Here is a 128,469-nt window from a genome sequence, read left to right as displayed (position 1 = left end):
ATGCTCACCCGTTCATCTTTCAACACTCACTCCAAGCATGACAGGATGAAATAAAACAAAATTTACTGGTAGCAAACTTACTTGCATATTGAAGACTTATATTTTAATAACTTCATTATACACACACATATGCATATTTCAATAATAGTGTTAAATATTTTGTGCTCTAAGTAGGTTGGACACTTAGGTTAAATTGAAAAGAAAAGGGAAACGGAAGGGGAAGGGGAAGGGGAAACGGAAGGGGAAGGGAAACGGGAAGTTGTTATAAGATAAAGAAAAGTGGTATTATATAAAATAATTCAGATTAGTGTAAAGGCAGAAGCTATGTGTTGCCACAAATTAGAACTTGGTGGGAACTACAAATTACTGTCATATGATGTAAAGCTAGTCAATTGTCACCAAGACCCACTTAACTATTTTACCAAGGTCTGCTGCGGAGGCACAACACAATAACTGAAGCTGTGCTCAGTGCCTCAAAATGTGGATTATCTCTCCCCAAAACCACAAAAACAGTGAAAAAAAATGCATTCCTGGAAGCAGTCGTGCATGTAGGATCACCTCTTCCAACCCGAGACAAGCAGGTTTTACATACACAAAGCCAGTTTGTAACCAGTAGAAAGAGTAAGACACTTCCCATGATTGATTAAACCTAGCCTAGCGTAAAATCTATACTACATTTTGTAATAGGTAAAAAAATAAAAAAAATAAAATAAAAAAAAAAGAACTCCAAATTAAAATGATACACACACTTTTCACACTTGAAATGTTATCATTTTGTCAATCTTAATATATTTAAACAAACCAAACAAAAATAAAATAAAATCCAGAAACATGCCAGGAAGGATAACAATATTTTTCTTCTCTTAGGTCTATGCAAACACATTTTCAGCATTGAAACTGGAAAAATCACAAATTTACATAGTGCTTAATTCATTCACTTTCTGGAGACTGAAATTTTCTGTAGGAAGTACCTGATGCCAAGTATCTTCAAAAATAGCTAAAATTTTCAAAATATTTCACTGGCCTCAATTCTCCAAATATGCTAACCAACCAGCTGTTAAAAAAATCAGCTCTCATTAAAAGTTTCTTAAGTTAGTCAAAAAACTACAGTCTCAATCTTACACAAAAACAAAACTACATTCCTCTATATATGAAAAAAAAACCAACATCACTGCCCCTCTGCTTCTAACTATGGCATGCCTTACTTCAGAACCCCTGCCCTCCAGCTCTGTTACATTTTTGGTTTTCATGGGAGACCCTCATATAAGCAAAACAACATGGTTAAACAAGGGTAAATTAATAAATAAATAAATTTGCAATGATGTCATGGGAAGCAAGTGAATTTCAAAATTAATTTTAGTCCTCAAGTCAACTGAAATAACTGATAGACAGGCCTCTCAGTTGATTGTTTGTTTTATCTAAATTTCACCCAGCTAAATGGACACAGACAAATTTGAGAATAAACTACAACATGAATTAAGGCTATCTCTACCATGGACTCTATAATAAAGCTGGTCATACACACACCTACAAGTGAAAGATTTAATTATAAACACATGCCTAACTTAATATAGCTCATTATTCTGTAAATCAAATACATATTTATTATGCATTCAGACTACTTCAAAACATAATAGAACATCATATAATTGCCTCTCAAGCATACCGTATTAATAGGAAAATACGCATTCTATGATCAGAGCAAACATCATCAGAGAAAGGATATTTTTCTATTCTGTATGAAACTTAAGATTAAATTTCTCCATTAAGTGCTGAATACACATCATTGTTGGGTTACAAAATTTCAAATAATGGTTTCTGTTTCATAAAGGAAATCTTCTGCAGCAAGATCTTAAACTTTAACATAAAAGGATTTTCTTTCCTGTGACTACTGTACTTATTAAAGGTTGATGCTTTGATACAGAACATTAGAAAACATGTTACAGACCAAAAGAAAAAAAAATAAAAGTTAACGTCATACAAAATTAAGTTTCAAAACCCTCTCAATCATGCAGTGCATCTTTAGAGAAAGAGTAATACAAACAGCAATTTGTCCAATGTCCAATTAATGCTTGCAAGAAACAGATATATGTAACCTATTCATAAGCAGAGCTGCAAATATGAATTCATGTGACTCCACCTAAAGAAGAGGCTGATTAGGCTAATTATGATACAGTAGCCACTGCAATATTTTTTGCACGTAAAATTAGACTTCAAATCATGTTTAAATGTTTAACTTGCATGTTAGCTTTGATGAAAACATTTTTTTTTTCCCCTGGATGAACATTAATAAGCAAAAAAAAAAAAGATGGATAAGCAAAAGAAACATATAAGTAAAGTACATTTATAAACTCATGCATAACCCACATCTGTTACTCTTTCACTGTTTCATCAAAAATCAGCTAGATTAAGCTATATTATCCTCACCAAAATTTGAGCAGATTGAGGGAGTGGTTTTCTATTAAAAGTCCTTGCAATGTGGCTGCTCAGCCATGTGGAGCCCTAGGAATGTTCAAGAAAGATTCTTTTATTGAGAAGTTTGTTAACAGAAGCATATCTCAAAAGGGACTACATAGTGCATAAAATATCCTTATTATATAGATCAATCAAACAGCTTTTGCCTTGCTGGCAGCATTTACATTTTGTTCTCCAATACTTTCTCAAAAAAAAAAAAAAAAGAAAGAAAAAAAAAGTTTTACCTGTAACTTTTTTTCAGAATGGCAATGATTTTCAATCCATTTCACAGTTGGATTCACTCAAAAGAAAAGGAACACAATTTTACATAGAATTAATCAGCTATCAAATGCATGAAAAGCACAAACACACATTCATTGGTCAAACGTAACAGCTGATTTCTTCTGCTCCAGCCTGGCATAAACTAGGCTGCATGAGCAGAGCCATAAATGTTCCTTTTAACATTGTTTTAAAGCTAACTTTACAATGTAAAATTAGAGATATTAGATAATATGATATTAGATCATATCTAATTGTTATTTTAACATTAATCTATTACTTTTAACAAAGATAGAAAAACACATTTTAATTTTTATAATAATAATAATAAGGAAATTCAAGGACACATCTCACGTTAAGATAGAACTGGGAATGAATGAAGACAGACACACAGCCTCATCTGATCATTCACTAACTGTGTTACCAGATAGAACCAAGGCATACCAAGGCATACAAAGTCCAGGGAGCAACTGCAATCCCTGCACAACTGGGGACAGATGCTTTCCTGAGATGCACTTACCTCTGCACACACGATCAGGGAAGTGTAGGTTCCCTCAACCACGGAGTCACATTGCATGGACAGAAACTACAGAGCAGGGACTGTCTAGCTAATGAAGTTTTGGTCTTTTTTTTTTTTTTTTTTAAACCAAAACCTCAGTGACGGTCTGTAATCACTGCTTATGAAAGTGTTGATTGATGAAAGGAGATTTTTAAGATGGAATGAATAGGTGGCCTAAAAACATGGCAAATGACCTGGCTCTTTGTGAAGACCAAAGAGACTCTCAATAGAGGTATTCAAGAGAATGACAGCAGGGTGAGTACTGAGCAAGGCTGCCCAGCTTCTTTTTTCTCACAGCAACATGTATAAAAATGATCTGACTCATTTTACATTAAACTTATGTAAAATTATCAGGGGAATTGAGACCCTGAATATACTACATTCCTACAATTTAAAACAAAACAAAATGCATGTCCAGGTAGAGGGATGCTTTGCACATCCCTAAGAAAATATGAAACAATCTCAGTTCTTATCTGACATGAGAGCTAACATGAATGCTCCAAACAACAGGAAAAGCTTCAGTCAAGCCTTGGACCTCCTCAGGCACCCAGAAAATCTGTAGGACACAATGTTGTAGGACTCAAAAGCTTTGGGTGCTGCTGCTAATTATTCAAAGCACAGAACAGACCATGGGGGACTTCAACAACTGAGGACTCACTGGAAAGGTGCTGCAGCAAAACTGCAGTAAAACATTTGGGGAAAAGCTTTTTTACCCACCAGATGAATGAGTGCATTAAATCTGGCATCTCTCTTTCTTTTAACCCTTGGGGTAAACCAACTGAGAAGGCAGCACTAGCAGGCAAATTGGGTGAACAATCAGAACAAATATTTGTAATTCCTAGGAAAAAGAGAATAGAATTAAAAACAAGAGGTAATCCGTAAAACTGCTAGCTCTTCTGTATGCTTTCAATTACATTAGGGCAACTGTTTGTATAGATGCTCTGCAAACAGTATAATAAAACGATTCAGCTTTAAGAACAAAATAAAAATAAATCTTTTTGCTGGATTATTTTTAAGCTGGATTGGTTCCCTGATCCACATCACAGCTCACTGAAGAAACAGTTGTGCTGGCATACACAAGCTGGAGGGCTCGGGGGCATGAAAATATATCAAGCCAGTGTCAGCCAAGACTGTCGCATTAAAACCACAAACTTATATTTGCTCTGTTCTGGATTTTATTTTTATTATGAACTCCAAAAAAGGCAATCTGTTTTCATAAAGAAATGATATGAAGGGCATAAACACACAGTTTATCACAATGTAAAGGGAAAATAAGACGAGTATCATGAGACAAACTTGACTAAGTCAAGAGCTCTTCAATGATCCTGAAACACTAGAAGGAAGTATACGCAAGTAGAAACTAGGTCAAATTACTAAAGGAAGAATATTAGAGAATAGGGCAAGTATGTAGAGACAAAATCAGAAAGGCCAACTTGCGGAACGAGGTATAGCAAGTAAGGGAGAGTCTAGGAGGAAGAGGAGGCTGACGGACAGAGCTGTTCCACTGATCTGCAGGACTGAAAGCTTTCAGATGCAACACTGAGATAAACCAAAACCTTACATGTGTTTTTGTCTCAGCCTTCACTAAAAGCATTATGTGTTGTGCATTAACTTCAGCAATGCTCCTGATGATCGTTCAAGGCGATTGGGGTACAACTGTGGCAGGAGAGTATCAGTTGTTTGCAGTCACTAAGTAGCAGTTACTAATTATTGAGTCCTAGGCCTATGGGATGTATCAAATGCTAAATCTGTACCAAATCCTTTAACATTCAGTACTTTGATCTTGGAAGAGCTCACTTACTGCATGTGCAAACATGCCAACTGCTAGAAACCAGGGAAGGACTGCAATATAGGATCAGCATTCAAAATGAACTTAACCTGGAGAAGTAATCCAAAGGAAAAAAAGTGTGCATGCAAGTGAATATGTATTGAGTGAAACAACTTCACTAATACAAAATGGGAAGCAACAGATTAAACGATATTCTGTGGAAAGGATTAGGACAACAGAAAATCACAAACTGAAAACAAGTCTGCACACCACCATCTCCTGGGGGAGGAAAGAATCGCTACACTAATTATTAATCCTAGCATCAGTGTAAAGGAAGAGGGTCATTTGAGAGTCACACAGAATTATGCTACTATCAGAGTTTAAAAATACATGCTATAATTGGAGAAAGTCCAAAGAAAAGCAACAATGACAGTCGGAGGTCTATGAGGAAAAAACAAACAAACAAACAACAACAAAAAACAATATAGACTGCCTAGTCTAAAGAAAATGGCAAAAGCAAGACATGATGAGCAGTCTTCAAACACTCATGCATTTACCACAAAGAGCAAAGCAATAAACTGTTTCTATCTTCCCCGAGGAAGCAATAGACTTGAACTGCAGCAGTTGCAGGATTCAGATTACCATTTAGAAAAAACCTGGCTAGTGACAAAACTGATTTTGCAGATCTTTTCCACCTACTTCATTTTCAGGGTGGTAATTTAGGGTAATCATTATGATGTTACACTTTTTATCAAATCAAGGATATACACACACATATATATGAAGGTTTGTGCAGGTTTTCTTAAAGTCTGGATAAAGACACAACAATGTACTCTTATTTTTATTCTGTAGACATAAAAAAAAAAAAAGAAAAAAAAAGACACAATGTCAACAAGACACAGAAGCGATATTTCACAATTTTTCCATACATTCCTAAGTACTGATAATCGTAACACATGCATACCACATTTATAAGACAACCTAATATCTTCATACATTTAAAAAATCCTTACAATACACTGTTGTTTTTTTTTTGTGTATAGAGTTCTATCCCTGTTAAAGTCACTTCAGAAACAAAGACGAACAACATAAATGTTGCATTTCTTTTTTTTTTCTTTTTTTTTTTAATATAAAACAACTCATTTTTATTTCAAATCTACTTCAGTTGTTTAGAACAATGCTGAAAATAGAAGTCTGAGTACAGAACATACTCATCTTGTTTTCAAGTTAGAAAAGGAACGGTATTTTTGTTTTTAGAAGCTTTATCAGCACTTTTGCATATAAAATAATAACTTTGTATTCACTGAGTAAGTGCAGTATCTAAGGAATTAAATATACTATCTTACTGGCTAGCTCCCACCTCACAAGGTGGAACTGACAGTGATGCAGCTAGGAGAGTGGTTTTGTAACGCACTCTTTCTCAAACAGTACAGTAATTTCTCACTTTTTTTTTTTGGGGGGGGGGGGGGGGGGGGGGAAGGAAACACTACTGTAGAATTACCATGGCAGTATTCACAGTAACTTATTTGAATTTACAGTTCAGTAAGAAAAAGTGGTATGTTCCAGTCCTACAAGTAAAACAACATAATCTCTGTTAAAGTCATACAGAACTATATTTATAAATGTTAATTTCAACTCCAGACATTTTTAAAAAAATAGACATAAATGTTGTGGCTGTTCATATGGAACCAGGAAAGACCTACTTGCCTTTGAAATTGCAACATTGGTACTTATTCCTGCCTCCCACATGACGGTCCTGTGTGAACACACCCAGTGCAATGTGTGTAGCTCATGCAGCTCATCAGTTAAGCATCCTGCCTCTCTTCTGCAAAGCACTTTATAACATTCTTCAGAGCTTTGCTTTATTTGAGCGCAGATATCTTACAGATGTTTAATTTAAAGCTCATGTGCAGCCCCACTGAAGTAAATGGGATTACTGAAGTACTTAAAGTAATTCCCTGCTGAATCAGGCTTTTAAGGGTAAGAATAAATATGCCTAATTTTTATTCGTGCATCAGACTAATAGTTTATTAGATCGTGCTATCAGACTAATAGTTTAAACTCTGCAGTTTTGTATCTAGTTAATATTAAATCACTAGAGTTTAATATCTTCACCTGTTGCATCTACTATTCCTGCATCAAGGACAATTTTAAATACAGCCCTGAAGCAGTTTTTGCACACACGCAGTGTCATCAAGCATCGATGTTGTTTTGCATACATACATGTCAACAGAGTTGATGCTGTGAGGGCTTAGACAGCAACAGAACTACACAAAGTAAACTTTTTCTGTTTGGCCAATACACTACAAAAATCTTCATAAAAGACAAATAAATGGCAATTAAACTGTACCTTGACCTTGTATTTTCTGAACATTACTTACCTCAAAGACTTCAGAAAAGAACTCTTGCAAGGCAGGCAAAAAATAGTAGAAGTATATGTTTTTTATTTTTTTATTTTTTTGGACACAAGAAGTAAACTCATTAAGCTACCTAAAGCTGCTTACTTCTTGTAGACTACGGAGTTTAAGAACTGTTTTCAACTTGATACTGGGTGGAAGCATCTGAGGAAACAAAAGAGGTGGATCTAAGGTACTTCATACATACATGCTATACATTACATAGTATCATTACCTACACCCTGGCCAGAAGCAAACAAAAAATGACACGAACTGAAGTTGATGAAAAGTTGATGGTGAAAAACAAGCAAATAAACAAACAAACTAGTTGATGTAAAATCCATCAGAAAATAAACCAACAAATCTTACAATGTTACGAACAATGAGACATTCATGACTTCTAATGACTTCATGATGCTAAAAGTTCCATGCAAAGCAATTTTGCCCTCAAAAAAAAATATCAAAATGTATTCCCTGTTGAAAATATAATAAGTGAAGGCTGGCAGTAACAAATGCATCTTGTCATCGAACATCAACTCCAAGATGATTTCATTTAAATGAAAACACCTGGAAACATAAACCAAGAGCAAAATTACCATTCATTTTAACATCACTTGCAGATCACTTAGAGACCCACTGATGCATTTGTGATAACAGAAAAACATATCATTCCTCTCTAAAATGTCATTGGTTACCGCTGCCCATGCAATCTTGATGGTTCCTATGATCTGATCCTAAACCTATATAATTTAAATCAAGAAAGGAAACCAAAGCACTAATGGACTCATTTCATTACTGCAATTGTCCAGCAACTTCTCAGTATGTGGATGTAAAAAGGTGTCCCCAAGGAATGACAGGCATGGGATAAAGTAGCAGACAACAAACCAACAACTTTAGGGATAAACAATTTATCTCTAAGTAGTAGTACAGTAACAAATGTGGATTAGCAGTGCAACTATCCAGCTCATTGCAACAACAAATCCAGTTATTCAGTAGTACAATTATTCAGGTTGAAATTACAGAAATCCAGTAATTCACCAGTTCTGAGCTAAACGTTAATACCCAAAGCCTTGCACAAGCATGTTATCAGCCAGGCCAGCGGGAAGCAGGGCGCAACTTCTTCTGCAGGGGAACAGCTCAGACCTGCTGATGGTTGGGAGAATGTCATGTTCCCTTCTCAGTCCATCCTCTTTTATTGCTTAATTGGGGAAACACTACCTGGGCTTGTGAACAAGTCATCACATCCCTCTCTGTGCCAGTTCTGTCTTTGGCATGCACAGGGCCCAGGAATATACTAAAAGGCAAATATAAACCATTTGGGGTTTCTGAGGTTCTATACTAACACAACAGGGCTTAATCTTGTGCCAGAGGAAAAAAAATAGGAAAGAGATTGATACAGGCAGAAAGTAGTAAAGTCCTTGGAGCATAGATGCCATGACCACAGTTGTTTCCTTTTTTTTTTTTTTTTTTCCTCACTAAGAAATGCATGATAGAGCATAGAACCTGGAGCTCAACAGATAGGAGACACTGCATTGCATCTTGTTTAGCAATACCACCTCCTGTAACCTTCCTGGACTTTTCCTCCAGCTTCAGTAACAGCTTTCTACCTTGCAGTAACTCTCTTTGCAGTAAAGGTCTCAGCCCTCAATGCTGGCTAGCTACATAGCCTTGTCCATTTCCACAGAAAAGACTGCCCAATGTCTGTGCTACAGGTATGATGGTCTTGCCTGATTTTCCACACCCTGAAACTAAGGAACAAAAAACCCAATGCATTTGTGAGAGGAACAAGAAATCCCAGAGCCCCCTTTTGGAGCAGAAACAAGACTTTATAGCACACACTTCCTCTGATGAGAGAGGAGACAGCATGGGACATAGATTGGTTGTAGCGCTCTGCTCACTTCTGGGAAGAGCAGATACTTCAACACGACTGCATGAGCACGGCATAAAAACTTGCACAGAACAGCGTGGTGTGGAGCACAAAGCTTGAAAATGTACTCAGGTTAAACAGTATGTTTTAAAAGTGCGATATTTTCATTTCATTTATGTTTAAGACAAAACCACTTATTATCAAGGATTAATTTCTGAAGTTTTACTTCCAGCTCGCGATGGCTCACGTTCAAATCTTTCATTTGCAGTTCAGTTTCAGCTCTCACCAGTAGCTCCTGTCAACTGCTACTAACAGCTGTTTTTTTCCCCACGTTTCTAAATCATCTGTGTCCAGGTAACACCACTCCCTGTGATCTGTAAGTATGATTCATGCTTTCCACAAAATCCCCACCGAAGAGGAACATTTGCTTTCAGAGTTTCTCCCAGTCCTGCTGCAAACAAACAAAGCTGAGACCTCAGAAGCGATGCCCTGGGACAACGCCTTTCGATTCCTTGCCCCCTACTTCCTCTGCTAGCTCCGTGCTTCCTTGTTTCTCCTGTTGCTTGCCCTCATGTGTTTTGTTTTTTTTTTTGTTTGTTTGTTTTTTGTTGTTTGTTTGTTTGTTTGTTTTTTCTGGTTAACAAACACCTGGCAAAGGAGATCTCGGCGGTGTTTAAAGCCACGGAGCGGGAGGCATAAGGTGAGGCTCCTCGCTGAGTTCCCAGCAGCGCCGTTCTTGAAAAGCCTCGATGAAAGCCGCGGTCCCCGTGTCTCGCACCCCAGATTTCCACGACTTGTCCCCCCCCCCCCCCCTTAGGGCAGGTGGGCTTTGCACGGGGGCACAGCACAGCGGCCGTCCTCTCGGCCCCCACCTCCAGCCCCACGCTACCCTCCCAGCTCCCAGCCCGACAGAGCCCAAGCCTCGGGCGCCACCTGTAAGCCACCTGCGGCGGGGGGGACACCCGGAGGATGTCCGGAGGGGGGGGACACCGGGGGCGGGGAGGGGCGGTCGGGCAGGGAGGAGCGGGGGGCGGGCGCCGCTCGCCGCCGCCGCGGGGCTGCGGCGGGGCTGGGCCGGGCCGGGCCGGGCTGGGCGGCGGAGCGCCGGCAGTCGCGGGGAGCGGGCGGGCAGGGAAGGGCCAGGGCCGGGGCTAGGGCCAGAGATAGGGACAGGGACAGGCGGAGGGGAGGCGGCGGCGCCGCGCTCGCCCCGCTGCCCTGGATGACGGGCGGCCGGTTCGACTTCGACGATGGCGGCACCTACTGCGGCGGCTGGGAGGACGGCAAAGCCCACGGGCACGGCATCTGCACCGGGCCCAAGGGGCAGGGCGAGTACGCCGGCTCCTGGTCGCACGGCTTCGAGGTGGCGGGCGGCTACACCTGGCCCAGCGGCAACACCTACCTGGGCTACTGGGCGCAGGGCAAGCGGCACGGGCTGGGCGTGGAGACCAAGGGCAGGTGGATGTACCGCGGAGAGTGGTCGCACGGCTTCAAGGGGCGCTACGGCGTGCGGCAGAGCCTCAGCACGCCGGCCCGCTACGAGGGCACCTGGAGCAACGGGCTGCAGGACGGCTACGGCGTCGAGACCTACGGGGACGGAGGTGGGCGCCGGCGGGGGGCGCCCGGGGAGCGGCGGGGGGCGAGGCGGGGGCGCGCTCACGGCCCTTCCCTTCCCTTCCCTTCCCTTCCCTTCCCTTCCCTTCCCTTCCCTTCCCTTCCCTTCTCCTGTCCCCACTTAGCGGCCGGGGGGCGCTACAGGTGCCCGCTGCCCCCCCCGCGGGCGGCCCCGGCTTATCGCCGTCTCCCAGCCAGCCGGCGGCAGCGCCCGCGGCGGGGCTCGGAGGGAAGTCGCCCGCAGGCACCTCGCCTCCGGGCCCCGGGAGCGATAACCGGGCTCCTGCCCCGCCGGGAGGTTGGTGGGAGAGCCCTCGGGCCGCCTCGCGTGGTGCCCCAAACGGGGAGCTGAAGTAGCGCTGTGGATGCTCAACTTGCATAATATCACCGAAAGTCAGCCCCACCTCCATGTAATAACGCTCATTTTAATAAAATGCAATACAGTTCAAAACGCATAGGGTCAGGCAGTACCGTGAGATTCAGCAGGCCTGTTCGTCATGCCCCTCACCTCTGGCAAATAGGTCGTGGGATCATAGGTTAAGGTTGGAAAAGCCCTCCAAGCTCATCTGGCCCAACTGTTCCCTCCCACCAACATCACCCCCACAGGTGCACACCTGCAGAGCTGAGCTCCCTGCAGGTGCATGTCATATGGGGGTGCTGTGAAGCCCCAGCTCATTAGGGTCACTTGGCACTCCAGCTCACCTGAGTGGTTAGGTCCGGTTAATCTCACCCTACCTGTGTCATTTCACGTGCTGTGTGAAATGTAAGCCCAGTATTTCTAAACTTGCCTTCTGCTGTAATGTTCCTGGCATCAGTGGAAGCACGTGGAGTTGCTCTTCAACTGGATTTGTTCCATTGTAACAGGAAGAGCTGGGATCAGGTTTAGGTTTAGAGGGTTGGGCTAGGTCTTGTTTTGTTTTGTTTTTACAGGAAAGCTACTTGCTTCAGTGTTGAGCAAACCACGTAGGTAACATGCAAATAGAGCTTACCAAAACTGGGGGTAACTTGTAATTCCCGTGCAATGGGATAAGAGGACCAACCCGTGTATCAGATCTCATGCGTGATGCTGTTGCTGGTTTATTCGAGGAATTTTGATAAGAGATTTGTGGCAAACTTTTACGAATAGTGTCAGATAGTTTTCTAATAAGCAGAGGAAGACACAATTACATACGGATTCTTCTGTCTCCTCACCTTTTCTGAAATACAAAATGTAGCTAATTGGGTAAGATTCCTTTCCTTGATAAAATGAAATATGCTGTGTGTTTCATACCCGGAACTCTTCCAATTCCCTTGCTTGTATATAACTATCTGAAAATTGTTTTCTGGTGTGGAAAGTTCTGATGCTCACACTCAGTTTAGATATAGTTTGGGGGGTTTAAAAAGCAAAACAAAACCCACATGGATCAGAATTTTAGTTTCACTTTCAATATACAATATGCTTTTAGATTGTTAAACTTATTTTGTCTTGTAAATTAGAAGCTCAAGGATAGCTCAACTTGTAGTGGCAATTTTTTTTTTAATTATTATTTTATTATTTCTAGAAAAGTAAACTGCCATTCCAGTAAATTTTATAGGAGTAAGTTTCTTAAACTAAAAGTTTCTTGTATCCTTCTCTTTAGGCTTCTTGTGTTTTGTTTTGTTTTTTAATCTCAGCACAGTACTGATAATTCTGTGGTAAATTTTGTAAACTTTTAGACTTAAACCCAAGAGGAAATGCTTTGTCTGAAACAGTATATGTGGTGTGCAGTTTACACTGTAACATTTATATTAACTGAAATCTATTAGCAAGCTCCCAGTCTTTGAGATATTTCAGTTCACATTAACAGAAGATGTGTAATCCTATTGATTTTAATTAAAGTATTCATGAATGAAATTAGGTGATATGTCAGAGATGTTTGTAGAAATGTTTTTGTTTTCATGCTCTGGATACAATAGCTATATTTGCACACCAGAACAATGTCTGAACTACTTTTACAAGGAAAACAGATTTACGTATATGTCTTTAATGTAGTGTGAGCTATTTACGGGAGAAATCCTTTACGATGACCTGAGAATGCGAGCACTGCAAAATAACAGTGTTTAGACTTTGCAAATTGTCACTTTGCTTTCAAACTCACTAAAATACAGACCTTTTTGCTGGTGTCTTTTTTTTTTTTTTTTTTTTGTTATTTAATAATATGATGTTTTTAAATGCACTGGTGCTATTAGATTTAGTTGAGGGAGAAAGGATCATAAGCATTGATGGCAATCCTCAGGTTTTATTGTAGCTGTGTGAAGCAACAGGTATACCTGAGAGTTGTTTACAGAGGGATTACAACCTAATTTGCAGCTTCAGTATGTGTAAATTAGCTAGCAGTTTATGATCCTGCCAACAGTAGTGGTAACAGGAGTCTTGCGATACAACGTGCATCGTCATTCTGTAGAGATCAGTGACAAACACATCTGAAGAAAAGTAGTGCCTATGTTCATTGATTTTTAAGCAGTTGTCTTCCTAGATGCTTACTTATCTAACATTGGAGTCTGTAGAGCAAGCGAAAACCTTGGTGTGACACTTCAATCGTTAAGCCACTGAAGATGAAAGTAAAGGGTAAGAGTAGGTCAAGTCATTCCTGTTCCTTGGCCTTCCAACTTTTTCATGCAGCGTAGTTTCAGATTTTATCCACAAGTAGGCAATGACATTTACAGCTGTAAGATACAGCTGGGGCATTGGGGAAGGATGGTACAATGTAACTCTGAGGAGACAGGTTATGAAATTCTACCTTACAGCAATTTGCCAACAATACTAAAAAATACACTTGCAGTTAGTTCTCTGGCTCAAAATACTAACGCATTTTCAGGGACACCATGGTCAGTAGAAGCTGTGGCTGAGTGCTTTTTTTTTGTTTGTTTGTTTTGTGTTTTTTTTCCAAGCCTATTTTTTTAGAAAATAAGGCTGAACAATATTATTGTTTTATGGTCAAATACAGTTTAAAATTAGCATGGTAGTTACATCAATAATTGAAATTTTAAAAGTTGACCCTCTATGGAACTGCTCAAGACAGTGAATTATAGTATTAGATGAAACAAGAACAGACGTGTTTGTTGATATCATTCATATCTATGTCTGTATAGAGAGATCACGTTTGTATCTTCATATATGGAAAGAGGTGTTTTTATTGTCTTATGACAATGCTGTAGCATTTCATTATATGAGAGTATTAATAAACCTTATCTCAATCATTTCAAGCTTTCTAAAATTTCTGCTGTTGATGGAGATGATGCAGCTACTGTCTGATATAGTAAATCAAATTACTGAAGTCAGCACTGTACAAGTCTGTTGCATCTGCCTTCTGTAAACTGCCCTCCATATCCCATTAAAATATCTTTCCCTTGACATTTACCCTGATTTTTTAACTTAAATGTTAGCTTTCTAGCACTAGTACCAGAAGCTTTTCCCTTAATGGATTTGTAATGATAAAGAAATCATTGTTACCTGCAAGACTGTACAAAATTCCAACTAAATATCTTGATAATTTCTCAGGACCAATCCAGTATGAATCTTTGTTTTCTCATTAGCTGCTTTCTCTCTAGAAGAAACTGGCATTGATTTTATTGCCCTAGTAGAAAGAAAAATCTGACAAGTAAACAGCAGCATGTCAATTGTCCTCATTTTAATGCCTTCTGGGCAACAGTAATCACTTCCACTTCTGTCTACAGAGTAGTGAAAAACCTAAGTCATAAATTAATTAAATATTTTTGAGCTTTCCATATTTATTAAGACAAAATATTAGTAAGAAAAAAATGCAGCATAGGCAGCCCATTTGTACTTTTATAAAATTCTGTACAAAAAGAGGTTGATTCTACTTCTAAGTCTAACACTCAAATAGCAATGTGGAGAGCCACAATTATGTTGCTGAAATGTAATCCTGGGGTATAATCAAAATTAGAATTAGATTTATTATTTTTAAATGAAATTAAAAAAAAAAAAAAAAAAGATGCAGAACATGAGCCAGATTGTTACAAGTAGCAGTGAAGTGTACTTTGCCAGCTTCCAAGCTCCAGCGTGTCATTACAACACCAGGGCTACCCCAGATATAATTAAGGAGAAAATGTAGTCATTTATGCTCATAAAATATTAATATATATCTGTGCAATGTCTGTTTAATAAAGAAAAAAATTACAATATGGCCGTATTTTTGCAGTATTTACAGAATATGTCATATCAGAGTTTTTGTGCTCATGTTTCTATTTGTTCTTCTCCATATGCTGAATTTTTTAAAATAATCATGTTTCTAGATTCAGCACCCTTACAAGCAGCGCAGCAGTAGGTATCCAGGATACAGAGAATGAGAAAGAAACTAAGAAAGTTGTTGGTTTGTGTCAGCAGCCATCTGTTAAAACAAAAACCTTCCACTTGGTAGAATTTTCTACCAACACAAAATAGTGATGTTGTCGAACCTATTTAGTATTATATAATAAAGAAATCACACTTGGCAAATGCAATTGCATGTTTACATTGAAATACAACTCAGCTGAAGAGGTAATACAGTAAAACAGTAATCGATAGATAACTGACATAAACATAACCAAAATACTATGCATACACAAAGGAGATTGAACTACCTCTAAAACTTTAGGTATTTCACAAATATATTCTCAAAAATTCATCATGGAACTTGACACTTGATATTTAGTTCCCTGGAGAATCTCTGAAGAATTTAATCCATGCTCCAGTTAAAGCAGAGTAAAATCAAAGATATTTTACATGCAGCTTATTCATACTTCTGTACAAATATTCAGAGTCAAAATAGCTTTAAACAAAAAAAAAAAAAAAAAAAAAAAGCAAGTACTGGGTGGGTGAGAGATCTAATTTTTCTTCTCTTTTAAAGAAATTTAATAGGGATTAGAATGAAATGATCTTAGAAAGCCAGCTGTCTTGTATTTGCTAGGCGTGGGGTACCACACACCTTTCTTTACTTTTCAGATATCTGGCACTGGAGTACATATCTTGTCAAAATGAAAATGCCTTTTGAGAATATAAGAAAAAAAATTGTCTGCAATAGTAATTTGATTATGCTGTTCCTTGGCTCAGATAAAGCTGTACGTGTACAGGAATATACATGACTTCTCATATCAAATACTATGTTGCTGCTCTTTATAGATATATTTTTTTAAAAATACAAAAGTAATTATGATTGCTATAAGAATGTAGTTGGATAAGGTGGTGTGTAATGTTCTGTTTATTACTACCTCATCTTGCTTACGTACTGCAGCACAAATTAAAGGAAAAGAAAAAAGTGGAAAAGGCTTCACATTTCTGATTTGTGTCATAATACTGCAGAATGTAAATAGAAAAATAGTGTTACTGTATTTTGCTATGCCACATCATCCTTCCAAATTTTGATGACTGTCAAATAGCTTGAATATTGTATTCTTTTTCTTTAAAACTGTGTTCAGCTGTTTCTCAAGCGAAGGACCTACTCCCCTGGGAGCTTTCCAATGGATAAGGTGGCAGTGAAGATAGTGTTCTATTTTCCTGTGACTCTTCAGAAATCATAGCTAGAATAAAATGTAGCTGGTTTTGTACTGCCAATATTTTAGGTAGCCATTGTAATATGTTTATGATACTGGGTATACCAAAAAGAGTTCATAAAAAGTGTTATATACCAGGGTTTTGTTGTTAGTATTTCATAATTTTCCTCCATTCAAATGCATTGAGAAACTTTATACACAACATTCATTTGTACATCAGGGCTTTGTAATGGTGATCTTCAGGTGGGCCTTTAGATCAGGACAATTTAGTAGATTGTCAAGTATGTCCTGACAAGGGGAGCTCTGCATTTGAGTGAAGTGCAGAGTAACAGGACATTTACCAGTCCTGCTTGCTCCTGTAAGCAGCTGAAGGCAAGAGCTGTGGGCATCCTGCTCCCTCCTTGCCACCACCCTTCTTTCCCCACCTTGTCAACATAAAAAAATGTTGAGGGAGTCCTGCTTCTGAGATTCTTCTGACGTTTCTTCCATGGACAGAACCATTTGAAAAAAGCTTATGATGATAAGTGCTGTGTTTTAGCTGTCAAAATAAACTACTGCAGCTTGGAAAGTGAAAGCTTTGGTAAGGGGAAAAATGATTTATAAGAAAAACAAGTAACAAAAAGTATTTTTTTATATACTGTGTCATGTGCTGTCATATTTCTTTTTCCTTCCATTCCAAGTTTCCAAGAGCAGAATTGACAATGTATTGTTGCCAGTAACATATTGAATGTAGAGTGGTAGGTCTTCTACAACTTCCTAAATTTAATTTCTGCTTCTTACTTTAAAAGGTACATACCAGGGACAATGGACAGGAGGGATGCGACATGGGTATGGTGTACGTCAGAGCGTACCCTATGGCATGGCAACTGTGATCCGTTCACCCCTTCGAACATCTCTAGCTTCACTTCGAAGCGAGCAGAGCAATGGTACCGTTCTGCATGACATCACTGCAGACAGCCCAGCTGGAACAAGAGGCGGTTTTGTGCTCAATTTTCACAGCGATGTTGAAGCCATGGGCATTAAGAAAAAAGGAGGCTTATTCAGAAGAGGATCCCTTCTTGGTAGTATAAAACTTAGAAAATCTGAATCTAGATCATCAATATCTAGCAAACGGAGCTCCGTCAGGAGCGATGCTGCTATGAGCAGAATTAGTTCTAGTGATGCCAACTCTACGATTAGTTTTGGAGACGGTGACTGTGATTATTGCCCTATGGAAGACCATGTTGATGCCACCACGACAGAAACGTATATGGGTGAATGGAAGAATGACAAGCGCAGTGGTTTTGGTGTTAGCGAGCGTTCAAATGGTATGAAATATGAAGGAGAATGGCTAAATAACAGGAGGCACGGATATGGATGTACCATGTTTCCAGATGGCACCAAAGAAGAGGGAAAATACAAAAATAATGTTTTGGTTCGTGGAATAAGAAAGCAACTTATACCAATACGAAACACAAAAACTAGAGAAAAGGTGGATAGAGCAATAGAGGGTGCACAGCGAGCAGCTGCCATGGCAAGAACAAAAGTGGAAATTGCAACTTCAAGGTATGTTATTACAAAATATATTTGCTCATCACTGAATTTTCAGGGAAAAAAATGTTATAATATGCAAGCTCTTACTGTTAACAAAATGCTCAAAAGTGCAAAGTATTTAAATGTTGCATTTCAGTTTCATATGGGTAACTATTGACTTCAGTTAAACTATACATATAAAACTCAGAACTTCAACTCATTTGAGTAAAGATTTTCATGTAAGTTCCATAATATACCATGAAAGTAAATTTCCACAGCTCATACATTCCTAACTTAAGAGCTGCTACGCTATGTCCTTAAACCTGCATGAAAAATAAAAATGGTGAGGAAATGTAGAGAATTATCTGGGGAGTGTGAGGTGATAATGGAATATTTTCCCATAAGCATGCTGCAGCTACTCTTATTGTGTTGATGATTTTGGGGGTATCATCTGAGACTTCAAAATTGTGCATTTGACACTGAGCATCTTAAGATTCATGTGCTTACCTGAAAGGCTGTGATATGAACAGTGTAAGAATAATGGCTGAGACTCTTGTGCTTAGAGACTGTTGATTCAGTTGCCAGAACAATCTCTGCTGAAAAAGGTTTGTATAAGGATTCTTTAGTTTTGGAATGTAGTTTTCCTGCAGCCTGAATTCATTTGGGTCTTGTGACCACAGTTTCAAGTAACAGGGGTCTTCTCCTCCTGTCAAGCATTTGAGATGGAAGGGAGAAGTGTAAGGGTATTAGTAATGGGGCGGGGGGAAGGCATTTCCTCTTTGATCTCCTAACCAACAATCAAACAAAGTTGTCTGAAATGGAATTGCTACAAATTAAATCAGCATAGACAATTTTAATAGGTTTTACTATAAAGTCTGAGAGCTCTTTAAAAAGCTATTTAATTTTTAATGTCTTCAAGCAAGTTTCTCTGGCAGTTTCTCTGTTGTTGGTTTTTGTCTGTTTCCTTGGGCAGGCTTTTCTTGAAATATGCTGTGAACCAAAAAAAGAAACCAGAAATGTGCATGCAAGAAAATCTTCCTGCTATTTTAGAAAGAGGCTGTCACATTACACTTACAGCTGAACAACTGATTCCTGATTTAGTGTGGTCAGTAGTGTATGTTCAGTGACTATCCTTTTTCTGGCAGTCGTGAAGAATACAGAAAGACTGAGAAGTACATACATGGGAAAGCTGGAATATGTGGATGGCTCACAGCAAAAAGTAGTTGAGACATATACACAAAGAGTTTAGTGTACTCTTAAAGAAATTTTACAAGCACTGGCCACCTAAGTAACTAGAGGGTAGCATACACGTATACTCTATTGCTTCTATAAATATATGTAAGGCATTACATGACAGCATACCACATTAGCGAAGCAGAGCAATAGCAACTAACTTTAAGAAGTTCCTGGATCCCATTCGTGTTCTGTCAGTATGTAAGCCCTAGTTCTGAACAATGGTTGATGGAACATGTGAATAGGGTAGGTTACCAATTTGAGGTCTTGTACTATGTTTTGTTTAAACAGCTTTAAGTAACAAGGTATATACACTTAAGTAACAAAGTATATATACTTCCCTTTTAAGAAGGGATATGTCTCTGATGTATTTTGTTTGCTGTTCCTTATTCTCTTAAATTTTGAGTGAAGGGTAGAGTTCAAACTGCATCTTTTGGAACAGTTCATGAAAATAGTGTTTATTTCTTGAAAAGATGTTCCTGAAATTGGAAAAGAAGGCATCAGTGGTGGTGTACCTGACTATGGGCTGCTCCTTTGGTATTTCATTTGAGAATTTCTCAGACACAGTCCTGTGACTACCAGATATCAAGATTGCAGACAAAGGTTTCCTTTCTCGTAGCAGCCTTTGCACTAACTGTACTGGCATCGAGTCAAAGGCAAAGTGACCTGACACCTCATCAGGCAACATCAGGCATAAAGATAACATTAACTTCACTTGTGAGTTCATGTGGGACTCATCTAGTAGGGATGATGTGACACTTCCCATCTCACAAGTTTTCAGAATTCCCTTTAGGATCAACCAGTGGGAGCAAGTCCATGACATTATGTGAATTAAGGGACTGGCATACTGGCGGAGTCAATAGCACTGACTGTCCAAGAGTCGGATAATCTAAAAGAGATGCTGAAAGAGCATTGAGGAAGAAACTTCAAGTGGTTGCCAAATTCTAGACTGACTAGATTGGTAGTGTTTCAGGATGAGAGAGCTTGCTTCTGTCATATGGAAACTTGAGTCCCAGTATTGTTTTGTGACTGTGGTAGTTTAACAGACTGATAAACATTGCTGTCTGGCTGATAAAAATGAAGTACCTTTGCTTTATGGTGAAATTACCTGAATACAGGTGCAGGATATTGCCCCTGGGAACTTGCTGCAAACGTAACTTCTGCAAAATCTCACTATGCTGGAAGCCTAGTGATGGGAATAGGGCAGTCATACTTACACATATTAATGTGACTACTGATTAGGAAAAGGCTCATAAACTTAGCTATATCCACTCTCTAAGTCCTCCTTAGAGCTAAAGAAGCAATATATTAAGCCCTCAGGTAGTAGCTTTCCTGCAGTGTCTTACATGAATATGAGTATGGTGGTCTTACCTGTTTCCTAATGACCAGTATTATAGGGAAAAAAATCCAGGAGTGTCTTTTTTTTATTTTATTTTATTTTTTTTATTTTTCTGTTGTGTAATAAAGATACAAAGGTGTTTTTGCCCATATGGCCTGTAAAACCTTCCGTTTCTGACCTCACCAGCAATGCGTGCTTGCTGTAGACTGCCATTCCATTACTGTAACCACACACACAGAGTCCATATTTGTATTCCAAACAGCCAGAAACCTAGACTCTCAGTAGTCAGATACTTTCCTTTTCAATGCAATTTCAAGTTGTGTGCTGTTGCTCCTGTACTGTTCATTCTCTAAATGTTTGCTGAGCCAAATGAAACCAGACTCCATACTCTTCTTCATAGCTCCCTGCTGGTCATGACAGGTTTGGCTGATAGTTTGACCTGTGACAGATGTCCACACAGTCATCAACAAGACCAACCACTGTTTTGCTTTATATTCTTGATGTCCTTTTATGTCTAAAAGTCCTCAATAATCTGTGCAGTCAACCCTTATCTATCATGACAGTTTGGTTTACAAAGGAAAATCTAAAAGTTGGTTAAACATAGCTTCTCTGAGCCTGAATTTACAGTGGTACAGAAAACTTTAGTATCAGGGAATTAGTTACCAGCCTCTTTTACATCTATATCCAAAACAGGTTATACATTAGCAATGAATAAAAATGCTTCTAAGTTGTTAGTGCATCTTACAAGTCTTGATTTTGTTATAGTTTTACTAGCTATGATTAAGGCATAAATACAAAAATCCCAGAGTTTGAAGAATTATAGAAGCCTGTTATATCTTGAAAGTGACAAATATATTAAAAGGCTTTTGTGTGTGTGTGTGTGTGTAATTATAGGCAGTGATTAAGTCAAATTCATCGTTAACCCATTTGTACTAAAAGCAGTGAGGTTTACTCTAGCTATCTTTTGGGGGCTTGTTCTCTAAAAGGAAAAGCTACCTTGCAGAAACTTTAAATGAATTATTTTCTATGTTTATTTCAAGCACAAGTGAAATGCTTCAAAAGCTAGAAGATAAATGTTGCCTTCTGGAAGATGTTAAAAATCCTTAGATGTCCACTGAAGCAACAGTCAAACAGAAATTTGTTTAAAGGATACCAAATACTTCTCTGAGTAGGAATTTTGAACTTCCTTTTTATGGCTACAATGTGCCGTACTTAAAGGAGATAGGCCTCTGCGGTTCAATATGAAAGACTGGATTTTCTTTAAGCTTTATTTTTGCTTACTGAAATTATATTAGGGCATTTCTTTCCTGGTATTAACATCCTTGAAGTTCTCATTAGAAGAGTAAATTTAGTATATTATGTTAACTTTGCCTTCATCATTACTTATGATGGTATAAGTGATAACATTTTTTGAAATTTAGTTTGGGAATTTGGTTATAAACTTGCCTTCTAATACTCAGTATCGCTGGGTGGTTTTAAATATGTGAGTTGCGAGTATGCAGTGCTGGAAGCAGAAGGAATCATGTTTGTTTACGTACAACCCTTCATACACCAGATTCTTTCTAGGAAAGTCAATATTACGGGTCTAGAACTGAGAGCTGAGCCATTTTTTTTCTCCTTTCTGATTTTTACTAGCTAATGCTCAACTATAAATTCTCATTTTAGTGTTGGTTCTCTGAGGAAAAAGAAACTTTGCAAGGACACAGAGAGACAAGATGAAATGACAGTAAAAGAAATAGTGTGTGGTGATAGTGTGTGGAGGGAAAGGGAGAAAGAAATCGAAAGAAATAAAATGTTTCCTTCGTGATCTTTTCCTTATACTCCATTGATCTTTCAGCTCATAAAACAAGCAGGGCAATTAATTATATATATATATTTTTTATATATCTATAATTCTGTTTTCCACAGAAACTAAACACTTCTAAAACTCTTTCAAAATTTTGGAATACTTTACTAACTTGTACTGTCATCAGATGCTATGAGAACTTTTGCCCACATGAAAAGTTACCTTGTCATGGTTTTTCATTGCATAAGCACCTGAGATTTCAGTCAGGGAGAATGGTGCCTTTGTGCACTGTACAAATAAATTACCCTGCGTAGAGACCTTGCAGTGTGGGAAAATGGCAGTGCCCAGCAAATGGAAAAAACTGGCAGGACTGTGAAAGGTCCTGAGATTGAGATAACAGTAAAATTAATATCTTACAGCTAATAATATAGGGCAAAATCTCCTTGTCAATTAGCTGTCTGTGCTGAGATAGCCATGCCTTGCAAGTATCCTGTAAAGGTTAACTTTTAAGGGGAGTGCTGAAAGGGGATTAAGCGGTGTCTTCTGCAGCAATTTATTTTTCAGTGCAGCTCTTTTAGTCAGCTCAGTTTTATTTTTAATGTGTTTGTGTCCAAGTCTACAGATGCCGTGGCTTAGTTACAGCCTTTATTTTCCTGAATAAGCCACCAAAACTCTAGATCCGATCCGGTGCTGTGGGCAGCCAGCTTTGCTTTGTGGGGCTGCTGCTGAGCAGCCTCAAGATGGTGGAAAGGCCACAGGAGGACAATGCAGGAGGGCTGGCTCACAAGTAGAGACCTGGAACAATGATTTGGGGTTCTGTTATGTGTGGGGTCACAGTGGTCTCCTGGAGCCAGTAGCTAGCTTTTGTAATTTTCAGTCTTGAGGATAATTTAGAGAGCCTAGCCTGGCGCTGCACTGGCCAGGCCTGGGCACTTAGCATTCGCTTGAAGATGCTGGGCCCCACCTGCTCCCAGCTGCACCTCTCACTGGTGGAGTCATCAGGAGTGGTTCAGTATATGGTTGGTTCATTGTGTTTGCTGCCTTGCATGACCAGTCCTCTCTACTTGACGTGAACAGATCGTGATTTCCAGGGAGAGCTGGAATTAAGTGCATGGGTCTTATAGTTTTTGTCTATGCTAGATGGCAGCTGCCAGTCCTTCCAGCTGGCACTGAACGACGTGCACCGTGCACAGCTTTCTGTTCTAGGTTTAGCTGACTCTACCATAAAGCTTTGTTTACCCAAGAAACTGAACGGGACACTTGCAAGACTAGTCCCTAGCACATCTTTGAGATGCTTTACTTATATCTGAAATATGAACATCGTGTTTAAGCATAGGATCCAAGAAATACCAAATGTATTTATATGACTGCTTGCTTTAGTGAATAGTTACCTTAGGTTCAAAACAAATTCAATTTTAATAACTTTACTACATAATCTATTTGAAGATAACAAAATGCTATGGTAAAACTTAAAATAAGTATTCAGCTACTATGAATAGTAATTTTAATGTTAGTTCTGCATCCTTTAGAGGAAACCATATGTTCCTGTGGGATCCTGTGGGAGTTATACCCATAACTTCAATGGGGCACATTTTCACTCAGATTTCAAAAACAACTCACCAGTAAAAGAATATAGTCTTAGACCATTCCTCTGTTATTTGTTGGAGTATGAATAATACATCTGTTTGAAATAACAAATTGTATAAACATCACTACACAGATTTGCTTTCTTAATATTTAATGCAGTAAGATTACATAGCTGAAAATATACAAAATTACTCCTGTACTATCACTCAGCTTGAAATTTAAGAAAGCCTCAAGTATTTAAATTTTTGATCCAAGTACTTATATTCAAATAAACCTACTCATAGCTGTAAGTCTGAATGAGGATATTAAAAGAAAAAATAAAAGGCCTGCTTTGATTCCAGTGTGAAAGCAAACAAGCATTCCTTAATACCTTCAGGAATACTTTTAAAACAGCAATTGAAGTGCAATCACTTCTGGAGTATGGCCAATCTTACTTCGTGTTTGTATTAGACATAGACTTTGTTACCCCAGAGTTGCTTTTCTAACTTGCTTAAAATCTGGAGGTTGATAGTTTAAGATTGAAAGTATTCTCTGCTTTCAAAACATAAACAAACCAACACTCAGTGCACCACTGCTTTTAAAATAAGCTTGAAAGGAAGGTTTTTTTTGTTTTTTTTTTTTTTTTTAATATACAAACCTTTTTGAAATGTTTCTTTGTTTAGAGGGTTAAGGATTTTTTTCCCCCCTGGTGTCCAGAATACCTTATTTAGGAGATGAAAGAATCTTTACAGTGACAATCCAGCAGATGTATGTGAAAACACTGCTTTTTTGATGATACTGAGACATACTAGTAAAAGATCAATATTTTTCCTGTAAACAAAGAATTAGATGAGCTATTATGCTGACTCTTGCCTTAGTTGTTACATAGCATCTCAGTTTTGATCTGTATTACAACCGTTGTTCAAAAGCTAAGCTGCAAACAGCATCTGTCTCTACTGACTTGCAGGGGAGTTTATGTGATGGAAATAAATTTCCATTTAAAAAAACAAAATCCGTAGGGTTTGTAGTGGTCAGTCAAATGTGAACCAGAGTGTAAAGCCATTAGACTCATAATATTAATTACTATAAAAACATTCTCGTAAACAAATATATTTAATATTTTTGCTAGTACAACTGCATACATATGGCTAGTAGTATTAGTGTTAGCTTCAGAAATGTATTTGATGTTTTGATCAAAGACTAAACCAATTAATACAGAAAATTCTCAGCTTCTTCAAAGAAATAAGAAAATGTGCTTTTAACTGTAACATTGTTGATCAGTATTCTACTTAGAATGATTTTCAGTGAATAACTACAGTAGAAAAAGTCATTTAAATTATTTAGTTATTGCTTCCTATGTTGATCTTATAGTATATCTTCCAAATAATGATTGATTAATTTCGTGAAAACTGGTGTAATTCATTGATTGATGCTGTTTGTTTGAATAGTAATTTATCAGTGATACATACTATGATTTCTGTTCTTTTTTCGCTGGTAGTTAATACCTTTTCTGTATTCTACATCTAATAGACATTGGTATATATTTTTATATATTAACTTGCCTTCTTTTTCCTACTTGTTGGTACATTGTTACACATTCATTGTTACACATTCTGCAGTTCTCTGCTGTCATTGTCTAAGTCTGAAGTGGCAGAGAAAATCTTTGTAGCTAGTATCCAGGAGAAAATTTCTCCTGTATGAACTTGTCTCCCTTCAAAACCATTTAAACTTCTAACATCTGCAACAAAACATTGATTACTCTTGTTGTCCTCCTTAGATGTTTCTCCCGTTCAATGTAGATGTAGTATCCCAAGAGCTCATTCCTGAGCTCACCACAATGCATATCACTGTATAGATTCACAGAATCACTGAATGGTTTGTGTTGGAAGGGACCTTAAGGATCACCTAGTTCCAGCCCCCTTGCCATGGGCAGGGACACCTCCCACTAGACCAGGTTGCTCAAAGCCCCATCCAACCTGTCATTGAACACCTCCCTATTTAACCTTCCTATTAAGAAAACAGTTGTTTATTTTTGTATTTTTTTTTTTTTTTTGCATTCTGTTTCTGAACTAAGTTTTTATTTATTCAAGTATTTCCTATTGTTTTCTCCTTTGTTCCTCCATTTAGTCTTCAGAGTTTCTGGTGAGGAAAGTGCTATATTTTGGTCCTGCTACATTAAAAGCAGAGACTGATGGGAAGTGATTGTATTACCACATTGTATTTGGAAGCCAGAAATTTTCTTATTAGCATCTGGCTAATATGAAATCAGTTAAATGTGAATTTCCTGTTCTCGTCTTCTAGGAGTTTAGGAAGAAAGGCATGTATTTCTCTTTTCACTCTGAATCTCATAGGCTGCTATTTAGCCTTTAGTTACCTTCCTACTACAGTATGGCACCCACACTTTATACTCATATCAGTGTATTGGCATTCTTGTGGAAAGAGACAAGACTCAAAAATGTTCACTACTGAGGTGGTCTTCTGGCTGATGTGGACATGCTTCATGGCTGCTTATTGGAGATTATTTGCTTATTAGGGGCTAAGGTTTTATGACTGTCACAGTTAGAAACTTAACTGTCACAAGGAGAGAAATAAAACTAGTAAATTGTAGTTATGACAAACTCAACAGCTTCATAAGGAACTGGCTCCGTGAATATTACTTGGTCACAGCTCACCTCTATGAAAACTACAAATTCATACTCTTGTTATGAAGAAAAGATACTGAGCATTTTCTTCTCAAAGTCTGTATCTGTGATATGCATAGACATGATGCGTTTCTCATGGACAAACTGCTTAGTGGAGCTTCTGCTAGCCTTTGTTAGCAGGTTTAAAAAAGTAGATAGCTTTTAGCTTTTAGCCCTGCTGGGACTCTGGACAATAATTGCAGGGAGTGATCAGACAAAATGATGGTTCTAGTAAATTCATGAAGGAGCTGGTCCTAAATTTGATGTGATGTTTTCTTCAAATTTTAGTTGATCAGAATAAATGTTTTTTAGCAGTTCACTGTCAGTTCCAGATTTCAGACATAATAGATATTCAATTTCAGTTTGTTTACTCTTTGAATTTATGTTTATTGAAAAGCTATATAAGTGGTCTTGAGGTCTGTGTAATTGTTGAGTTGTGAGTTAATAACTGCTGACAGATACAGTATCTGCATAACAAGAGGAACTTTGGCTCTGGACCTGTGATGAGTGGACAGTACAAAGATGTCTCTTTCAAGAAGTTCAGAATATGTAGATAGGTAAGCTTTCCGAAATCTCTGACACTCTTTTTTACACCTCGATTTTCTGTCTCTAGCAAAGATAAGATTAGACTGGAATCCTTTCCGTATGGAACACTGTTAAATTTTGCACAATTAAAAAAGAAAAAAAAAAAAAAGAAAAGAAAAAAAAATGTGCTTTGGTGTTTGAGTAGGCATTGTGCAAGTGTTGGTCTGGCAAAACCTGAGAGCTGGCTTCCTCACAGAGGCAGCTCTTTCCGTTTATTTGGTATTTCACAACAGATTTAATCAGCTGTTTGTAATAATACAGGCATTTTTGGTCAGCAGTTCAAAGAATATCCTTACTGATGTTCTCCGAGGCCAGTCTGAGAAAAGTCAGCTACAACCGTCCTCGGGAGCCTTGCTTGCTTCTTCAAGGCCTTTAACAATTCAAGGAATTCTGTTCTGCTTTTTGTATATCTCAGCATGAAAAAGATACTTTTCTCTGGGAAGAAAAAAAAAAAAAGAATTTGTCTTGAAAATATCTATCCTGGTACGTGAAAACGCATACCCAAGTCAGTGTATAACTTCTCACTGCTTGATTCAATAGGTAGTTCTGGTTTTGCACAGAAATACGCTTTGCCAGAAACAAGGTGGTGGTATCCTCTTGGATTGTCTGCTTTTCAACGCTCACGGTTAAACTTTAAACCACTTGATATCATCTGTCTGACCCTGAAGTGGTTTATTGTCTCTTCCTCAATAAAGCTAGCATGTTCGAGGTGTTCTGATCTTCCTTCCCTCTGTTCTTTGGCACTAAATTATCTCATTTTGCAAGTGGAAGTTTCAAGGGAGATGGAAATTGAATTTGCTTAGGTGTAAGGCAGCTGAGGAAGCAAGCCTTTTCTAGGCAACTTCGATGTTCCTATCTATTAATAAATTAAACTTTGGAACAGATTAAATGTAACCTTTAGCAGTTAAGTCCACTGTATTTTATTTCAGATAACACTTGAGGAGTGTGTTAACTCAGGCCAGTACTTTCAAGAATATTTACTGTTCAGAAAAAAAAAAAATGTTTTGGTGTGTTTTGCCCTTCCTGTTGTCATGCTTTGAGATCAAGTATATTTGGTTCCTACAAAGATGACAATAAACAGAAACATAAGGGAGGATTAAATCTGGAAATGAAGAGTAAGATTCTGTTAATATCCCCACTAGAAAGCATTGTGAGGCTACTTTTTCTTAGTTTTCCTAGTGGTATTGCTCTGGGCAGATTTTAAGTGTGATATAAAGAGTTTATTATTTAATATAATAATCATTTCACAGTGTGAAGACAGTGTAGTAAAAAGGAACTGATGGGGAAAAAAAAAAAGATGAAACTCTTTGATTTTAGGTGTATCTTTTTGTTGCCGCTTTACTGTCAGTTCTCCAAAAAGTAGTCTGTTTTGTTTGTTTTCCAGAGAAGTAGAAAATAGTTGAGGATTCACATGTACCATTAATTCCAGATGCTGCTCTGAATTGTCTATACCGTTAATTTCCTATTTGATTGATTATCTTGAGGTGTTATTGTCTTAGTTTGCATTATGAGATTGCCGACATGGAGAAGCTTTGTGAGAGCTTTCCTTCTTTGTTTTAACTCTTCTGTCACCCATTTCCCAATCACTAAGAATGGATCACTACGCCTTACTTAGGAATTGATGCCGTTGATAAGAATTTCAAACCTTTTTTTATTATTATTGTTTTCTATATAGACTAAATTCCTTGTTGATATGCCTGTGTTTTGACCCTGTTATTGCTATCAGTGTAATGCATTTTCTTCTCTTGGAAAGAAATGCATTAGATGGATTAGCAAATACTAAAAATATCTTTGCTTAACCACCAAATTATATAACCATCCGATTTCTGTTGGCTGCTGGTCTCATGCTGTGGTGCATTTTAGAAATCTGTATTTTACATCACACCAAGTGAAAAGAAGGTACTGATTTACATGAGATCTTCTTTTAGAGTTTTAAATGTCTTTTTTCCTTTTTTTTTTTTTTTTAATATGTCATTTTTCATTCAAAACTTAAAAGCAGAATTTACTGAAGGCTTCTGATACCTCCTATCAGTTCAGCATTTTCAAATTTTGCTGCTTTCATATGCTGCATTCCTTCTTATTTTGGTCACATTAGTGCAGTGTTTAGTACTTTGGATTTGTGGTTTATTTTTGCTTGAGGATATTTTTTAATGGAACGAGAATTTAGATCAGATCTACTGCCGAGGGCCATGGAACTAAGCTGAGTCACTTTCTAGAAAGATCTCTAGAAATACAAGAGAAGATTTGGTCAACATGACCAACTCTAGTGGTCGTATCTTCTTTTTTCTGCACTTTCCATATCATACAAGTGAAAGATTTTATGGAGTTAATCTGTTCCAGAAGGCTATATAAAGAGAGAACATGAGGACAACCATTAATCTTCCATAAGAGTTGTTTTTTTGTTGTTTTTTTTTGTTTTTAATTTCATGATTTTCCTGTAAATTTCCCTTAAAGATCTGAAGTGATTTAACTTAGTACTCTATTCCAATACCTGGCTGCATAGGTATATAGGTATAACTCAAATTTCATTGCATTGGTGAATAAAGAGAAAAAAGGCTCAACTTAAAAGTGTAGATAATTGACTGATGTTCATCAGAAATGTTTGTAGTGAGGAGATAACTTTATAGACTTTCCTTTCTTTTTTTTTTTTTTTTTTTTTTTTTTTTTTTCCTTTGCTGCAAAAAGCTTGTGTTGTTTTAAGTGGAAGTGCTGCCTATGATCACATTGCCTAGGGTAGGGCTGCAAGATTTTGTTCTTTGTGAATGTGACAAGACAAGTCAGCTTGTATCCTAAGGTCAACAAAGTGTCACCTTCTTCTGCAGCTACATCCGTTCCTGCTGTTTGTTTTTCTATTGTGTGGCTCTAATGAAGAAGAAAAAAAAACAAATGCATGAGAAAAGGAAATGATGTCATCAGAGCGATACCTTTGCATGTTAGGGAAAAGACTACACACAGCCTGCTTCATAAAGGGCATGAGAACATCCTGAAAGGTAATTGGGCACCTTTTGTTGAAATATTCTGATAGATCCCATTAACTTTCTCAGCATTCCTCTTAAACAATGCCTACAGATGGAGGCTGAGTACTAGACCTGTTTTTCCTTTATTTGGTGCCAAAACACCTTAAACATCACCTTAAAGCTAATATTGTTTATGTGCTGCTTCTGGAGTGGTATGTACACAAAGCATTCAAACTTTCCTCAGCAAGCTTTTTTTGTGCTCTTGTCCATGATATTCTTCACACGTGAGTGGTAGAAGCCTGTACTTCTTGAGACCTTCTTAGGAGACTTGGAGACCATCTCTGCAGCAAAGTGTCCAGTAGAATAGAGAGCTGAAGTTGCTACTGTTTGTTTCTGATTGAACAACTTCCTATCACTTTACTGCTCTCACTCCGTTCTCTTTGGAGCATCTGTCCCACTTGTTAATGCTAATATTTTCAATTGTACAGTCTCAGGGGCCTGTCCACCGTATCCATTTAAAATGGCTGAAATGATGGAGCCTTGGAGTCTACTTGTCATCCTGCAAATGCCATATTTATAATAAGGATAACATGCATACTGATAATAACAAGAGCAATGAGAAGATGATTTTCTGCATGCTTTTAGAACTCAGTGGTTTTGTTTAAATCCAAAAATATTGTATTCAAATGCAATATTCTGGTAAGTGATTTACCTCTGCACTGTGATTTACCAGGGGAAAAAAATCACAGGCTTCTGTGATTTATAATAATGCAAAATAACTACACTTTTGTAACCTCCCAGGACACTTTAAAGTGTACTTGCAGTCTATTATGCAAAAAATGGTGAGACTGAGGTAGTAATGTAGGCTGTTTCTTTCGCTGCTTTTTGTTGTACCTTTCGGTTTGTAGGAATGTGCTGACTTCACATACATGATCAGCAGCTCATCGTTGCTGTTACTCAGCTAATTCTGAGAAGAGGAGCCTACAGCTTGCTGTTAAGCAGGTGCAGGGGAAAGAGTTGGTCAAAAGGTTTCAAAAAATTCACCTTACTTTTAAAATGGTGCTTGTGATGTCTGTGACTCTTCTTAGGAGCAGACACAGCTTTCTAAAGTGTTAATCAAAGAACAGATAAATGGCTTAGAGTCCATTTACATGGTAGGTTTAGAGGATGTAAGCATGAGCTGAATCTGTCAGGCTTTTAGTCTGCTCTTCACATAACCCATTGGTGCAACTATTAAATGTTGTGCCTGCTGACATCAACAGCAAAACCCATGCTGATTCCACTGACACCAGGTTATCCCTGACAAAACAGTGCTCTTTGTGAGCTGCATGTTTTGAGGGGTGATGAGTTGCATGTACAGAGACAGTCCAGTGAACACAAAAAAAACTTCAGGTTCTCAGCTTGCTCTTAGGTACTCACTCTTCACAATTCCCAGCAAGACTAAAATTCGGGGCTTATTTTGTGAGTTGCAAAGGAACTAATAGAGCTTTCTGAGGTTTAGTCCTTTCCCTTTCCAAACAATGAAGCTTCTGTAACAAATCAGTATGTCACGTTCTGCCTCCTGTTATCCTACTGAATGCTGTGCTGCTCTGCACGCTGTCCCATATAATTCTGCAATTTCAGTATGGTGCAGTTCAATACAAGTAAGGGGGACAGAATTTATTGTGGGAAGATAAGTCAGCTCAGTTGCTGAAGATATCCATATTTATGGAAATTAGGGGGGGGCTTTTCTTTGAAAAGCTTAACTGAGGATACAGTTTATTTTTCATTGCTCTTCTAGAGAGTCTGGTTTTTGGATTTGCATCTTTGAGAAAAATGATTAATAGATTACATGGGTTTGCATTGGAAATAGCTAATTATACAGGTTCCTGCTGCTTTTTGGAATGCAGCCATTTTTCTGTTGCAGAAGTCTTCAGTGTACTAGTTAATCAGAAAAAAAAAAATCTTATTAAGCCTGTTTTGTTTTCCTCAGCTTTGCTCATCCAGCAGATGTTTCTGGAAGGTCACCTAGGTCATGATGCCCAGCTTCCCTGGCTAGGTGCGCGTATAGTGCCAGGTGGCTTACCACACGTGCAATAGGACTGAGGCTCCCAAAGAAGAGGAGGGTGCTGGAGCCTCTCAGACAGCTGGCTCCCAGCTGGGCTTTTTTTCCCAAAGGGTCTTCAGCGGCAGGCCTGGAATGTGCTATGAAATCCCGGTAGCGGCGGGCAGACAGCCGTGTGATAGGGGAGGCAACAGCAATGGGAAAGATCATGATTAGGAGTGGGCTGCTGTTACTTCCCAAACAGTTCAGCCTGCAGCAGCCTGCCTGCGCGCTGCTCTTCCCCTGGTGTTCATCAAGCCAGGAGCCGCACATGGGTTGGGATTGTTGGCCTGGCAGGCGCTGTATGCACTCTAGCAGTACATCAGTCCCGTGGATCTGGTTCACAGCAGATCGTGGTTACGTGAGTTTACTCTCCAAGCATGCCACAAACTTGAGCGTGACCTTTCAGCGCATTAGTTACGGGGAGGCACCATGTTGGAGATATGTGACCTGGCCGCAAGGACTCTGGTACGCCTGTGTGCTGTGGAGCAGGGGCACGCAGTATGCAAGTGAGCGAGCCTGGTTCTCTCAGAGGCAGCGAATCTGTCATGCTTTCATAGCGCTGTGGAAAACCAGCCTTGCTTCTCATGACTCCAGCTGGCCGAGGCAGCCAGCTCAGGGCCAGGACTGTGCTGATATAGCTGCCCAGCCTCCTCTTCTGCAGCATGCTTGCTCAGTGTCTCATTGTACATTAGAGTCTTTAGTCCAGCTTGTGTATGTACTCTTCACATGTACAAAGGCAAGTACTGCCTAATCTAGCCCACTCTAAGGATAAAACCTGATGTGTAGTGCTGAACTACAACAGCAAAGGCCATTTAAGCTCTATTAAAAAGGTAGGCTGGGAACTGAGTGCTTTAGCTAGCATGATTAATAGCATTGTGCAGTACAGAGTGAGTTTTAATAGAACATATTATAGCTCCAAAGGAAGGAAAATTTTTGACATTCAATGTATTCCTGTATTCAGGAGCTGACCTTTTGGCAGTAGCTGTGAAATAATATACAGCAGAATCTTGTTAATTCGTGATAATGACTTAAGAGACCCATCACGGATTACTTTATTATACAAGTTAGCAAGTAAGTGGAACATGATGACAAAACTTTAGAGATGCATGCTTTCATAGGAAGTTCTCTGCTAATTTATCTTGCTAATAGCAAGATACTTGTAAATATATTCATAATATACAAGTTAGCGAAGAGCAGTATCCTCAATAAAAGCAAAAATGATGTCATGAAATGACACTTTAGTACAGCAGCCTGTTATTAAATAGCTTCAAAGAAACAGGACAAATCTTCCAGCTGGGAGAGTGTGAGGCTGGTGAAGTAGTTCTAGAGGTAGTAGCTACTGGTCTTTAGGATTAGTAAAAATGTTCTCTTTTTATATATTGCATACCATAGGATAAATCTAGCTAAAAGTACTTGGGAAAAGTGAGTTATCTTAACTAGCACAGTAGTATGCAGGTATATATGTAGGTAAAAAACATATTACATTTTAACTCCAGGTTGAATTACTTTAGAGAACTGAACTGCTGAAAATAGTAATTCCCATATAATTTCCCAAATAGTAATTCCTCTCATGCATTCCAGTAAGTTCCTTAGTCTTCAAAATACAGAGTACGTATCTCCTATGTCAACATATTTTTATGATCACATTTTCTTGTTCTAAATTGTGTTCCCATTTTAAATACTATTAAGAATGGAGTTGCACTACTGACAATGCGTTTTCAAATAAGACTTTTTTCAGCACACCTCAGAAAATGACACCGAGCCATGTTAACGTTTGTTATGATCTTACTAGAAGGAGCAGAAGCCTCTCTGGCCTGGAAACGTCACACGTGCTTGTTACTGCACATTGGTGTGTCAGCAGAGAAGTCTGCCTAAATAAGGCAATGCATGAGTAGCGCTTATCAGCATTTGACAGGAATATAGTCCACTAACAGCTGATACAGAAGCCCATCTTTTCTGTGCTATCACCGGCTCTCTGTGCTGCACACAGATGTATGTTTATCGGCTGCTCTGCTGCTGATTGTGCTCAAAAAGTAGCCCTCTGCTTTTTCTTTTTATTGTCATTTTATCCCAGCAGCCATGAAAGTGAGCTGAAACCCTTAAAAAGCCAAATGTGCTTGTATTATATTTGTATTTATATGTGTATATTTATTTGTATGTGGAGTAGTCAGCTTTGAATGAGTAGAGAAGTGTATTGCTCCTTCTGTTTCTTCCCCTACCAAATAGTCTAGAGTGGGTGAATATTGTTGGCTAACATAAATGAATAATAGGAAACTTCATGCGTTTTGGTGCCATTATTGTACTACTGTGTACTAAAAGATGTTTGTAAAAATTATCCATGACATTACAAAAGTCCTGACTGATTTTTTGCCTTCCTCACTCTGAGGGACTGATCTCACTCAAATGAGCAGCTAAGCTCCCAGTAACTTTTCTGGGAATACTGTTACACCTTGCATGTTCACAGGGTGTGTAAAAAAGAAAAAGAAAAAAAATCCATGATAAAACTCCCTTAGCACTGTTTCAGTATCGGTTTTTTCAGTATCGGTTTTCCTGTTAAATGGAGTGTGGTTGTTAGTTTTTGCTTCTGTGTTGCGCAAAGGTTTGGCATTTGAAGATTTTATGAATAAAGTCACTAGGACAGTAAATAATCTTTAGGATCTGGTGGTAACTGGCCTGCTGTGGAATGTCCCACAGCAGTCAAACTTAGGACCTGCAGATATTTTTTGATAGAGGGAATGAAAGTAAATGTCTGTGCATGTGTGGCCTCTTTAACTTTCACTAGGGATTTATGAAAAATACCATATACTACATTCTTATAATTCCTTATTATGCTTTCAAATCAATGATTTGGGAATCTCTGTTATTTTTGCAAATCATTAAACTGTGAGGCTGTACGTGTTGAATTATTGACAGAAATTTCTGTTACCCAAAGTGATCAAGGCATTTTATGCTGAGTAGGTGTTTAAGACAATAGTGAAAAATGCCTTTTTCTCCTCCATAGCATACTGTTCATTTCTTGTTGCTCCTGACTGTCTTTTCCTACCATCTTCTCAAGTCAGGGAGGGAGCAAGGGACGGATGGATGGATGGATGGATGGATAGATAAATAGATGGATGGACAGATGATGTACCTTTTTCCCTTCTTTTTAATTAATTGAACTAAGCTTATCTTTTCATATTAAACCTTTTACATCTTGACCTCAGATAAGTACTCCACATTGTTTTTTACACTACCAAAAGTAGTCTTGATGAATTTAGAGTTATTTTGATTTTTAAATGTAAAGCAGGCATAAACTTCCCAGTATAAAATCAGATCCAGTGTACTTCTTCATTTTAAACACTGCTTTGGGTATGATGAAAAAACATTCTGAAAACAAACAACTTCAGAAAAAGCAAATAGTGCCTGCTGGGCAAATAGACTGTGTTCTTTTTGCTAACCAATACTCTACTTTGTCAGGTCAGTATCTTGCTTATTTATACCTATGTATCCCATCATTAGTGTCTTCCTGTTTTCAAAACAGCATTGTCAGTGTTCTCCTGCCTCTTGTCCTCCTCAGTGCAGGATGCTAGCTGGATTGCTTGGCATCCTTCTGAGAGCACTCAGAAAGTTCCAAGGTTGTTCTATGGGAACCCCGCATTTTGTAAAAGTTGTTTGTTGCACTGTATGCAAAATAACACAGATCAAAAAGACTAAAGCTTCTAAATTAGTTTAGGGAAGAGACCTGATAATTTAAGGGCAATCGTAGTCCCAGGAAAGCAGAACAGATTAAAAAAAAAAATAATAATTGATTTTTGGCTGTGGTTTTTTTTTTTGTTGGTGGTGGTTTTTCCTCCCTGTTACTTCTTCACAGTGCTTGGAAGGAGGATTCAGGTATCTTTCCTTCCAAAATGACTTTCATGTCTGGCAGGACAAAGAAAAGACTAAAATCTTTGTTGGAATGCTTACCTGTTTACATTCCAGATGGGTGTTTGCTGGAGGTGATAATTTCTTGTGTGCCACAGCAGGTTGCAAAAGAATAAAATACACCAATGCCTGGTCAGGGGTGATAATCCTGTTTGCCCAGCAGGCACTATTTGCTTTTTCCAAAGTTGGTTGTTTTCAGAATGCTTTTTCATCCTTCCCAATGCAATGCTTAAAAAAAACCAAACTCTGCAGTTTTAATTCAAATCCATTTTCTTCAGTTCAGTAGCCTGGCTTAACAGTCCTGACGGGAATTCACAATTCAGTAGCATTGTTGTATGCCATATAAGCAAGATAGATACCTTTCTGTCTTCTGGATCCATCTATGATAAAGGTACGAAAAGAATCAGCAGTGGATTGGAATGCTTACCAGCAGAGCACATGTGAAGGGCTCACAGCAGACGTGCAGCATGGTGCTGTTTGCCATGTGTGCGAAAGCTCTTGCGCGTGGTTTTGTATGTCCCTTCCAAAATAAGACCACCTCCCCTAAGGAAATAATGCTTTCATGCTGCTGGTTTGACATTTCTATACCATTTCTCCCCCAAAATATTCAGTTACTTTTCTAGAATATAAGCAAACCCCCACTATTGAGCTGGATGCAATCTCATACATGGAAAGTGTAATGTGTCCATGGAGATACAGGAGCTGGGCTTGTTCAGCCTGGAGAAGAGGAGGCTCAGGGGTGACCTTATCGCTCTTTTTAGGTACCTCAAGGGAGGCTGTAGCGAGGTGGGGGTTGGCCTGTTCTCCCACGTGCCTGGTGACAGGACGAGGGGGAATGGGCTTAAGTTGAGCCAGGGGAGTTTTAGGTTAGATGTTAGGAAGAACTTCTTCACTGAAAGGGTTGTGAGGCACTGGAACAGGCTGCCCAGGGAAGTGGTGGAGTCACCATCCCTGGAAGTCTTCAAAAGACGTTTAGATGTAGAGCTTAGGGATATGGTTTAGTGGGGGCTGTTAGCGTTAGGTTGGAGGTTGGACTCGATGACCTTGAGGTCTCTTCCAACCTAGAAAATTCTGTGATTCTGTGATTCTGTGGGTAGCCTTGAATTTAAGTGCAGCGATTGTGCATGCAAGCATGGTAAAGCCCTTGCAATTCTTTAGTAATTCAGGAATGCTTTCTTTCTAGGAATAGTATTAATAGGTTTTATCTTTTCAATTTCTAAAAATACATTTTGCAAATATTTTAGTTGCTGCAACCATATTAATTATGCAGACTTACAAGTTAACACTTTTTTTTAACTTTTATTTTCAAGTCTATTTTTACTGTAGCCTTTATCAATATTTCATCATGTTGTTTTTTACACAGCTTTGTAATAAAGGTTGTTTCACAAGTGAAACAACAAAAAAACAAAACAAAACAAAAAAAACCCTCCAGGATTCTGCAAAATGCTCTTTGAAGCACCTGAGTATCCTTTCATATATAGTGGCAATAGTTTGGAGAGCTGTACTTGAAATTTAAAGAAGAATTTGCTCAATAGCTGTCTTTTTAATTGCTAAATGACACAACATGATTGAATTTTTTTGAAGTTTAGCAATTATTTCTACACTGAAGTTTAAAAGAAGAATCACAGGTTAGGGCCTGTGCTTAGTAACAAGCTTGTATGCTGTGTTGACTTTCAGTGCATTTCATGACAGGTGTATTTGGCACACATTAAGACTGACAGAGGAAAATCTTAACTTCACACACTAGTGTCTTACAGAGATGCAGTCACTAGTTTTGTATTGAACATTAACTAAAAGAAAAATGATTCTGCAAAGGAAATTTTGTCATCTGAGATGATCTGCTCTTTGATGATGATGGCCTACTCCTTGCCCCCACTGTCAGCTTTTCTTTTTAATAACTACTTTGGAATTAAGTATAAATGTTTTTACTAAAATGCCAAAGAAGTATATTTGAAAACATCTAAGAATGATTTAATGTTTTAAAAACCACCACCAACAGCAACAGCAAAAAAAAACCACCAACAACAAAAAACCCTTCAGTTCCTCTGCTAAGAAAATCAGAATTTGAAAGTCATTGCCACTGTGATGCCAGTAATAATGAGAAAAAATGACAGCCGTTAATCATGGGAGGACATTTCTATGCTGAACTTAACTATGTTACAATGAGCTATGTTTTCAGCATCTCATTAATTTTTTTGGGGTACTTTTACACAGCCAATTACTTCTAAATTCAAAGTTTTCTGATGCGATTTTAACATTACTGTCTTTTAAGTAGGATTTATCTTTTGTATCATATATTAATGAAGAGAAGTCCCACATGTCTAGTAGTTAATTTCTTCAAAATTTTCTTCATCTGGGCCCATTGTAAATGAACTGTCCCGTTAATCCTGCAACTCTGGAAGAGAGTCTGCGACATATAGAGGTGGTTTCATTTTCTTAAAATAACCCAATTTGAAAGATTTCATACTGAAATATATTTTAAAATATTTTTATTTATTTCTAAAGCCATAGTTCACATTCTTTTATCTCTTTGCAAAGAACAAATAAAAGAAAAATGACAGAAAATAAATCTCTTTTGATACCGCCTGCTGGGGTACATTATTGTCTCTGATGAAACGGGAGCCTGTATCATACAATACAGGAACACAATTTTAAACTTCTAAGCTTTTGGCAGATGCAGTTTTCAGGTTGTAAACATAAATTCAGCTTTTAGGCAGCAAATTGCTATGTTGTGTAACCAGGCCTGAAACATGTAAGTGGAACATCACATTGCATATATTGCATACTGTGTCTTATAGTAAATGAGAGAGACATGTCCTGAAATTTTACATTGAGGATATTAAAAAAATAAATGCATAGGTTGGGCAATAAAGAAGCTAAGGTCTGTTTTCTTTGGGTAAATCTCTTCTGAAGATGAAATTGTTCCAGATTTGTAGTGACCTGTCCTCATATAAACTGCCATACTTTGAAATACTTCCTCTCGTTCTGGTGATGCTGAATTTACCAGAAGAGATTCGGTTGCTTTTGTGATAAAAAGCATAAACTTGTACAAATAATTGGACTCCTTGCAGTAGTTTATGTTGAGGCAAACCTCCTAGTATTTTCTATATGGGCTATGGTAGTACCGAAACTTGGGTAGCTCTTTCAAGCGTATCTGGAGGGGACATGAAGAACCCATTCCTCCTGAGAGAGCAATAGTTTTCTCTCCTTTGCTATGAAAAGTATGTGAGGTTTGTGAAGGTCATCTATAGTGCGCTAGAACCGGGGGATACTTTTTCTATCCTATGCTCAAGTTACGATATACTAAGCAAATATTTATTGACAGCCCTTTCAGACACAGTGCGATGCCAGCAGCTGCGCTCAGCACAGACTGGGTGGCTAGGGAGCTTAGTCCTTCTGTCCCTCTCACAGGTAGTACCTTGGTTATCTCCTTGTGTATGAACACAACATGTTCCCTCCTTGCTTCCAACACTAGCGTTAAGCCAAAAGTAAAGGCAGGGATGTTTCTGCTGGGTAGCAGCAGTAGAATTGCAGGCTCTTCCGCAGCTCTCGTTCTTCCCCAGCATCTTTGAGCAATTTTTCTTTTAGCAGTTAAAGCAAACAGCTGCAGCACAGTCTAGTAATTATGCTTGTGGCTGCCAGGCTTTGAAAAGCGTACAACAAATTGTTGCAGTTGTGGTGTGTTTTTTTTTTTTTTTTTTTTTTTTTTTTTCCATTTCTCTGTCCTGGCATTTTACACCTCCAACCCATTTCTTCTCTGTGCTTAATCCAGTACATTTTCTGTAAAATAATGTTTCTGAGGGTAACACTTCCTTTATGGAGCCTTGTTTCCTCACCTGTCATTGTCCATTCACAGCCTTGTTGGGCGGTGGCTGGCTACTTTGCACATTCTCTCAATCAAAGGGATTTGAAACAATCAAGGCAAGCAGAGAGATGCTTGCTTATGCTGTCCTAAATTTGCTCAGTTTGAGGGGCTTGTTGCATTGTCATTCTACATTTCTACCACTATTTCTGTTAGCTTATTTGTAGACCCTGGTAAGATTTGTACTGCAGTGTGCACCTGTTCCTCTAAATCTTTCTCCTCTTTTGCATCTTGTCCTATCATGAAAATGCAGGGTGAGAAGGGGTGAGGGAAAGAAGATCTGGTACAGGAATTTCTCTTTCGGAGTTGTATTTCACTTTCAAGTTTTACCTTTGTCACTGTAAGATCATGTGCCGAAGTCTTGGCGATGCAAAAGCTAGGCATCGTTAAGAATATACTCTGAAGTGGGGGTGACAATTCAGCCGGTCTGCAGCTGGCTCCTGAGTGTCCTTGAACAAGAGAGCTTGGGAACAGGCTGGATGAATTGTCTTGATGACAGCAACCCACTCCTGACTCCCAAGGGTTCTCGAACACAGCTGAGAGTGGGTAGGGATTTACTAGATGGAAATAACACAGAAGGGAAGCATCAGCATGACTGGGCATGGCTCACGGTCCGTGGATGTATATCCAGTGGAGTACTGGAGTCAGGGGCACCACTCTGAAGCACCCCTGTAGTAGGTTCCCTGCCTTGCCACACTGCTTTGTTTCAATGCTGCTACTCTATGGCAGGGACAGTTAACGGCAGTAGGAAAGCAGGAAGAGCAATTTTATCTGCCTTTCCATCTTCCCGAGCATTGAGCATCAGCAGCATCTTGTTGCCAGGCAGGGAAGAGCCATGTCTGCATATTTAGATGGGGCCCAGCAGTGTTTCTTAAGTCAGGTGCAATGCCTCAGTGTGGCTGTGCTGATTGGGCTGAAAAGAAAAAACAGGCTTCACGCATAACAGATGTGGCTGTGTTTATTCTAGAAGATCTCAACAGTTACGCTACAGCCGTATCTACATCCATAGTGTTCTGGATATCTGAGCACCACGGCAGATAATTACTTATTTGCATGCAGCTTTCATATGACAGCGTGAGCACTGTTGATCCCTTTACCCCTGGGGTGCTTTCGTGCAGCCATGCTACTGACACCAATAAGTGCTTTATCTTATCATTCTTTTGTAGTGTTTTTTTTTTTTGTAGTGTTTTGCTTGGTGTTTGAAGGTGATTACATCCGTTGTATGTGAAAATCCTCTTTATGTTTCTGCGATAGTGCTACTAGCTCTTTTTTTTAAAAAAAAACTCTTTTTTTTTTTTTTTTCTTGAGGTGCTTTGATCACTAGGACTAGTCTGGCACCTCCTTCTTTTAGGGAGGTTACATCAAGAAGTCTTCCCATTTTTACTGTTCTTGCGTGCATCATTGCTGACTCTTCTGAGCTGTCTTTAGAATAATTAACCAGCTCTGCACAGATTTGCATTCTATTGTAACTGAGTTTTGTGTTGTACTCCTTGTATATCATAGGTAATGTTAAGAGGCTTTTTTTTTTAATCTGTTTAATCATTCTTCAGTATCACTATCATTGATAACTTTCTGTCATAAGTATTCAACACAATTCCTCTGAACTCTCTCTCACTCACTGTTGCAGCACCCCATTTCAAACATGGTGTTGGGAATGTATCTTTTGCTTTTAGTTTAGTCACAGGTCCTCTGTGTAGTATGTGGTGCAGTGAATCTTTGCTGAATAAAGCTTAAATGACTTCATATAGTTAGTAGTGCCCCTGCAATACTGCTTTGTGTAAATCCTGCCTATTTCTGTTGCAGCATTGTGAGTCTTTTTTGTTGTTTTTCTTTGATTTGTTTGTTTTCCCCCACAGATTACGGACACTAATGTAAAAACAAGTCACAACCCTCTCTTTCTTGCTCTCTTTTTGGACCAACTAGTTTTGTGATGCTGGCAGCAGAGTGGCTAGGATTCAGTCAAAAAGGTGCTGTCTGATTTCCTCTAAAGACCTCTTCAGTTCGGCAGTTTTGCTCCTGGTGTGCAGGTAATGCAGGTTCAGACTGGGAGCAGGCACAACTCGTTTCACACAGCAGTGTCCTATTCACTGACAGAGACACAAAGGATGAATCTGCATGGTACTGCAGGTTCTGCCTTTGGCAGTGTTTTCTGAATACTGACCCTAAACCACTCATCCATACTTAAATGCATGAACGTAGAGGTTAATTTCGGAGGAAAAAAAATGTAGGTCCTGAAACTCATTATTACAGACTCAAGTTCAGGTGAGAGATGGTATTCTGAATGTGTTTCTTAGCATTCCTGCAGGCAAGTTTAAGATTCCTGGTGTTTAACATCCCCGCCAGCACCTTATCCGGCCAGAACATCAGGTCCTCTCCAATTTAATGCGAGAGGATCTAAGCATTAGGAAGTCTGTTCCTCACATCTAAACATGGCTTTGTTGAGCTTAGTAATGCTTTGATCACTGTTCAGTATAAAATGGCAGCGGCTTAAACTTCCCTGTTTAACAAGGTGTTCTGAGGACATAAGTGTGCATGCTGTGGGGATGTGGTAGATGTACCCAGGTAAAATACTGAGTAAGGGGATGAGGCAGGATGAGGCCTGCCTGAAAGACCAAACACCCAAAGCAGGTAGTGAAGACTCCAGTGTCAGTCAGTTTATTCAGTGGCTGCTGAACATTTCCTTGGTTTGCTTTTTCATTTGAATGTACCTGAACAGTGTGGACAGAATTGAAGAAAACCAAAGTAAACCTCCAGGTGATGAGTTAAAGAAGTTGAGGTATTCTTGCATGCACAGAAAAATAAACAGTTAAAATGGATTTTAATTATACACGTCCTTTCTATGACATGAGACAGATAACTCCAAAGAAAATAAAGACAGCATACTTAAATCATTTTTTTTAATTAGCCAAAGCAATAATAGATAATGTGGTGATGATACATATGTATGTCATCCTTATTTATTTTAACCACAAGATTTATTTTAGTAAAAGTTGATGATACCATTTGTCTTTTAACATATGATTTCGGTTGTAGCAAACAAGCAATTTATATTTCTGATTTATTACTGCTTCACTGGGATATTTTATTCCTCAGTGAAACAGACTTTTCCATAACAGCTTCTGCTACCAAGGAGGAATTTTAATTAAAATCACCATCATTTTCTTTTTGACTGGATTTCTTGTCATTACTAATAGGCCTAACATACGAGGACGAATGTAATGCTGTAGTACTAATCAGTGCAATTTTTTACTGCATGTCTTACTGAAAGAACACAAAATATAGGTGAACTTGAGAATTTTGAACTATTACTGTTTACATGTGCAAGTAGCAAAAGATGATGCGCCCTTCCCCCTTCATTGTTAAGTGGTAAATTGTTGCTATGGTGATCCTTCTTTCCATCTCATCAGCTATAACCTGGTTTTCCACATCAACTGAATAGCTGCAAGCAAAGCATGATCTTTATTAATTTTTTTATATCACTTAATATTGTTTTGCTACATAGTTATTGTCTTGGGACTTAACGCAAGCATCAAGATTCAGTAAATGTAAGCAAGAGAGATCTAATTTTGTAGTACATAAATCTGTGCACTCATTAAAATAATCATCATGTAACTGCCAAGAACTTTAAGTGGATTTCTTAAAGCAAGCTTATTTTAGGTGTGTACCGTTGATTTTTTTTTTTTTCTCATTATTCAAAAGACAGTAAGCTCTTCTAGTAAATCCATGAAAAACTTGTTGAGTCCCTGGTTAAGTATTCAGATAGGTGATTTGTTGTTTTTTAATGAAGGTGATGAAAACAGGATAGTTGTAGCAAAATTTCACAGAAAGTATTTTCTTACAGTGTCAGTCTGTGTGCATAGTGAGAATGCAGAGAGATGCCTGAACTGTGGTGAGAGTAAGCCAGGTGACCTGTTGTGGAGGTAGCACAGGGCAAAATACCTGTTCCTGAAGATATGCAGAACACGTTTTTGTCAGAAATTTCAAGTGCAGAATGAGTGTGTGGGCCATCAAAATAATCTCCCAAAACCAGAGAGACCCCTTCTCAGCCCCACCACAAGGTTTTCCAGGGAATGGGCCAGATGTTATGACGAGCCCCAGAGCCATAGGTGGGAGGTATGCTACAATTTTTTAAATAAGTTATTTGAGTATAAATCAATGGTTTTAAAAGATGGTATTTGTCTGTACTCACTTATGGTATTGTTCATTACAGTCTCTTTCCTCTTCACGTTAGATTTGAAACATTTCAAAATGCAAACATTCTGTGTCTTGCATTGCTAGATAGCATATGAGCAAGTCTTTGTTTCTGATTATAGTCATACTCCAGTGCTCTTTTATTGGGGGGAGGGAAGGGACAGGACTTTTTCCCCTAAATTTTATCTGCATTACACATGCCTGTTTTAAATTGTGTGTCACGATCAATAAAGCAGTAAGAGCATATCAGTCTCAAATTAATTGTTTCCTATTTATGACCTGTTTTGTCATCCTGAAGAGGACCTGAGCAAGAGAGGAGTGTTCTCAAAGGCTGTACTGCAGTATATCAATTCACGTAAAAACATCCCAGTTATCATGTATGAAAATGTAAATAAGAATCTTAGTTTCTTTGTTAGTAGTCTTTTGGGTTCCGTGTGTGGAACAGTATTTTTCATGTCTCAAAATACTGTGCTGCCATAGGCACACTTCCCATTCGATGTGCCTGACCTATATTTGCAATGAGGGATGTTTTTCTAAATAATGTCAAAGATTGTTGCTCAGTAGAGCAGTCTCTTAAGGACATGTTGAGAGTTGTACAAACATAAGCACATTAGCAAACTAGGAATTAGATTAATATTTCAAATAAGAAGAAAATCATTGCACAATTTAGGTCCAGAAAAAGGCATTTTGAATCAATCAATTAGATCTTTTGGAACTACTTCTTGCACAACTACCTAAGGATTACCCTTTGGCCAATACACAGCTCACTGAATAGCCTGACAGAAAGTAATCCATGAAAATAAGGGATGCAATATTTTCCTCCAGCTGCAGAGGATGAGAAACAATTGCGAAAGCATATTGTAAAGAAGCCCAAGCCCAAACAGCCATTCCAGTGTTCTTGCAGTATCTGCTTACTTTGTCTACCTTTATCAGGTGTGGTGTTTTAGTTTGTGAATATGCTTATCTTAGTTAAATAAGCCATCTTGTTAATTAATTTGCCATCACCAAATCTGTATGATAGTGCAACCTGAGCCCCTGCAAAAGAATGTACCAAACCATGCGCAGCATGAAGTCCTTGCTTGTATTTCGCAATCATGTGAATAGATCACAGAAAGACTTTGTTGTGTCATGGACTGATCCTTTTTTGTTGGGGGAAATGCAAACAATTCCAGCATTTACAGCAAAAACAGTTTGTGAAAGAGGAGCAGTTGTTTCATGTTTTGTTGTCGCATTTTCCTGATTCCAGCATTTCCTACATAACCAGAAGTAATTCCACACAGGACAGGGGAGAGAGTGACCCGAGGCTCAGTAGCACCAGTGCCAAAAAGGTGCTTGAGTAGTCTTTGGATGAAGCTCTTTAGACACTCCTACTCAGCCTTATTCATTTCAAGGAGATTGATATTGGGCAAGTTAATACAGTTTCAAGTATGTTTTAAGCCTGCAGTACCAGGGATCAGCTGCAGACATGGAACAGGGACTGAGCTGAGCGTGAAATCGGGTAGCTGAGAGTGGGGGAAGAGAAGATGGTTCCTTTCAGCTGTGCTCCTCGGGTTTAAATGTACAATAAACTATAGCCTTCCTCTGTCTGGATTTTTTGTTCTACATGGTCCTTAAAGGGACCTAGTTGTTCCTTTGTTGTATGAGTGTAATCGGGAATTTGATGACCTGGAAAAAACGTATTCAGGCAAAATGCCAGCCAGAGAAGAGAGTCCTCTGAATACTGCACATGGGATCCAGTGTTTCTGTCTGTCATGTTTCCCTTTCAAGTAATTATGTTTTTTTTTTTTAATGCTTCTATTGCATTGTTTCTGAAACTATGTCCGCATTTATACATTTATTTATATTGTTTCTGAAAACACATCCACATTTATACAGTACAAAAATGTTTCAATAAAAGACAAACATGAAAACAAAACAACATTTGCCACATAAAAGGCCATAACTGTTCCTCTCTCCACTTGAATGTGTGAAAGCTTGCATAGGTGTCTATTTTATCTTGCTAAGTTCTACTTGTTTTTTGTAGACAGCTTATTTTACCATACATTAATTCCAATAGCTATTTCTAAATTCTCCTTGTAATAGTAAATAGGCTTTGTGGCTGCAGTATATAAGAATAATAATTCTAACCTATTCCTTACTGATGTTGAAACAGTTTAGAAAACAATGATAAACAAGTTCCAAATTTGAAGTTTTTATTTTAAAAAGATTTACAGTTTCAACCATCTGAGGTATGAATGTGCTGGCGAGAAGGCTTGGTGTTCTCTCATTGCCCCTCAAATAGGGAAAGACAGACGGAGAAGCTGGTGGTGCCTGCCACAGAATAGCTGTTACGATAGATTGAAATGCATAGCATTAAAAATAATTTGAGCTAGAAATAGTGCTTTAAAAACAAAACAAAACAAAATGAAAAAAAACTCCTTTACTCGGGATTCTGGACACAGTGAGGAATTGCAGTTCTTTCTTCTACCCTAAGTGTCAAGGATGCAGAGGTTTTTTTCCAAGGAATGTAGCTCTGCCCCTGAATTCAGGGACCATCTTTGCTGCTTTTCTTGTCTTCACAGTTCATGATGAAAGAGACAAAAATGACACGTGAAAGATCATATGGGTCCTGAGGAATTTTCTAAGCTGTATCATTTATTTTGAGATTTATTGGTAAAACTAATCTGAAGATGATTTTTTCCGATTTGTAAGCTTTTTCTTCATTTTAATTCAATGTACCTAAAGATACTCTCAAATACTTTCAATTCTTCTCTCTTTCCATCGTGTAGCTAGCCCCTTTCACAGCATAATTGCTGTTGAGTGTATTTTATTTCCTTACTAACCTGCTTGGCTTCTTCCCTTTTAGCATTTCTGTTCTCTGACATAAGCCTGCCACTGTTAAGAGGCAATACCATTGTTCAAGGAACTTGCTTAAACAACATGTGCTTTGTTCCTCTTAAGCACCCTAAAGAAATGTCATTTGAAGGATAACAGAGATAAAAACTATCAGACCTTTTATAAATATTTTCATCCAAGATCAGTGACATTGCTTGCTTGTCCCACAGCCTTTCACCCCAGCAAGTACAGAAATCAAATTATAAAAGAAAATTTACTCCATCCAAAAATGCATTATAATAAAGGAAAGAAAAAATAAAGTTTTTTAATTAAAAAAAAAATCTGATTTGGAGTAAATAAATTGACAGACAGCACTGATGTAGAGATTGTTTTACTTAGCTAAATTACATTTTAGTGAGGATTTTCTATATGCACAGTATTTTGGATTAACTATTCTAAATTCTGTCATGCAATTTCAGGTTGATGGTGCCTTTTCCTAGTGTGGTTCAGAGTGGATCAGATTTTGCTGAGTTGGGAAATGCACTTGGTACAGAAGGAAGTAGGATTCATGGATTTACTACAGTCTGACTGATATGTATAAAGGAAATGTAGTTCTGGAATCATTTTCATTCATACAGAGAGAAAAAAAGGCTGAAAAGAATAGATGGATAGCTTTAGTGCTGTTGTTATCACAAAGAATTGTAGAAAGGTTCAGAGATAAAGTGTTGATTTACTGATTTACTTGAAAGGACATTAAAAGCGAGTAGGTATAGTCTACAAAGAAATCGATTAAGTAATTTTACTTGTGACATCGCCAATACTAAGAGAAAAGAGGTATTGAAGTTTGCATTGATTATTAGACATTATACTGTATTAGTTGACCCAAATATTAGACTTTTTTTAACTTTTAACTTTTTTTTTTTTCTTACTTCAAGGACAGATACCAAACATCACTTTAAAAAATAAATAAAATTAAGTTTCTGAATTCCTAATTTCACATTCTCAGAGCTTTTAAAGCTTGTGGTGGATATAATACATGTGCTTTAATGCAGAGATATTGTAGGAGGAAAAGTAATTTGCTGGAGGTGGACTGCTCTTTGCTTAATTATCACATCTCCAACAGAGCTAAATTCAGCTCTGACATACGCTAGCAAAAATCTCATTCACACAGAAGCAACATTCAGCTGCGGCTCTGCAGTAGATCATGCTCCAGTCTCACCAGATGGCATTTCTTCTTCAGGTGTATGTCACTCTGGGTATGTATATGCTTCAGACAAGTTAGATTATGGGGTGGTTTTGTTCAGTTTTAACAGCAGCATCCTTCATGTACCTACTCTACACATAGCTTAGTCATTTCACACTTCCAAGTAGTACCATAAGGATAGCAAAGAAGGGGTTTCCTTATTCTCTTATTTCTCTTATTGTCAGTAAGACAGAATATGGTGATTATTTGCTGTTGGCTCAAACATTTCCAAAATCTTCCACAATATCCAAAATTCCGTGCCTGGCCACGTCTCATGTTCTCTGGTTCAGATGCTCCTGCACAGATTTTTAAACTGTGCTAATAAGAATCCGAATACTTTAAATTTAGTCCATCTTGCAACTAATGTAATCTTACCTGAATAGGAACAAAAAAAGCATCAAGAATACTTTTGCTGGGCAAACCACATGTTCAGCTATTTCATATGCCTGCCTTTATCTGCTGGAATGCACAAGATGTGAGATTCATGACTGAAACTGTTATCTTCCAAAGTGGCTCATGGTCTCATCAAAGCTTGAAGTAAGCTCCAACATTTTTGTTTTCAGAAATCAGAGCCTGCTAAGTACACCACTGAGTAGACAAATGCCCAACTGCTGTAGCAGTCACAGAATAATAAAGAGTTGGCAAGATTCTGATGTTCTTGCACCCTGCTGAGATAAAAATTTTGGAGATGACAACACCATTGATGCTCCCAACATGGACATCAATAACCATAGTTACTCCAGGATTGGTCTCAATATTGATCTCAGCTATAGATAATGAGATACAGCCACCTAAACTCATCCATCACTGGGTTGGAGATAGCTGTTAGCCCAAATACAAACTGTTATACCAAGTGCACTTTAAACTTATGCAACATTGCTGAAGAGGTTTGGTTCTCCAGTCTCTGCTCTCCTCACTGAATTCCACCTATTCTTGGTGGTCTACCTATCACCAGCCTATTGGATATCTTATGAGAGTGTCTTGTGGGTGATACTTGAAACTGACTGACAGCTGGCAAGCTATCTGCTATCTGTCTTTATATGAACTACCATCACACTTCTTTCAGGCACTGTCTTTTAGATTTTGGTCTGTGCCAATAAGAGATAAGAGTCTTCTTGTTGTCATGGGCTGATGCTTTCCCAGTGAGGCATGAGTATGTGGAAGAGTTAGGGCCCATGGCACATCATTAGTGTGTCTGGAGACTCAAAAGACAGGCACATATGGATGGGTCACAGCTGGGAAGTTTTGTCATGTCTGCTTCCAATTCAGGCAGGATTATCCACATTAATGAGTGACTGCTAAATTCAATGAAAACACTGTGATGGGCACCAGCCAAAGAAAGACATGACTAATTCAGAAAGAGGCAAGACAAAGAGCTTGGATATTTTTACAGGGACTGTGATCTAGCCTTCTAAGGTGCATTAGTTGTACAGAGAGATACTGTCAAGCTAAAGCACACCTAGGGTCGGAGGCCCCAAGTGACTTGACCTTTCTGTGAGGAAACTGTATACCTCAGCTCTGCTATAGCTCTTTGACTAACTGCCAGGTCTTGCCAACAGGAATCATATTTTCATATAGGGCAGGATGACACCTTGCTCTCATGACAACACAGAAGAACTTAATTTTAATGATACAGAAAGGCCCGCTCTTAGGCAAGTAGCTTCTCATGAAGAAGTGAACACATTGGATATCCTGACCACCTATGGCCTAGAGTGTGTAGCTGTAGGCTTCAGGTCCCACTAGACAAAGTGGGACCTTTTTAGAGCTTCAGCACGTAGATACAGTGATATATGCTCACCAAAAGAACTGGGACCTCTTACACTGGGCAGTGGGAGGTGGACACATCTGCTCTCTAACACAGACTGTACAACTGCCAAAAGAGTGTCCAGTGGCCCAGCATCCCAAATGCAGTCTTCCTTCAGAAGCCAACTGCTTCTAAGATACTGCTGTGGGAGTCACCCTTTCTTTTCTTTAACAATATTCTTGCTCTTGAGACAACCCAATAGATTTAACAAGAAAGCAGAGAATTCTTTGTTAAACCCAGTCTAGAAAATGCGGCTCTTCAGACTCTATCTTGCCCTTTTACTTCAAAATTAATTGTTAGGACCTAAGCTATCTGCCCACAAAAATTTTATACTACATTGTTTCAATCTTCTGTGTTAGAGACAACTTTTATTTCCTTTCCTTCTGCAAAGATTTTTTTTCTCTGTAGACCCTTTTTCAAACAAAATTGCTTCTTGTAAGAGCTTCTCCTTTCTTGCCACTGTAAACTCCCCATGTATGTACTCAAGGTGGATAAAAAAGGCTGTTTCTTTCCTGTCCTAAAGAAATTCCTAGAATCATTTAGGTTGGAAAAGACCTATAAGATCACCAGGTCCAACCGTTAACCTAGCACTAAACTATGTCCCTAAGCATCACATCTACACGTCTTTTGAACAGCTCAGGGGTGGAGACTCAATTCCTTCCCTGGGCAGCCTGTTCCAATGCTTCACAACTGTTTTTGTGAAGAAATATTTCCTAATATCTAACCTAAACCTCCCCTAGCACAATTTGAGGCCATTTATTCTTGTCCTGTTGCTTGTTTCCTGGGAAATGTCACTGATCCCTACCCCAACCTCCTTTCAGGTAGCTGTAGAGAGCAATAAGGTCTCCCATGAGCTTCCTCTTCTGTAGGCTAAACAACCCCAGTTCCCTCAATCTCTCTTCACAGGTCTTGTGTTCCAGACCCTTCACCAGCTTTGTTGCCCTTCTCTGGACATGCTCCAGTGCCTTGATGTCCTTCTTGTAGTGAGGAGCCCAAAACTGAGCACAGTATTTGAGGTGCAGCCTCACCAGAGCTGAGTACAAGGCAACAATCACCTCTCTGGTCCTTCTGTCCATGCTGTTTCTGATACAAGTCAGGATGCTGTTGGCCTTCTTGGCCACCTGAGCACACTGCTGTGTTCACAGTAGTCCATAAGTTATCTCACTTGTAGGCTGGTAATACCTGATTTTATCATTTCATGTTTAAAGTGTAAGACTGATTCACGGTTATTCTAGCAGGTCTAAGGAGATAACATATGATATACCTGGAATTACCAATCAATAATGTTGCATCTTGAACTTCTCAAAAATGCTGGCACTCTTTATAAAATGTATGGTATGTTTAAGATAAGGAACTCCAGTTTTCACCTAGACAGCTAGGTGATGAGAGACATCTATAGAGTGGTGATTCATGTTGTGACCTGTTTGATTTCTACCCAGATAGTGTGGAACTGAAGAACCTTGCAATTAGAATTCATATTCAGGCCTAGAAAACACAAGAAAAGGTATCATTCTTCTCCACAGTGATCATTTGTTTGACAAACCACATGAAAGGGTGCATTTCTGCCTATATGAATCATGGTGAAAGTACATGAAAATCCTAGACTGAAAAACTCCTTAAAACCATTTGTTTTCTTCCTGTTCCGTGAAATTCCACCTTGATTGCCTGATAGAAATCTAGTTTCCTAGATTTTTTAGTTTCCTAGTTTCTAGTTAACCTTCCATAAAAGAGGTTATTTTGTATCTTGTATTTTCAGCAATAATTTGTGTAAAACAGTTCTTTGATACCAGATAGATTAGCCTTTAAAGAAAAAGTATAAATTGCAAGACTTTACAGTTGGACGCCCATGCACAAAAGTATGAACAAGAAACTGCCCAAAGCACAAGTGCAATATTTCAAGTTATGGGAAGTACTGTCCACAGAATTCCTTGCAAACTAACCCATTACAGTACATTAGCAGTGTTCATTTCAGGGCTATGCTTCATAGCAAAAGTTTTCTTTATCTCAGCAGGCCTTTCACTATACATCTGTCTCACAGAGAGTGAAAATGTTATTTATTTAATAGGATTCAAGAGTAAGTCTCTACTTGTTATCAACTGACTTCTCCTTTCTAATACAAAATCATATTCCGTATATATCCACTTGCTGCAGAAGCATGTTCATGACAGAGCAGCAAGACGGCTATATAGAGCAGACCCTCACATTTTTTATATATTGTCAGCTAGGCATAAATAAGGTCAAATTCTGTGTTTAATAGATATGTACTTCATGGATAGATATAACAGAAATTCTGACCATTGTTTGAGTGAGAGATTTTTATTATTGCTGTGATTTTGCTAATTATGTAAAATGGGATCATCTTTGAATTACCACATACTGATAATCTTGAATTATCAAATTGTGCAAGGAAGCATTTGTTTACTTTCCCTGCTCTTACAGTGGCTCCTCGGGAATGTCCTCCATTCCTCCTTTAAGCCCTGAGCAACGGAGGCTTCAGTAGAAGAGTTGAGGCAACACTGAGGCCTTCCCTTTTACTAAACTTCATGTTTCCCCATAGGATTCATAAAATAAGGGACATGTTCAGGTGAAGGTGGATCTGTACCGATTCTTAAGAAGGTTCATCTTATCTTGGTACACAGCCTGACGAGATAATTCATCCAGCCTACAAGCTTGTTCCAGGACACTGCCTTTCCCAGGATTTATAAGCCCTTTCCCTGTTATGTGTGCCCTTGACATGAAGATACTCCTTTAATGTCCTCAAGAGAAATAGCAGGCAAAAGTATTCTCCTCTCACTTGGAGTTCAGACCGATGCTGTTGCCACTGGTTGCCAGCTACATGAACTGCTGTAGTAGCACCAGTTACTCCTGTGGTATAACTTATTGAAGATATGGAGAGTACAGAATTTAGTTGGTATGTATGTAGTAATGGCCAACACTGGTGGAAAAGACTCATATGTATGTAGTATGATGTAGAATGTAGAATGATACATCATTCTGTGCAGCACAGCAAATCCAGTGCTACCAGCAAGCTCAAAAAGCTATAGCAGTCCTGCTATGCAAAAGGGAGAGGATACAGAATGTGACACTTCTCCAATACTAATCGTATCTCAGAGATCTGCAGTTCAGGAAGGTAACGTATTTAGGATGCCTGGAGTGTAATTTCTGAGGCTCACGAATTGCCTAACAGGGCACCAGCTCTCGAGAAAAGACCTTGGTACAAATGGCTTTCTGCAGGCAGGGTATTGCCCGATAGAAGATCTTGTCTTAGCAGCTGTTACCGTGTCAGAGTCATGAGAATCAGTAAAACCTATCAACCTTTAGATAGATGTCAAGTCTGATAAATAAATCTCCATGTGAAAAACAAAAGAAATTGAAATCAGTAGTAATGGGACTTAGTTCCTCCTTTATTGCACAGTTATATTTTTACTAAAATTCTGCTATTAGTGGCTTAGAAAAGAGAATAGTTGCTTCCTGAAGAGGTGGGAAGAGAATGTCAGGACTACAAGGACTATAGTAAGGAAATTAAAAGGAGCAAATAGACCATGACTGTTCAGAGGGACTCAAAACAATAGAGTTTTGAGTCTGAAATAAGTTGTTACTTTGCATGTGGTTACTACACTGGAGTACAAAAATGAATCTTCAGCCTCATGGTGCAGATCTGCATGATTTCAGCTGAACAAAGCACTCAGGGACCACTCGGGAGCAGGAATAAATACTCTGCTGTGATCTTTCAGCAGCCTGTGGACTCCACAGAGTGCTTTCAGGCATCTGGACAAGACCGTCAGCCCTTGTGGAACCAACAGAGAGCAATGTTCCCTTTTTTCTTCTAATTTTCACACAGAATCACACAGAATTTCTAGGTTGGAAGAGACCTCAAGATCATCGAGTCCAACCTCTGACCTAACGCTAGCAGTCCCCACTAAACCATAACCCTAAGCTCTACATCTAAACGTCTTTTGAAGACTTCCAGGGATGGTGACTCTACCACTTCCCTGGGCAGCCTGTTCCAATGCCTCTGATAGCTTACAGGATGTGGTGGTCGTTCATTTAAATTGTGTATTATTGCATAGCACTGTAGGTAGCTACAGAGGGAAAATATATACGTACCTTTTTACTTATGTGCGTTATGTACCTGAGAGAAATTTATTTTAAAGCTGTTAACTGTTGTAAGCCTAAACTTTCTGTTTCCTTTATGCTACAGACAACAAAAACTGAGAAATAGCCATCACCTACTCTGGGTCTGAAATGATCTGACATTATTTTCAAATGACAATCTACTGTGCTCTTCAGTTAAGTGCAATTCCATGTTTACAGACAGAAGGGTCAGTAAAGTCTTTCTTTTGGTTGTTCACACTGTTCAGTCTCTTGCTACTTAATGTGTAGTATGAGCAGCTTGATTCATATCTGCTGGCCTGGAGTAAGGGCAAATCGCATGTGACCTTCCCTATGCTTGAGCACTTGTCTTTCTTGGAGAACTTAGGCCTTTTGCTAATTAAGCTGTTCATATATAACATATTAAGTATTTCTGTAATCTTTTTTATACAGTTCTCTTAAAATATACCAGAGAATTTGTAACAACTGAAGATGGAAGAACTAACCCTAAACGGTTTGCTGGACTTTTTTTATCAATACTGTTTTTCTAGACATCTAGTACCTGGTTGGGGGACAGAAATGAACAAAGGAATATAAGCCCAGTTCAGTTTTGGCTGTCACACTTCTAGAGACACAAAGGTTAAATCTAAATACTTATTTTATTTATTTTTAATTATTTTATTTTATTTTATTTTATTATTATTTTACATTTATTTTATTTTATTTTATTTTATTTTATTTTATTTTATTTATTTTTTAACATTTATTATAAACATTACATTTAATGCCTTTAGAAAAATGAAAAATGAAAATATTTTAGTTCTGTTTTCCCACTAGATTTAAATGCCCAGAGATAATAAAAGGAGAGTTCAAAACCACAAGCATTGCCACAGATTATCTGAGTCCATGTCAATATGTTTGTTATTTAAACATCTTAATTATCACATTCTTTTTTCTTTTTTTTAGTTTTAAATATACACAGAAATACATTGCACTATTATATCTCAGAAAGAATTACTTTGTTTGCCATTATGTTCTAGTTTTTTTTTCAAGCATCCCCAAAACTATTTTATTCAAAACTATATTCCACAGTCAATGTGTCATTTCTGTTCTCATTTGTTATGAAGATTTCAGTTCCCACCTAGTACTGTTACGATATAATGGCAGAAATAAGTGTGTACTACAGCTTTTAGAAAAAAAAAAAAAAAAAAGGAAAAAAGCACCAAGCCACTAAATGTCTAATTTTGACTTTTTTCTTAGTATATTTTCCTTTATCAAGCACAGTAATGAAATCTTTGGATGTAGAAAATATAACCATAAGAAATAAACACCCACATCTATTAGTAAAAAGTATGAATACTACTCCTGGAAGCATTTATGATTGTTGAGTTTATGTGATGCTATTTGAAGCCAGCAAAGAACACAAAATTTTAAATACATTTTCACAATTAATAGTTTATTTTTACTGCAATTTACTGTAATCTAATTTTCATGCAACAAGTGTATTACAAGTTATACACTTGTATATACTTCACTTCAATAATAGATTGAAGTGAAGAGAGGTCAGACAGTGTTTCTGTATTATGTATTTTGATACGTACATTCTTTGCTAAAATATCTGTAACACAATGGATTTTTTTCCCTAAAGTTTAAAAATCATATATCCAAAAAGAAAAGCATATAAGCTCTTTATAGAGGAAGAATTAATGAACAAAGACATTGCCAATGACAATGTTTGATATGTTTTTTGTGTTTTTACTGGTGAATAGAAAGTTTTCTAACTAGAATTATTCTAATTGTAAATAATTAAAAGTGTATTGTTTTCTAAAAACTGGCATTTGATTTCATATTTTCTTATTTTAGTTTTCTTGTTTTACAAGCATTTGAAAGTGGACAAAATCAGTTGAAAACAGTTTATTTTGATAGAATGATATTTCCTAGTCTTTTCCTCTTTCTGCAAGCTGTTCTTATTTTTCAGTCAGCTGTATCCCTGGGATTTGTTGCTTTCTTATGAGCAGGATCTCAAAGAGCTGCCAGATATTAGTACTGATGATAGCATTCTTGTCATACCTAACATTTTATTTAATTTTTCCCTAGTAGAGAGCAGTACAGTAAAAATAAATAAATAATAATAATAATAATAAAAGCTGGTGAAAAATGCAGTGCCCTAAATGTACCCTAGAAATTGTTATAGGAAATTATCACAGCAGTCCATGTGTTCCCATTTCTTTGAGCAGGTTAGGCTTTTCTGTGCAGAATCATTATTGAATGGGGTTCTTTTTCATTGGAACTCATATTTTCTGATGAAAGAAAGAGACACATGTTTATCTCCTTTTTTTTTTTTTTTTCTTAAATATAGCATAGACAGCAGCTAAAGCACAAGAGTGTACTATTTTTTTTATGCTTCCAGCTAGGTTCAGAAGTTGTGCTCTTCAGTCAACCTGCATAGTTGGCCTTGATCAGAAATAGCAAATTCTTTGCAGATATTCCCTTATCTTTAAAACAAACAAACAAACAAAGCAACAACAACAGCATCAAAAGCCCTCCCATTCCTCTCTGCAGAATTATGGAATTAGAAAACTAAAATAAAATATTGCTCACTAAGGAGAGTTAGTAATAAAATCAGATAAAATGTAGTCTATCCTATGAAATACGATAGACAAAGGCACGTTGAGAAGTATATTTATGTACTTGGATGTTAGTGACATGAACAGATACTGTCAGTGAATCACATTGGGAAGATACCCTAATATATTATACAAGAATGGGTTTTGCCTGTCGAGTTGTAGGTGCCCCCCACGAAGACTTAGTTTCCATGTGATATTTCACATGGTGTTGTTCATCTTGCTGAAATTGAAGGCTGTGCCATTGTTAAGATTTCCGTGATAGTGCTAAGATGAAATACAATCAATATGAAATAAAAACTTTTCTCATTGAAGTTCCTGACAGAATAATGAATGAAAGCGAATACATCACTCAAAAAGCCAATTCCATTATCCATGAGCAGATTATCTGGCATGCACATAAATAATGCCAGGCTAGTTGGGCACCTAAGGTTAGTGAGAGTACTATGTAATTGCAGCTTGTCTATTGATGCTTTAACAGCGATCTAAAACCACATTTTAAATCCCAACTTCTGCATGAGACTTTTTCCAAACAGGTGAACAAAACTGCAGGATTGGAAGACTAATTAGGGAAATTGAACTAATAGCATTAATAATAACTATAGCACTAATAATAACATTAATAGCACTAATAATAACATTCCATATGAAATGTGGATTTTCAGAAAGAGCTTATTTTTCAGGATGCTATCCTTCATTCTCCTGAAATCTTTGTGAATTGACGACCCCATGTATGACAAGTACAAATTATAGAAATGTACCTCAGCACCTCCAAATTGTTGACCAGTTCTGGGTTTATTAATGCAGACCAAAGGAGTATAAAGGTGTATACAAACAGGTTCAGAATAAATATAAGAAGGTTGATTCCACAATAAAAGCAGACTGATGTTCACCATAACATATATATAACATATATGTATATTTGTAGGCATAGCAGAGCTGATGTCCACTGCAGGAATATAACATCCCTGCAGTTCAGAGGACCAAACTGCAAATATCTCAAGTGTCTTACTTTTCATGGAGTGAGAGGAGTGCCTCCAATGAGGCATTTACGTCAGATGTCTGAAATACCTAATGTAAACAGCCTCTAAATCATCTAATCTCACTTCCTGTAAACAAAAGGCCATGTCATTTTTCTCAGAAAAATAGAGTAAAGAGGACTTTTAGTACACTGCCTAGTATTATTTGCAAGAGTTGGAAATCTTTTTCTGTGTCAAATATACCCAAAACATTTCAAGGGTTGACTATGCCTAAATTCAGCTTCTAATAGTTGAACCAGTTATGTCTTCATCTGAAACACTAGTCTTCTCCATTTTGTGTTCTTCTTTTTCCACTGTTGGATGTATACAGTATGATAAGGGGCTTCTTCGTATTTCTTCAATAATGAGTAGATAGGAGACTCAGGAAGCTTAAGTCAAAAAGCTCTTCTTCTCAGACCCTTGATTATTCTGTGGTCCTGACATTTCTTTTTCCTTCTTGAGACATTGGGCATCATTCCATTAGCGGCTTTATGGATTCTAGATTATGTTGCACAGAAAGAACAAATTCCTGTTTACACTGAATTTTTGTCTCCTCTGCGTTGAAAGACCACATTAACCCTTCTTTTCCTGCGGTGTGGGGCCATCCAGGGTGATCTCATACTCCTGTGCCTCTTTCAATGTCAGTCTTCCATACTGGCCAGGTTTTTTTGTTCCCCAGTGTTCTGTTTCAATATGGCCAAATGCAATGTTTTCTGGAGTTGTTATATTGAATTTTAGGCTACAACCCAATACAGTGTCCTCCTGGGTATTTTTTGAATCCAGAAGTCCTATAATCTGCCAGTTCTAACACAGTACATTTTAGATTGTATTGAGACATTATAAAAGTAAAATATTAAACAACTCTGGAGCAAAACCCAATTCCTAAGGCAAAATGTGTATATCAATACTTTCCTTTAATGTCTTCTGGATTAAGTTTTGAAATGTGTCAGTAAGTTAGATTTTAATCCATTTTGACATGCCTTATTTTAATAGGATGTAATTTATGCTGTTGTTTAATTATGTTGCCAAAGGGTAAAAAATCAGAAACCTTGAAAAAAAATCAAGTATCTTAAGTCAAGGCAATCTTGATAAAGTATTGGACCTGAAATCATTACATGTGTAGAAGTGTTTAGTAAAGTCTACACTTTGTGAAGGTATGGCGTCTGGCATTATTTGCTATTAGCCTATAAATCTTTATGGATGTAAACCCAGTTTATTTATGCTGTTATTTATGTCCAGGACTGACTTCTGGCTAACCAGTCACTACCCCCAAGATTATTTTCTCAAGTACTGAAACCAGGTTGGCTGTCTGCCAATTCTATGGAATTTCCTCCGTTTTTCATGCACTTTTAAGTAAAGGGTAGTGTTTTTTCAGTTCTTCTAACATGTATTAGGACTGAAAAAATATGAAATGAATTTAGTCTGGAAAGGAGAAATTTTAGAAACAAAGTCCAGTAGGTAGTATATACGGGCCACAGTACGGGCACTGTGCATGTAATAACTCTGTTTATGCTTTACTACTTAGGAGTTTGCTAGTAGTGCCTAGGTAGTCCAATTCCTGAGTCAGTTCATGGAGAAGGAACCAGCTGGTTGAAACTAAAATCTAGCAAAGCACAAAGCCCTTGATTGAATAAAGCACTTTGAATAATTTTAAATTCTGTCTCTCTTGATTGAAGGCATGTACTTCATTTGGTCAATTCAATCTGCACTTCAGAAGAACTATAAGTTTCTCACTGACATAAAGCTCTCATGTTACAGTATCTGTAAATAATTCTTTTTCTCTCTGTTTCTCTCTGAAACTTCTATTTCTTGTTGGTATTCAGTGACATAGCCTCAACTCTGAGGTATATTACAGAAATGAGTTGCTGAGAGTAATGAATATAAAGCCTACAGTTCCTAGGTAGCTCTACATGGTTGTGCACATACATATTTTTAATGCTACCATAAGAAAATAGTTTTTCACACAGTATTATCACTGAAAGAAGATGAGCAAGACGACTAGTGCACTTGATAAATGCAAGTTCCCCACTTGCTGTATTAAAAATGCATAGATGCTAGATACATTTCTGGCATTCAATGCCAATATATAATATAAAAATTTGGAAATAGTGACAAAGAGAAAATTAATCTACCAAAGAATCATTCTATAAAGATTTTATCTTCCTCACCAGCTCCTCTTTTCTGGAAATACTATTGCTATCTATAGGAATTTTCACAGTTGAACCTTCAATAAATAGAGGAAAAATTATCAATGTTGGAAAGATTCATAACTGGAAAGAAAAAGAAGCAAACAATATTCTTGGCTTTCTAGAAAAATCACTGAATTTTAGAATTCAAGAAGATGGGATTATTGTTATAGAATTTCACTTTCAAAAGGGATGATATGGGTAGTAACCTACAATAAGTGATGTTACTCAGACAAACCTGATAGTTGCCCTAAATTAAATTTCTCTGACAACTTTATGCATGTTTAGTCCTTACTGAAATTTTTGAAAATATGGAAATCTGTTAGTAACTACCATTATTAAGATTATTATTTTAGAATAATTTGATAGTTAAGAACATAATTGTGTTTCATATATTTGACAAACAAAACTGAGAAAAAATATTTCTATCATTTTAAGAAATAGTAAGCAAGCTACTGGACAGCTTTACATTGGAATCCTTATGTTTAATACAAGCTGGAAAACGAAACAAAGTAAATGTACATTGCTTACATTTTTGGTTGACACTGAATCAACGTGCATTTCAAGTATGTTGAAGGATATCATGGAAATACAAAATAATCTGGAGGGTAATGGACAGTTCTAAATGGGGTTTAAATTTAGATAAACATTACATAATGCATGCAAGACAAATATGTAAGCATTGTTGCTGCAGAGTGCTAGATAATGTTGGTTAAGCTCTTGAGCTCTCAATATTCCTCCAAGTCACTTTTCAAGCATAAGTAGATGGAAATCTGATTGCAGCATTGCTGGAAGGGGACACTGTAAGATCCCCTGACTCTGTGCTTATAATCTCTTGAGTGTAGCTGGGATCCATGTACAGGTTTACCTACCTATCCAAACAGAGAAGAAAAGAGGTATCAGTAGCAATACCAGTGGTCCTGCAGTCTAGAAAGCTTGGGCTTCTTTGAAAATCAGACCCTGATATGAGTCCAAATGAAATTTCTCATAGCAGTTATTCAGTTAACCATTGGTCCTGCAGTACTCATTCACTCGTGACATAGACTGGTAGATTTAGGGGCTCTGCAGCTGTGGGTTCATTTTCTAATGTAAGTACAGCTTGATTCCTACCACAGGTATGACTTGAATTTATTGCTGTCATGATTGCATTGAAGACCACTGTGGACTCATCAGTTAGGCGGCAGACTGTTCCTCTAAATGTAATTTATTTTTAACACGTTAATTTTATATTGGTTTGAAAGTTTTCAAGCCCTTTTGAGACATCATACGGAATATTAATGGTAGGATAATGCTTTCAGGTAGATACACATATAAATACACATGGCAATTCCAAACTTAGTAATGCGTATTATGTGATACAGTTGATAAGAATTCATTTTCACAAACTACTCTCTGTTGAATTAAAAGAAAATAAATCATTAAAGTTCCTTTGATGTTGGTTAGAACTTGAATGCAGCATTGCAAAGCAGGTCGATATTTTCCTATACTGTTTTGTAGTTTGTGGGTTGGTGCGTACTTTCCTGCATAGTTTCTATTTTGCTGCTGAAACTACAGATTAACCCTTCCTGAAGAACGTGTAGAACAGCATGCAAAACCTGCAGAAGTCTTTTTCTTGGCTCTGGGGAGATGAAAGATTTTTGAGTTTTCTCTTTCAGAAGTTCCCATAAAAATTTCTTGTTGCAGCAACGTATGTGGAGTTCTCTGGGGAAGAAAAAAAAATCTCAAGTAGTGGATGATTTTGACTTTATATATCAAGTCACAGGCTTAAATGCCCCTGAGTACTTACTGATAATAAACAAAACTTCAAGACTTTACAGTGACAAAATTACTCCAGGGCACAAGTTCAAGAAATACACTTTCCTACACTGTGTAGAGTGTAAGTGGAGCAAATGAGTTGCATTTCAGTAGGGCTGTCTGGCTTTGGTGTCTCTCCCTTACAAAAGTTGTCATTCAAAACTAACATCCGTATCCACAGTCTCTGCTAATAACCCCACTAGTGGGGGAATGCAGAGCAGAATACATGTAAAGCAAGTACAACAAAGCATGGTGCCAAGCAGGAGTTACTCTAAGCAGGCAGTTTGGAAAACACACAGGCAAATCAAGTGTGAAAGTCAGAATGAAAAAAAAAATAAATAAAAAATAAATAAATAGCAACAGAAAAATATTAGAGTCTGCAATAAGTAAGAATGCAGCAAGTGAAAAAATGTCTGAATATACAATTGCAAATTGAGACCAAAAAGTACACATTGCTAGTTAGCCAGTAAAGCATCCAAATGCCAAGGTGCTAAATAGCAAATAATGCAAATAATGATGAGTGTGTGATCACAGATGGAGTGTGCAGCCCTGTGTTATACAGAGCTAGATGCTGCCCGCTTCTCCTCTTCTTTCGGTATTTGCCAAGTGTCATTCGTGGATGATGCTCGCTGAAGAGGCCAGCAGGGAGATGTCTTGGTACAGACGTGTGCTCACGTTTCTGGCTGGCTGCAGCTACAAAGGTGGCAGAACAGCAGGAAGTGAAAGGCAAAAAAGAAATCAAAGGTGAAAGATAAGGCAGCCAAGCAAAGCAGCACTCATTTGCCTTCTGTTCCACCAGCTTCTTCCTGCTGTGACTTGCTTCTGCCCAGCTTCACGTGGCTAAGCTTCACTAGCTCATTCCTTGAGTAACCATGCCATTCCTTCACTGCTTCAGTACGTGTTAGACGGGATACTTCTTGGGTGTAATACCACAAAAATTCACAAGCATCAATTAACAATTGGCAGTATGTTTTCCTGATGCTGGTCATTTAGTATACATGTACTAGCTTTCAAAGTGTCTACTGCAGCTGTGACAATAGCATTAGACTATTTTTATGTGGGAATAGTCTGGTTGTTCTATCATCACAAAAGGGTGATCAGAGTCTAGTTTATCCATGTGCAGACTACATTATTGTCTCATAAAATAATGTCCCAGTGCTATGATTGCTTCATTAGGTTTACGCTACATAGACATAATTATGCAGGAGCTAAGAATAGCTCATCTAATTGAAAATAATGATTATAGAGAAAGAACAGTTTTGATTACTGTTACTAAGCGAGCACATACCGTACAACCATTCATGAACTGCACAGAACACAGAATATGGGATTATAACATGTGTTTGTTTTGATTAACAGTTTCTTTCCTGATCCTGACTACAAGTCAAAGGTGTTATCACTTATTTCCTCATTATAATCTTCTTTTTGGAGACCTAGAGGGACCAATGAGAAAGCAACATAAGCTGATATTTATCCATTAAATTGTGACAAGTTAAGCTTTGAAATAACTTTCAACATTTATCCACAGACACATTTTGGGGAGGATGTAACTTAAATCTTCTTCAGGCACCACAGATGAAACTATGTGGTTTTTTTATGTCTGTGTTTATACTAGTACCCTATGAGATTAAGCATCTTTTTAGAAATGCAAAATCTGCAATACTGTTAATCTCTTGGTGCTCATTCAGTACAATACCTACATTTAATTCTTCCTGTGTCTAAAACTCTTCTTTATTCCTTGCAAATAAAGCTGATTTTTTACATAGAAATCACTGAAAGTTTGGGGGTTTCATTTATATGGCTGCTGTTGATGTTATCACCCAGCTTTTAGGATAAAAAATGCTGCTTTTGTTGTCCTGCTAATTTATTCTTACTTAAATGTAAGCTTTCTGCTAGAATGCTATGAGAAAATTCCTGAGATCATAAAATTGAATATAACTGTTTTTAGAAATGTTATGACTCTCTCTAGAGGCTCTGAAAAACTCTGCTGTTTTGCCATGTTCAGCTTCCCCTCAGTTCTAATGAAGCATTTTATAGCTCTAGGCTATGTGCTAGCACTGCAGAGATGCAGAGATCACTGCCATCAGGAATTTTTATACATATGACCATTTAAAAAATGAAGTGGTGAGGGAAGATGGGACAAACAGCAATGCAATTGTGCAGTAACACAGCTATCCATTTGCAGAGTCAGTAGTGACAGGCACTTGCACAAGCTCTTCTTGAGTCTTTTTTAAAAATAACAGAAGAAAAAAGGGGGAAGCAGAGTGAAGATTACTTTATGAAAGCATTCCAAACTCTTGTCTTGACTTCAGAAAAGTTGCCTTTTCAGATTGTTTTGGATTTGAAATTCAGTGAATTACAAGAATTTAGAAGTGTTAAGTCTCCATTTATATACCTGGAGATTTATTTATTTATTATATATATTTATTAATTTATATTTATTTATATAAATTTAAATATAAAATGTCAATTGAAGCATCAAACATGTTTTCTATCTGATTCTTTTCCAACATGGTCTGACTGTGCAACACATTTCTCAAATTTTGGGGACAATATACCTCAATTTTGCCCTTCCCCCAGCATTGAATGTTAACTTCAAAGCATTGTAAAGGTTGTTTTAAAGGCATGCCACAGTCCCTTTGAGCACCATGTGTCCTAGTCTCACAGATGCCTGTTTGGGAGTCAGTGTAGTGTCCCAGTCTGACCTTCTGTACACTTCTGTGTATTAGCATTTGACCAAATAATCATAATCTCAGTTTCAATTAGATACCTTGTTGTTTTGTTTTTTTTTTTTCTTCTATTGAGAAAGTTAAATATTAAGCTGAGTTGTGAATTCTGTACCTACAAGTAAATGTGATACAAGGATGAGCAGGACTGAAAAACTGAGTAACATGTTGATTGTGGAATACTTTGATTTGTAGTTATTCACAGCAAGTGGGACTAACTACACTATGCAGTGCAGTGCACAATAACTAAGAGCAGCAGTACTTTACTCTCACATTATTGATGTAACTCATAACAGACTCCTCTGCATATAAACTGTTTTCTACTCTGTACAGAACTGCACATGCTAGAGCTAAAGCTGATGCCGCGGATCAGGCCGCTCAGTCTGCTCGCCAGGAATGTGATATTGCAAGAGCAGTTGCCAGAGAACTTTCACCGAATTTCTACCAACCAGGTAATTATAGATTGGTTTTGTTTCATGGCTAGTCTTTTTTCTTACAGTAGAAAGGTTCTGTGTTAAATTAAAAAGTTCATTCCATTTTGTTGTTCATACAGAAACAGTAGTTATGTGACTGTAATGAAGACTGCATGTTCCTTAGGGTGATTTTGTTTTCATTTTTTAATTATTTGTTGACTGTTGCTTTGTATAAAACAGTGCCAAAAAGTCAGTATCAAGCTTTGTCTGAAGTTAATAGCTTCTTCAGGATGATGTCAACATAAGACTTCAGAGAATATAAATCAACAGAAATTCAGGTTGTTTCTGTATCGTGTTTATTACAGGAACACGCTTTTTACTGTCTGAGGGAAATTTTGACGGTCTTGCTAGCTAAGGGCTGAGTTCTGGAGAATGCTTTGCCATTGCACATACATAACTTGAGAGGGACTCTTTCCTCTTATGCCTGTGGTGCTCAGTGGAAGATTAGTCTCAGACTCAGGATATCATAGCATCAATTCTGTGTCACACTGCAACATATTTTCACCTGTCATACGGTTTGGAAAGTTGATGTAAAAGAAGCAATGTGTTTTTTACCTTGTTTTTCTGGTGTCTTTCCAATAAGTTAATATTTTTGTGTACGGCTCTTTAGTTTAAGGTTGAATAGGTAAAATGGATCTTCACTTATGCAAGTTAATGTATTTTCAGAATGTTGTCCTTTCTTTTACCTATCAAATGAGTTTTGATATCATTTATTACTTTTTGAGGACTTGACTGCATTTTTATTCAAAAATAAATTATTGTATATACTTAGCATAATCTGCAGATACAAACCCCTTTGTGCTTAAAGGTACTACTACATAGTACAGACCCTATAATTGAAGAACTATCTTTTCAACATTTTCTAAAAATCCACATTTCCTTCATTTTCAACGTATATCACTACATATAACTGGTTCATAAGTCATTATTGTCAGTTAGCTTAAACAACACTTTTTTTTTTTTCTTTAATTCTTAGTATTCTGTTGTAGAGAGCAACCCCATTGGCGTTAGGAGAGTTGGGGCTTTATTATTTTATTTGCTTAGTACATAAGTCAAAGGCTGGTCACCTCACACTGGTTAGAATCTCCATTCCCCTTATCAACCATTCTTTGTATCCATCCTAGTTTAAGTGTGTCTTTCTTTAATGTGGATGACCAGAACTATAGGCGGTGCTCAGCAGAAGTAATTGCAGCAATAAGACTTTACTGGCTTTAACATGGTATCAGTATATCACTGTTGGAAATTACCTCAATACTTCCTCTTCTGTGGATTCATCATATCAGTAGCCCACATTGACTCCTGTGATACCAAAGTCTTTTTCTTTTTTTTCATTTTTTCACTATTTCATTCTTTCATCAACTGATGAACTCCCATTTTATAGCAGCAGTTCATCTTATTGGTCATTAGTTAAGAAGTTCAGTCATGAAGAAAACTAGTAGCAAGGACCCTGTCAAAGAAAGCTTGACTGAGAATAGAAGTGAAGGAGTTAAAGCACTTGGAGTGAAAGTATTTCAAAGCTGCTGAATCCTTGAAATAAGGAAATAGCTAGAATACTCAAGAGAAAATGTAAACGTGTGATGGTGTGAAATGCGACACCAAGAAATCCACCAGATAAAGAATTTGTTAGGTGTCTTTTTTTACTTCCTGCCACTGGATAGGAAGTAACATTGATGACAAATTGGCTGAGATCTGGGGAGGGAAGGTGTAGGATTCTTATTTTCCTCTCACTTAAACTTTTCTTTCAGTTACCAAAGGAAAGGGTTTGTATCCTTTCCCTCATTCCAGCTCTATGTGTCTACAGTGAGTAACAAAACACCGCAACATCTTCTAACTCTATTCTTTGTATGGAAATGTCTATCAATTAGTTAGCTATTTGTCAAAAGATAAATATCTCTTTTGGAATCTAAATTTTACGTTTCCTCATTATTTTCAGGATGGCTAAATGCAGGATATTTGTATACATTTGAAAAGATTGTTATTCCCTTTGCTTGGATAACTTCAAGATGCTGAGATTTTGACTAACTTTCATGTATAAGTTGCAGCAAAACACCACTTTTGTACGTCATTGTGATGCTTTCCAGTATTACTGTGTCAGAGAGCCTTCTCATCCCCAGTGCTCATGATGTCTTTTTCAGATACACTCTTCCAAAGCAGTGCCAGTTAACCCTGAGGCTCACATGTACAAGTGCTTACTTATTTGCATATTTCTCACATGCCATACTACAAGTGATAGGGCAATATTAGCAATAACTTTTGTCATTTAAGATAATAAAATAGACAAATATATTTTTTAAATATTTACATTCCCTCACACAAACAGCAGCAAGAATCTGCTCTTCAAATACCATTTTCGTATGTTTGAATGAAAACTAGGTAAGCATTGTTGCCTACTAATGGCAATTTCTCAGTTTTCTTCTGTTGCTTGAGCTCTTTATTTTTACAATTCCTTTTTAAGCTTCTGTTAGTGCTTCTAAAAACTAATGACACACATTGTATCTCAGTTTGTAAAACTATTGTTAAGAGAAAGCTTACCATTGTGCTAAATTGTCTTGAAAATTACTTATGGTGGGAAAGCGTAATTTTTCTCTCTTTGCTTCAACTGCTTAGAATGGTAAACAAACATGCTGTCAGCAAGAACTAAATGTATGTACCAAATCAACAAGAAAGGGAAAAGAAATGTGAAATACATATACATCTCCGTAAACAAGTTAAGCATTTTTGTCCGTCTTAAGGAGTGATCTCTGCCTGCACTATCTGAGACCAAAGTCCATATAAATATTTGAAAATCTTTGATAAAGCTCTTAAATTTCAGGTTTTGAAAATGCAGCCTTCTGGGCCATATATCCTAGTATTATACACAATTTATAATTACAGTGAGTATTCATAACTCATTGTACCATGACAGTTCTCACTTCCCAATTACTTTCTCTTCATTTAAATTTTATGTTCATTAAGACATTCATCAGAAGCTGCCAAGATGTTCTAGCTTTGTAATGTAGTTCAAAAGGAGATTGAAATGAGAACAAAGCATTAGGAAGCAAAGCAACATTCAGCAGGTACAAATAATTATGTCAGTCTGAATCATGAATGTTGAGGTGACATAGGAATCTTCAGATTTAATTTGCACACTAATTAATTACCTTAATATTTGCATATAAGGAAAGCAAGTATGAATAAGTGTGATTGAAAAGGTTGGTGCCGTGGTCTAGGGGTTCATAAGGTTGCAGGGAGCTGTTTTCTCTAATCTTGTTCATGCTGGACTCAGACAAAATTCTGCTAGTGGTTGATAGCAATGAAGATAGAATATCTTTGTAGAGCCCTACCCTCAAGGTTGTAGGTTTTGCACATTTAGCAGATGTTGTGGACTTTATTGAGGCCAGACTTTACAGACCTTTTTATTGCTAAATACAACGAATTTTGAGAAATCCCAGCTCTGACCTGTTTGGTTCCTCTAGGGATCACTAAACTTGTAGATGTGTCAGAAAAGAGCATGTCAGAAGAGGAAACAAATGAAACCTGAGCTTTTTCTCAGTCAAGGGAGTTATCCAAGGACAGTTTGAGATTTTTGTATTTTCTCAGAGAAAACCAGTAAAAGTAGTTTTGTGTCTCTTGTTAAAGCCTAGAGAAGGGTAAATAACTAATTGAAGTGATGTATCAAAGACATAACAGAAAAGAAAGGCTTTTGGTACCCAGTAAAAAGGGAGAAGATTGTTCTAGTCCTGCATAAGTTTAATGGACGCTGTGACTTATCCATTCATGCTAAATTCTACAAACCATCTCTAGCATACACTCTTGTAAACACGCTCTCAGGAGGTAAGCTAAAGTATGAACTTGCACAGACTGGACAGCTAAGCTGTAATTGTCTGTGTACATATATATCCTGCAGCAAATGTATACTCTTCTTTCATTCAGTTTGAACGAATAACATTTGATTAAATGAAAGAGGGGTAAAACTACTTTGCTGCAGGGTAAGAGCAGTCTGGGCACTTTACCGTGGACCAATTAAGCTCTGGAAATTCAAATCTGAATTGTTTTATGGCAGATTATTTATCAGGCCAACCACTTGCCTGAAGAACACACGTGGCTCGTGAGAACGTCTTCCAGCTTTTGACATCCTGAACAAGGCACAAAAGAAATAGAGAAGCAATTTAGCAGTTAATTCTCGCTAAAGAGATGGACAGAATTTTAGGTGAAATATATGAGCAGGGAACAAAGATTTTCTAATAAAAAGAATAAGAATTTATAGTTTTTACCAGGATTTTTTCTTATTTTGTTTGGATACCGTTACAGCAACACTATCACTTAACATTCTGACATTACTGGTTTCAAAAATAAAAGTATTTTAAGCAATAGGCAACTTCTGATGGTTTCTAGTGCCTTAAAGAGAAACTGCGTTTTACATTTTCTTTTGACCAGTAGTTGACGTCTATAGCCTCGGAAGAAAACACATCCTTCCCATCTTCCTCCTCTCTGCCATCTCCACCTCCTCCAGTTCACAAAATGCAAACTCCATATGGACAGGAAAGAGAGATTTCTTCCTGATGCTAATTAACAGGAATGTACTGGCTAAATGCATGTGGACCAGGCCAGATATTTTTATTTTAAAAGCCAATTACAATGAGCATTTCCCCCTGATTATAGTTACCAGCCATGCCATCAGTTTGTGCCTTAAAGCATAAGGAAGCTCACTAGTTATTCTTAGTCATGCAAGAGCCTGTTCATTTTCTGAAATGATTTGACATACGGCTTCATCATCCTCATGCAACTGTTGTTGGATTCTTCCTGTGGCATCTTTCCTGTACAATTTATTATTTCCATCCTCTTTCTACATAAGTCTGGAGAACCCTATACTGAGGCACTCGTGTTTTGTCTGATAATCAAAGAAACAAGGTGGGCTAAAAGAAAAGGTGAGCTTCAAGCTTTATTCTTGTTCTCTCCTTTATTTTTATAACTATTGTCTGACCACTTGACTTCCAAATTTATCACCTGTCTTGCCAAACCCTAGATACAGATGCCCTCACCCTTCCACATCTGTTGTCCTGCCCACTGACAACCACTCAACTCACTGGGAGCCTGCATCCATCCTGCCCCACTGTCACGCACATGCTAGCTCAGCTCGCTCCTGAATGCATCTAGGTTAAGAGAGAAGGGAGTTGGGAGAAGGAGAAGAAGGAGAAAGGAGAAAGGAGAAAGGAGAAAGGAGAAAGGAGAAAGGAGAAAGGAGAAAGGAGAAAGGAGAAAGGAGAAAGGAGAAAGGAGAAGGAGAAGGAGAAGGAGAAGGAGAAGGAGAAGGAGAAGGAGAAGGAGAAGGAGAAGGAGAAGGAGAAGGAGAAGGAGAAGGAGAAGGAGAAGGAGAAGGAGAAGGAGAAGGAGAAGGAGAGACTGCAAAGGAATGGCCTTCATTCTTCCAGAATGCTTTCTCAGTCACTCCAACATACTTTTGAGTGACATAATCAAGTGACTTGCTTAGGGAAAAAAAGCATGTAATTAAATTTAAAAACTAATAACAGAGAGCCAGCTTCCTGTAGAGAAATAAAGCTGTTGAAATTACTGTAATTTTTACAGGCTTCCATTAAGTACTGAGCTAGTTAATTTACATCTAGATACAACTATGAAGGCTACAGAATCTGACTGTGAAGCTAACCGGTTAGTCAGGCAACTAGCCTGGGCTAACTTGGGTTTTGTCACTGCAAAGTTGCTATAATGAAGTACCTTCTTAAAGCCTTCTATAAAGCCTCTGAGCTGCCACCACGGGAGTTATGAGAGAAGGACGTCAGTGCTACCTTAGCATTTTAATTGACTCCTGTTTCCCACTCAGTATTATTCATTTGCCCTCCAAAAGATCCATTCCTTCCAGGACACAGAACCTGACCACTGTTGTCCTGCTCCAGTAGATTTCTATATTGGTCCGTCCCAGTGTCCATTAGCCAAGGACAAGATGAATTAGGGTCTATCACATGGGTGCATTATCACAGCATGTCAACATTTCCATTATAAATGCTATTTATAACTGTCATAAATATTTGTTCCAAGTTGAAATTCGACTAACAAGGTCTGTACTGTGGGAACTTTACTTATAGTGCTACTTTTCACTAGAGTATGGAAATTTATTTTTAAAGGATTTGATTATACTAGTGCAGATTTAAATTACGTTGAAAAGGGGTTTTGTTTTTAAACATGTGATATCAGTTATACTGGGCTGATGAAAACATCAAGTTCTACTTGACCACAAGCAATTAATACTTGCTGCTGGTCTGTGGGCTTCTTTGCTGTTGTTTCTATAGGAAGTGGGGTGCCAGAGATGTATTTCAGAGGAAAGGGTAGAAAAAGAATGATCTTTGCAGCTGCATTCCACATTTGCGAGGGACAGAGAAATAGATGGATAATATACAGAGCATTTCATTCAAAGAAAGTCTGCAAGACTTAAGGTTACCCTAAAAGCAGAGAGAGTTTAGAGAGAGAAAAATACGGTGTTTAAGTTATAGACCTGCATAATACAGAGAAATGCCTTTTTCAGAATGGTGTGAAAGATCATGGTGAGAATTTGGAGAGGATGAAGATTTCTGCATTTTATTCATGTAACAGTTATTCTCTCAGATCTTAATCTGAACAGGAGTCAAATCTGGAACTGAAACATAGCCAGCATGGAAATGGTAGTTGATTTTTTTTTTTTTGGATGGTGAGATTAGACAGGATGAAGAGTGTAAGAAGAGAAGGAAGTGGGACCAAGAACAGAGTAATCTGTGATTCTCTTCCTTGAAAGTATGTTTAAAGAGGGTAAGAAAAAATGAGGGGAAAATAAGAGGATGAATCATAGAACTTAACAGAGGAAAAATGTTCCAGAAGTGTATGTGGCCAACTGCGTCAAAGGAGGTTGAGAATAAAGTACCGGTACTGAGATACGATGAAGCAATCAGCAGAGGCTCTTCAGAAAGTATCATTTGAGGTTAAAAAGGTATTTGTTGGTTGCTAAACTGTGAAGTATGGGTTAAATTTGGAGAAGAGGAGCAGTAAGGGGTTATTGCAAACAGAGTTTAGAGGTGAAAACCTAGAGTTTAGAGATGAAGAGGGAGAACTGACACTGTAAGAATGGTAAGTGACATGGTGATTAGGGGGGTTTCTTAAAGTACGAAAGATCAATAGTATCTCGGGAAAGAAGCCACAATAGGATGGAGAGCTAAGCACATGCCCTAATCTTACCAGAATTAAACTGATTGGTGAATTTGTGCAGTTATGGCATTTTCAGTTCTGTAGTCAGTTCTGTTACCCCACTTCATAAGTTTCGTAATTGAGTCCATTGCTAAATGTAAAAAATCAATTTTGCCAGAAGTTCAATGCAGCTTAATGAGTACTACCATGTTTTCATGAAATACTGTTTCTTAATATTGAAAAATATTAAATTAACCCTTTTCCCTCCAACAAAATTCATAAAACCTCATATTGTAAAAGCAGTGAATTTAGGATCTCTTTATCTGACTTTTGCTTTTGCATCTTTCGAGTTCATAATTCAGTGTGTTTTTTTTCTACAAATGCAAGGGGATAACAGAAACTTTTTAAAAACTGAAGTCTTCCATTACCATATGATGACATGATGAATCACAGTGACAAGCAGTTCTCCCTTTGAAATATCTTGAGTTTAAATAAAGGCAGTATATTCCTGACTAGATTCCTGACTAGAATCAGCAGAGTCTGAAACCCTGTCTAGTTACTTTCCACATATAAATCATTCAAATGTAATTTCAGTTGTTTGAAGACATTTCATGTCTTCCCAGTACGGAGTCTAACTGTTACTTGTTACACAAGCATAAGAAATGCTTAAATGGATTGTCCTGAACCCAAGCCCTGGGTGCATATCCTAGGCTCTGCTTTTTTATTACTCCTGAAGCTCCTAAAGGTGTTCAGAGAACAAACAATGCAGGCACTGTTTCTTTGTCAGATATGAATTTTGAATGAGCCCAAAGTTAGAATTACTGGCGAAAATTTTACTTGGTTATTACATTTACTAAATAACAATACTGTTGTATTGAAAAGCATCTGATAGCTATGAATGATATTTTTCTTGTCTTCCAAAAACCTCTAGGTTGTGTCATTTTGTGGTTTCTTAAAGTTGCTTAGTGGAAGTGGTTCCTGTTTTAATCTGAAGCTAATTGAGACGTATCAGTAGAGCATCTACTATAAATTAAGTAATTTCTAATATCTGTGTAACATTGCGTATGTGAACAGATGGACCAGGAGCTTGAGGGTTGGTTTGTGTAAGAAATTTTGTATAAATTTTTTCTTAGTATATGGTATCAAATCAAAAGGTAACAAAATGCAAAACAGAAAACCCTGCTCTTTCTTCCATGTTTGTATGTGGCCCAAGAAGCAATGTACATGATACAACTTCAATAGTCTATTATCAAAGCCTCGCTGGGAACTGGGATGCTCATGTTGAGAGCTTTGATGTTAAATAGAGAGGCAAATCCATGTATCCTATGCAAGAGGAGAGAATAAACTAAGAGAACAATAAATATTAAGAGACATAAGTATTTTGGTTTTGATTTAAAATATGTTAGCCTAAATCAGTTCCAGTTTTAATCCTGAACTAAAATAAACTGTATATTTTAGATTTAAAAAAAAAAAAAAAGATATGACAGTTACTAATTCATAATGTTTTCAAAAGGACTTCTTTAGAACTTCTTAGATAGTTTTCCTGTCTGATTCCAACAGGAATACAGGAATACTGGAGGTTGTTGATGAGGGGAAAAAAAGTAATAAATGGAAATGTAAAATAGCAAGGAGAAAAAAGCCAATAAAATGACATGGAAATCTCATCTGATTCTTCACTAATGACTAGCTAAATATCATGTGTGATATGTTGTGTGTTTTTATAATATGGTGAACAACATTATTTAAATCAACAGGCAGTAGTGAAGTGGTATGTTGCAAACACAAGCTGGAACAGAGTTCTCAGTAACGTTTCACAGACAGCAGAAAGTGAGCACTGCCATTCACACCAACAGCCTCTCACCAGTTGCAAGCTAGTTGGCAGAATTATCAGACTACTTAAATTGAAGACAGTGACTTGCTCCTCAGAAGTGCTATGAGACAGCCTTAAGGGCTGACAGACTCAGCCAGTTGGAGATGAGATGTGAACCTGCTCCTGTTGAGGTCAGTTGCCAGACTCCCATGGAGCAGGGTAATAGCCATGCACCTGAAATGTGATCCAGCAGGAGAAGCGTCTATTCCAGGCTGCATATACAGAAGCACGTCATGGAGAAGAAGGGTAATGGTCCCTTCTCTGCATGATGCCAGTGACATGCACTCTGAAATAGTGTCTATAGCTTTGGGCATCGTCATACAAGGCAAGTGTGAACATGCTGGGAGAAATGTAAAGAAATATAATTTTGCTGGGTAAAGAGGGCTATTACGCCACATTAACAAACTATATACATACTTATCTCTTCAGAGAATATGCAGTGGTGATGAGAGCAAAATTACAGCCTTTCACTTCTGCCCATCCTTTATGATAGACATAAAGGAGCTTAAAAAACACCACTGCTGCAGTTAACATTTGCTAAATTTTCCAGGGATTTTTTTTCCAATTTTCAGAAAGCAGGTTCCTGTGAACAGAGATTGATGTCCTATTCTTAATAATGACAGTAAAGCACACACTGACTAAAGGCTTCAATCTCCCTCATGCCTCATTGCAGCCTGGCTGATATAAAATAGGCTCTGCTTTTTTCTGTGAAAAAGTTAAAAGTTACCTTCTCAGCTATTTCATATTAAGCAGCCTGCAGGCTCAGAAGCATTCAAGTAGATTATAGCACGTGTGTTATTTAGCTGGGAGCGTTCACATTAAGTACAATGTGTGTGTATTATCCAGCCTGGAAAAATGAAGCCTGGCCTAAATACAGGAGCCATATGCCAACACCATATAATCTTGTCAAATATTTTTTGAACTTCTGTCAGTATTCATCAGCAGAGAGTTAGGGTAAGTAAAGAAAGCCGTGCAGTAATTAAGATTGCTGGTCATGAGCAATTTCTGTGCCCATGAGCTGATGTCCCAGTGAGGTGTTAGAGAGCTGTGCAGCTTTCAAAGTGCTGTCTATCAGGTGGGATAAATCTGTTTCATGTTTCTAGTGGTAATGAGTCCAAAAGTGTAAGAGTCTACACACTGTAATTTATTATGCAAATACAATTATGAATTTTGTTTCTGTTTCTACAAATGTCACAGCAGCTTTAGTCACCATTAAAACAGTTACAGAAAGGAAGCAGAGATTGTACAATCAGAATAAGTAGATTGTTTTTACTTAGTGTTGGCTGCAGACAGTTTTTTAGATTCATTAGTCTATTTTTTCCTGCTCTCAGATCTTTCAGTGTATATACGTTTGTTCCATAATGACGTGTTTAGGAACCTTTTGTGGAAGGAAATCTTTTAGAGATTCATTTCTTCTTTATTCTTCAATTATTTATTGGAGAGTTGTTGGGAATACAAAATATAAAAATGCAGCTTGTGTATTGTATTCATGTATGATAATGATGGGGCGACTCAAATTAACTTCAGATTTGCAGGAACTGACGGTAGGGAAAGAGGAGGCTGTCTGAGTTCCTTACAGATAGACGGTTTCTGTTGTGTCATCCTACTGTTAGACTCACAAGTTTGTGATGTTGTATATGATTTCCGTTTCCTTTTTTTATCTTTGTTGTTGCTAGCAGCTCAAGTCCAGGTGCTTGCGAAGACAATTTAATATTTTCGAGAGGTTTCTTATAGCATTTTGAGATAACGTAATATCATATACTTTTCAACAAATACCTTTGTAATTTTAGAAGCTCATTCTCTGTGTGAAATAGATAGACTAGTAACAAAGTCATCAGTTCACAGGCCACACTAACAGTTACCTTGTGTTGTGCAAACATCAGAACAGAGTAAATACAGAGGCATAAAAACTAGCCATGGGTTTGGCCAGGTGTATGCATGTCGCTGTATGTGTAGCCAGTAAATAAGTAACTCAGCACTCTTGGTCTTTGTAAAGTCTCTGACAGGAAGTGTTTGATGTAGATTTTTATTGATGTCAAAACTAGGAAAATAAAGTATTGGCAGATATTTTAAACATACTAGACAGATATTCTAGCAAAACTACTTGGAAATTGTTTATGATACTGCACAAAACTGTTTCCTAAGAGGAGTTAAAAAAATAGTTGAGAGGGCATCCTTGATACGCAGATATTTGAGTGTTTGGGATTGTTCTATATGAGACACTTAGTAAGCAGTTTCTACCAGTTTTTACCTGTTGTAGGTGCTTATCTTTACTTAATAAGAAGGAAAAGTTGCATTTAAAGCTGAATTGAAAATATGCTTATATTTAGTGATGCTACCTTTTAAAGTTACTCCTAAGTGAAAGGTTCATGTGTTTTAACTTTTATGTCCCAAAATAATGATGTGGATTTGTCAGGTTGTGGCAGTAGCATAGGATCACATTATACACCATCTTTGTGTTACATTTTGAGATCACATTGGTAGTACATGACTTGAAGGACAGCAGGCTACCAGATCAAGTCACAACAGTTCCATAAAATAAATACACGTAGGCATCATTCTCCATGACGTTCATGGATCTAGTGAGTGTACAACTGTTGGCACATGCTAGCACACTAGTATCCCTGTTGCCTCCAGTGCAGTAGGAGAAGAAAAGCTACTACTAGGGATAGTGTTTAAGGAAGCAGTAATGTTAATAATAGACTGAAAAAAACACAGAAGCCTAAGCTGGATAAAATTTCAGCAAAGGGAAGGTATTTTCAAGGGGGGAGGAGGAGGAAATGAGGATTTAGGAGTGAAAGTCAATCAAGAAAGTTTATAAGGCATCCCAAATAGTAAACACTATATTTCAGGATATGTTTGGATTATGCAAAACATGCAGTCTTCTCCCTCATGTTTACCTTGTAGTTTGCTTTCCTAGGCAACCATGGTATCTCCATCTAGAAAAAGAAAAAAAAATAATAATAATTCAGGCAAGATTTTTGATTTGACCCTTGCTAGGGAAGCTGCTTACTAGCCTTTAAAATGTTGGTAATACCTCACAGAAATGTAGGTGCCATCAGATGCTAAAATGATGATGATCAGATGGCATCCAAACTTTGGTTTCTTGTAAATATCAACAGACAGTGTGAACCATGCCTTACAGTTTAATTCTTATTTCTCTTTTGTTATAAACTTTATTTTTAAATTTTAGCCAATGTATGATTTTCTGTTTAAAACATTCTCGCGTATGCTGAAGGAGAGCCATTATTTGAGATGGCATAACCAACTAGGTGCAACCAAAAAAGGGTAATGAGGTCTGTATATGTCATTCAGAAGTAAGAAATTAAATAACATACATGTGCATCACTGGAATGAGGGTATTTCTTTTTAGGAGAATCCCACCTCCCACTTGACAGTCAAGTCAGGTACCTTCTTGCTGTCTGGGGACCAGATGACTCACATACTTTGCTGCATGTTGGCCCAATCATGAAATAGTTGTACCCTTCCGTGTTCTGCTGCAGGGACACTATATTCATTAGAAGGGTGCTGCAGACAGCTGGGGGAAAAACATCCTGAACTACAATATCTAAATCAGGCAGAACCCATCTCTCAGAGCCCTATGCCTCTTTGAGCACCTTAGATGACAATTATAGATTTCTCTATGGCTACAATCCCACACTCTCCAACTCCAGGCCCATTCCATCCCTGTTCAGCCTGCCAAGATGGCTGACAGGGCTGCCAAGCATTGCTAAAGCCATAACCATAGCTACACTCTGCTGTGTTCATCAACATGTTTCATACATGACATTGCACAGCCGTCCATTCATTTGGGCTGAATTCAAGCCAGTAGCCTAGCAGTTAAAAGCCTTTTTTCCTGTTACACGCATAGTCTTCAGAAAAATAAGGATAAAACACAGGAAGTACTAGTGACGTTAATTATAGTTCTTCCCCCCCTCTACGCATATCCACAATGAAGCAATAATAAAAAAACTGTCTTTCTAAAACTTACTGAATATAGTTATTTGCACTTTCTTAATGACTCATTGAATCTCTTATTTTAACAGACTGATAAATGATTATTTTTATTTTCCTCACCTAGTTTCCATCCTGAATACTGAGGAATGATTATAAAATAGATAACCTATTGTGAAGTCTAACATGCTAGCATTTTGGATATTTGTAGGATAAAAGGTCCTGTATTAATTGATCATCAGATATGTCACCAGACTTCTAAGGTTTTATGAATGTTCATCAGAGTAATAAATAAATCTTATCATGAGATCACAGATAGTGTTGCCAACAGTGATTCTCTAAAAAACAATTGATCATATCAGAAGATAACAAACCAGGTGAATTTTACTGGCTTATCTCTCAAACAGTATATAGCAATCTGCATTACTAAAAGATTTTTTTTTCCTTAATTAGTAGAGTTCACTTGGAAACTTAAGTCTTTAGGTTTTGCTTCAATAATATTGTGGCCTGGTTTTGTACAGATATATAATGAGAAGTTAGAAACTTGAGATAACCTATTCATCATTTACTATTTCATTCTCCCAAACACAAACAAAATCAATGGTTGAATTCCAGTTCAGCAGTTTCCAGTTTCTCCAGGAAGATGACATTTGTGGAGACACATCACAGACTTAAGACTGAAAACCTATGTTAGCTTTTGGCTACTCAGAAAACTTAAATTCCACCCCTAAATTTTACCAAGACTTCCTGTGCAGCTTCAGGCTATCACTTTACCAAGAATTTTGCAAAGTTTTAAGCGTAACAGTGTTTTTTTGACAACTTACCATTGAATTCAGATGAAACATTTGCTTTGGGCTGTGATTTCCTCTTGTTTTAGTTCCCCCATCCGTAAAATGGGCATAACCCTTTTGTTACCTTTTCTGTTGTATTTTTAGATTGTGAACTTTTCAGAGTAGAAACTCACTCCTTTTATTGAAGAAGTATTCAGGAGTTTAGTAAAACAGGGCCTCTAACCTTGGCAGATTTGAGGCATTTCTTGGTACCACCAATGATTTGCACTGAAGTTTGCATATGGACTGCAGCATCCTGTTAGAATAACTTTGATCTTGTCGCCATTCAATCAAGTAAATCTTGCAGTGAAGACTGAGGGTATTTCTGCTAACAATGCACATGTGTAAGCAGAATTAGGGATCAAAGTATCCACTTCCAGGATAGAATATATCTAGAAGCACAACATAAATTTTCTTGAAGCTATTGGCATTTGTTACCTGGGAATTAAATGTGTTAGGTCAAAACACAGCTACAGTTATTAGTTAACTCTTTATATAGTACTAAAATTAGTCAGGTTCTGTTACATAATGTGCATTCTAGTTTAAAAAACAGAAATAGGTTTCCTAATAAATACTTAATGATTGCTTCAAATGTACTTTGAAATTGAATCACAAAATTTCAGCCCCACTTGTACTTTAAACAGTATTTTCTGGAGCATACATAGATATAGCCATACATAGATATTGCCATCTTTTTTCCATCTTCAAAAGACAACTAAAATAATTTTATAATTGAAATACTGTTTTTTCCTGAATTGTAAGAATGGAGAGTAAAGAGTGGAAGAAGTATCATGAAGAAATTGTAAGACATTTATTAATAAAGTTGTGTTGCTTTTTTTTTTTTTCTTAGAGAAGCTATTTCTTTTTTGTTTTGTTTTGTTTGTTTGTTTTTACTTACTGTAAAATAGCATGGAGTAAGAACCTAAATTCTATTTCCATATACTAAAAAGGTGATTTTTGCTCTGTATTTCATTTTCCTGTGAAGAACAAATAGAGAAGACTTGCCTGAAGAACAAAATCAGTCTCTGTGGTTAAGAACACATCAACCTCTAGGTTTTAAATATAGTTATGCAAGTTATGATGACCTAATTAAGTAAAGTCTCTTAGGTAATGCCAGGTAATTCCCAAATTAGCATTTTTGCAGAGGGTATATAATTACAGCACTTTCCATCCAAATTTCTTTTTAAGTGATTTAAAGGTTGTAGCTTGGCCTTCAGAAATAAGAACAGGAGGAGAAAAAAGAGGAAGGGGGAAAGGAGGAAGCGAATGAGGAGGATGCACCTCTTGTGCAACAGCCAGCCAGTTTACAGGTGGAATGCCAGTCCACCAAAAGGACCAGAGACACCCAGGTCCTGTAGCCTGCACTTGTCTATAGGGTCTTAGAGGACCCTGCTTCAGTCACAAACAGTGCAGGACTGCAGGAATATCAGCTGTCATAGCATGGTGAGAGGCTCTCATTCATATTGCTTAGTGTCTCAAATTTAGCTCAGAAAAACCTACTCTCCCCAAATTTTTGCTGTACCCAGAATCAGATTTTATGTCCTAGTGAAGTTTCACACAACTTTCCTGCCACTGTGAAAATGTTTACCGTGGAAATTGTTTGTTGATATCAACATAATTCCCTGTCTTAGATAATTTTGGTTCAGGGAAAAACTTTCAAACTTGAGTGTCTGCTGCGTAGACTCTTTACACATGGACCAAGTAAGGCATGTCCAAGGTCATACTAGAGTAAATATAAAGTTACCAGAGATCAGGATGCAACAGATTAACTCTTACAGAAAATAGTGCTGTGTTGAACTAAAATATTCTAGAATATAGTATATTTTAGTTTACATAGTACTGTTTTAATTCAATATTCCATTATATTTTGATTCTGCATATTACTAAGAACTGCTGTATTACTTTACAGTAATAGGAAACCACAGAAGTGTTCTTGTGTGTTGTTTTTTTTTTTGTTGTTGTTGTTTGTTTGTTTTTTTAAAATGTATTGTCCTTCAGTCCTACCACAAAGCATCATATTTTTTGTTTTTGTTTTTGTTTTTGTTTTTGATATGTCACTGTATAGGACTGCTTTTCCAATTAAAAGAAGTATTAGCTTAATAATTTTGAGGATATAGAAATGATTATACTAAAGTGAGGCAAAAGGTCATTAAGTTGTGGAAATGAGATTTATGCCAGGTTACTCAGTTATGCATATTGACTATGGAATTCAGAATTGTTCCTTGAAGGGACACCAATCCTACTGGAAGGAGTCCTGGTTCGTTCAGCACCTCCAGAACTCTTCCTCCTTTGGTCCCACCCTATTCCCACATCCTCATCTCTTCTTCTTCACACAGAGGCCAAAATCAGTGAAACTGGACAGACTGAATAGGCAAGCGTACAGCTTGAAGCTGGAATCTATGAATATATATGCACATCTTTTTTCTCACTATCCAAGCTGCATTCTGTAAGCTGTCTTGAGCTTCAGATTTAATTCTGAGCTGATAAGGTACAAAGTGTCTTCTTAGCCTTCTTCAGAAACACTGACTGCATTTACACTATCCTGCAAGATGACATTTTCAGTCACTGCTTGAGCCACAATCCTGAAACAGCGCCATGCTGCTGATATGTATACCTCACTAGGCCATGGGAGAAAGCATGCGGCTGTCACCTCTCTAAAAATGCCATGGCAGAACCAGGGCACCCTTCTCTTCTCATTTACAGGGCTGGCCATGCTGTCACATCACTTACTGGAGACCTTCCAGGAGGAAGGACATGTTACACAAAAACTCCACAAGAAATTCTAGATTTAGAAGAACTATGAATGTGTCTGCAACCAAACCAAAGCATTAAATGACATTTGTTCAGCCCAGAGCAGAGCAGGCTGAGGGGAGGCCTCATGGCAGCCTGCAGCTTCCTCACAAGGTGGGCGGAGGGGCAGGTGCTGAGCTCTGCTCTCTGGGAACAGCAACAGGACCCGAGGGAATGGCATGGAGCTGGGACAGGGGAGGGTCAGGCTGGGTGTTAGGAAAAGGCTCTGCACCAAGAGATTGGTCGGGCACTGGGACAGGCTCCCCAAGGCAGTGGTCACGGCACTGAACCTGCTGCAGTTCAAGAACCATTTGGAAAATGCTCTCAGACATACGGTTATTTTTTAGGTAGCCTGTCTGGAGTCAGAAGTTGGACTTGACAATCCTTATGGGTCCTTCCGAGTTCAGGATATTCTGTGATTCATGATCCTATAAAATGCTCTTCAAAGCAGAGCAGCTCACTACAGGATCCAACTCCACATGCACACATTGCACATATCCACGCAGTCCTTTCCATTTTCAGAGGGTATTCCTGTCAGCTGCTGACTAACTCACACTTTAGGGTGCCATCCAACTGCTGGCTTCACAATTAGCTGTATGAACCAAAACTGACCCATATCTAAACTTCAGCAGCAAAGGCACATCAATTTTGAACAGGTGGTAGCAGGATGAGCAAATCAGCAGGAGAAAACAGATAGGTTCATCTACAAAGAAACTTGATCTTGGTTAGAAAACATGTCTTGGTTCTGCTTTCCAGATCAGGTTCTTCTTAGGCACACAGAATTATCATATGTGATAATATATCTACATATTTCTCGAACTAAAAACAGAACAGAACTCCATGATTATTTCCTAGACAGGTAAGACAACCCTACCTTCTTCCCACCTTCAAATCCTATAAAGGATTCCTTATAAATTACAGGCAGCTAAGCCACCTTCTAGGATCAAATGTTAGTGACTCCCTTTCCAAATGCCTATGGCTCTCGTTCCTTCAGAATCAGGCTGTTGAGTGCACTTACACAGAAGAAAAAGGAGGAGTCTGTGGCCCATGTCTCTATTGTTAGATAATGCCTTTAACAATGGGGGCATGCTAAGTCCTGACAAGTATTCGTAGTCCTCAGAAGAAAGCAGGAACTGTGTTCTTTCTGCTTGGAGTCAGTGGTTCAGACAGGTGCATAACCTGATTGTACTGAATACAGTGAACAAACGTAAAAAAAGTCCTTGGCAAATCTCCAAAGCTAACTTCAGAACAGAGCCAAGAATTCAAGTGTCAGAAAGACATGTCTGGCAGGGTTGGAGGCAAAGGATGTATCTTTAATAGTCGTATGTGATGTACTAGAGGGCTTGGGGATGGGAGGGGGTTTGCTCTGTTATGTTGAAGCAATTGCTCTGTGTCTTATCAGACACCTCAGACTATACTTCAATGCTGAGAGCTACAGCCGTCTCTAGTGGGGCTCAGTGTCACTTAGCATCAAATGCTGCCAAATACCCAGTAAAAATATGACACTTTTAGCCTGTTGACAGTTAACTTCCTTGGAGAGTTCACAGAATCAGAGAATCACAGAGTTCCAGTTAAAGATATTTTTTGTTGATTTGTTGTTGTTGTTGTTGTTTATTTGTTTTTCGCTCTACACGGAGACATGAGCAGCCAAGACCTGGCTCCCTCCTTGGTTCAGAAATTCCAAAATTGTCTGGAGGTTTTGGGAGGAGGCAGTCACTCTGTTCAGTCATGGAAGGCTTTTAGGTGATCACAGGTAACAGTGGAGAAGGCTGACATTTTGTGAGGCCCAGGCATGCTTCTTACCAAAGTACCTTCAGTCCAAGTGCTGTGATATATTAGTAAATGTCAGATATTTACACATATTGGGCAGTGGAGAGCTGTTGCAGGATGTGAGTTTTCTAGGTAGGTCAGAAACAGAAAGTGCTGCAGCAGCCTTCTATAGAGAGTACGCACAAGATCAATTTGGATGCCACCTGACCAGCACTCTAAGGCTGAAGAGAGGGTGTTCCAGCCTGAGGTGCTCACATCATAAGGAGCAGTCTAGCATAAATGTAGATGTGTCTGTAATAAATAGTCATTGCAAATTGACAGCTCCATGGCTTGGGTTTAAAGGTCAGGCAGAGCTCTTGATCTTTTTCACTTTATACCCCTAGTTTTATCCCATGTGACAAAGAGAAGAAAACCAAAGTTTATGCATGCTTAAAACCTCAGTATCTTATGCATCTCAGCAAAGACAGAAGGAAACCCCCTGCATGAAAGAGAATTTTGTGAATTTGGATTGTAATTGTGATTTCATACATGTCAACTTTGTGTTGTGCTGCCTTTCCCTTTTACCAAGAAGTTTACAAAATTCCCTAAGAACCAAGCTTTTAGTCCAGTCCTTTTGTGCAGGCTTACCTCCTCAAAACATCCTCTTCAAACATCATTTGAGAACAAATCCTGGCTTGTCTAAGTCCAGCCTTCTTTTTCAACAACTCCCTGTTTTCACCAGTGGTTTTCAAAGATACCAAAAACCTTGTGATTCTCCTCCTCCTCAAAAGCAATTCCATGCCGAGTAATTCTCATTCTCAGCAATGTTTACTTAACAGATGATTCATAACTTCCGAAAACTTCATGCTGCTCTTTGTTCCTTCCTCTCATCTCAGTGTTGTGTAGTGATGCATATGCTCCTGGCATCTGTAAAAATATGGTATCTGCCTAGCGCAGCTAGAACCTCCTAGAAACTCAAAGGAGAAAATTGTGTGCAGACATTTTTCTCTGGGCACAGAATTTCTGACATGAAACACAAATAAGCCTCACTTACAGAAGATAAAGAAATCAAAGGAAAGTAGCTGTATTAGCAAAGACAGAAGCAGAGAAAGAGTTGCACTGTATAACAGGGTTCCCCATTTCTGACTTCTCGCAGGCTCGATCCTGGAATCTGGGATGTGGCCCCTAGGAAGAAATTTAGATAATGCTGCCCACAATACAGACAGATTTACAGCAATTTAATTCCATCAACAGAGTGTTTGTTCCCGTCTTTCCACTAAACTGTTAAATCAGACAACCAAAACCTGGAGCAAAACATCTCAGGCAGCTTGTCTTTATGTGAACAAGTGCATAAAAATACACCTTGATCACTGAGTCCTCACTGGTGGTGAGTGTGCTCATGGGTGTTTTGCTAGGATTTAGTGCAAGTATATCCTTCATACTGGCTGTTATATAAGTATTTCCCTAGTGAATGTGAGAGAATTTGTCTTCCTAACCTCAAAGCAGAACTGTGTTATCCACTAGTGGGGTTAACCCGGGTCTTCATACGGTAAGTGTGATCAGGTTAGGAAGACAAAGCCAATGTGCATCAGAGTTCAAGGCACATATATCTATGTAAGATAAGCTGATGTGCACACATACAGAGGGACAAAAAAAAAAAACAAAAAAAAAAACAACAACAACAACAAAAAAAAACTGTGGGTTATAAGGGCAGAAGAGATATTGCATTCTGATTGTTAAACACTTCCATGTCAAATAGATGCTATCATCATGAGGGTAGAAGTTAAATAGATTAGGGTAATTAAGCAAAGCATACCTCAAAACATAGCTCTTAAAAAAAAAAATAGATAGATAGATATGTGAGGTAAGTCAGTTTTCAGTCCCTCAGACTTTCCTCAGAGATTGTTTATATCCTTTTTACCCTTTGCAAAGCTGAAGACATAAAGTGACTGAACCAAATCAGTAAGGAGTCCCAAGAATTATCAAAAACTACAGTAACTTCAACTAGAAAGTCAGTTATAGTAAATCTCTACAGAAGTCGGTGAATTTTTGAGTAACACCCCCTTCCCCAATATTTTAGCAATACCAGCTAGTCTGACATCCCAATGCAATAATTTTACTGTGAAGTCTTAATTTTGTTTTAATCTTAATATTTTTATTATACTATTTTCCAGGTCCTGATTATATCAAACAAAAATTTCAAGAAGGAATGGAGGTGAAAGAAAAAACTGAAGAAAAAGTTCAGGAAAAACCAACAACCCCAAAAGAATCACCTCACTTTTATCGAAAAGGTACTACACCCCCTCGAACCCCAGAGGCAAGTCCGAGGCATAGTCCTCCTCTTCCTTCTGAGCCTTCTCCTTCAAAACATCTGAAAAGGCAAAGCTCCACTTCTGGGGCAAGACTCAATCAAGAAAAAAAGCTTTTAGCCACTGAGAATATAACAGCCACAGTTAACAAGCCTTTATATTCAAAAGCACCAGTGAAGGAGGAGGTGGCTGTGAAACACCAGTCAAAGTTTTCAGCCCATCACAATCCCATCAGCACAGAGAATGGGGAGCTGCATGGTCACTACCATGGCTATTATGTAAAAATGAATCCAACAGTGCTTCCACAGGAGCTCAGGGAAGAAGATGATGAATATGTCAACCCATTACCATCAACGCTTGCACGGATACCACCCTCACAGAAACCAAGTCCTGCTAGATCTGGGGGTAAGCCAGATGCCAAAGAAAACAAACCTGATACAAAAGTTAAGAAACCAGAAATTGCTGCACCAAAGAATCCAGCTAATAATGAGTCATCTTCAGCAGTGGAAAAAGAAGTAGCAAACAGCTCGGTAAGTACTACAGGAAAGCTTTTCACCTTCACTGCCCTTTTCCGTCTTAGTGCTGAGCTTTTCAGACTAAAGACAGGCAAGGCCCAGACTTCAGTTAAGTCATTATCTGCATACAGTCTGCTACCTAGAACCCACCCAACTGGAGTGGGGAACACTCGTTCCAAGCCTTAATAATATTCTTTTTGAAAATTGGGAAAGGAGAGTTGATAGCCAGATAGTGACAGACTTCTGAAATATAAATCTCTATTGCATCCATAAACACAAGAGTATTGTATATTCCTTAAAAGTATGTGTGTGTGTGTTTATTTATGTGTTTTGTGTGTGTGTGTGCATGCATATTTGCAAATATACATTTAAATATCTTTCTGTGTCTTTTCTTCAAAGCAATGTTTATTGTGCCTCAGTGGATAATTGGGCACTACTAGAAGTTGCACAGCTAGGCTTTTGCCGTGATATAGAAATTACTGCACATTCTGTAGCTTCTTCCAAAAATCTTGTTAAAAATAAAATTCAGCAATTTTTCCCTATCATTTGTTAAAGTGCCTAAGGAACTGATGATTGTCATCAGGAGCTGTATAATTTACAGCTACCCTTACAGTACATTTCAATGTAATTAGTATCAACACAGGGGTTATGTTCATTTGCTTAAAGAAAGGTAATTTTGAAAAGCATGAAAACCTGGTAATGACAATTTATTTGACATTCAATTAAATTTATGCAGTATATTGTAGTCTAGCCAGCATGTGTTGCGTTTTTGGAACTTCAGGTCAAAGAACATCAAAGGCAAAAAAGCAGTCAGAAGTCTGTATGGGCTCCAGAGATGACAGACATATTTAAGGAAAAGTCCATTGAGAATTATTAGTACAAGGATACCACCTCAAGAGCTTAGGAATTTTTTAAGCAACAAGTTGTTGGAGACTAGAGGGTATTTGGGAAGAAGAATCCCTGTACACACTTGCTCTGATCTCATAGGTCTGCTTTTGACTACTGTTGGGGGCAGGATGCTCCCCTTCAGTCTGACATTCTGACAGTCCAGACATTCTCCTATCTTCATTTTCCTCTCTGCATTGACTGTAGTCTCTGAAAAAAAAGGCAATTTTGCATCTAAATATGTATTGTTTTAAAATGCAGACTTCTAACAATGCTTGGGTTTTAGTGTGAAATTTAAAATCCAGCTTTCTCTATCAGGAAATGGAGAAGTAAATTTAAAACTGAAATACTAAAGATATTAAATCTAAAACTAAAATATTCAGATCACGATGAATCTGAATATTGTTTAGAAATAACAGAATTAACAATAGATATGCTGAAAAGGATAAATAATTAATAAGCATTTCTATTCTGTGTTTAAAAAAAAAAAAAGAGAGATTTTTTTTGTATTCAGAACCTCTGATGATAATAAAATTATTGCTGCCCAAGAGAAACTTGGGAATACATTAGTTTTAGATCCTGGAGTTAACCTCTAGCAAATGAGGAGGTCTAAATAATTGTGATAATTTTTTAATAAGCATTATTTGTCTGAATTGTTTTTGGTACTCCAGCAGAAAAATAACTTTGTCATTATTAAAACAGGATAAACAGAATGACCCAATTAATGAGATCCTGCTAGTCTAACACTGAGCTCAGGTAAAACAGTTGAATGACACCAAACTTCATTAATAAATAATTTCAAAATTGAAAGGTAAAAGAATTTCCAACCGCCATGCATTGTAAAAGATCTTGTCAGATAAGCTTGTCATCTTCATATGGATACCCTCAATCAAGAAGGTCACTTGATTTGCTTTTACACAGTTATTTATTATGACAATGAAGCCACAGTAAAGCAAAGACTAAATGGCACATTAAAATCATTTTTAAAAGACTGAGGATTTTCAAAAAGTAATTGAAAAAAAAAAAAAGAAACAGTAATTTGGTAATTCGGTATTATGCTGGTGAGGTCATTCTTGGATTAATTCTGCTGCACTGCTTTATTAACGTGCTTACTATTGACATGGAAGAGAACATAAATATGTTGCCCATAAAGTTTGCAGAAGACACAGAGACTAGGAAGCTGATAAATAATGAAGACGACAGATAACCAGTACAAACTGATCCAAATCACCATATAGAGAAGATGCAAGTATAATTATCTATCTGTAGTACAGCGAAATACAAGATTGTATGTTGAAAGACAGTTGATAAAGCCTGGACATGCAGCAGGGAAAATGGAAAAGGCTGGTAGATCAGGAGCAAGAGAGGCAACTGAGGATGAGCTCCCAGTCTGCTGTTGATGAGAAGCGTTAGTATAATCCTTAGATTTATCAACAGGAAAGATTAAGCAAGAGTACATGGGAGACTATTTTATCTGTTTTTGGCACTGGTGCAACCACTTCTGGAACAAAACACAGTGTCCATAAATCAGAGATTTAAAATGTAAAAACCTTAAGGGAAATACCTGTGAAGAGCTTCAAGAGTAAATAAAATGTGTTACAATGAAGGATTCAGATATTCAAGGCAGAAAAACTGTTTGACAAATTAAATCACACTTTGTATGTCCACTTCATAAAATAGTTTCCCAAGCTAATAGGCAATTGTATAAGAACAAGCAGGTGAAAGTTGAAGCTGGACAGATTTAGATTATAAATCTTAATTTAAGTCAGTATTAATGAGATTAATTACATGTAACATCAGTTTTCATTAGTGATCACTGAATAGTTCAATAATGAGCATTTTGCCAAGATGACATCCTGTAGTTTAGCAGAAAGCTTATATTCTGTTTTGTGCAGGTCAAACTAGATGTTCACAGTGGTTTTGTAATCTGCAAATCTGTATTACAGCTGATAACAGCCCTTTAACCTTTCAAATCTCACAGATATGACTCCTATCTGGGGTAACACAAAGCTGTCAGGCTTGTAAGTGTCAAGTGAGCACACACAGAATTTCAGCCTGATTTGAAATTTTTCACTCAGCTTTGGTGAAAATATGTGGCTAGAAATAGTCTTTATTTTTCTTTCATTGCAACCAGACAAAATCATGGTTTGGAGCTGATGGAGTCTTCAAATTAAGAAACCAAGCAGCTAAACAGCTGTTTATTGACCTTATAGAACAATCAGGATAAGGACTGTGAAGTTATAGCCTATTACCAGGAAAGGTGGAAGAGTAATCAGATATTGTACATTAGCTACTGTTTGTTTACTGGTATTATAGGTCATCTAGGATCTGTCCTTATGCTTCATTTGGAGCACACTGAATGCATTACTCTTACTCTCAATAAGGAGAGAAGGTAGAGATTAGGAACTCATTTTTAATATAACAACATTTTGAAGGATATGTAGAATGTTTATTTTTCAAAGATATCTTCCACTTGTGTCTATAAATTTGCCCCTGTAGAATGAGTTTCCTAAAAGTGAATTGCTGAGGAAAAAACAGATTAGTGTACTTCTCTTTATCCCAAGCAGTTCTGAATGTTAAGAGAATTTAGAATACTAGGGCTGCTTTAGAGAATTATTTTATTTTATTCAGAATTGCAATTGCTCTCTATTCATCCTGACAAATAATTTTGTTGTGATTTGAAAGCACATCTGCATTAGATCCTCCCTAAAATTTTAAAAATATACTTGTTAGGATAAAAAGAAAACAAACTCCCACTCCCATGAAAAGACAGTGAGAAAACATGGTTTGGTTATAAAATATTAACATATAACATTCATTGAGCACTTTCATTAGGTTATTTGAAAGTGTTCAGTAAAATTATGCTGTGCTTTTTCTGGCTTTCCAGTGAGAGTGCATTAAAAACGTAGATATAAGACATACAATTTTCAGTTCTTCCTTCCATGCTTACAAATCGAAGCCATTTCTCACATCTGAATGAAACGTAGACCTTTAAGATATCCATATGTGTTAATTTGGATTAAGAACATTAAACAACTTTATTTACAGAGAAGTTTGTGACACCTATTTTATTAATAAAATTCATGGATCATATTTTCTGTGAATCTGTTATATCCTTAAGAATGTTATTGGAAATTATCTGTGCAATAAATTTGTTACAGCAACAGTATTGATTCTTTTAGTATCTCCATTTCTGGCATTATACTTGAAAAATATCAGCACATACTTATGCCCACACTGCACTTAAAGTATATAAATGTATTTCTCTACATTCTTATTTTCTAATGTTCAAAATTAAAGTTTTGAATCATTTCTGAGCTGTAAGAAAGAGCCATAGGAGTCTGTCACAGTTTCATCAAGGTGAAAACATGCATAAAAACACTGTGCCAAAGTCCCTGTTCATCAACTGCTCCAAAATAGTGGCCTGTTTGTAAACATTTACCCTATTAAATGGAAAGCAAATTATCCTTTTTTCACTGACCATTAGGAACGTTCAGGTTATTTTACATAAAGAATGCAGTATTAAGAGTGCACAGACATTTAACCACAAACCAGTACTAATTGTTGTTTCTAATTGTACATTAGCAGCCTCTAGCCCCAGTATCAACTTGCATGCTGCTATCACACCTTGACTGAGAGGTGATTTGTGATTGTCTTGGATTTGGATAAAAAATAGGACTGAATTGCAAAAAAAAAATACCATTGTAGTGTATATTTATGAGTACACATTTGATTTGTCTGACGTGTCCCTGTGTTGCCCTAGGATGGAGAGAAGCACAGGCACTAGTGTTCTACGATAATGCCAGGGTTTTTCTGTTTTGGTTTGTAGGTCAAGATTTTTAAGCTACATGGACTGTTTAGCTTGCTTTTTACCTCTGTCTAAATCATTGCATTTAGCTGAATGTTACCTAGTGTTTCTACTTCCATCTCTTTGTTCACTTAGCATCCAGTTAGTAAGGGATATAGCTAACATGACGTTAGAAAAATAGACCAGTATTTGCCTGATCCTAAAAAAAAAACACTCTGAGCAAGAACTTCATGCTAAATTTAATTGACATTCCTAATGTGATGGGATTATAATACTAGTCTTAATACTTCCTGGCTCTACATTTTAAGAAAACAACTTTCTTTGCTTCACATTTTAAAACCTAATGTGTGGATATATTTTCAACTGCGTAAGTGGCTGACGTACTAGAAGCTAGAAGAGCAGTTTCTGAGCAGGTCTGGACTTTTTCTGCTACAGCTTCTTTATTGCACCTGTGCTAGTCACTCTTGGACTCTTCAGACTAATTTTGGCTTTTGCTATTTTAAGCCCGTGCAGGACACCAAAGTCTTATTTATGGTATTTGTCTTAAAGCGTTAAATGTTCATTTCATAAGTGTCTATAGACAGGTAGTGGTTTACTGAATAATAACCATGCACTCTACAAATACTCTGATCATTTACTAGTGTATCAGGAAACTGCTGTGGGCTCAATGTCTTAGGAGAATAGGAAATGAAATGCAGGCTAAAGGAGATGAGGTTTCTTTGTCTAAAGCATAAACTATCTTAAAAGCATAATCTATTATGCATAATCTATTATGATTATTATCATAAATAGATTACACATTTTTCTTTGATCTTCATATAAATTCAGCAACCAAGTTCTTAACATGTCACTTTCTTCTGTCTTTGTAGGTGAGATCTCTTGATTCACAATGAGAGATCTCTTGATTCAGAACACACCCCTTATTTTTTTACCCAATTTGTCTAATGTTACCGTAATGAGATTATTAAACCTGTCTAACCTGATAGATGCATCTGTAGAGAAGTTCCCTCTTCCTTCTCCAGACTTAATTCTGCAAGACTGTGCACTAATGATACCGAGTTGCTGTTTGAGCTGTAGTCCCAATTTGCCATTCAGCCAAACTCTGTCTTGCAGCTATCAGGATGCTGTTTCAGGATATTTTAGGTAATGAATAAGTTCCTGGCTCCTGTCAATTCCCAGCAGGACTTCAGTAGGAGTAAGTCAACTTGATTTCCGTGAATGTTATTTTAAAATATGTAAAGTGCTAGACACCCAAATCCCAGTAAATTTTATTGGCTTTAGGCATTGATCTCCTTCACGGTTAATTGCAATTCCTATGTAGTGTAACTGTAAAATTTTTACGTGGGAGCCCAAGCTACAAAGGATCTATCGATTTGATTTTGGTTACACTGAGTCCCTACAGATGCTGAATCCAAATCTGAGTACAAATCAGTAGTGTAATCACACTCCTTGCCAGGTGATATGTATCATTAGCGTGTATGTATTATTTTAGTTTGTCATATGAGATTCTGGGATTCTTTTTGCAAAAGAAAGATTAATTCAGTCTGAGGGTGTTGACACCAACATTCAACATTGCCAAACTGAGAAATCCTCAAGTTAGCTGTTGTTTCCAGTTAAGCATATTTTGTTGTTCAAAGTCTTTCAATATGGCTTTCATGCATAAATCTCACAATTTTCAGACATCATTTGGGGGGAGTCATCAGTTCTGAATGTATTGGTAGGTACTTGGATTTCCTTCACAGTATGAAAGTACAGAAGAACCACAGCTATCACAATTGTGACAGTGCCAGAAAGAGAAGGAAGAAATGAAGCCCAAGTTGCACACTACCACAGCTAGGCTGCTAACAGTCCTGTGGTCAGAAACATAACCATACCTGAAACATGCTCTAGTTTCATACCTGTTCTCTGTCACCAAGCATCTCAGATTCTTTGGCGCATAGTGGCTTGCTTCCAGTAGGATGGTTCCACTTCTGTTCTGTGACCCGATGGTTAAACAATACCACTGGTAAGTGGGAACCTGGTATTCAAAATCCCTTTGAATAAGGTGACCCTAAGCCCTAGTCTTCGATTTTCTAGTGAATATTTTTGACATTCTGCCACTAAGCAAAAGGCAAATGTTGCTAATACAATTACCCATAGTTTCTTGGCATAGGTACATATATTTCTGAATAAGGGAACTTCAAAGGGAACTTCATAACCTATATGAATAGAAGTGCCAAATGGGGTTAAACTCCCTCAGGGTTTAAGCAGTGCTTGGCAAAACTTATTTTGTGACTTATTCAAGAACTTAGCAGTCCACATCTGCCCTGCTATCTTTACTACTGTGTAAAGGTGTATTCTGGTAGAAAGTGTTTCATGGGGCCGTTTCAGGATGAGAGCATGTGGTACGATAGTGGCACAAATACTGTTTCCCAATTACACTGCTAATGCAAATTTCTTAGAGCAAATTCTTATACTTTAACATTCCAGAGGTTACATAGCTAACGTTACCACTGCCGTGAAGCATAATGAATTTCTACAAAGCAAGCTTCTTGTGAAATGTCAAAAAAACAAAAACAAAAACAAAAATACATAATTTCTAATTAAATGGATTCATTCTTATGGGAGCCAGTGATCCTTATGTAGATCAGTTTTCTAGAGACATTTTCTCATGGGCTTTCTTGTGTTTTAGGAAAATATTGTCTGAGTGAGGAGTTTTTCTGTTTCTACTTGAACAAAATGTGCACCTTAAAATAGAAACATATACAAATCTCTGTGAAAATATTTTGTATTATACCAAATACTACTTAAGAGAAGAATGGAAGAATTGAGAATTTCCATCTGTTGAATACAGTGTTTCACATTGTTTATCATCCATGTTAAAAAAAATGTTTCTAGAAGTGGTGAAAAGAATTAAAAATTTTGTTACTTGCCTTCACAGAAAGAATAAAATTATGTAATAATCAAGAGCTCATTTTCTAGCCAAGTTTAGCTCTAGCTAGGAAGGGAAGGAGTATTTTGGCTTTTCATCTATTCACTAAATAGGTATATGAGATAAGGATTTATGACCAAGTGTCAAAGTAGATCAAAACAAATTTTTAATTTTGCAGATGAAAAATCTTTTTTTTTTTTTTTTCATCTGTAATGGAAACATAGCTAGGGATTTTTGGTGGAGTAGGAATAACTATTTTTTTGTCATTTGGTTAACAACAACAAAAAGAGCATCACACAGCATCACGCAAAAACTCCTGTTTTGAAATTAGTTGGCATCAGGGAAAGAACCCACTGCATGAATGAGGAACGGTGCTCTGGCTTCAAGTTTGCGTCCTTTATTTTGTTTTATTTTTAGCTGACACCATTTTTTGTGTTTATGAGTTTGTTTTCATTTGTTTGTACAGTCAGTTGTCAGACCGTTATTCCCAGTGTGATTGAGAACAATGTGATAATATACTTACCTGTATTTATCCAGTTAATATTCAAAGAGGTAATATTTAGCTCACTTGAAAACCAAGAGTAATAGCTAAGTTTCAGGAGCAGAGTCCGTATCTTTGATATTTAAGTAATCTTTCATACCGAAGTCAAAAATGGTAGAAATGATAAAGTCAGATCCTGTTTGTTGCTGTGCACTGTGTGGAAGGTTGCATTAATTTTGTTATCTTTATTTCATTTTCAGGGCCCTAATTCAGTCATGATTGCCCTGGTAATGCTGTTGAATATTGGTTTAGCCATTCTTTTTGTCCATTTTCTAACTTGATTGGAATTAGAAAAGGTAAGCAAGGTCTTGTTTTCATATGCAATCACCACATCCACCCCACCTCAAATTATAAAGATTGAATTTATTTGCATACTTTTAACGTTCCCTACTTTAATTTTAGCTATGCCTGAATGTGATTCAACATAGTTATTTAATTATGTAACTGTTTTGACCCTTCAGTGAAGTCATGACAACTAGTGGTGTTAGCCCACAGTTCTCTGCAGTTGTGTCATCAGCCTGTTAAATGGCACCAGGCATACTCAGACACAGGGAAGGAGGCTTGGCGTTAGGATGGGCGCAAGAGAGATGAAACTTGGAAAATTCAGCCAGGGGCCCAGATCAGTTTCTCTGCTGATGGTTTGTGGCTTTGGGGTCCTCTGAAAGCTGAAGCAAGCAGCCATGTCGGAAAACAAACAAAATAATCTGCTGAAGCAGCCCTGCCCGTGAAGTGCGTTGGCTTCTCCATCTGTTCCAGCAGAGTGTGACTAAACTGGAAATGTACGGAGCTGCACTTTTTGTTGATGGAAGCTAACAGCTGCCTTACTATTTTACCGTCTGATGTTTTTAGTGGGGAGATGGGAAAACGACTGCCAGAGGAATGTGGTCAGAGGATTCTGTTGCTGTGGAAGTGATTCCAGCGTTCACTCCTATCTCATTAGAAGAAATAGTTAGCAGCATCAGTCACCAGTCTTATTCCATTACCTGCTGCTTTTAACATCTCCTGCAGTGTTCTGGGAGATCGAATTTCATTTGCCTGTGCATGATTCTGTTCATTCGTTGTTTATGAAATTTGATGTATAGCCATAACATAGCGTGTAGTCCAACCTGGAGAGCACTACCAGTTCTGCCTAGCGGCAGAAGCAGAAGAGGAGACCTCTTTTTCTAATATGAAGATGTCATTCTTTAATTCATTTTCCTAAACCTGAGGAGTCTTTTTGCTTTAAGGTTTAGGAAGTAATTTACCATGACTGCAAAATTTAACGCTGTTGATATCTTCCTAAAAATGATCAAACACTTATGCTAATAGCAAGCAAATTATTCCTAATAAAAAAATTAATCTGAAGTTGATATCAGCACATTCTAAACAGGAGGTGAAATACCAGAATAATCTGAGAAAGACAAGATATGGGGTTTGCATGTTGACTTTTTTTTTTTTTTTTTTTTTTTTTAATTCTGGTGCTGTGGTAATTGGTGATTTGAATTATTATGTTTCAGCACTGAGGTATTTTGCCAGCAGTTAAAATGAAGTCTTGTCTGAGTGCATATTAATACAAGTTACAGTTAAGCTAGCTAATGCTCACAATAAATTTTCGTAATTTTTAAACACTAGATTTGTGTTGAATACATTCAGGTAGAGCATTTAGACATGTTAAGTGATTGTTTATCAATTCAATGCCTTCAGTGTCTTTGAAGTCCATTTATAATTTTACCTCAGCATTAAAAAAGCCTCAATTTTTTTTCATTTGGAAAGTTTGTCTTAAGTAGTTTCACTGCCCTTTGTTACAATTATGTGATCATGTTTCTTTTATGTGCCATTATACTGTAATTACTGTACCCTATATTAATCAAAAGCATGCTTATTTACTGAAAATATATGGTGTGATCATTTGGAAAGTAAATATTTTAATTTCAAAATACAAAAAGCAAAGGGCTTGTATTACGGTTTATTTTATCTCTCTTAGACAATATTTCATACAATATAGTTTTTGAACATGTTTGTAAACTTTGTAAGTGTTTGCATGGTGTAATGGGCAACATTCTTAAGAGTACATTAGCTATCTTTTGATGCAGCATATTAAAGTAATATAGGTGCAGACTGAATATTGTGCAGCAAAGCAGCTCTAAGCAGGGCAGTAACACCGTGGTGTTTTTTACAGAAGTATGTTGAGAATCCTGTGTTTTGACCAGTGTGGATAAAGAAGAAAGCAGAAAGAGAGCAAATGAAAATAAAACTTGTATATTTATTTTTTAAAGAGTCAAAATTGTGTTTTAAATTTAGGGAAGTAATTTTTAAATAAGAAAAAAGTTTTAAAAGTTACTGTTTAAGCCTTGACATAATGGACAAAATGTTCAAACAGTGAAATCACCCCATCTCCTTACATGGGAGGTAATTTTGTAACTGACATATTTAATTCCTATTAAATGTTTATTTAAAATACTATATGCTCTGGAAATAATGGGTAACAAATCTTATGAAAATGTTTATAAATTTAAGTAAGCATGTTAGTACCATTTATAAATATGTATGATTTATAAGCTTTTTTAAAACAAAGCTCAAACAAATTGTTGGTATTTTTCTAAAATGTGCACAGCTGTATTTTACATGAAAGGCTATTTATAATTGGTTGTTATACTGTACACTACATTTTGGACAGCACAATGAAGCCTGCCAATGTACTTAATAATGTCATTTTGTCTATTTAAAGTTTCTTGCTGTCAAAGAATGAACTCTTTATCTATGAGTTTATTTATAATTCTTGACCCAAAATGTATAATGTACAGTTTTCACAACTGTATTTGCTCTAATAAAAATAAGTTGGTTATTAATAGAGTTTCAGACTAGTTCTTCCTGTTTAAGAATTACTTTTTGCACTCTCCAGAAACAATTTTTCTAACAAATTCAATAAACAAGAAATGAACCTGGAAAATTGGTGAAGTTGTGGCCCCTTTCAAATCACTGTGAGTTCCTGTTTTCAACAAAATCATTCTAGGAAATGTTTTTAAATGGAAAAAAAAAAAATGGCAAATTTCCCCATGTGTCTTTTATCTTTTGATACAAAATTTTTGTATGTGTGTAAATGTAGTATCTTAAATTATGCTCCCACTACAGAGATGGTTTAATCAGTCTGGTTTCAATCAATGATTGGTCCATTAAGAGCTGTTCCTGTAAGCAAATAACTTTTTTAGACTTCCTTCCTTCTCCGGGTTTTCACAGACTCAAAATGAAGTGAAGAAATGTGAACCACATTTTACAAAAAGCAACGTCACTTTTAGAGTTTTCTTAAAGCCAACACATTTGCTGAACTAGTAAATCAGCTCAGAATTCTGCTTTTGGATTCCTGTTCAGATTACTAGTCAACTGTATTGGAATTCTAATGGTTAGTTATAAAGGAGAGCAAATGTTATTAGCATTTTCAATGGAAACTTATTCATAGTAATATTTGAAGGAATTGTTGCTGTCTTATTTTTCTAAATTCTACCAGCATGGAGTTTAATTTTTAGAATTTCTATTTTCTACATAATAACCTATTCCCTAAGGAAAATTTTGACTTTTCAAGTAGAGAAAAAGGCATTCTCAAAAATCTTAAACAGATGTCACTGAGCTGCATTTTGTGATCTACGCTGATCACTGACATTTCGAGATCGGTATCATATTTTACTTGTTTAAAAAAGTAAAGTTAAAGTATTTCTTCAGTTCTATGAATATGATAACATATTCAAGCATATGTAAATCTTAAAAACAACAAGCAAAGGATTTGCTGAGAAACAGAAGAAAAAAACATTTCCATAATCAGCTGACAAATATGGTATCTTTCCCTGCTTATCAGTGTTCATAATTCTTAAAAATCAACGTACATAGAAATACAACATTTTTTCTATGGTGTCTGAAAGCAGATGGACAGTTCTTCTCTGAAATGTTTTTACCAGTAGCTTATATCAGTTGTAAATGGTTTTACATGGGAAAGCATCTGCCATGCCTAAGAAAAAATAAAATAAAATAAAATAAATAAAAAAAAAAACACGGGCACATGATGCTACTTAATGCACCACGATTCGTTCTGGCATTGAAAATTTTACCCAAGTTTAGTGCAAGGACTTTTTTTTCCCAGGCAAAGCAGTTTCTCCAGGCAGAGCCATGTGTTTGACCGCTGATGCCATAGGCAACAAGCTCCTACCTTTTAATTTGAGGTCTGCTTTCTTGGGCAATTCCATTTATCTGACTAAACAATGTGTAGACTGTACACAGAAATTTAAAAAAAAAAAAAAAAAAAAAAGTAAGAAAGAAAAAAAAAGGCAAATTAATGATGATGAGGTGCCAAAAGCTGGAAAAAAAAAAAAAAATCACTGCTGTTCAGCTTATCTAGTCCTTTATTTTCCATTTGTGTTCCAAAAGGAGATTCAGTTTGATAGCAGAAATTTCATGACATATCACTACAAATTGCCTTTCAGGTATGTACGTATGGTGAGAAAAAATCATTAATACAATTGAGCGCTGACTCTAAAAGGTGTAAACATCTCTTTACAAGCATTTGATTAAAATACTTGAAATATTTACATAGCTTGTAATAACATATTGTATAGCCATAAATACCTCTATTAAGATACAGTTAATTAAAGGATACTGACAATAACCTGGATGCAATGATAAAAGCCTGCAGAAATTCACTACATAGTGAGATACAGTAACAGTCTTAGCTAGTTGTTATAAAACCACGTTATAAAACATGGTTGTGAATTATATCTAAATGGTTTTATTCATAGCTCATTTGAACCATTTAGTCAGGGGGGAGAATTCTACATACTGTTCTAATATGGAAATGTAATTCATCAAACAAAGAAAATGAAGAGACTGGAAATTAAATAAGCCTTTCAAATGAAGTCGTCTTCTCAGTCTCATTTAATATTCAAAGAAAGAAGAAAAAAAATAGAAATTATGTTAAGTCTGAGGAAGAACCTGCATATGCCAATGTACTGTAACTGAGCCATCTACAGAATCCATCTCATTTTTTTTTCCTACAGAATACGGAATCTGCAAAATAAGAGATATCTGGAAGCATAATTTCCATACACAACATCTTTAAGGAAAATTGTCTATAATGTTAATGTTTTTTAAACTAACAGAAAAAGTAAAACTGTACATGTCTAAACAGTTTATGTTGTGGTCATCACTGTTGGGGAAATCTCTCAGCCTCCTCAAAAAAAAAAAAAAAAGCAAAAATGGAACCTGTAATGGAATTTGTCAAAATCTCTCATGTAGCTATGTTATTTTGTTTTGTTTTTTTTTTTTAATTTAAAAAAAAAAAAAAAGTGGCAGCATTTTTCCCAATAATCTAAATTTATTCATGTCAGTATTTGTTTGTTTCATGCATTTGCTTTTCACAATCAATCAAGACTGGTTATCTGGGAGAATTTAGATGCAAATTGGCAGTATACTGAGCGCCATTTCTCCAGGAGGAAGGTTTTGAATTGTTTTCTCAGAGATGGAAAAGAACAGGATTTTCCTAATCACCCTTGAAATGTTTTTTGTTGTATGCTTTCTGTGCTGCCACTATTTTTTTTAACTATCTTTTATCCTTAACTGCCCACCCACCCCCAACTCTAGCAAATTCAGCTTATTCTTCTGTTCCCCACAGACAGCTACTTGCCCCCACACCTCAGCCAATTATTCCAGCAACTCATGGTTTTTCTATTGAGCACACTTGTTCAAGAACTGAGTTTAGCTCAGTATGAGTTTAGCTGCAGAAGCCATTTCTGTTGCAGCATGTAGTACACTGAATTACATGTGTCATGTCACAATTTTCGTTGGGTCCAGTCCTCTGCGTACTGTTGATGCTGGTTTGTGTGACTTGCAATGCTACATTCACCATCTCCAGTATCAGGGCAGTGATTTAAACACAGTACTTCTGAGTTGAAGAGAAAAGAAAATGTCTGAAAACTGTACACGGAGATTTCTAAGGGCCCTTCACAACTCATAGAAACCAACATAAGAGTGTCATCGCTGAGGAAAACATCTGCTGTCATCTGGGTTATGAGCTTGGGTTATGAGCTCCACTACAAATGCCCCCGGTAAGATTCTGATAAAGACTGGACATATGGCTGAAGGTGATTCACAACTCAAGACCAAGGAGTCTTTCTGAGGGTTGTGATTTCCTGTAAGTGTGTGGTATGATGCTTTCTGGACTTGCTAAAAAATGTGGATTGTTAGATGGAATAAAATATATCCTGTGTTGGAAAATTATTTTGGCTCAATTGCCTGAGCTTCCTCCATGTCTTAGACTTAACAATCAGGCATCTCTGTAGAAGATGAGGAACATACACCTAGATGAGGGCTAGGTTTTACTTTCTTAAGTGACTTCAATGTTAATTAATTAGGGAGCAGTAAATGGCAGAAAAGGAATTATAGTCTTTAAGCCTGTGATTTTGAACTCTACTTTTTTATGCTGATTTATCCAAATTAGAAGAAAATACAGAGAACAGACCTCTGGAATAGATTCCCAGGCATTATCTTTCACAATAATAATTTGTATGGTACTCCTGAATTCCTTTGAGATGGATCCATGAATTTGAAAGAAGAGACATGTCTTTCTTGAATTTGCAAATTGCACAGCTAACTGAAAAGCACCTTGGCACAGACACTGTATTAGACCACAAATAACAGATTTTGACCAAAAGTTTTGAGAATTGTTGCCTACGTTTGAAGTCTTTAGTCTATACATGGTGACCTAAGGTGAAACATTTTTCAGTTCCTGAGCACCTCATAGTTACCATCCAAACACATTTGTGGGGAGGTGGGAAGGAGGGAAGAAATCAGGTATTTCACTGAAAACTGAAGCCTGTGAAAATGTTGAAACTGGCCTACAACTATGCAGAAGGTTGAAAGCATTTAGATGTGGATTTTGGATCAGCCATTAGAGCTACAGGTCCTAAGTGCAGGATACTGGTCAGAACCCAAATCCAGATCTGGTCCCAAGGACACACAGATAAAATGCTTGAGTTGGAAGAGCTTTTACGGAAGGGGGGGGGGGGGGAGTTTGTTAAAAATCAGGCTGCAGTGACTCTGGGTTAATTAAACTGATACGTTCTGTACTTCTGGAACAGTGTCATTAGCTGTATTTAACATTGCAATTTTACTATATTCAGGACATGTCCCACAGAATACCTCTGAAAGTGTCATAATATAATGGTGCTTAATTACTTACCCATTTTTAGCTGAAAGTACTTTTATCATATAATACCACCCAGTCTTCAAAAATACCGTATACTGGCTTCCATTTTAATTATGACAGTTCTGGATTTTGTTTAGGCCACTGATGAGAAAGTCATGAAAGTATGGGATCGGCTGCCATGGAAACAGGGAAGACAGAAGAGCACCAGCAGCATTTTGCAGGGGCTAGGACTAAAAAAGACATTCTGCAAAGAGAAAGTAAAATGGCATTTACATTACAGTAGATGGCTTCCATGCATTCCTGCCATACCGAGGCAACACATTCCTGGCATTGATTGCAACAAGCCTCCACATGTTCCCATGATATAGAGCAGAGCAGGAATTGTCAGAAGGATTGGAAAAGAATATTTAGGAAAAAGGAGGTGCAGCCATGTTGAAGTTGAAAACAAGAGTAGAAAGTAAAGGGAAAAAAGTGAGAGGAAATGTGAAGCAGCAGAAGACCTATAGATGTTAAAGAGAGGCAAAAGGACTTTATGGAGAGAAAAAAAAATACAAAGGAAGGAATGATACTAGAAACAGAAGAAACTGAAGTTTGTTCAATAGGAATATAAAGAGGATAGAAGACTGAGAAGTAACCATCTTCAATACATAAACAGCTGCTCTAGAAAGCTGCTTTCCATGCCCACAGGGATTAAGAGAAAAACAGATGGGCTTAAACTGCATGAAAATTGAGATCTGTGCTAGGCATGAAGAAAAATTTTCTAATTGTAAGGATAACATATTTGAATTAGATTAGTAGGGAAAATGTAGGATTTCAGGGTGATGTGTTTCTATTCCGGACAGTATCACAAATTGAAAGATTGACAGTTAACCCTTAGGAATCATTTTCTCTGATTCCTGACATTTCTGATGGAATCTGACAGAGGTGTGATGGGAGGGCAGCTAGAGGACTGGAGAGTGAGCCTTTCTTTACATAAACACAGGCAGGAGGAAGAAAAAGGAGGGTGTACTGCAAAAATAAGGTAGGAGGATGCTAGGACAAGACAGATGGTAGGAAGAAGAAAACCTGAAGAGTAGAGAGTCAAGAAGAATGTGAGGATTTGACACATGAGAGGAGGGGATAATTGATCAAAAAAGCAAATGCTAAACTGAAAAGGGTGTTCAGTGCGGGAAGAAGAACAAGCAAGAAGTGGGCTGGGAAGCTTCAGGAAGTCCTGCAAGAACATCACACAAAGCACAGCAGAGGAGCCCAAAGAAGATTCAAGCAGAGAAGCTATACCAAAGCAGCACCACGTTTTCCACAACGGCACAGGTGTCCACCCCCTTCATTTTCTCAGATGAAGATATCCAATGGAGTTTCACACAATTTTTAAACTGTGGAAGCAATCAAAGTTTTCAGGAGGTCTCCTTTTTATTAAATATTCATGACAACTTTTTTCCTGAACCATTTTCCTCTTTCCAAAATCTGCAGAAAATAGTGGCTTGCTGTCACAGCAGGCTGACTTGGGTTCCACAAAAGGAAGTCAATAATGCAGACATAGTTGCAATATTTTTTATTAACTCTGCATAAATCCACTCTAAGAAAAACATTTTATTACAACCGGATTTTCCCAATATTAATAAAGATGGGATAAAACGCACAAGGAAGAAATAAACAAACATATAATCATGCAAGCTCCCTATCTGAAAGAACATTAGCACAAAGTTACAGGTTTGCTTTTCTATGAGTATCTCCTCAGACGACAAAAATGCTGTTGGTATTTACACTGATTCGCTGCTGTACCAAATGTTGCATACGCTCTATAGACTGTTGTTGTGAGTCACACACAAAAAAAAAATTATGTAACATTTGGAAATACATTCAGTCATCTGCTTGCTACAGAAATATTGCTAACAGATTCTTCGCTCTTTTATCTCTAGTCTTTATCGTCCTTGTTAAGTGTTATTTTCATGCAACTTCCTCAGGGGGAGATGACTCATAGCCAGAGTAAGCTGTGATGCTCTGTTGGCACCAATGGCCATATGTGCCAGTAATCCAGTATCGTGGTCCCCTTATCCTTGACAAAGCCATCTATTTCATGGGTCAGTCATAAATATCATCCTCCTTCCAAATGAATGTCAATTGTCCAAAGCATTAGCATTCCCTTCCTGACCTTTCAGCCTGTCTCCTGTTTGACCAGGCTAGTTGAAAAGCTTTTTCCTAAAGATGAACAAATCCAGGAAGGAAGACAACTTCTAGCTAAGGTCTCCAAGTTCTCCTTCCAATAAACCAGATTTCTCTCATCGCCTCTGACTTTACCTAAGTGCTAGGTTATGCTAGGTCCCAAGAGGCTATGTGGACACTCACACACCTTTGAAGATTTGGAGCTTCATCCAAGCCCCACTTACAAAGGCATTGCCTTATTTTGGTCGGATGATTAGAGCTATCCAAGTGATGTCTGGAAGGCACTGCTTGCAGTTCCACATCCCAGCTGACTGCACACACACACTGCAGGATGCAGCATTTGTGCTGCCTGCTCAGAAGCAAAAGCCTCTAACTTGGTGAGTTAGCTAAATAATTTCATGTACCAGCATCTTTACTTCCCATATATGTTTTGATTGGCCAGCATCATTAATTCCCATATATGTCTTGATTTTGTCAGACCAGACAAAATCATTTACTACTCTCTATGGAATTGGGTGGTTTGTTACTATTGCTATTACTATTGCTATTACTATTACTGTTACTATTATTATATATTACACGCACAAATCCAGTATCCTTTCCTCTCAGACAGGCAGAAACAGTGATTTTACTATTTCCTGCCATTAGCTTTGGACATTTCTCTCAATCAAACAACTTGAGTGCAGCAAAGGTGTTTCAGAGCACCAGCATGGACTTATGGGCTTCATCCTTTACCCAGGGGACAGAGTACTTCTATAGCTGCTAGCTAGCTAAGTATGTCAGCTGTCTAGATCATACATCCATCTGTAAAGTCTATCATTAAGTGCTGATGGCCACTTCTACAAACATTTGTTTATTCTAGGCATCAGAATATTTTTAATCGTTAAGATTGAGAGTCTGGAGTGACTGACACAAATAATAAAAGGGTGGCCTCGTCTGCCAGGGATACAGACTGGTAAGTGTTCAGATATGTTTATTGCTATCTTATAAAGAAAAAAGGAAAAGAAAAAATAAAATAAAATAAAATAAAATAAAATAAAATAAAATAAAATAAAATAAAATAAAATAACATAAAATAAAATATAAAATAAAATAAAATAAAATAAAATAAAATAAAATAAAATAAAATAAAATAAAATAAAATAAAATAAAATAAAATAAAATAAAATAAAATAAAATAAAAAAAGAAGAGAGAGAGAGAAGCACTTTCAATTCACCTTATGGCTACTTGCTAATTGTCTGACATTTCAAAACCCTTAGTTCACCCATATCACATTCTTCTCACTGAAATGAAAGCAAGTGAAAAGACTGAATAAAAAGTATTTCCAGGCATAGAAAGAAGCATTATTTGAGTTTATTTTTGGTGGAAATAACCAGAGCTTCTAGGTTACAGCCATGAATCAGAGAACTTCAAAGATCATTTGCACACAGTCACATTATGTCTGCTGTAGCTGAGCTTGCATCTGAAAGACTGGCTAGGCAGGCTCTGCACACATATCCCACTGAAAGCCATCAAATGCCCTCTGTATGGCTGACAAGGCTCCTTTCAGTGCAGCATTGCAGTGAAATTACAGCTGCCAGGCAACTGTACGTAGCAGCTTAGGGTGCAAACCTAGTGATGGGAGCTATAGATGGAGATGCTGGCATGGGGGCTGGTGGAGCAGCACCCTCATCTCAACTACCCCCTGACACCTAAAAGCCATGGGCAGAGGCACTGCATCCCCAGGGAGGGCACTGATGAATAGTGGGGCGTACAGCAGACACTCACAGCTGCGTGGGCTCTCCTGCCCCTATAAGCCAGGTGACTGCAGCATGCCATTAATACTTCAGGCATTAGATAAGTAGCCAGTTGCTGTGTCTTGGTACCTATAGAGTATTTTCAGTATTCCAACTAAGCATCCCTCAAAGCCCTGTTGAAATACTGTGAAATACTAATGACGGAGTAAAATAAACATCAAAGATAATACAAAAAGTTGCTGCTTGCAAGACAAAACCAGAAGCAAGATGCACTTCCGTCCTTACAGTTTGCACACGTGACTTGGGAACAAGGCTGGCAGCCAAAATCTGCCTGATTGTGCCTATCAAGTAACCCTGCATTAGGAGGGAATGTCCCGAGGAGCTGGCTGGCCACTGACATTTGGAAAATGAATGAATTGTGCTTGCCAGGTGCTGGAGAACAACATTTGGCATGAAGTAGCTGGCATGACATGCGTGTGCAGGCTGTTATTATTTCCTATTCTTCTAGACCGTCTCATTGTATCAGGGGACTAAACACAAGCCTGTTTCAGAGCACATGAAATATGCTGGGGGGATATTTACAGATGTTTTTACAGTATATTCATTTTATTAACATAGAGTAGAATTACATTTGGAGTATTATTCCAAAAAATACAGCACTGGAGACCTGAAATACATCTGGAATACATGCTGTGGCAACGCTGAGAAAAATTAAGGTAAGAAAATCTGAAGAGCAGCTTTCTGTTGTCCTTAGTGGCTGTATGACTGCGTCTTCCTGGATTTCTCTTGCTGTCCGGACCCTACAAAACAAACATTAATAACTTTCCATAACAGTAAGCCTTGAAACTGTTTGATATAACTGTCCAAAAAATATGACACAAATAAATGAATTTTGCAGTCCTGAGTTCTCCCGGTGTTTTAGAGATCTGCTTAAAGTAGGAATGGTGTAACCCCTCTTCCCACCCCTAACAGTTTCCTTTTGTTTTTTAAAATGCCACCCCAACATTTGTAACCTTAATACCCACCACAGCAGAACTAATCAAAGTCAAACATAAGATCAGATGTAATACAGCAGGCTGACACACTTCACTCTAGAATGAATCACATTACCTTTAACTCCTTCACAATCCACATCTTTTAAAGAAGACACCGTCTCTTTTCTGAAGAAGAGTTTTTGTTCCTGGAAGCCACAGGTGCCGTTCATGGCACATCCACATCAGAAACCCATTCCTACACTTACCTTTGTTGTATTACTTCAATTATATAAGATAGAAAGTTAACATTGTAATTCATTGATAATGATGATTAACCAAAACTATTTATAAAATGTAAAAGATGCAATTGCAGTCAATCAGAATTATTAGGATAGCTGGATCAGAGTTCTTACAAGCTAGTTTGCTTTCTACAAGGAAAAAATATTTGATTCTGAAAGGAATGTTGACTGGCAGCTCTGGATGAATGGATCACAACTCTGGATGAATGGTTTTCAAGTAGAAAACCAGAAACAAAAGCTACCCATTTCCTCCTATCATGTTAAGTTCTACCTTTCTCACCTGAGTGTCCTGAGTTTTTCCATATTTTTCAGAGATTCACATAATTTGGCTTTGTGGTCTTTAAAATAAAGGTGAATCAAAAATGCAAAGGGCAACATTTTATTGCTGAATAGGTTCCTCTCTACACTAATTTTCCTTTTAACTACTGAGAGACCAACTTAGGACATCGGTGCAAAAAGCACTGTACTGGCACAGCTCCAAAGAGAAGCAGCAGAGGGATTAGATAGTAAACATTCACACCATTCATTCTGGAGGACTTCAAAGGGCTAAATTTTCATCCTGCTCGTTAGTGATTTGAAAGTTACAAATGATAGTCTTAACCTTAGCCTTTCCTTCATCTCCCTCTTGGCCACCAATAAATCTCTGGTATTTACTGAAATGTGCAGCTTGTTTAAGGACACGAAGATGCTAGACATTGTTTCTCCTTGACCTCACAGAGACTATTCTTGTCAGGATCAGATGACTTCAAAATGAATGCCCATCTACTTGAAAAGTTCATGTAGACCAAAATATTAGATGACTTAGGTTCTTCTACTGACAAATATACATATTTTACCAGAAAGAGTTGGAAATATAAGCTTTTATAACATGCAAACAAAAACAGAGTATGACAAGGGCGTAAATAATTACTTGGAGTCTAATAAAAAGCTAGATTATTATTTATTAAATTAATTCAATTGCATTAAGGGTGTAATTAGCATCTGCTTAATCATAGTGTTACCGCAATGAATGAATAAACAAATATTCATCCAAATGCAGGAGTACTCCCTTTGCGGAGGAAGGGACGTATTGGTGGGGACACATATCTGCACATCTGTCCAACTATTTTCAGCTTGTTTGCTTAAAGACTATATCACAATCAAGATAAAAAATGAAGTGAAATGAAAGCTCTCAAATTTTGGTATTTCATTACCTTTGGATCTGTGCCTAAGTACTGTTGTCCCTATTACGTCTGCTCCTACACATTCAGCAGAATTCAGGTCGGGCTTTGCAGAAGCCATGACTCTGGACAGAGCCCATGGTAAATGTTGGGATGCTCACCTTTGAGGCAGAAACCAAGGCCTTTCTACTAACAAGGTTAAGATAGCATCTGCAAAAGGACTTATATTTCACTGAAAGGAGAGTGATGTGAGCTTTTACATGTTTGTGTAATTTATATATAATACTGATGAGATCTCAATTCTCGGTAGGCATTTTTGCATATTTTACACCTTTTCATAATAACAGGCTCTGTGCCAAATTGGGGTAGTGTCCTGGTTTCAGTTAGAACAGAGTTAATTTTCTTCCTAGTAGCTGGTAGAATGCTGTGTTTTGGCTTAGGATGAGAAGAGTGCTGATAACACCCCGATGTTTTAATTGTTGCAGAGCAGTACTTATACTAAGCCAAGGACATCTCAGCTTCTTGCTCTGTCCTGCCAACAGGCAGGCTGGGGGTGCAGTAAGAGCTGGGAGGGGACAGACCCAGGACAGGTGACCCCAACTAGCCAAAGGGGTATTCCATACCATCTGACGTCATGCTAAACAATATATAGGGGTGGCTAGCCGGGGGAGGGGCGCCAGACTGCTCGGGGTTAGGCTCAGCATCGGTCAGCGGGTGGTGAGCAATTATCATCATTGTATTATTATTATTATTATTATTATTATTATTATTATTATTATTATTATTATTATTATTTTCCTGTCTTATTAAACTGTCTTTATCTCAGCTCACGGGCTTCACTTTCCATTTCTCTCCCCTGTCACAGAGAGGGAGGGGGGAGGGTGAGTGAACGGCTGCGTGGTGTTTAGCTGCCGGCCGGGTTAAACCACGACAGGTAGTCAAACATGAAAGCTCACAGCAGTATCCTGATTTTTCAACATTATGCCAGCTGCTGCTTCTACCTGGGTCCTTCATCACTCTGTATTTTAAAAGAAGTACCAAAGCACCTATGGAAATGGCCTTACCTCTGGAACCTCATGTACCCCCTCCATTCAAAATCAGCCCCTTGCACCACAAGATATAGATGAGTAATACAACAAAATGGGCATATTCACCATTAAACCTTAAATAAAATAAATACAAAAGCAAGCAGCAGTTGATATCAAAGGGACCTGTACCAGAGGTTTCAAACAAAATCCAAAAGAAAAAAAGTTAAAATTTCTATCTTATTATTTTTTAAAAATACATACACCCAACAACAGAAAAGCAATGATATCTCTTTTCTGCTAAGTTACCTGTGAATATTCTCATTAATCACAGCCCTACTGTAGTATGACCTTGGGTGACTCAAGTCCCGTATCTTCCCTACCTATTTTTCTGTGTGCCAGAGATCTTGGGCTAAAATCTGCAGGGACCCCTGTATCACAGTGTGATGAGCATCCCAGGCATTTGCCCATCCACATGTAATGAATGGCTTCAGGCCCCAACCTAAAGGAGTGGAGTTACCTAACATCTCAGGTAGTTTATTTTATGCGCATCAGAGATTTCCCTGATTGATATGCAGAATGTAAAGGCAATAGATCTCAGTCACACAGAATCAATTACTGCCTTGCAATGGCAGAATTCCCTTCACATGCACAATCACCACAGATGGAATAAAAAATGCTCAAGAATTGCAACGAACCAAAGAGACTAGAATAACAAATCCAGGTATGCCTGTATGGGTTTTTTGTTTGTTTGTTTGTTTGTTTGTTTGATATTTCTCAGGCTTAAATCAATTGGTGGATTTGGGTCTTACTTATAAGCCACTGTATAAATCTAGATGCTCTCTATTGCTGGTTTTGTTTGAAACTGCTTGTCAGTGTCCTAGACACTGCTTGCGCTTACGTTTAATGAAGGGTAAATGAGTGGAATAAATCACTTATTTTAGTATTTTTAATAGCTGTGTAACATTTCTGTCTTACTCTTCTGCTTGCTATGTGAAATTATTTAATTTCTTACAGTTCATTAATATTACCTTCCATGCTTCTAAGTTTTTTCATCTACCCATCTTTCCTGTTCAAACATTGTCCTTTTTTACCTAGTAACATCACTACTGACCAGGTTGTATAAAACACTGGCATTTTCAAGAGTATTGTCATCACATTACCGTCGCAAAACATCATTCTCTTTTGCAACCAGTTACACCTCCCAGAGATTTGATTTGCTCTAATGTCACACTCTGCACTAGCTTTCATTTGTTTCTCAGCAGAAACATGCTCTTCATGGATGCTGCTCACTGCACAGCTTATCTCCCTGTGTCCCCAAAGCTTTCTGCAGTTACCCAATTCTGAGTTTACTGCATCCACTGACTCCCAACTTTCACCTTTTTAGCTATGAATTTCCAGAATGGAGTCTCAAACAAATCTGAGCCACAGAATGATAGGGCTCTGTCTTCACACCTTTGCGGGACTGGAGTCCTGTTATGTGTCTTAGTCTTCGTCTAGAAGAATAAGAATCACAGGAAATTGTGTGAAAATAATATGTGACAAATATAAAATAAATAATGTTAAGTTGCACTTACCCTTATCCTTGTATACATGAAGCATGGTGGGTTTTTGTTTGTTTGTTTGCTTGTTTGTTTGTTTGTTTTGAGGGGGAAAAAAGGACATGTTAAGTGTCTTATGGAAGCCAAGTGTTGGGTCTGCCTGGTCACCATCTTCATCAAGCCACATAAGTCTGGCAGCACATCTGCACATCTCCCTGCATCTCCCACTGTCAGGAACACTCTCTGCATGCAGCTTAGGTACTTGGCACTTCCTTAACACTTTAAATCACTTTGTGAGTCCTGCTGCCTCCCCTGTAGCTGAGCTGAGAGGCTGAAAGCTGTTTATGGGCTGCCTGCCCTTCCTGCCCTGGAGCCATGCTCCCTCCAGCTGCCTACAAGGATACAGGGGGTATAGTGCCCTCACCTACCACTGCCAAAAAGACCTCTGCCAACTTATATTAGTGGCCTTATAATACATATATTTGTATGTATTGTGTCTGTGAAGCTGCAATAACCTGAAGTAAATGGAATTTGTACCCAGAGCACATTAACAGAACAAGACCACCTGTGCAATGAGACCCATCAAATAAAGGGTTTCCTAACCTCACTGAGAGAAGCAGGCATGATGGGCAGATTTGGCCAGTAACCCCACAAACCAGCTTAGATCAGCAGGTGTGAAAGCAACACTCCTGCCTAGAAGGCCCTTCACCACCCCAGCTACTCATCCCTGTCTCTATCCTACAAGGAGTCCTCCTTCCATGCCACCCATGGCAGTGGGGTGGGACTCCAGACACCACTCTTTCTGTGCTTCAGCCTTTAAATTGAGACTTCATGCCAAGATACCCTCAAGCTGAGACAAGCTAAAGCTAATAAAAACAAAATTCAGGCACTTCACTTTGCTTAGACATAGGATATCCTGGGCAATGCCCCCCCACCTGAAGAGCAGGAGGGTACCAGGCAAGTCAAATCTGCAGTTACTTTCACAGACAGCAGGTCTCTTCACATGCTCACGTTTCTGAAAGCTACAAATTTCTTTCATGTAGCCAGCACTCATCTGTTTTCCATAGTATTTTGAAACTCTGCCTGGCATCAAAATTCTTACTATTTATAGTTTTACGTGCAACATAATATTTATTTCAACCACCAATAAGGATACATATTGTAAATGTCAGCAGATTATTTGCTAACGCAAATTAGTTAGTTACGTAAATGATTCTCTTTTTAGGGTTGAGAGACTGCTAATACTTGTTAGATTACTTGAGCATTATTATTCTTTGAAGTTCTTCAACATTTTTGGGTATTTAGTTCAGGACTGTGCAACTTTAAAGCAACCAGTACAACTAATAACCCAGAGCTCAGGCATAACGAGAATTATTTTGTTTAACTCAGGCATTAACTGTACTTTGGCTCAAATGAACATGTCAGTTGTGCTAAATTACAATGAAATTCCTGTTAAAGCATGAAAGATGTGAACACATGAAGAACTTATTTTGATCAAAGTTAATACAGAGACTGCTGTATTAATAATGATACGAGAACTAAAATAAAATATCACCAGCTCTTTCTGATCATCTAAACAGCAGTAAATTTTTACTTTTGTGCCCTAAAATAATTTTTAAAAACAGAAGAATGAATACTGGTAGACAGACATTCACATGGGTTTGTATTTTAACTCCTTTTGAAGTTTTGGAGTGTAGTCACCTAGATTTTATTTGCACAAAATGAATACATATGCAAACAAATGTTAGCATATAAAACGCATGATTGTTGATACAAAAAGGTACAGTTCTGTATGAAATATGACAGTCTATGTGCTCACAGCTAGCACCATGATATATATATATCCATATATATCATATATATATCATATATATCATACCGTATCATGTATATATCTCATACGTATATATCGATAAATGTATATCAACAATAATTAAAGCACAGGAAAAAAAGCCCAGATGCTTGCTAAGCAGGAAACATGGACATACAGCATGGATTTTCAGGTGCAGAGTGTGTTTTATTTATTTATTTCTGTGGCAATGGGGAGACTATACTGGCAAAGTTATTTTTGGGGGCCCTGTTAAGCAGCCAGACTTACTGAGAGGTGGTAGTATAGACAAGTTCTCTGGGATGGGAATGGCTAGGGTTGACATAATACTTTTATTTTCTACAGCTTATACTTCACTTGCAGAGCTTACAAGTAAATAATATTTACTCCTATGTTGCCATTATTTTGAGTCTATTTGGAAATAGAACTTTTTTTTCCAGTGTAATTTTGATTTATTTCTGTACAGTTGAGAAACAAGGATTTGTGTTTTTGTTAGCAGACTTTGTAAGTCCATCTTAGTTTCAGAAAACCCCTCAAGAGCAAGAAGGAGGGGAAGCTGACAGGAAATTGTTCCAAAATCCTCACTACTGCAAAGAAAGGCCAACCTACAAAAAACACATCTGAAGGAGCTCTCCCCAGTGGGGATGGTTGGGTCAGGTCTAACAATCAGCCCAGAAGAGCATGCAAACAGGAAAACAGGGAAACAGATGGAACTGTGAGACAGGGAGAGGGAAGAGTATGAAGCTGGTGAGTTAAGCAAACTGGCATCATTTTTTCCAAACCCAAGAAGCTCTTCTGCCGGAAGGATTACAGACTGTGGTAACCATCTGAGCTCTTTGCTGTCCTGAAAACTCTGCACTTAAGGGTCTCATTGAGGGTTCTGGAAGGCATTTTTCTAAGAAGGCATTACTTCTTAGAAAGAACACAGCCAGTAGGACATTTTTGCCATAACATTTTTCTGTCCAGAAAAAAATATTTGGTATAACCAAAATACCCTGTAGGAGCTCCTACCTGGGAGCAAACACATTGCTGGCAGCTCCCCTGCCTGTGGCTTCCTCAGTGCTCCCCTGAGTGTATAGTACAGTGAGTATCCACCACAAGATTAGATGCAGGTCCTATTTAGAGAAATTTCACACAGATTTTCCCCTTTCCCTCACAAACCATGGGTTTAGTCTTCACTCCATTCAGACTGTATCTGTGTTATTGTTTGTTGTTGTTTTCTCCTAGACCTCAACATTTTGCTCTGAAGTTAAATTCAGTTTAACAAAAGCTCTGTGGAGCACTCCAGCTAATCTGGAAGTCCAGCCTTCCAGACTTCCCCAGTCTTTGGTTTGGACACAAGTAGATCAATTAAATTGATCAATTCATTGTGGTGGGAACATGAAAAATACCTTCCACCTTAGGCCCTACAGGATGACAAGGTATCCATAGCAGTGTTTTATGTTCACTGCTTGTGTGTTCTGACAATACTTATTCAGAGTTGTCTTTGGTTGGAGTTACATTATCATTGACACTGCCACGGTAAGAAGGGAGGAAGGGAGGGAGGAAAGCAAGAAAGGAGGAAGGAAGCAAGCAAGAAAGAAAGAAAAGAAAGAGAAAGAAAAATAGAGGGGGACTGGTACTGTCTGATTGCATTCTGGTTCACACATTCAGCAAAATAGTTGTCTAGTACTGGGAATAATTAGTAAATTTAAATCACTATTACAATTTTCTTTACTTTATTGATACTGCTTATTAGCTTCAAGCCATCCTGAACGTCTGGCACACCATAGTGTTGTTCAGGAAAACAAGCAGAACACAGGCAGTTCTGTTAAACCAGATTTTCATCTCAAAGCTATTAAAGACTCCAGAGAAGTTGCATCCCCGTTACTGAGGTGAGAAATTGGATCATGAGCTGATCCATCTGATCTGGTTGACTTGATTGGTCACGGTCTCTTCTTCTCATAGCAAGTCTTCAGCTAGCTGAGAAAAGAATCCTAATAGATCTGAAGAGTCCTGCTTGCAAAGTAACAATAAAAGCTGTCAAGCCTGTACACATGCTGTAAGTAATTAGACTAAGTTTATGATTCAAAAAAGGGCGAAGTTTAAAAACCAAATTATATATTCTACATTTTTTATTTTTAAATACACCTAAACATCTTTGAGTAGTCCTGCTAGTGTCTACAGAAGTGATTGAAGTACAGTCTATTTTCTGGTGTCTCTGGGTTTCATGTTTCCAACATATCAGATTAATTTAAAATGAGATATACATAAACTATCTCATCTAAGTATTCAGTAGGAAAGAACTGCATAACTCAGTTCATACAGCTAACAGAAGAGAGAACAGAGAACAGGGACCAGTCAATTTTAAAAATATTTAGCAATTTATGCCATGAAAGCAAAAATTGCAAAGAATCACCCTGTAGAAGCTACAGAAATTTTCAGTCTTTAAAACTTATCAAATCTTCCCTTAGGATTGACTTTATTGTCAGTAATGTTCATCCTAATACCAAAGAAATGTAAATGGCCTTATCATTTTTACAGTGGTCATCTCATCAAATGTATATCCACATCTAAAATAACATCTCTATTTGATCTCCTCCTAAATGAGACCACTAGCGAACCTGAACATAATTTACAGTCCCAGCTTAAAAATAAAATCTCTTTATACAATAATTGTTATATGTATGGATGGATAGTAAATGCAAATAATGCTATGTGAACAAAGTAGTAAATTTTAATTCTGTCTATAGAAATGAACAAGTCCTAGATAAACTCTTCCTGAAGATAATCCAGGAAGATGAGAATCCAGGCTCATCCACGGCAGATGGTAATATTTTGAAGAACTATGAGTTTTGTATATTGAACTCTTGTGCAAATCAATCTAGAGCTGAAGGTAATTAGACCTCCAGCCAACACAGGTGTTTTTACACCCAGCTCCCACTTACAAAAATGGAGATTTTGCCAGAAATCCAGGACAGGTTCAGCTGAAAGCTACCTTTTTATTAGCTAATCTTATCCTCAGGGTGCCTCACAGAAAACCGGTTTGCAAAGAATCTCAAGGTGTGAGCTCAGGAGGTCCCTGCCCCTTTCTAGTAGCTACAGCTGTGCTGTACCAGTAGCGCCTACACTGCTTCCAGTGGCATCTGCTCAGCCTGGTCGCCAAACTCCCCAGGGACATAAATTCCCCCACCTCATTAGGCAGCCTACTCAGAAAGCCCTCTGTGGGAAAAAAAAAAAAAAAAAAAAAAAAAGTGGGGTTTAATGTCTAAATGCAGGAATGTTCACACAGTTCTGATCAGATTACTTCAAATTCACTGGAGTGAACAGTCAAAGTTTCAGAAAATTAATGGCTAGTACAATGGAAGATGGTTTAGATACATTCTTATAAACAGGCCTATGCTAAAGAAGAGTAAAAAATAAAGACTAAAAAAGAAAAAAATCTTGTCTTGGGATGATGCTTTTCCAGCAGGTAGCATGGTAATGTAAAATGGTTGTTCTCAGCAAAAGGTCACATGTATTCTTTCTTCTGTACATTGTGAGAGAATCCCAATTAATAAATTTGGCAAAATATTGATCCAGATTTATACTTGGATTTGTCTTTTGAGAAATCTGCTTTCTCATAAGGAGTTCAACTTCTCAAAATTTTCTTTTTACACATTCCTAGAGTTATTCTACACAATGCAAAAGTGAAACAATTAAATATTTTAGATCTGTATGTTTTATCTTAAATGAAAATACTGTGTAGGAAAAAAGGGAAAAAGATGCTGAAGATACAAAGTCTCAATCAATCCTGGCTGAAACCTGACAATTGTCATCAATGCAGATCTCATGACGCTGCTCCCAAAATGGAGAGTAAACATTTTTCTGTATGTAACATCAGTGTTATTCGCACAGAAGTTTCGACTTAATATGGTATTCTTTACTTTCTGACAGAAACTGTTATGTAGGATGCTGTGAGCTTTCAAGCTGTTGATTCATTTTTCTCTGGACGTGGGTGTATTTAAGTGATAGGCGTAAGGGATAGACAGATAAAGACAGAAATCGGCTAAACCGGTCTCGTAACTAGGCAGTGCTGGAGTCGTTTTGTATACCCACATCACAGACACACTCTTCCCACAAAGTGCAGCAGGCTGTTGCTCTTTCACACTGACCTACCTGAAAATGTGGTGTCCTTACTCAGCAACACCCCTCAGGGCACACACAGGTCAGTGCAGAGCCACGTAGAATCAACATCTCGACACTGCAAAATCTGATGCTTTCACAATCGAAACAGCATCAGATAAATGAATTTAACACCAGCAGCACTAACTGGAACCAGAAAAGTCACCTCTTTGATGAGTATTTATTGGCCATTTTTCTAGTCCTGTCTTTGGTAGTATGATTTTGTTTGTAAGATACAGTACATTCTCTGAATAAAGTGGTCCATCAAAGACATGCATTTCTAATCTTCTTTGCAAGTGCTCTGTTTTAAAATAGAAATTTACCTCTATTTACATCTCGAATAGAAACCTCTACCACAATCACTCCTACTAGGCAAGCATCCTAGAGAAGGCACAGATGCACCTCAGGAACGTGAGCATGAGCACAACCAGTAAACTCATTTTTACCACCACCCCTTCCATAGTCACGTTGGAAGCCACAATGCTGAATCAAATTAACAGCCTGAGCAGGCAGCATATAAAGCTTTCCCTGCTTTGTAGCACTGTGCTCAGTCTTACAGAGCCACTGCAGTGCTCTGTGGCTTGACCATTGGCTGGTATGTGGGGTCTGGCAGGGTCATGTCATGGCTTTTAATAACACTCTTCAAGTAACCCAAATACAGTGTCCACTGAACAAAAAATAATAGAGAGTGAATGTTGTTAGGAAAAGTAAATCAACGTCTCATTGATTTCTAGCTTCAGACTTCCAGCTTTCTACACAAGTCTTAACATCGTTGGCTTTCTGGAAACTGATAGGAACAATTCAACAGAAATGGGAGATTTTTCTCAAGCAAATTCCCAGAGGCAAAATCTCCAGGTAACAATACAATGTGTTCATCTTCAAATCCCCAACACTAGAGAAGAGTGGAACTAGCTTATGTTTTAGGCTCAGGTAAATGGAGAAAAAATTATGGGGGAAAGCAGCTCTTTCCTCCTTTAGCAATAGCAAGGTCTGCTCAGCAGTCCATGGCACCACAACCCAAGCATTCATGGCCCAGTGTTCCTTCAGTAGACACACACATGAAGAAGGATGACTCTGTATCAGGCTGCTCATTTGGGACCCTGCACCTCAGCTGGCAGAGGTGTACAGAGAAGTAGAGCTGCCAAACCTCACAGGCACAGCCCTGAGAGTAAGGCTTTGGGCTCTGTCCTTTTTGCATTGCCATCCAGCTGTCAGCTCTCATTTTCCTAATACAAATCTTGGGATATTTCATATTCACAGCTATTTCATTCATATCTGCTAGGGCTAGACAATGAGAATTGAGCTCCTGAAGCCGCTTAATTGCATTAAAAATAAAATAAAATAAAATAAACTGTCTCTTGTGTTTACTAAGAAAAGATGGAAAACGTGGCATTTTCAAGCTCAAGAAAATCCAGGAAGCAAGAAAATCCAGGGTTTTAGTAAATTTTGAAATGCCATGTTTTTAATGTTCTGATTCATGCATTTTGAATGTCTTGGGATGACAATTCTGTAATGTAAATACAGACTTTTAGCTCTCAGGCTGTACATCTGAAGGAAAACCAATTTAATCAGCTGAAAAGAACACTTAATATGTTTCTAAAAAAAAAAAAAAAAAAAGTGGAAACAGTGTCTCAGTTCATATTTTGCTTTTAAACAAGTGCAAGTCTGGCATAAACAATGAGGAGTACATCCTGAATTCAGCTTTCACTTCTTAAAGCATTGTGTTCTTGTCTCAGAGCTTCCTACCAATAATTAAAATGCCAAATATTGTATTCATTTCTTAATCCCACTGTCTTATTGTTTTTAAGACTGAGGCTGAACTCCCACAGATGTCAGTAAACCCAGCACAAAACAAAGCAGTTTCACAACTGAACTCAGTGTTTTAAAAAAACTTTATTTTTTTCCATTTTTCTTTTTCACTTTTCTTTCTTTTACATTTTTTTTTTTTTCCTTTTTTTCTTTTTCTTCTCCTCTTCCTTTTTCTTTTAGAGGACAGCAATTTTTCATGAGAAAGATTTTAATTTACTTCTAATACCAAAAACCCCTACCTCTTTATTCCAAAAATAAACTTTTTTTTTTTTTTCTGTATGACCATTTTCCAAAATATATAAAATAAAAATAAAAATAAATCTTCAAGTTTCAAACTCAATATGTTAACAAGATCAGATTTCTAGTAACATTTCAAAGGCTAAAGTCAGTAAAGTTTTGCTTTGGTCTTCTTATTTCAGAACTCCTGAGCTTAAGAATACAGAAATAATGTGAATTTTCTTTGTATCTTTGACTTCACAAAACAGAGTTCTGTAGCATAATAATAATATATATATTATTATATATAATATATAATAAATATAATGATAATAAAGAAAGACAGCCTGTCTCCTAATAGCGCATCCAAGATTCCTGATAATGTGTGTGCTCCTTGCATCACTGCTAAGCTCTGAGCTGGTACTTTGCAAGACCACAGCAGTTCCCCAAAAATTTGCTAGTACTTGTGCAAATTTGATACAAGGACAATGCATATTTTGTCCTCATCAGCACTGAATTTCATCTGCTTTTTATTATTATTATTATTATTCATTATTGTGAGATCTTGCTCTAATCCATCTAATTCATAATCAATTTTTAAAGAATATTCTGGAAAATTTTGTAACATTAACAAATATTACCACTGCTATTCTCTCCATTTCTTCATAAATTTAAGAATATATTGAGGTCGTAGTGATGTCCTACCAGTGAGCTCCCATCACTGTGTAAAATGATTGTTTACATAATCACTATATCCCAAACTTAAAATGTTTTGTAGGTGATTTTTCATTTGTTATTTAATTTGTTTTACCAAAGAGAGGGTCAGAAGTTAGTTGGTAGCAAAATAATTCTGAAACGTTGAAGAATATAAAAGTAGGAAGCAGATTTTGGGTTTGCGGTATGTTTCAACAGTTTTACAGTTTTGCTGTTAACAAAAAAAAAAAAAAAAAAAAAAAAAAAAGCCACTTGTTTGCTCTGTCTCATTTACATTTGAAAACTTGCAAATGCCACTGTTTAGATAGCATCACCAGAATACAAAATACAGAGTACATGGAGGGACAAGAGATAGGTCTCCTTGTCTGTATGGCAAGATTTAAAGAGAAAACTGTTGGAATTTCCCTTACCACGGTGTTCACAGCACTGACAAGGCTGAGAACTCACTTCAGAAATGGATTTTTTAACTTGCTGTTCACCAACACTTCGGGGCTGGGAAATTTCAAAGTGATCCAAAACTCAGAATAAAATAAAATAGTATAATATTGGGGGTCCTTGTGCAACATAAAGCAGGAGACAAGCAGAAGGGCTAGGATTTCCATTCACCCTTAGAAACAGCTAGCTGTAGATAGTAGATAAGTTTGAGTAGATAAGGAACAAAGGTAAACCTGTAGCTTGGGAGAAAAGTACTATTTTGCTTAGGACATCTCTCAGATTACACTTGGAGCTGTAAGAGCAGCACTAGGGACAAAGGCAGGGGACAGGAGGAGCAGATTTTGGCACTAACTTGCAGAAGCTCAGAGGGTCAGGGCAGAGCTGAGAGCAGAAGCCAAGCTGCCAGCTTCCTTCTCAGCACCATTATTTCTGGGATTTTCCTGTGAAGTTTCAGAGACTTATTTTTCAAGGCAGGATATAGGAACCATATAGGTGGGAATCACTCTTGTAATTGCTGGGCTTCGGCTGTTGCCTGCTAACTCCATCAGGGACTTATCTGGTCCATTCACTAGCAACCTGCCTACAAGACACAGGGGAAAAAAAATAAAGCAAATAGAAGAACAATAACCACAAGAAGGAAGAGGGGTGGAGGGTGGAGAGGGACTACAATTATTTTTCTGTCTGATGTAAGACAGCTATTCTTTTGAAATTGTTCTTTACTACCTATGAAAGAATATAAAGTGAAATGTAAGATGCAAAGAATTTCTAAAGCTGTGTTATGAGAAATTACAATTAATTTATGCTGTGTCAGTTGGAACTGGAGTCTAGTCCTTCTCTTCAGCTGTGAAAGCAAGACGGCCCAACCCCTAATTACTACATGCTGTTTCTGCTGCAAGAAATACCATGCTTTTTTTAAAAAATAATTGATAGTTTTGTCATTCATGTAACTTAAGACTTCATCCAGTCGATGAACCAATTGTTCAATTAAGTTGTCTTTTGACTTTCCGAGCTTGTCAGTTCAGCAAAAACATGCTTGGCTTCCTCCCTGTTCACAATGGGGGCTTGCACTTATTTTTATTTCTGTATCAGTACTTTTCTAATGCCTGAAGACGCATGTTGCAAGAAGAAGGCTATGTTTTGCAGTTCACTTACTCCAATTGAATTTGATTCCACCATATGAATCAGAGAACTGGAAATCATTGATGAACTGAGTGTAATAAATTAACATGCTAACAAGCCCATTTTTGTATGAAAAGAAGAATAATAATAATAAGAAGAAGACACTGCTTTATAGTTAGGTTTAAATTTTAGGAGAAAATGTATTCCTGAAATTTTAATGCTAATTCTAGATTCAGAAATTCTAGATTTAACAAACTAGGTTTAACCAAAGAATTGTATGGAATACTCAGAACAGACTAAAGTGGCCTTTCAGCCACTCCTGAACATTGCGACTCCTCTCCATGGCAAACACAGTGATTTAGCAGTTATTAGATGACATGGCTCAAGCATGGCTGACAACGAGGGGCCAGAGCTGGCTCTGAGCATCACTGTGTACACGCATCAAACTGCTGCCCTCCCTACTCCTGACTGATGCCAGCCCAGCCTCTAGCTCAGAGCTTTGGTATTTTCTATCCAACAAGAAGGAAGAATGGAACCTGGAGGGGGGTATTAAACAATTTCACAGGGGAGCAGCAGTCAGCACATCTATATAACTTTATATAATACAACTGAAGGTCTTGTCCAGTTTCTCTTCCCATGTTGCATGCATGGACCATGTTCCCTGCAAATTCGGCATAAAGGGAGAAGAAAGAATTCATTCAAATTCAGGGTTTGTGCATCAAAGTGACTCTATTCTAAGTTTTTCCCAAATATCAAAAGATGCCCATATGGCACAAAACAACCTAAAAATGGTACAGGAAAAAATAAGAATCATATTCACTGCAGTAAAATAATGGTAACAGTTCAGAAACCAACAGATGTCTATGGCTCATTATTTTAGAATTTGTTATTCTGTCACAGTGACATTTACAGTATGGTAACAATAATTCTATAATTCAATCAGTTTGAATTACTTTTATTTTTAGCATTTGTAACATATACAGACTTACCAGAATATTTTTGATAAATATCTGGTAATTCTTTACCAAAATACCAAATTCTAAAAAGTTATCAGTAAAGGAAATTCAAAACTGTATATTTTTAAAGAAAATATAGGAAAGCAGTGATTCATCACACAGATGAACAGATAATCAAGAGGGGTTTCTTTGGTACTTAGGCAATAACCATCATGACCAGCCCAATCACTTCAAACTGAAAAATACATTTATGATTCGTAACAGCGTAGCTCATTTTGCTAAAGATAAGACTTGTCCTGCTTCTGTGAATTTAAAATATAAGCTCAAACACTGCTGAATGGTAACTTGCAATTGTAACTGAAATTGATTGCTCTTTGCAGAATCTGTATCTGCACTGTAGCACACATGGGTGTCTTCTGAGCTCACTTCATCATTTCTGCTAATTTTTGTGCTTCCCTTTCTTCAGGACTGAAAAAATAAATACATGTTTACACAAGTAAAGACTCTGATTGGCAATTTCACCTGGAATGTCACCACAGTGCTCTGACAGAATAACACCATCAGCCTCTGACTGTCTCCTGCACTGCGGTGCAGAGAGCCCACGGCGCTGACCCTGAGGCACTGAGCACTGGTCCCAGGGCATGCTGCTGCATCTCCTTTTCTCTCTTCTTGCCTAAGAGGCTAACTTCTTCACTGATAATTTTGGGTACAATTTCTGAAAAGCTCAGCAGATTTAATTTGCAATTCTTTTTATTTGCATTTAGATAAATACACTTGGATGACAAAACCCAAAAGCGTCAGTTTCATAGCTGTTTCAACATCGCCTGAGTTCCCAGACCGTTTTATGCACAGGTGCTCATGTACTTGAACAACAACAGCAGCAACAAAGTTCTCTATAGCTTCCTCTCTTCCCTCCCTCCATCTCATACATCTGCATTTCTTCTAAAAGATATTTGCAGGCTGACAGGGAGCAGGCTTTGTATTGTCCCCCAAGCACTTCACTGCTGAAGAACAACTGAGGTCCCTGGTCCCAAAGGAACTTCACAGACTTGCTGGCTGCTCATGACAGGAGGCACAGCCCCTAAGCTGAGGTTTTGTTGTCATCATCCTTCCACCATCATCATTTGCTGTTTAAACAGTGAGCCTGTACAGTTCTCTGGCCACACAAAACCCATTGAGATGATGGTCTGTGCTGAAGCAGGGCTGGTCTTGCTTTCCACAACCCCCATGGAACTGTCAGCTACGTGGCTGCTCATGGTGGCAGAGCAAAAGCTCTCTCCTTAAGATGGTGTAATCACATCTGACATCTGAAAACTGGAGAAAGAGGAGTGGGGAGGGGAGAGAGCAGAGAAAAAACTCCTTCTTCTGTTCCTAGCCACAAATCTCAGGACAGGGTTCAAAGAAAATCAGCACAAAGGGCCCAAAAAATGTGGGCAGCATGTAATAGAAAGGCCATTAATTCAGAAGAAGGTAATGTATTTGGTAATAGTTTGCTTGTCACGTTAAAAGTTCTTTTTTGAGAAACAATATATACATATAGAAAAAAATTCTTTAAAAGGAATATTAAGAGCAAGACAAAGGAAAATCTAGGGCAAAAAGGGAAATGGTGATAAATAAATGACCATCTTAAAAGATGATATTATTTTAACCTCTCCTACCAAGCAGTGCCACTGAAGGCCCACTGTACATCCTAATACAAAAGCTCTTCTGTCTGTATACGTGTTTATTATTTAGCTGCCTCAAATTAAACAAGAAAAGAGAAAATGTGAGATAATTTCCAACTCTGATCCTTTTGCTTGAAATTCGCATGGACACCATCACAGAATTTTTCCACGCTCATTAATGCCAGCACATATTTTCTCTTCCAGACAAAGAATATTAACAGATCTCCATGACCCAGCACTGCTTTCCAGAGGCTGGCTGGAAACAACGGGGCTCGCACGGCCGCAGGCACTGACATCCCGTGGCAAGGGCTATCAGCTTGCATTAGTCACAACAAACCTCCTCCCATCACACAGGGCCCTCTGCTCGGGAGCAGTTGCTGGGTGAAGGCATTCTTATCTCCTTTGGTTGGCAACAAAAGAAATTATAAATGAGTGACAGGCAGGACCACACTCAGGAGGAGTTTTTGTAATGGAGACTTTGTCTTCTGGAACTTCAGTAGTGAAGCCTCATCCTACAAATCCCAGGCACAGAAAAGGTCATTTTCTAAATCTGAAAGGCAAGCATAAAAGCTTAATGATGAGTAGTGGAGATTTCTTATTAGTGTCAGGATCTTTGAAAGCTATTTCTTAGGAGACTATCAGGATTACAGCTTAAAATTTTGCCTAGTATTTTAAATTTGATAAAAACAAACAAACAAACCCCATGCTTTTTCTTTAGTCAAAAAAGAGGAGAAGAATGAGTACTAGGGACAAGAGCAAGGAAACTTTTCATCTGTTATTTTTTAAAAGCAGACATCAAGGACATTTTGAGAGCTTCCCAGAGCACAGAACTTTTAAAGCCTGCTCCAGAGCTCATTTCCTCACCTTTCCTTGTTCAGGCCCCTGGTTCTGCTTTAGTTTTAACTTCAAAGCCTGTTATTTCCAAGAGCACAGCCTTTTGACTCGAGTGAATGTGGACATATTGAGAGGCTTGGTCATGCTTTAGCAGGTGTTAGTTAATGGACTTTGCTGCAAATTCTAATTTAGACCAGATACGAGCATTTGTTCTTAATCTTCTTTAAACTTAGGGTAGGGGAAATTGTGCTATATTATAAATCAAAATTTATTACAGCACTAGCTGTAAATAGTAAAAAAAAAAAAAAAAAACTTTTAGTAACAGGAGCTGCAGAATAAGTACAGAAGGGCAACAAAGCCAAAAAAAAAAAAAAAAAAAGAAAAAAAGTTGTTTCTGAGGACTTTTTGACTTTTTTTCCTTTTTTAACCAAGGAAAATGGCATCTCCTCTTCCAAGCCAACAGCATTGCTTCAGTCTGTTATGTGAGAGGATCCCCTTGTCAACTCTGAAGCGAATGTATTTTTCAAAGGAAATATTTTGAAATCAGTATATAGAGTGTTCTGAAAATAATTTAAAGCACTTCTTACATTTTGATTGATTTGCACCTTGCCATGAATCTGGAGGAAGAATGGACAATTAGGCTAACAACAGCCAGAAAAACACACGCAAGAACGGCAGAGAGCTTACAAACAGTGCTGGGCAAGGAGGAAGTAGAAAAGTGAGGGTGGGGGGGAGAGATAACAAGTCTATAGTCATTTCTGTAGTGTACATTTATAGAGCAATTACATTTACATAGCTAGTAAAGGCACTGAGCAAATCCCAGGGAAAAAAAAAAAAAAAGGTGGAGGAAGAACATTCAAAGTTTGCATGTCCAGGCTTCATTTCAAGGTATTTGCAGCTCTGTGCTAGTGAGGCCAACCCAACCTATAGATCAATCAGGAAGGCAAAATCCAGGCAGCTGAACTTTGGGTGCATCAAAACCCAGCTGGCCGCTGTGCTGAAAGCTCATCCTTGAACTGTACCTGAGTGGTTCTGAGATGTGCAGCAGCAATGTTCAAGCTCTTTTGATTTGTGGGATGCTAATGTTTGCCCAGTGGCTTGGCTTGGTTGTAGCTTCTAGTCTCACAGGCTTAAGCCTGCTCGTGACAGACTGGTTTCTCACAGCTGCCTTTGGCTGGCCTCCTGGAGAAAGGCCCCAACCCATCGGACAGCTGTGGGCCATGGGCTGAGGCTTGCTGCTGGAGGGTAAGTCTGAAGACAGAGCAAGAGCAGCCGAGAGAGCCCTTAGTTAGTAGCAAAAACACACTAATTCACACATAGCAATGCCAAATCAGTCATCACTACCCTGCAAATGCTTAGACATATTTTCTGCATTGATTTTAGCAGAGGAAGGCAATCCCTATAGCACTAACATTTCTAGACAACTGTGATTTTACATAGTAACCACATATGTGGTTCCCAAAATTCCTTGTCCAAACAAAGGGAGTGCCAGACAAGAACATGCCTGTTGGCCATTTCCCTCCAGCCTACATCCTCTCACATAATTAATGAACCATTTCAGTCCTTCTGAAGCATGGCACAAAGGGATCACTTGGGCTGCAATTAATATGATCTATTTTGCCATGTTTGCTATTTCTGTCAGATTACGTTATGCTTGCTGTATTACCATTATTTACATTTTAATGTTATAAATTAAATGTATCAGGGCATTGCAGTGACAACCCCATGGGAATACAGGATGTTTCTATTCAAGTGGTTGATTAAACTGCTGCCTTCACAAAAAAATGTCATTCAAAACCTCAATTTTTTGCTCACTAAATATGGGGAGTAAGAATACAATGTAGGGAAAACCATTGATACTCTCAGGCCGTGGTGTTTGAAGCCATCCACCACTGACCCAAAGCCTGCTTGTCCTTCTCCACCTGCCTGAAGCCACCCATTCTCTCATCATCCAGACAGGGCGTAAACCATTTGTTTATCTGGTGCACAGCTGAATCCTGGGCCAGAACTGCAGCTCCTAATCATTAATAGAAACAATATATTTGTCCTCACATGTCCAGAAACATGGCCCTATTCGTTTTGTGTAAAAATAATGTCCTTTAAATATCTGTAAGCAAATAAAGCAGCTGTCTGCAGGGGGAGAACCAGAAAGCCTTGACAGGCTAATCCAGCTCCTTGCTGGTGTGCTCGGATCGCTTGGCTACACCCAGGCTGGCTTTTCAGTCTCCTCATGGCCCTCAAATCTCCACGTGCTTTGGGGAATTGTCGTATCAAAGTTCTGACAGCGTGAAAAACTGTCAGCTTGCAATCCAATGGCTCATCTTACTGATATTTTATCTCCCCTGTAAAGCTAACGGGGATGAATATACAGCACGCCTCATGGACGCTGCCTTTCACCATCTCCTCCAGTTTCAGTAACTCTCAGCAGCCCTGTTCCAAGAATTTTGGACAAATATCCCAATGCTGAAGTGTACAAGTGTGAAAGTCTGAGCCTTTGCTACGCTGTGTTATTCAGGGCTTCTACATGAAACCTTTTCTAACCATACATAGCTCAGTAACAATGCTGCAAAGGGTCTACTTGTCTGGAAAGTAAGGATTAAAAAAATCACCTGTCTTCACTGCAAACCACTTCTTTGGCTAAGATCCAGGTGTTTCAGGTGGTTATCAGATCCATTTTTAACCCCTAGATAAAAAATAAATAAATAAATAACAATCATGATTAAGGTTTCACTCAGCTAAACAAGACGAAGTGGGCCCATGAGAACCCCATAAAGTTCAACAAGGGGAATCCCAAACATGAATACAGGCTGGGTGATGATTGGACAGAGAGCAGCCCTGTGAAGAAGGACATGGGGGTGTTGGTGGACAAAAATTTGGACATGAGCAATGTGTGCTTTCAGCCCAGAAAGCCAACCATATCCTGAGCTGTATCATAAGAAACATAGCCAGTGGGTCGAGGGAGGTGATTCTCCCCCTCTTTTCTGCTCTTGTGAGACCTCACCTGGAGTACTGTGTTCAGTTCTGGGGCCCTCAGCACAAGAAGGACATAGACATATTAGAATGAGTCCAGAGGAGGGTCATGAAGATGCTCAGAGGGCTGGAGCACCTCTCCTGTGAAGACAGGCTGAGGGAGTTGTTTTTTTTCAGCCTGGTGAAGAGAAGGCTCCAGGAAGACCTTATAGTGGCCTTCCAGTACCTAAAGGGCATCTTGATAACTATGCCGTTTCTTTTAGTAAGGAAAATGAATGTTTTTAGACCTTTAAAGAACTAGACCATTAAAGAACTAGAGAGGACAGCACCTAAGAGAGTCATATCAGGCAACAAAAACTTGTCTGAGCACACTGATCTCTCTAGTTAAGCCCATGTTTTCAGGGCTGGACAGTGTATTCCTGCTCCACCGCAGCTCCTGCAGGACAAGCCCAGTCCTTGAGACAACCTGTCCCTGAATCAATAACCACTGGCACCAGCATGCTCGGGTTTCTTCTGCACTGCTTTGCAGGAATCCACACTTGATGCAGTAGTACATATTGCTATCTTCATTACTTTCTACCACACCATAAATACGTGTTGCTTTAATTACTTTCATCTGTGACGTGATATTAAGGGATACACAGGGTGCCATTGAATTTCTTGGGCTCGGCAGCATCAGAGGCAGCAGGACTCTGCCTCTTGAGGTATCAAACGTCTTTCACACATCTGACAAAGTTAGAGAGAAAGTGAAAGAGTGAATTTGCTTTCCAGGCAGGCTTTTAAAAATTCTTCTTTCTGTTATGCATCAAAATTTCTTTTTCCTTTTTCTTTTCCTATCAAAAACGAATGTCCCAACTCCTTTAGGTCAGTTTTTGTTATTGCATTGTTTGTCAACTTCTAGGTCATACAAATGATATTCCCTAATCAAATGGCATGCCAAGGCTTTCCTAATTCGCTTGTCACTGAACTTAATCCCTTGTCCTTCTATACACATTGTAGATAGATTTCAAGCAGAAAACTATCAGTAAGTACTTTGATTCTTTGACACAAAAGTTTTACAAATACAATTTTTAAACTTTTTTATTTTTGCAAGGTACACAATAATAATTATTAAGCTATTTCTACCCCTTATCAAGTGATTTTCTCTATTTCTTTGGATGTTTCCCCACACGTTCTGATGAATGTAATTAGTTTTTCTCCTTGTTGAAATGACTTTTTCAATTTCAGATATTTTTTTCCAGTGATCATATGCACATAAATATTTATCATTTTATATGTATATATATTGTTCTTATTCATCTGTTCACTTTATAATCAGCTTAATCCTTTTCGTGTATATTTAATTATTTGTTAACCTGAGATAAGAAAGAAAGAGTTTTCTATGCCTTGTCTGGATTATGAAGACTAAGAACAATCTCCTTCCAAATTATTATATTATTTTAGATATTCCATGAATTTTGAGTTATTTCAAAGATTTGT

At 37.7% G+C, this 128,469-nt stretch overlaps 1 protein-coding gene across 4 annotated transcripts; it reads left to right on the top strand.

The window, feature by feature from the left end:
- Positions 1-10,447: 10,447 nt before the first annotated feature.
- JPH1 (junctophilin 1) lies at positions 10,448-99,522 on the top strand. Of its 4 annotated transcripts, none has more exons than XM_084281980.1 (6): positions 10,448-10,924; positions 17,237-17,993; positions 64,785-64,903; positions 85,441-86,105; positions 94,436-94,531; positions 96,394-99,522. In XM_084281980.1, the coding sequence occupies exons 1-5, from the start codon at positions 10,546-10,548 to the stop codon at positions 94,514-94,516; spliced, it is 2,001 nt and encodes a 666-aa protein (XP_084138106.1). In that variant the 5' UTR covers positions 10,448-10,545; the 3' UTR covers positions 94,517-94,531; positions 96,394-99,522. The 4 variants fall into 4 exon arrangements, with proteins under 4 accessions (XP_084138106.1, XP_084138108.1, XP_084138105.1 ...); XM_084281982.1 differs by having other exon boundaries at positions 95,085-99,522; XM_084281979.1 differs by having other exon boundaries at positions 94,697-99,522.
- The last annotated feature ends 28,947 nt before the right edge of the window (positions 99,523-128,469 follow it).

Source organism: Netta rufina (assembly GCF_964035555.1).
Source record: "Netta rufina genome assembly, chromosome: 2".
NCBI classification, from domain to species: Eukaryota; Metazoa; Chordata; class Aves; order Anseriformes; family Anatidae; genus Netta; species Netta rufina.
Note: the sequence above shows the minus strand (reverse complement) of the source record. Positions and strands in the feature narration are given on the sequence as shown.

What these genes read in the sequence shown, in the direction of transcription:
- JPH1 (XM_084281980.1), top strand. Translation starts at nt 10,546, where the DNA reads ATGACGGGCGGCCGGTTCGACTTCGACGATGGCGGCACCTACTGCGGC. An exon ending in CGAGACCTACGGGGACGGAG is followed by an intron (nt 10,925 to 17,236) that starts GTGGGCGCCGGC and finishes TTACTTTAAAAG; the next exon opens with GTACATACCAGGGACAATGG. An exon ending in AAGAAGTAGCAAACAGCTCG is followed by an intron (nt 86,106 to 94,435) that starts GTAAGTACTACA and finishes TTTCATTTTCAG; the next exon opens with GGCCCTAATTCAGTCATGAT.